At 38.0% G+C, this 144,179-nt stretch overlaps 2 protein-coding genes across 4 annotated transcripts in view; one reads left to right on the forward strand and one right to left on the reverse strand.

Annotated features, from left to right (window-relative positions):
- LOC131028937 (probable inactive dual specificity protein phosphatase-like At4g18593) overlaps positions 1-2,745 on the forward strand; it is a 13,431-nt gene extending 10,686 nt beyond the window's left edge. For both annotated transcript variants that reach the window (XM_057959313.2, XM_057959312.2), the window contains exons 2-3: positions 1,907-2,261; positions 2,381-2,745. In XM_057959313.2, the coding sequence (XP_057815296.1) occupies positions 2,030-2,261; positions 2,381-2,535 (387 nt within the window). In that variant the 5' untranslated portion in view covers positions 1,907-2,029 and the 3' untranslated portion in view covers positions 2,536-2,745. The remainder of the gene's footprint in view (positions 1-1,906; positions 2,262-2,380) is intronic.
- Positions 2,746-45,742: 42,997 nt separating this feature from the next.
- On the reverse strand, positions 45,743-106,566 carry LOC131028935 (rhomboid-like protein 20). Of its 2 annotated transcripts, none has more exons than XM_057959310.1 (8): positions 106,280-106,566; positions 106,002-106,102; positions 64,082-64,222; positions 50,414-50,480; positions 48,409-48,560; positions 48,194-48,295; positions 47,055-47,186; positions 45,743-46,556 (listed from the first exon to the last, which is right to left on the reverse strand). In XM_057959310.1, exons 1-8 carry the CDS (start codon positions 106,302-106,304, stop codon positions 46,398-46,400), a joined length of 879 nt encoding a protein of 292 aa, XP_057815293.1. In that variant the 5' UTR covers positions 106,305-106,566; the 3' UTR covers positions 45,743-46,397. The 2 variants fall into 2 exon arrangements, with proteins under 2 accessions (XP_057815293.1, XP_057815294.1); XM_057959311.2 differs by having other exon boundaries at positions 45,743-46,553; positions 106,280-106,563.
- Between the last annotated feature and the right edge of the window lie 37,613 nt (positions 106,567-144,179).

The following is a 144,179-nucleotide window of genomic DNA, read 5'->3' on the forward strand; positions in this document are numbered from 1 at the left end:
ATGCCAAGGATAGATGACCATGGGAATCCATGATTTGAAAAATTGAAAGCAATGGCCTATTGAAGGATACAATTAGATTTCACAATAGTATGTGATAAGATTTGAGACCCTAACAAGAATGATATGGAAATGAGGTACAAATTGTTGTAGATCAGAAAATCAGTCCTATGTTAGATCTGAAATAGATGTAAAATGTAAACCCTAAAGCAAATGCAAGGGTGGATAGGGTAGATGAAAGACAAGATAGGTAAATATGCGCCAAACCATAAAAGAAGATGGATTGATGAAGCACGAGGATGTAAAAGGAAGATCAAATCTGAATGTAAGATGTATAATCAGAAAGACACAGATCTTAAAACCTTACTGTAGTGTGAAACCTTAGAAAGAAAACTAGGCTGTGGAGGATTGATCAAGTTCACCAAAAATGTAAATGAATATAAACTTAAGTGTGATCTAGGCTAATCCAATAAAAAGCTTACACATCAGGACAAATTAACCTGGATTAATAACTGACAGTTGTGGGCTATGTATTTAAATTAAATGCTAAGCTATGAAAAGTAAATGTAATGAGTACGAGTACGTAGCTTAACAACCAAAGAATGCTTGCCTTTATTGAAGATTTTGAAACTCGACAGCTCCTACCCAGAAAATGTGATCTCTCTATTCTGTAAGTGCCTTAAAACCTGCACTGAATTTGTGCATTCTGGGATCAAGTCTCCAGCTGTGGATTTGTACTCTGCATCTGGATTTGACCTTGCACAATATAGATTATGTGGGAATGTGTGTGTATGGGAATAGATAAAGGCTTATGGGAATGAACCTAACTTCACACAAGATTGCATCATTTATTGATATTTATGTACCTGTATTAAGAATTTAAGATGCTCCTAAAGTGGGCACAAAACTAAATGGAAAATGGTATGGGTATGCAAATTTATATAATATATAATGAATATTAACAAGTCTAATAATTACATTAAATAAAATTAATTATAAATGATAAAAGAAATTATAAACAGTATATAATATTTTTTTAATGTAAAATAAAAATGGGGCAACACCCTATCCATTTGAAACAGGTTGTGGGCCCCAAAAAGGGACAACGAGCATGCCTCCCGAGGGTAAGCCTTGTGTTCCTTCTGATGTGTTGTCTGTAGTCATCTTATTATGCATATTGTTCATTGTGTTTTGAGTTTCTTCATTTCCACAATTCTGTCAACAATTCAGCTCTATGTAATGAAAAATTCATTATCAAAATACTTAGAAACAGAAGATTAATCAATCAACTTCAGTTATTATAGTATACATTTTGGCAAATTATTCATAGTTATAATAAAACTAATTATGGGTTGGAATGTCATGCTGATCTTGGTTTGTGTCATCATTTGATAGACATGATTTTTAATTTCATTGGTCTATTCATATTTCGTACTGGGTCCTATGCCTGCCATAACAAATACTAACTGATACACCTGTGTTAGCTCAATGTTTCATTATTTTTTTGAAACACTGGTAAAGAATCTAGACAGCTGGTTAAGCTATCGGGTTAAATAAGGCCAACAGGCTGAATTTGTAAAGGTTGGATGTATTGTGTTGTATAAAAATGCTTCAAGGATACAAGTACATTTGTTTTCGATATTTTTCAAAATCAGCTTGCTGTGCTATGTATTCTATGAGATATTGACAAGAGTGTGACCACCTTTAGATTATGTAATCATTCTTTGTTGCCATGATCATTTTATGGGTCTTGATTCCTTGCTTTGATCCATTTTTAATGCCAAGACTAGTGGTTGTTCCAAACACAGTGTAACTGTAGTCTTCTTAATCAATGTCCTTAGACCATTCTGTTACTTTGTGTCATGCCACATTCTCAAACACATTTGTCATTTGTACCTCTTGATTACAGGAAACACCTATGCACCAAGAGACATAAAGAAAATAAACTCCGTGTGCATTGTATTGGAGAAGTAATTTATAGGTAAGGTAAAGTTGACAGCTAGAAGTTTCTGCATATAGTTCGCTTGTTGCCATGGAAGTAGATGAGCCCCAACTGGAGGTAGAACAGAAGGCAAGTATATTACATCGTTGCAAGAAGTGTAGAAGAATTGTAGCATCTCAGAAAAATGAAGTTTCTCATATCCCAGGGGAAGGAGAAAAGTGCTTCAAGGGGAAAAACAGGAGCGCTAGAGATTTGACCAATGTAGAGAGTAAACCAGGGTGCTCATCAGTGTTTGTTGAACCAATGCAATGGATGGAAGCAGGTATTTATTCTTGAGCTGCTAGACCTTGATGAATACATTCTGTAAGTTTCTGGCATGTAGCCATTTTTTATCTTTGATGGTTATGTTTGAGTTGTAAAATGTTGATTATGTTTGAACAGTCCAAGAAGGAGCTATTGAAGGCAAACTTACGTGTAAGGGTTGTAATGCCCGTTTAGGCTATTTCAATTGGGCAGGCATGCAGTGTAGCTGTGGAACTTGGGTAAACCCTGCTTTTCAGTTACATAAGAGCCGATTGGATGCTTGTACAGTCTAGTTATTTTGTGTGCATACTTTGATATATGCATTTGTTATATAGCTTAAAATCCTGAAATTTAGCCGTGTATCAGATTAAACTGAAAAAAAAGCTATACTGCATGACTAAGGCTGTTGTAAAGTTGCTTGGACGTATATCTCTGTGGTTATAAGATCACAAGTGCTTAAAATCATGAAACATGTAGGAAAAAGCTCATTTTTCTGCTGTGCACTATCTGCTTGAAATGTTCTGTTATTTTAGATGAACAAGTTTGTGTTATTACTGTATGCATGTCATGCAATAGTAAGGTATGTGACCAGTCTAATCTTTTGAAGTCATATTCCTCACTGATTTAACTCAGATCTCCAATTCCTAGTGGGATAAACAGATTGCGGACTGTTTTGCATGGCAGCATACCAATTCTTTAAATTATGTCCTATCATTTACGGTGAAGTTCAAACACAGCTAAGGACATGAGAAAAGTCCCCTTGTCTGTATTTGGCATGTTTGCTAAGTCCTAGAAAACAACAATATTACTTGATTTGGATATTGTCTTTGCAAATATATAATTTATCATGTTCGTATATTGTGAAATTCTTTGTTCATCAAAATGTTTTTTCCTTTCCTTTTCATGCAATTATGTAAATTACTCCAGTGAGCAAATTATGGAAGGGATTCAATCTGTATTTTAACTTAGAAATATAATGTTCTCATTTTCACGGAATCTATGAATACTTCGGTAGTTGTCAAGTCTTTCCTAACAAGTTTGCCTTACTGCTTTGTAGTTTGATAGCATCTGTTGTAGTCCTGAAGGATTTATTTCTTGGCTTGATCCATCTCCTCATATGTTGGCTCATGATCTAAGGATGATCTATCACTAGAAGGTTTTTTTGGGCAAATTGCCATAGCCCAAGGATCATGTCAAGTAAGATTTCAATATCTAGAGATGAGGAGCAAATTCCATAGCGGAGGGAGATGTACAGAACCGATACTGGATGCACATCTAACAGGGATCAGTTCCCATATTGTCAAAGAGATCACCTACTACCAGATGTGCATCCATCACAAAGCTGTATAATTATGGCTAACCGACAAAATAATGAAGGATTTCACTGAGAATCCATGACTTACACATCCTCCATTTGGTCACATAATTTAGTATCTATGCGAAGCCACTGTAATGAATGATAAATAATCTTCGTCTATTCACAAGTACATGTACAGCTTATGATTCATGAAAACAGTGATACAAGCCAAGCCCCAGCATGACGCCAGTCCTCCATGAATGTAGGAAACTAACAGGAATCATTAGACTAAGAGAAGGTGAAAGTTGTCATAATGACATGCTTGATGCAGTGGGACTAATTAATGAGCTTGTTAACTTACAAAGGGTTTTTATCATTTGATGGAGCCAATATTCATTCTGAAAGTGGCTTAATAGTTTCTGTAAATACATGGATTATCAAAAACAAAAAATGCCTACTCATTGAGTGATGATACACTGTTTTTAGTTTGAGTTCTACTTCAACAAATCATGCATTGTTGCTATATTTGATGTAGACACTTAAATTTGATTAAAGAATTTAATCAAATTGAATTCCCTTAGTCGTTTGTATTAATTAAATAATCCATATTATTTAATTAAATATGGCATCCCTTTTGGTTAAATTAATCAAATTAATAAGGCCATGTCCAATTAATTGATTAAGATTTTTAATTAATTAATTCTTTCTTTACCCTTCCTCTACTAAATAAAATAATTTAATTATTTTAATTATTTTATTTAGTTCATGTCACATTTTTCCTCCTTTTATTTGAATTTAATTAATTCAAATAATTTAATTGAGTCACGTGTCTTCTAACTTAAACCCCCCATCTAACCCTTCTCCTAGCCTAACCCTTGGGTTCTAACCAACCCTATCCACTTGACCAACCTTATCCCTTCTATCTTCCACCTCGCATGTGTGTGCACATTCCTTATATTTTTAATATATTTGGAAAAGAATCTTGTTTATTTGGGTGTTTATCTCCCAAATAGACTAGGACACGTCATTCTTCCCCTTGACATTTGTCCTTCTTAAGGACACCTGTCATCTTGGTCGAGCCACTTGTATTCTTTGAGGACAAGTGTGGAATCTCATTCCACATGGCACCTTGAGGATTGCCACTTGTCATCTAAGTGTCTCATTTCTCAAGCCCTTCCTCTCCATTCCAAATCCTATTTAATCCCCATTTCTATGCATTACATCCACTTTTTCGCATTCATATCGTTATCGTGCCAATTTGCATACTCAGATCACACCATCATTGCATCCATTTTAGCTTAATATCTTGCATTTTCACATGATTATGGAGCACATTTAGCACCCATGGAAGCACGAAATTGAGCACACATCAAACCAAAGGACAATCAAATCAAAGGAACAAAATGGAGTTTGCGTTTTATTTGTTTTAATCAAATTATGCTCCATTTATTCTTTTTTAACGTCCTAATCTTGAGTGTTTTAATAATTTGTGTTTGCTTAGGTTGATAATTGTTATTTCAATCTCTTTAGATTCACATTCACATTTTTACTCACCTTTCTGGCACACCCAGTGAGACCCACTTCATGGGTTAGTTCTCACTTTTTTTTTTGTCATTTTAGTGTGTTATTTTGTAGATTTTGAGCACTTGAAGTCAAGATTGCATTCCTGCAGTTGTACGAAAGTATTTTGTACAACGTTTCACATTTGTACTCAAGATTTCACATACGTATCAATAGTGTTTCACATTCGTTCAGATAATGCTTCACATTCATACAAATGTTGCTTCACATTCGTACAGATATTGCTTCGTATTCGTTTGTTAGGTATGTCGCATTCGTATAGGTAAAAGATTGGGTAACATCCTTATCATTTTTGTTAGCTTTGATGTCGCCTGTTAATTTAAGATTCTAAGTTGCTTTCAAGTTTAAGAAATTTTGTTGAATGCAGTAATTAAAATAATAATGTCTCTAGTCACATGGCTCGTAGGATAAAGATTAGAATTGCAAGATCGCGACGACAAGCAGAGTACATGCAGTTACAGAGACTATATCAGAGGACCTTACAAGTAGACCAATTGATTAATGAACCAAAGGAACAAATCAAACTTTCAATACCAAAAACGCATTTTAGCCTATGTACAAAAATATCAAATGATCCAGGGGACGCAATTGAGGTTTTAACTGTGACTTGTAGAAATTAATCATTTTGTTTTGCAAGTTCTAAACTTCAATTCTCGTACAGGCAACTGTTTTGCATCTGTGCAGTTGGTATCTTGCATTAGTGCAAGGAGTATTTTGCATTCGTGTAGTTGATGTTTTGCATTCGTTTAGTTAGTATTTCACATTCAGTTGTTTTTTTAACTCTTTTATTTTTGTCATGTTGTTGCTTTTGGGTTTTCTCTAGGTTACTAATGTTTTGTCTGTAGCATGTGGCAAGGTAGAATGTAGCAAAGATGGTTCAATCGGTCAAAGACAAACAATAAACCTCAAACTACTAATTATTTGCTTAAAGAGGTAGATTAGGAGAGTGTTTGCATTTTTCTAGATTAAATAACTTTTCAATTGGTGCTTAAAATTAATTAGTGTTTTCTTTTATGTTTGGCACACTTGTGCACATGAGTGGACCTACAGCTAACACAGACTATCATCTCCCCTATCTCTAATGGTCCTAGGTGCAAGAGAAAAGTGTTAACAACACTCGATTTTACTTTTTGAGTATTAGAGGATCTGCCTCCTGAGAAGCCATTAAAGCGGGTGAGAGGGAACAACCCAAGTGGTACTTTATTTCGCTTCGCTATATGAATATTCGTGATTTTGGCAAAAGAAAAGTGCTAACACACACTATCATGAGTGGACCGATTGCTAACACACACTATCATCTCCCCTAGCTCTCGTGGTCCTAGGTGCAAGAGAAAAGTGTTAATAACGCTCGATTTTATTTTTTTGTATTAGAGGGTCAGCCTCCTGATAAGCCATTAAGGTTGGGTGAGAGGGAACGAACCAAGTGGTACTTTCTTTCGCTTCGCTATATAAATATTCATGATTTTAGCAAAAGAAAAGTGCTAACACACACTATCATGAGTGGACCGTGAGTGGACCTACTGCTAACACACACTAACATCTTCCCTGGCTCTCGTGGTCTTAGGTGCAAGAGAAAAGTGTTAACAACGCTCAATTTTACTTTTTTAGTATTAGAGGGGCTGCCTCCTGATAAGCCATTAAGGTCGGGTGAGAGGGAACGACCCAAGTGGTACTTTCTTTCGCTTCGCTATATAAATATTTGTGATTTTGGCAAAAGCCATAATCAACTGTGCAATTGTGTTATACTAACGGTTTCCCTCAGTATCTATATGCAAATACCTTCATGATCTTGACGAAAGTCAAAATCTCTTGGTGCTTGTGTGGTAGATGCGTAAAAACCTATATTCTACAAGTTGGTATATCTCTTAAATGATCTAGTCGCCGCATGTATAGCCTAGATTTACCTCGAAAGTTCCTCCACTACGAACCATTGTTTTAGCAACCCAAAACCTATTTGTTTGCTAGTGCAGAAGGTCGAACCTCTAAAGTCATTCCAATTCGTACCTTACATTGTCGAGACGGATGTCTCTCGGTTCATAAGATCTTCGGATCTTCGAGGTATGAGATTTCAGTGTACCTGAGAAGTGTGTGTCGTGGTGGGGGAGCTAATGCCACTGAAATCTCTTTATGTTCGTCTTGTTTAGGTATTTGGAGAAATCTAAGTGGGGATTCAACAGGTAGTATCACTTGTCCAGCCTAAGAAGTACATGATTGTAACGACATTTATTGTCCTTGCGTGTTTGCTATGTTTGGTGTCACAAAGTCTTTTGCCAAAAAGTCAAGTCTCAAAATTGTCCAAAATCAACAAATTCATAGTCATCTTTTGGCATTTCAGTCTGTCAAAAATCGCAGAATTGTCGTTTGAAATTCGGGATCGCATCCTAGAACGATAGGATTGCCACATGTTCTAAAGTTAGTCTACCTCTGTTTTGGAACATTAGGTTTGTACCATGAAATGGCAGAAGCGTCGTTAGTTTGTCACGCTTAGTTTTGTCAAAGCAACGAAAACACGGTGTCATTACTAGGTCGGTTCATTACCTTTGTCAAAATAGTGGGATTGCGTACATTTCGATGATACCAGGTTTGCACCCTGAAATGGCAAGATCGTTGTCATTTTCAAAACCACGTGATTGCAGAAACTGGATTGCTTGTAGAAGTGGTGGGAACACTATTGTCCCCATTATGTTGTCCAATTTTCACAAAGCCCAAGTGAATTTGTCATTCTAGTGGGTTTGTGTGTCCCAAGCTTGGTTATGAGCCATTTTAGAGTCGTCATTATCGTCTACCCAATTCATGGTTCGCCTCATCATTTTGGTCATCCCAGTTGCTAGGTTGAATCTTGGTCACCATTTCAAACTTGCATCGTTATCATCATCATTTCGCATCTTCACGTCCTTGTCATCATCATATCTTGCTTAAGTCAGGGATTACTCTTCAATCAAAGTCAAATCTATTTTAATTGCATCACCAATCAAATTATACAATTTCAATTGAATCAGTCCTCTTTTGGTCAATCAGTTGTTCCTTTGATTCAGTCTGTCATCCATTCTATCAGGTCGATCAAATCAAGCAATCAATCCTTTTGGTCTCATTTCCCAAGTAGCAATTTAGTCTGAACCTTTTTTTGTGATTGTTATCATCAACTCTTAGACTGTATCGTGTCTAAAGTTTTATCTCTTATTTCATTGTGGTCTTATCACCTCAAGCCAGAGGTTTAATTCACTCTGATTTATCTTGTTGCTTGAGCACATCCTCTTGAGTAACTTCAGTGTCGCATTGCTTCATTCAAATGTCATCCAATTGTGATTTGAGTGTCTTTTTCCTAATTGATTCGTCTTTAGGCCAATCATTGATTTCATCTCAGGTCCTTCTCATCAGCATCCAATCCTTGACTTTAGCTTTGCATTCTCATTGCTTCATCATTTCATCCTGCAGTTCATGCCCATCACCACTCGATCTCAATCCGACAAGCTATGGAACAACAACCTTCTCAGTTTGGAGTAGGATTTCTTGGCCCACCAAGGAATCTTGATTCTAGCATCACCCCTATCATGTCAGGAAATGTTCCTACCAGTTATGATCTTCTTAATTCGATTGTCACTAATGATACCATGGTTAATCAGCCAGATGAAACAAATAACCAAGACAATCGGGTCGATAGATTCCTCGCAAATCCGAATAACACCCAAATGGTTGATGAGATCATCGAAAGTCGCAAGAATCTCATCTTCGCTAATATGGCTAGTCAAGGTATGACTGTTGCATCACTTGATAAACCTGTGATTGCTAGTGCACAAGAACCCCCTCAACAACAAATCCCTCCATCACAACCCTCGTCATCATTCTCGATTCAACAACAAACCCAAATACCAATAGCACCACCACAGCAGAGTGCCCAACTTGCATCAATCGGATTACCACCTATGGATACCATTGGGTGGCATTATCAACCATTTTATGCCAATTCATCAAGTTTCGCACCACCTCCACTCTCAGGAAGAAGCATCTATAATGTACCAATTAATGCGTCATCTACAGCTTATCACATCGCTTCCATTGATGGCTCAAATACCCATGACTTCCAGTGTGGTACATGTTACGCCTTTCTCTAATCTGGTCACTCGACCTATCAACATGCTTTCCATACAAGCGTCAACTTGGACTACGTGAATGTCGGACTATCCACCACCACCTGTCGCACAGGCTATGAGTGGAGGCATGAGTTACACAATGACATCATCATCTGCACCCCCACCTGTGCAGTCCATGTCGCAAGTTGTCAGTTCCTCGCAATATCAACCACAAGTGACTTCGCAACCTGTCATCTCGCAACCGCGATTTAGTTACTTGAAAGCACCACCTTCATCTTATGTCGTGACAAATATTCATCAGTTGTCAGGGGGCGCTAATCTGAATCCCCTGTCGTATAATGCTCAAGCCAATGTGCATCCTTGTTGTCCTCATTTTTGTTTCCAAAAATGAAGGACCATTACATGAAATTTTTGTGAAAAAAATACAAATTTTTACTCTATGGCATGCTTCTCGAGGCATAATTTCAACTAATCCTTGGACTAGCTTAATCCTTAGTCCACCCTTGAACTACGTTTCAAATTTCGTCAAATTTTGAGTTCGTTTGCTATGTCTTTCCTTCAATTTCGAGTTTTAAAATCCCGACTGCAGGTGGAGAATTTTCTTCAAACTGCAAGTTTTAATGATATTCATTGTTTTGGTCTTTGTAGGGGAATTTTTGACTTATTACATGTGCACTTTTATTTAAAAGATGTTACTTGTAATTTGTTTTAAATATCCCCTTTGTTGTTTTTATCTTTTTTATTGTTTTTGGTTTTGTTTAGTTAAAATAGGGATTTTTTGGTTAAATTACAAATAAACTTGTAGTTCTCTCCAAAAACCCCTACTTTAATGGTTTTTACATGTAATAGGGATTTTAAACCCCTATTACATATGTGCAAGTAAGTTATAACTTGTTGTAGGGGTTTTATTTCCCTTTTACAAGTGCATAAAACTTGCATTTCTCTCCAAAAATCCCGATTTTGCCTTGTTAGTGAAAAAGTGACAATTTAAAAATTGCACTTTGGTCTAAAAAACCCGATTTTGCTTATAAAGTGCATTTTTGACATTTTAAACTTGCTATTTGGTCAAAAAATCCCGATTTTGCCTAACATGTTGAAAAAGTGAAATTTTTAACTTGTCATATCCTCCAAAAAACCTAATTTTCATCGTTTCATGCATTTTAAACTTGCTATTTGCTCCAAAAAACCCGAATTGCAAGAAAAAACGTTTTTTTTTTAGGATTTTAAGCAAATTTTTTGGGAGATAGAAGGCATTTTGGATTCCTTCCTATTTTCATGCATTTTCAAACACCTTTCACGCCACATGGAGGTTAAATTTTTATTTTTTTTGGTTTATAACAGCAAACACGTTTTTACCAAAAACCACGTTTTTTTGCCATTTGGAATGCCTCGAATCAGCAATGTTATGAATCATTTTGGCTTGGTATGCTAAGGCGTTGAGGTTAGAAAGAGTCTTGGCCATTTTCCATGCCATTTCTCATGCATTTGCTGCCACGTTTTTCAGTTTTGGGCATTTTTTTCAAAAATGTGGCTAGGGTTTTGAAATACAGTTAATTTCTTTTTAAAAGATATTCTTCTTTATTTCAAAGATTGATCATCTTTTGGAGAGGCATTTTCAGATTGGAGCAAGGTAAGATTTATTTTCTTCTTGTTTCTTTTTTCTTGTTTTCTTGTTTTCTTGTTTTCTTGTTTTTCCTTTCTAGTTGTAAATTTGTAAATGGTTGGTTCTTCCCCAAAAATTAGATTTTGTGAGAGAGATTTTCCCCTTTGTAAAGCAATTTTAGAATTGCATTGTTCTTCCCCATTTTCCCTCTTTACTTGTATTCGGGATTTTAAATCTCGATTACAAGTTGGATGAAAATCATTGTTCTTCCCTTACGGATAAAAGATTTAATCATCTTTTGTTTAAATATGAAGTTGCAAAGATGAAAAATACTCATTCTTTCAAAATCGGGTTTTTAGAACCGGATTACATGTTGAAAGTTCTTCCCATTTTCTTGAAGATGATCTTCCCAAAATCTTTTCATATTTATTTCCATCATCTGTACATACCATTTCATCCATTCATTTCACACCTTCATTCATTTTCCCCATTTAAAATCTACCCACGGTCAGCCATCCAAAACCCGAAATTGGTCCAAAATGCACTCAAAAAACACTTGAAAATGAGTTCTAAAGGTCCAATTACAAGTGCAAACTTGTAGTTACCCATTACACATATGAAGTTGCATGTTTGTTCCCCTCAATTGTAAGTTAATGCTCCTATTTTCCCCACACATGTAATGCAGCTTCCAAACCCCGAAATTTACTTGTGAGCCCATTTTTTGCATCAATTTATCCCTTCCCTTGTCAGTCCAGTTTGCACACACGATCTACCAAATCAATGGATTAAGGCATGGGCCTTATTTTGCAAGCAAATTTCAAGAATGAAGGATGATACAACAACAATTCATAGTTGAGAGCATAGAATGCTTTCAAGACAAAGATGGTCATGACATGAAGGCAGCCCTTTCCCTCTTGAAAAGCTAGTACTACCCCAAGCAAGAAGATAAGGATGCAAGTTCTCGTTCCGGTACAAGATGTCTTTACCAATCCAGAATACTTCAAGTTCTAGCATCCTGAAGAGACATGAAGACCATCACAGACAAAGGATGATGCAGTTAGAGTCGTGTCTTTAGACACATGGAATAGTTTTAATTATGCATTTGTAATTTTGTTTTGACAAGTTACATGTAAAAGTATTTTTTGTAAAAAGCAAGTTACTCATTACTTGCACTTTTGTAATTACATGTAAGGCAACTAGAAGTTGTGTTCAATTAGGACTATAGTTGGAATAAGTCTTAGTTAGTTATTGAATAAGTCTTGGTGGTTGAGAAAATCTCTCAAGTTAGTTAGGATCTTCCCACCTTTTTCTCAAGACTCCTCTTCTATAAATACTTGAGGGGTCTATTGTAATTTTTATCTTTTGGAAAGCAAACAAAAACTCTGCCAAATTTATAGCAAGAAGTTTTTGAGCTTATATATGTGAATTGAAAGTTTTGAAGAATAATAAAGAAGGATTACTCAAGTTTTGAGTCTTTGAGCTACATGTTTGAGTTTGAATCTTTTGATTTCTTCCATGCAAAGTGTTTCTAAAAGAGCTTAGTCTAATCTGATTTGAAGTCTTTGAGCTGCAAGTAGAGAAGATTAATTAAAATAGGAAAATCTCTTGAAGGAGCAGCAAATCTTTGAGCTTGCATCTATTCTTGAGGAAAAATTAGTGTTTGATAAGAAATAGCAACAAGTCTTTGAGCTTGCATTAGTTCAAGTCTTTGTGTTGAAAGAATAGATTATTCCAGTCTTTGAGTTGTTGTCTTTTATTCGTTGTAAAATTTAGTATAGCAAAGGGTAGATAGGACTTCCAATAGTCAAGTCTTTGAGCTTGATATTGTTGTCCCATCACGAAGGAAGTGACTGAAGTCTTTGCGCTTTCAGGAAACTTCATTTCCTTTCTCTCATTTTACTTGAAAGTGGTTACTGTTGTTCATATTCAATTGCTATCCTTTTCTGTGAAGAGAAAAGGATATTGTCTTTCTTGAAGAAAGAAGGAAGACTGATGTCCCATCCTATTTTATTTTCACAGTTGTAGTTAGATAGGGGGAGCCTTCCCTTAATTAGGAGAGTTTTTACCCGTGTGTTGTGGTTGAAACCACAATTTTGTATATCTCCCCAAGTGTACAAAATTTTCAACCAACAGTTTTTTGGCGACTTTGCTGAGGACACGAACGCATTCGGAAGCCTCGCGCTTTTGTTTGAAGATTAGTGTCTTGCTGGTAAAAAAAAAAAGGAAATAACTTTTCTTGGGTTTCCTGCTGATTGAACGAGATTTGAAGTACTTTGTTATTTCTGTCTTAAAGATCTCTGATATAAATTTGTTTGGCCCATCCGAGACACCAACATTTTCTTGGGTCTCTGCTGGGGACACGGATGCATTCGGAAGCCTCACGCTTTCGTTTGAAGATTAGTGTTTTGTTGTTTTCAGAATAATTTTTCTTAGGTTTCTGCTAGGATAGGATACACATTCAAAATCCTCACGCTTTTGTTTGAAGTATACCGGTATGCTATTCATTGTAATTCCTATTCTTGCAGTTTCTCAAGCTTTCACCAAGGATATGTTAAATGGTTGCTCAAGGTCCTTGGGGGAATGCTTTTGGTCCGTTGAATTTGACTCCGCCTTTGCATGCTCTTCCTGATGGTTCGAGGAAGAACTTTCCCAAGTTCTTTGGAGATGGACAGCAACACCCTGATGAGCACATTGTTGCTTTCTACATTGCATGTGGTGTTCATGGTGTTGAACACGAAGATGTATCTGTAAGACTATTTGTGGATACTCTCCAAGGTATTGCTGTTGACTGGTTTTATAACCTTTCAGCCGGTTCGATTGTATCTTGGGCAACACTTAAAGTCAAGTTTGAAGAGAGGTTCAAGCCTGTAGAAGATGTGCATGCATTGTTAGCCCAGTTGGCTCAAATGAAAAAAGAGCCACATGAACCCATGCGGGATTTTGTGGCTAAATTCAATAAGTTGTGTAACAAAATTCCAGTTGTTGCTCAGCCTACCGCTACAAATTTGAAGTTCTTCTTCATCAATGCTCAAGTGTCAGAAGTATGTTTCTTGTTGAGAAGGGAAGTTCTGAGAGACCTTGCTGCAGCGCAAGCTTTGGCAACTGATATTGAAAATGATTTTATCCTTGTTGGTAAGATAAAGATAGAATCAAATGGGTCCAAAGAAATCTCTTCGTTGGGATGATGGGCTACCAAGAGAACAGATCCCATGTTGTAGAAGTTGGCTAATGAGTTGGTTGCCTTCAAAAGGCAAATAGATCAAGGTGTATTATCTTCCCCTTATGAAGACATTCCAAGGAGGCAACACCCAAATATTGCTCCTAGTTATGTAGCTGAAAATCAAGATAAGCTTCCTTCATCACCAGAAGGGCTTTCTCTTGAGGCACCACCAACAAATGCAGTAGTGGAGGATTCTGAATTTGAACAAAATGATCTTGTTGGTCTCTTCCAAGAAGATGAGGAAGCAGACATAGCTGGCGACTCTCAAATCTGGTTTATGCAGTTCCAGAAAGCTGATGAACAAAAAGAATGGACCATGTTGGATACCATGGACAATGCACAACAAGAGGTTGAAGGCCATTCTTCCAAGGTGTCGGTAAAGGAGGACAATCATGTCATGGTATGTGAAAAGATGATTTATGAACATAAAGACAATTCTATTTTGAAGTTTGGAAAGTTTGATGAGAGTTGTCATAAAGCAAATTTCAGCTCTCCTATTCAAAAGAGTAAAGAAGATATTGAAGAGGATGAAGAGGATACATTTTGGGATGACATGGAACTATTTTGTTCAAGCTTTGATGTTAAACCGATATCTCAAAGTTAAAAGATCATGAGAAGCTTGAGAAAGATGAAAATCAAGACTCTATTTTCCAAGATGGAGGTTTTGATATTGGTTCAAGTCCCCAAGAAAGTTCTATAGAAGAATTCTCTTTTTGTACAAGCGGGCATGAAGGTCCTAATCAAGTTGAAATGAACGCATTCGTGTTCCAAGGTCATGAACTTGGACATATCATGTATAAGAGATCTACCCCAAAACTTTATAAGGATCATTTCATGAGTACTATAGAAGATTTTTGTTTAAATCTTGTTGATGATTCTCTCAAATCTGAAGTTTGTAAACAACATACCGAGGAATGCAATACAGTCATGTTTTCATTTGAATCACATGAAGATCTCTCTGTCCAGCATAAGGTTATGGTTGAAGAAGCGGCTGATAAAGATGTAATCAGCAAGAAGAATTATGTTTTTGTCCAATCAGACATCTTGCTTGGTTGGAAGCCAATGGGAGGACAAAGGTTTCACTTGTTCCTGAGCCGGTAGATACACTTGTTGAAGAGGCCAAACATGCATTTTCAGCTAAGCAAGAGCAGTCTGATTTTAAAAATCTACTTTGGAGCAGCAGTACATATGATTCATTTCAAGAGGAAGGTGAATTTGTTCATCTTTTCCAAGGAGTGTTGCATCAAGTTCTGGTACAATTGTTTGTGGCTGCTCATGATCATGCAAGGTACCATAAGTTGTTGAAGAAAGGTAACTATTTTGTTGAGCCAGTGAATGGGTTCATTTGAAAAGTTTTCTTTGTGGCTAGTTTAGGATAGGTAGGTTTCCATATTCAATAAGTGCAGTTGCACAAGTTACCATCTTAGTTAGTTGCTTTGCATCAATCATATCATTCGTCTTGTCATTTGCGTCTTTGTTGCTTGACTCTATAACCCAATGGATACTAAGGCACTTAAAGTTCTGGATTCTACTCCCTTCAATCGGCCCAACAATCAAAGGAAGTTCCCCAGTCAGAGCCAGTTGTTGTCCTCATTTTTGTTTCCAAAAATGAAGACATGAAATTTTTGTGAAAAAAATGAAAAAATTTACTCTATGGAACACTTCCCGAGGCATAATTTCGACTAATCCTTGGACTGGCTTAATCCTTAGTCCACCCTCGAACTACGTTTCGAATTTCGTCAAATTCTGGGTTCGTTTGCTGTCTTTCCTTCAATTTCGGGTTTTAAAATCCTGACTGCAGGTGGAGAATTTTTTTCAAACTGCAAGTTTTAATGATGTTCATTGTTTTGGTCTTTGTAGGAGAATTTTTGACTTATTACATGTGCACTTTTATTTAAAAGATGTTACTTGTAATTTGTTTTAAATTTCCCCTTTGTTGTTTTTTATCTTTTTTATTGTTTTTGGTCTTGTTTAGTTAAAATAGGGATTTTTTGGCTAAATTACAAGTAAACTTGTAGTTCTCTCCAAAAACCCCTATTTTAATGGTTTTTACATGTAATAGGGATTTTAAACCCCTATTACATATGTGCAAGTAAGTTATAACTTGTTGTAGGGGTTTTATTTCTCTTTTACAAGTGCATAAAACTTGCATCTCTCTCCAAAAATCCCGATTTTGCCTTGTTAGTGAAAAAGTGACAATTTAAAACTTGCACTTTGGTCTAAAAAACCTGATTTTGCTTATAAAGTGCATTTTTGACATTTTAAACTTGCACTTTGGTCTAAAAAACCCGATTTTGCTTATAAAGTGCATTTTTGACATTTTAAACTTGCTATTTGGTCAAAAAATCCCGATTTTGCCTAACATGTTGAAAAAGTGAAATTTTTAACTTGTCATATCCTCCAAAAAACCCGATTTTCATTGTTTCATGCATTTTAAACTTGCTATTTGCTCCAAAAAACCCGAATTGCAAGAAAAAAACATTTTTTTTTTAGGATTTTAAGCAAATTTTTGGGGAGATAGAAGGCATTTTGGATTCCTTCCTATTTCCATGCATTTTCAAACACCTTTCATGCCACATGGAGGTTAAGTTTGCTTTTTTTTGGTTTATAACAGCAAACACGTTTTTACCAAAAACCACGTTTTTTTGCCATTTAGAATGCCACAAATCAACAATGTTATGAATCGTTTTGGCTTGGTATGCTAAGGCGTTGAGGTTAGAAAGAGTCTTGGCCATTTTCCATGCCATTTCTCATGCATTTGCTGCCACATTTTTCAGTTTTGGGCATTTTTTCAAAAATGTGGCTAGGGTTTTGGAATACGGTTAATTTCTTTTTAAAAGATATTCTTCTTTATTTCAAAGATTGATCATCTTTTGGAGAGGCATTTTCAGATTGGAGCAAGGTAAGATTTATTTTCTTCTTGTTTCTTTTTTCTTATTTTCTTGTTTTTCCTTTCTAGTTGTAAATTTGTAAATGGTTGGTTCTTCCCCAATAATCAGATTTTGTGAGAGAGATTTTCCCCTTTGTAAAGCAATTTTAGAATTGCATTGTTCTTCCCCATTTTCCCTCTTTACTTGTATTCAGGATTTTAAATCCTGATTACAAGTTGGATGAAAATCATTGTTCTTCCCTTACGGATAAAAGATTTAACCATCTTTTATTTAAATATGAAGTTGCAAAGATGAAAAATACCCATTCTTTCAAAATCGGGTTTTTAGAACCGAATTACATGTTGAAAGTTCTTCCCATTTTCTTGAAGATGATCTTCCCAAAATCTTTTCATATTCATTTCCATCATCCGTACATACCATTTCATCCATTCATTTCACATCTTCATTCATTTTCCCCATTTAAAGTCTACCCGCAGTCAGCCATCCAAAACCCGAAATTGGTCCAAAATGCACTCAAAAAACACTTGAAAATGAGTTCTAAAGGTCCAATTACAAGTGCAAACTTGTAGTTACCCATTACACATATGAAGTTGCATGTTTGTTCCCCGCAATTGTAAGTTAATGCTATTGTTTTCCCCACACATGTAATGCAGCTTCCAAAACCCGAAATTCACTTATGAGCCCATTTTTTGCATCAATTTATCCCTTCCCTTGTCAGTCCGGTTTGCACACACGATCTACCAAATCAATGGATTAAGGCATGGGCCTTATTTTGCAAGCAAATTTCAAGAATGAAGGATGATACAACAACAATTCATGGTTGAGAGCATAGAATGATTTCAAGACAAAGATGGTTATGACATGAAGGCAGCCCTTTCCCTGCTGAAAAGCTAGTACTACCCCAAGCAAGAAGATAAGGATGCAAGTTCTCGTTCCAGTACAAAATGTCTTTACCAATCCAGAATACTTCAAGTTCTAGCATCCTGAAGAGACATGAAGACCATCATAGACAAAGGATGATGCAGTTAGAGTCGTGTCTTTAGACACATAGAATAGTTTTAATTATGCATTTGTAATTTTGTTTTGACAAGTTACATATAAAAGTATTTTTTGTAAAAAGCAAGTTACTCATTACTTGCACTTTTGTAATTACATGTAAGGCAACTACAAGTTGTGTTCAGTTAGGACTGTAGTTGGAATAAGTCTTAGTTAGTTATTGAATAAGTCTTGGTGGTTGAGAGAATCTCTCAAGTTAGTTAGGATCCTCCCACCTTTTCCTCAAGGCTCCTCTTCTATAAATACTTGAGGGGTCTCTTGTAATTTTTATCTTTTGGAAAGCAAGCAAAAACTCTACTAGATTTATAGCTAGAAGTCTTTGAGCTTATATATGTGAATTGAAAGTTTTGAAGAATAATAAAGAAGGATTACTCAAGTTTTGAGTCTTTGAGCTACATGTTTGAGTTTGAATCTTTTGATTTCTTCCATGCAAAGTGTTTCTAAAGGAGCTTAGTCTAATCTAATTTGAAGTCTTTGAGCTGCAAGTAGAGAAGATTAATTAAAATAGGAAAATCTCTTGAAGGAGCAGCAAGTCTTTGAGCTTGCATCTATTCTTGAGGAAAAATTATTATTTGATAAGAAGTAGCAAGAAGTCTTTGAGCTTGCATTAGTTCTTGTCTTTGTGTTGAAAGAATAGATTATTCCAATCTTTGAGCTTTTGTCTTTTATTCGTTGTAAAATTTAGTATAGCAAAGGGTAGATAGGACTTCCAATAGTCAAGTCTTTGAGCTTGATATTGTTGTCCCGTCACGAAGGAAGTGACGGAAGTCTTTGCGCTTTCAGGAAACTTCATTTCCTTTCTCTCATTTTACTTGAAAGTGGTTATTGTTGTTCATATTCAATCGCTATCCTTTTATGTGAAGAGAAAATGATATTGTCTTTCTTGAAGAAAGAAGGAAGACTGATGTCCCATCCTATTTTATTTTCACAGTTGTAGTTAGATAGGGGGAGTCTTCCCTTAATTAGGAGATTTTTTACTCGTGTGCTGTGGTTGAATCCACAATTTTGTATATTTCCCCTAGTGTACAAAATTTTCAACCAACAATCCTAACTACACTGGGGGTAGTTATCTTCAGGGTGGCACTCCTCAAGTCCAACAATTTCCAAATGTGCAATATTAGCAACAATATATCGCTCCACAACATAATATTATGGCATACTTGTAGCCACCCTAGTATCAACATCCACTGCTTGTCCAACAACATGTTCCTGTTTATCAAAAGGTGACAAGCTATCAAAATCCATCACAACAATCAAACTATCTCCATTCACATCAAGTGGCATATCAAGTACCACATTATCAATCTACTACACTCCCCCCTAATCCGTTCCCTGTCAATACTGAATGGGAAGAAATGAAGGTAGCTCTTAAAACCTTACAAGACAACAACTTCGAGCGAGTTTTCAAATTCGATGAGCTTTGTCCTTACCGATTCAACAAGCCAATAATGGCAATGCTCTTCCCCAAACACTTCAAAATGCGAAGATTCGATAAATACAAGGGGAAAGGTGATCCACGCCATCATGTCAAAGAGTTCTTTATGGCTTGTCAAGAGGTGTCATGGTGAGACAACTATCTTCTACGGTTGTTCCCCAAAAGTCTCAACGAACCCTCTCTAGAATGGTTTTCCAAGTTACCATTCAGCACTATCACTACATTCGCAGACTTGTTAGAGCATTTCGTAGCTCATTATCACTACAATATTTAAAATGACATCTTTATGCTTGACCTTTGTCAGACCAAGCAAAAAGGAGGTGAAAGCCTTTTAGACTATATTCAAAGGTGGAGAGACCTCGCCAGTCGCCTCCTGTGTATAGTACCAGACACTCAATTGGTCTTGATGTTCATCAACAATCTCCACCCGAAGCTTGCATATTAAATTGTGCAACCACCTTCAAAGTTTAAGGGACCATCGGTAGAAAAGGCTTTGATTGACGAAGAAATCATCAAACTCTACAAAGAGTATTCTGATAAGCCTAGTAATGATAAACAAAGGTATTGGAACAAAAACAAAAACAATGTAGGTGATGGGGTCACTGATCTCAAGACAATGCAAATGATTGTGGCTGCAAAGCCACCACCCTCGCAGACATATGCCAATCCCCCACAACAATCGTATGCCAATCCTTCCCCAATGATCCATGTCAATCCACCACTTCAAGCTTATCAACACCCACAAACGCAAACACAAAATGTGCAAGCTAATAGGACGAATGCGATCACCGTGTCTCAAGCTCATCCCAGTCAGACAAGTCACAATGGCCTGCGATGTTAGTTTACGCCCATGGCGGAACCATTAGATGTAATTTTCAAGTGTATGGAGCAACATAACATGATTGTGTATCCGCAAATGCAACCATTTGACAAGTCCAAACCTAAGCTTGACTGGTATAAGGATAATGAATATTGTGTCTATCATTGTATTAAGGATCATGATACGAACAAGTGTATGAAACTCAAACACCTAGTCCAGGATCTCATTGACTAGGGTAAAATTGTCGTTGACCCTATCACAAGAAAATCACCAAATGCTAACCTCGACATGTATAAGAACGCTCTCCCTAAACATCAAGGAAAATCTAGTACATCTAATGTCAGTCAAGCTCGTACTACCAACAATATCAATTACAATAATGTGTCATTTGATTATGGTAGTATGATAGGTTGCATTACTCAGGTGGAGGATCATGTCAACATGATTTGTGTCAAGGGAGTTGATACCCAATGTGCAGTGACCACCAAGAGAGCTCACATGACAGTTCTTGGGGCCCCAATGCCTACTACTCCCTCAACATCTATGTCTATGCAGTACAATTCTTGAGCATTTAGGGAAAACTCCTGCATGGATCTCCATCTTGGATTTGCTAAAAGCCTTACCTACCCATCAAGAGATCCTTACCCAAACTTTGCAAGAGGCCCGTGTTCCCAACGATATAGACCCTATGCAATTCCAAGCCATGGTAGCGCGCATATATCCCCCATATATCACCTTAGCTTCACGCAATCTGACACCATGGTCCTAGATCCTGATCATATTCGCTCGTTAAACATTGAGGCCATTGTTAAACACTATAAGGTGAAGCAAGTACTGATTGATAATGGTTATGCCCTAAATCTTTGTACATTGAAATTTGTTACTCAAGTGAGGTATACTATCGCAAACATGCATAATCAATGCATCAACACCAAGGCATATGATAATGCTTAGATAAGTTCAGTGGGGATGATCAATCTCTCAATTTAGGTAGGCCCAGTAACACATAGCACATTGTGCCATGTCGTTGATCTTGACTTGTCATTTAACATACTCCTTGGTCACCCATGGATTCATGCCATGCATGTCGTCCCTTCCACTTACCATTAGTGCCTCAAATTTCCATATCAAGGCTGTGAAATCATGATTTTTGGTGATGCCCAACCATTCGAGTATTGTAGTGCTCTCGAGGCTTCCTCATCATACTCACATCATTGCCCAGGTATCAACATCATAGCTTCTCAAGTCGCCTCATCATCCTCATATGTTGACCATGATACCATATTCACCACTGCAAAAGAGAAAACTTACATCCCATTCACCTTCTCCCAACTCAAGATCAACAACGCTGGTTGTGGTGAATACACCCTATAAGGAACTTTCACAATAGGCACCTTACCTCTAGATCCACATGCCCATGGGAAACCTACTAAGGAGCAAAAGAAGAAAGAACCTGTGGTCCAAAAATGTGGCTCCACCACATTCCAATCCCATGTTGAACTCATCCATGAGGTTATAGAAGGAGATATTAATCAATATCTCTTTAGAGATGTCTCCGTGGATAATGATACCTGACTCAATCGGTTCAAAGAGAAATATCCCACAACTCACAAATTGGCTATTCAAAAATGGGATTATCAAGGCGGATGGTTAGGACATGAAGAAAGTGGAATTCAGAGACCTAGTGATCCAGCTCCCAATGTTCACCATCAAGGGCTTGGTTTTGGATGTCCTCCCATAAATCCTCAACTTTAGCTGGCACTTACGGAAACAATGAAAATGTTTTGGTCGATATCGAAGACATTCCTAAGGAGGTTATCAAACAAGTGTACAATGATATAGATAGCTCATCAACCTTTGGCACATCCACCCTATTTGACACATTTGTTCTAATTAGCCTTTCGCTTCACCACCCTGAACTCATTGATTGGGGCCAAAATTGTTGCACACCTTGACACATTCCAAAATGATACAACACTCCTTCAATTATTGGGGGCAATTGAGTGTGCACTATATTATCATCCTAAGTAGAACATGGTGAATAAGTTGGATCCTCAAGTTTACTTTGGGGAAGAGGGGATCCTTAACCACAAAAGTGAAAAATAATCAAAAGATCAAATGTCTCATGGTGAAAACCTTTCTAAGCCACCTATAAACCACAAAATAGTAAAAATAAAGGGTGTATCTTTTGGTGAAAACCTCTCCGAGGCGTCAAAGGATGAGGACTCCCCTCTTCCCCTCATTGATACACATATTCATGAGAGATCACAATTTCTCATATATCAGACCAAAGAAATAAATTTGGGTTATTGCAGACAACCCACATATCACTCATGTAGTTGCTTCTCTATTTGACGAGGAATTTTAGGTTTTCTCTGAGATCCTCCATAAGTGGCCCATCATCTTCGCATGGTCTTATTTAGACATGCTTGGCCTTGATCCTAAATTGGTAGTCCATTACCTAGCAGTGGATCCAAATGCCAAACTTGTTAAATAGAAACTACGCAAGATGCATCCCAAAGTCACACTATTGGTCAAAGCAGAGTTGGAAAATCTATTAGAGGTCAAGTTCATCTAACCAATTGACTACTCAGAATGGATCTCCAATACGGTATCTATTTCTAAACCTTGTTGTGCTATCAAAGTATGTACATATTTCATAGATCTTAATAAAGCATGTCCTAAAGACAACTTTCCACTTCCCAACATCAACGTCTTTGTTAATCTGATAGCGAGACATGAAATGCTTTCTCTCATGGATGGATTTTCTGGGTATAACCAAATAAAGATGGCAGAAGAAGATCAACATAAGATAGCATTTACCACTCCATGGGGAACCTTTTGTTACCAAGTCATTCCTTTAGGTCTCAAGAATGCAAGCACTAACTATCAACGCACCATGACAATGACCTTTCATGACCTTATGCACAAGATACTGGAAGATTATGTAGATGACATATTGGGTAAATAAAAAACAAGAGCAAAGCATCCAACTATCCTCAAATAGATATTTGAATGCCTGGCTAAATATAAGTTGCGCCTAAACCCTAAAAAGTGTGTGTTTGGATTTTCATTAGGTAAGCTCCTAGGATTCAGTGTTTCTAGGCACGACATTGAGGTTGATCCCAAGAAAGTCAAAGCAATCTTAGAGATGCCTCCTTCCAAAACATTGAAGAATACGTGAAGCCTGCAAGGAAAGTTACAATCCATCAAACATTTTATCGCCCAACATGCAAATAATTGTTAGCCATTTACTCATCTTTTCATAAAATGTGTAGAATTTAAATGGGATGCCCAATGCCAGAAAGAATTCGATAAGATAAAGGAATATTTAGCTCATCCTCCAGTTCTAATGCCACCTATCCCAGGTCGACCTGTACTTCTATATTTCTCAGTTACTCCAACTACCATGGGGGGCACTTCTCGCCCAACATGATGATCAGGGGAAAGAACAAGAAATTTACTACATCAGTCGAACCTTAGTGGGCTATAAGCTTAATTGCTCCCCTATGAAAAAAACATGTTTAGTCGTTGTCTTTTGCTCACAAAAGCTTTGATACTACATATTAAGTCACATTGTCAAGCTCATTTGCAAGATTGACCCCCTGAAGTACCTATCGTCCAAGACAACCCTCACTGGTCATATGGCTAAGTGGGTCATGTTGCTCAATGAATTGGACATTCAGTATGTGGACAAGAAAGCTATCAAAGGACGGGTTATTTCAGATCAATTGGGAGAAACACCCCTATTGATACTTATCCATTGTTCACGGAGTTCCTAGATGAATATGTCTGCACAATCACAATGCAACCCCCCTAGAAGCTTTATTTTAATTGTTCTCATGCACAAAAAGGATTAGGGGTTGGTTTCTTATTTGTTACTCCTCAAGGAGATCTCATTCCCAAGTCATTCAAGTTATCCTTCCCATGTACCAATAATATGGTTGAATATGAGGTGTTCATCATTGGTCTCAAGACAGTTATTCAATGGAACATCACAGATATCCTCATTTATGGAAATTCATAATTTGTCAAGAAGTGTGTGCCTTGTCAACGACACGAAGACCTGATCCATGTTCCAGCATAGGATTTGTAGTCGATTATAACAGCATGGCCTTTTTCTACATGGGGTTTGGACCTCATCAGTAAGATCCATCCTCCTTCCTCAAATGGACACAAGTTTATTATTGTGGCTACTAAATACTTCACCAAGTGGGTCGAAGGTATTCCTCTCACCCTCACCACTGGTGTACAAGTGTCCAAATTTATCCTATATCACATCATTTATCGCTATGGAATTCCCTCCACCATTACTGACAATGGACCCCATTTAAAAGCCAACATATGCATGATTTGTGTTCCACATTCCACATCCAGCATCGTTCGTCCACTCCATATTACCCTCAAGGAAACGGTTAGGTTGACGCAACCAATAAAACTTTACTTTGCATCCTCAAGAAGGTTGTCAATGAAATTGGTCGTGACTGGCACTTCCATCTAAATCCTACCCTTTGGGTTTATTGCAGCAGGATTTGAACTCCCATAGGAACCACTTCGTACTCCCTCGTTTATGTTGTGGAAGCAATCTTACCAATTGAGGTTGTACTACCATAATTACGCATATCATTGAAACAATTTGTTTTTAATGAAGACTATAGAGTGGCAAGATTAGCTTAGCTTGATCTTCTTGATGAATAGCGTCAAAAAGCGTATGATCATCTACAGATCTATCAGACATGGCTCAAGAGGCAATATCAGAAGAGGATCCACCCTCGTGAGTTCGAAGTAGGTGATCTAGTCCTCCGAGAAAATCCACGGAATCAACAAAATCGAGAGAAGAAAGGAAAGTTTGAAGCTAATTGATTAGGTCCATATGTAGTAACAAAAAAGTATGGTTCAAGGGCCTATTAGTTATCAACTCCAGAAGGGAAGCCCCTCAATGATCCCCTTAACATCCTGCACCTGAAGAGATTCTATGCATAGTCTGTGGCAATGTACCTCATGTTCAAAAATTAAAAAAACACAAATCTAGTGACGCCTTGGGCATGTACATATGGTGAAAACCTAGAAATAGGTGCTATGTTTAAAAAGTTGGCTCCATTATCCATTAGTTTTTTGCATCCACGTTTTGCGGCTTGGTATCTATCACTACCCACCCTCATCTACATCTTCTTCATGTTCATATTTTTCAGCATGGTATCCCATGTTACTTGTATTCCCTTGTCCATAGCTTGCATCCATAGTCATTTGTCAATAGCTTTTGCGCTAGATTCTATGTGCACAGTGTCATGCTTGTCTTGTATATTTTCTTGGTCTTCTCCTTGGTTGTCGGATCAGTTGTATATAGGGGCACCTTGTGTATAGGTTTCATTGTACATATGTGTGTGGCGGTCATGTCTTCGAGATCATATCCAATCAGCTCAGTCTTCAACAATTATCATTCAGCATCTTTGTCATCATGATCTTCTTAGACCCCTTTTGTCGGTCAGTCTCATCGATCCTTCATCCAATCATCAGTCTGCATAGGATGTATCCTTCCTCTAGTCAAATAGCATCAATCCTCATTCGTCAATCATCCTTTGGCAAAAGATATATGTGACACTTGTGTTGGCTTTAATTTTTTTTAATCTTTGTTTATCTTTCCAGAGCTCCTTTTTATTTGTTTCCTCTTGGTCACCACAATCCTTTATATCATGGTGCACTAGGAATGACAAATCCATGGGTGTGGTCTTCTTGGTTTTGGTTTTGCTTGGCATGTTTTTTTGATATGTCCCATGTTGTTCCCTCATGAGGTCTTAGCTATCTCATGTTACACTGGGGCATATCTTTTGCTTGTGGTTTTTCTAGCATCGTTTCCTGCAAAGTTCTTTGTAACTCTATGTGGTGTTAGACTAACCTTTTGTGTCTGTTTGTTGTGTCAATCCATGCATTGGCTATGAAATCACCTTGGTTCCTTGTACCCTAGTGTATCATATACAATGTTAAATCAAAATAAGTGCTTGTTGCATGTTAACCCATTTTCAAGGGTGCTCGCACTCCATGATCATTTCATGCATATCATTCATTGCATTTGCATTCACTCCTCTTTCCCATCTAATTCTTGTCACCCCTAGGCTTTGTTTTGTGGTGTCCTTCATCTTGTCCGCTGGGACAATGTTTCTTTCAAGACACTACCCAAACCTTCATTTCTCATGCACGCTCTCGAGGGGGCATCATTCCCTCATCCTCCATCCATCATCAGTTCAGTTTGGGGCATCTTTTCGCTTCCTTTTGTCTTTTCGTCAAGTCATTAATGTCTCATTTTCTTTGCACCGACATAATTCTAGCACCATCGCAAAGAGTGGCAAAACGTAGACACCTAAATTTGATTAATTAATTTAATCAAATTGAATTCCCTTAGTTGCTTGTATTAATTAAATAATCCCTATTATTTAATTAAATATGGCATCCCTTTTAGCTAAATTAATCTAATTAATAAGGCCATGTCCAATTAATTGATTAAGCTTTTTAATTAATTAATTCCTTCTTTACCCCTCCTCTACTAAATAAAATAATTTAATTATTTTATTTAGTTCATGTCACATTTTTCTTCCTTTTATTTGAATTTAATTAATTCAAATAATTTAATTGAGTCACATGTCTTCTAACCTTAACCCGCCATCTAACCCTTCTCCTAGCCTAACCTTTGGGTTCTAACCAACCCTATCCACTTAACCAACCTTATCCCTTCTAACTTCCCCCCACATATGTGTGCACATTCCTTATATTTTTAATATATTTGGAAAAGAATCTTGTTTATTTGGGTGTTTATCTTCCAAATAGACATGTGTCCTCAAGGACACGTCATTCTTCCCCTTGACATTTATCCTTCTCAGGGACACTTGTCATCCATGATTGAGCCACTTGTCTTCTTTAAGGACAAGTGTGGAATCTCATTCCACATGGCACCTTGAGGATTGCCACTTGTCATCTAAGTGTCTCATTTCTCAAGCCCTTCCTCTCCATTTGAAATCCTATTTAATCCCTCCCATTTCTATGCATTTCATCCACTTTTTCACATTCATATTGTTATCATGCTAGTTTGCATACTCACATCCCACCATCATTGCATCCATTTTAGCTTAATATCTTGCATTTTCACATGACCATGGAGCACATCTAGTAGTCGTGGAAGCATGAAATCTAACACACACCAAAACAAAGGACAATCAATTCAAAGGAACAAAATGGAGCTTGCATTTTATTTGTTTTCATCAATTATGCTCGATTTATTCCTTTTTAGCGTCCTAATCTTGAGTGTTTGAATAATTTGTGTTTGCTTAGATTGATAATTGTTGTTTCAATATCTTTAGATTTGCATTCACATTTTTACTCACACACTTGGTATCTATTTCTATTTTATCTTAAATAAACTACCAAAATCAATATATATGCTAAATCTATAGTATCATTAGTGAATCTAATGGATTGTGAGCAAAGTTTTGCCTTACTCTTTGCAAACAAATTTATAGGTGTATAAAATGACGTGAGGAGGTCCATAGGATTATGGAGAAAGAATCACGTCAAATTGATATCTATGTCAACAACTTTGTGTTGAAAATATAAATTGACACATTGTTAACACAAATTGAATGACTAGAAATATTATAAGTTGAATCAAAGTTTCCAAAAGGAAGTAATTGTGTTAGTGGGGATTCAATATTGATTTTCTATATGTTCTACATTAAGTAACAACATTCACTTGTACATGTTACAAGTCAATATAAACAAAAGAAAGTTATTAACAATAAGATGTGAAGTTGCACCCCTCTAATTTAACAAGCTAGGGTTGGTGGTGAACTTAATCAAAATTTAACTACATATTGAATAAGTTGGGAATAATACTATGAAGCTAATATAGTTAAGGATGAGACGAGTGTTTTCTAATATAAGTTTATGAAATTAATTTGTTTCAACAATTGAAAGATTATACTAATCATTTTCATTAAGGAAAGGTACAATGGAAGGAATTTTTTATACAACTTAAACAATAAGTTATGAAGTTGCACCCATGTAATTTTTTACTAGTGTAGGGTTGGTGGCAAACTCAATCAAAATCTAATTACATATTGACTAAATTGGGAAGATTACAAGGAAGCTAATATAATTATAAAGGATAAGGATTGGACTATTTTCCAAGGCATTGTAAAATTATGAATTTAAATGGTTTGATCAATTGAAAGACAACGCTAATCCTTTGCATCAAGTGAAACTACAATAAAAGCAAAATAATTTATAAAACAACAATAAGTTGTGAAGTTTGTTAGGATTTTGGTGTCATTTATTTTGCAAATGCGTCTCCAACACTCTCGGAAACTGTTCTTTGACACAAGGTATAACTGGAAATTAAATTTGTAATTTATATTCTTACAAAATCTTAATATTAAATGTTTTTGCATTTATCATGAAGGTGGAGTTGTGGTTGTAAACCTATTTTTATCAAATCTCTTAATTTAGACATGAGAATTGAGTAGTGGAGCATCTTGAGTGTTATTTGTGGGTCCCATATGATTAGGGTGATAATTTTTTGTGTCCCATCTTGGGATATGGGCTAGTATGGAGGAGTTACAAATCAAAGATCTCATTTATCATTAGTACATAGGTTATTTTTGCTATTCATGTCTCATCTAAATCACATTTACTATTACCGATCGAAAAAAGAAAAGAAAAAACGGATCGAAAAAAAATCACATTTACTATTCTCAAAAGAGCCTCTTCATTTTGGACATATTTTTTTTCCATTTGAAGATTAATACATACTTGCCTCTTTCTTGTGTGGAGTTTTTTTTCCAAAAGGGTTTCTCCATGTAAATCATGTGTCACTTATGGTTTGCTAATTTATCTCTTACCGTTTTTATACTTAAAGTAGCAAAACAAGGGTGCTGACACTATACAAAGAGAGGCCAAAAAGGCCGCAAACAACTGGTCAAGAAAAAACCTCCGACAACAAAGGCCAAAACAGACCACTTACAACACACCAGCAGGATAACTAGTAACCCACATTAAAGGTGGGTAGAAAATCATCCACAATGGGGGAAGGGTTTGGGGAGAGGGGGAAGAACGATCTTTTCCTCTGTCAACGAACAATAGTCCATGCAATGCTATCATTTGGAGCACTGACACAAAGGGGACCAAGCGGGGGGGGGGTCCTTAAAGTGAGATTATTAGCACCAAGATCAAAAAGCTAACTAGGCAATAAAACCTCCATTGAAGGCTAGAAAAGAGCAGGAGAAATAGACAGAGAAGGGTCCACAGGCCCAGAGGGGGCCACACCATAAACAAGAGGTGGAGGAGGAACCACGGGGCCTAAAGAGGCCACACTAGTAGCAGGAGACAAACCATCATCCTGGGAGGAATCATTAACATCATGTGAAGAGTCATCGGAGGAAGAATCAAAATCCAAGATAGTCGAGTGATCACCATTAGTGTCCTTCCACCAAGGGGTAGCAACCTTACATCATGAGAGAGATCAATTTGTGGCCAAGTGACCAATAGAGAAGCAACAGTGGCATCGGAAGGGGAGGCCCTCATAATCCAGTGAATGAGTCCATGGCCTATTCCCAACCATGAGAACCACATCCCCAGGAAGAGGCATGGAGATTTCAATATCAATTAGAATGCATAAAACAGTAGAAACACCCATTAAAAAAGTGGTATCGTCTACCTTCAAGAAGCAGTCGATAGAGTTGCCAATGGCTTCAAAACAAGAATTATCCCAAAAATAAAGGGGAAGATTGGGAAGGAGAACTCACACTGGACGCACACCAAGTGGTTCAGTAAGAAGGTTAAAGGAGGTTGTTCATGGTTTGGAGAAGAGAGAGGATGCCCCAGGCCCATAGCTTGCTCAAGACCAAATCACGGTCATCAGTAGAAACAAAAGAAGCAATAAAAAAAACCTTAGCAAAAGGGAAAAGCTCAAAGTAACTCGAAATTAATGACTTTCAAGAATCCAACTCCCATTGATGAAGATCCGGGAGAGAAGACCAAAGACTAGCGAATCTACACACGAACCCGCAGCGTTGGTAGAAGTCCACATTTTCCACCACATCTTGGCCATAGACCACAACAAGGGAGGTCTTAGCACAAGCAAGAGGATGTGATTTCCCCTTGGGAGGAAGGGCAACAACAGTAGATCTAGCAACACGAGCAAAGCTTCATCCATCAGCAGTAGAAAAATCCCTTGGAGGAGGGACCCCAATACCCACAAAACCAGTGACAACAAGGTGAACCTCATCACCCACCAGATCTGTAAGAATCCCTACAACAAGAGGCAAGGGAGACACACTTGTGGTTGGAGAAGACTTAGAACTCTCACGAGCAACCAAAGGAGACCCCTCTATATCACAACCAGGCACAACAAACTGGGCAAGAGAAAAAGCAGTCAAAAGGTTCAAAATATCCAATTGGAGGAGCGAGAGTCGTTGGAGCCATGATTTATCTCTTGTTGTTGATTATACAATCACATAATATTTATTATATGGTAATCCTTGCTAATTTAACAAAGTTTAGATTTTTGTACATGTTTGAAATATTGTATTGCATGTTTCACCTTGTAGATCAACAAAGTTGTATCCCCATGTTTCACCTTGTAGATCAACAAAGTTGTATCCCCTGTAATTTTGAACCAAGTTAGGGTTGGTGATAAACTTAAATTAAAATCTAAATGCATATTTGATTAAATTGAAAATATTAATAGGAAACTAATATAATTTTAAAAAGGAGTGTTTTCTAAGACAACAAAAGAATAAAAAACTAAATCATTCATTAATTGAAAGATGATACTAATCCATTGCATCAAGTAAACTACTATAGAAGCAAAAAAAATTAGAACTTGTCACTATGTTATGAAGTTGTACCTCTCTAATTTCGAACCAATCCAGGGTTGGTGGTGAAATCAGTCAAAATCTAAATACATGTTCATTAAATTTGAAATATTACAAAGATTCTAATATAATTATAAAGGATAAGAAAAGTAATATTTTTTAAGACAATGTATGATTATAAAGTTAAATGATTTTATCAATTGAAAAATGATACTAATTCCTTGCATCAAGTAAAAATATCATTTACCAAGGAATTCAAAAATCGCAATACATATTCTCAAATCTTTAACAAATGAATAAGTATAAAGCAAGGGAAAGATGAATTCACCAAAGGTAATTGATTCAATAAATTGAGTCTCTTGACATCTATACCATTGGGGTATTGACATCCTAGCTCATAGAGTGTCAACAAGAAGCTTAATGGAGGAGTTTATTATCAAACTAAGGTACCAAGCATATTTTGTAAAAAGTGGCATGCTTATTTGATGCTTATAAAATTTTAGAGATGGTTTGAGACATCTTGGAACCTTTGTTGATAGATAAACGATCTTCTTAGTTTGATTCTACTCAACTAGTCCTCATAAATGAAATCATGTTGCTAGGTTGAACTCAATGTGAAGATGAAATCAAAACTCGTAGAATAGAGCATACATGAATTCTTCTTAAGAAATTATGCAAATTCAAAATTAAACACTTTATCTCAAGTCCATATTCAAAAGTTATGACTTCCAAAGGAACTAAGTTAATGTGCATTAGTGAAGTGGACAACTTGCATTCACCTTGATGAACTTGTCATGGGAAATAGTGAAATCTTCATGGGAGTAACCAAATTTCCATTCAATCCCTTTTGTTCAGGCCTTGGTTTACCTCCTTCGGTGCCCTTCTTGGAACCTCTCAGCCACAAACTATCTTTGGTTAGGCTTCTAAATATTCCTCTCCAATTTTGGGAAGATTCTTGTTATTGTTAGGAAAATGGTGTCTCAACCTTACAATTATAAAAGGTTATTGTTGATAAATGAGCACAAGGTGGGGTACCCCCATTGCAGGGTCTAGGGCGGATGGCCTCCCTAATGTGGGTTTTTGGAGCTGCACACCCCAATGAAGATTCAAGGGCAATGCCCCTAAAAGTCACAATTTATGTATAATTTATCATTGTATATCCTAACCATTTATCATTAGATTAGAGATCTAATTGTGGATATTATGTGTTCTTTGATTGTCCTAGAAGGCAACCATATTTTATGAGGGTATTGTATTACAACTATTAATTGTGATGTATTATGAGAGTAATAGTTTTTGAGTTGCCTTTAGATCTCCTTTGGTGATAATCCTGTGAGAAGGTTGCTCTACAAGTATATTGTAATATGTTGTTGATTTCTGAATAATATATTGGATGTATTTTGGAGTGTGGGGTTTCTCTCCTGAAAGGGTTTTCCCTACATAAATCATCATGTTGTGGTATGTATGCTATTTATGTTTAATTGTGTTGAATTTGTGTAATTATTCTAAAAATTTGGAAAGTTTTTGCATTACCCTCCTCTCAAGGTTAGTTTAGGAAGTTGTTTCGCTACCTTAACTTCCTTTTAGTTATGAAGCCATTTGTAATGTTGTTAGTCGCTTCTTGAGATTTGACTCGCTACTTCCTTTATGGATCACTCTATGTTTTCTCATATACTAGTGGATATTGATATCTCCAAGGCTATCCATGGGGTATGTTTTGATGGTTGGAGAGAGCTCAACTCAACTAATTGTCTATAAGGGTCTCTCATTCAAATGTAGACAATTTTTCATTATAGGCCACCTAGCTTCGAATTCTCCATTCTCTAGATGCAAGTGTGTAGATTCATGGTGGAGGAATTCCCACAATAATCACTTGACTATTCATGCTTCCAATACTCTAGTTGTTGGTTCCTCTTTGAATGATGAATGTTCTCAAGACGTTGCTTCATCTCTCCCTATGATAAGTCACATCCTCAAGGGTTTTTCTCTTGTTGGTGCAACTCAAACAAATCTTACTCCATTGAATCCTTGAACTCCTATTAGTGAGTACCACCCAACTCATGTTCTTATTTATCAGTTGGCTTCTCATTATAAATAATCATTTTCTTGTGTTGCACCCTTGGTTTTGCCCTTAGATGGGACTGCCTCCTCTCCTGGTTCTAAGGACTTACAAGATAACATTTCTTGGACAATTATGCAAAGGAAAAAGGAAGTTCTTCCCAAATCATTGTCTCAATTACACACAAGAGTTAATGATGTGAGCTTGAATTGGGAAGGATATGTTTTATATGACTTATTGGTCGCAATTGTGCTTGATCTTGTCTAGTAGTTTGGTTGCAATTGGTCCCATTTAAGGTTTGAATTAGTTGGATTTGACTTCATCTATATATTGCAAAGGGTTCTTGATCCTTTCAAAACCAATTTATCTTAATCATAAATTTAAAAAATTATTCCCCTATAAATTTGTTAAAAAATGGCAAAATATTAGAACATGTTGTTATTAAGGGTCATACTCTTATATTATTTAAATAGTTCTAATAATTAATAACTGAAATATAAAATATCATTTAATAATTAATAATTAATATTATGATTGATATCAAATTATTAACTATTTATGAATGGTTGCTTTGAATAGTTGTGACTAATACTCCTTAAAGTATTTTATCACCCTTTCTCCTATATTTATAAGGAGGTTCTCTCTCATTTGAGAGAGTGCAAATTTGGAGACTTATATCATTGTGCACATGAGGTATATTTGGCCATGTGGAAATATGTATAGGAGTGTCCCCAAGTTCAATCTATTTTTTAATAGACAATTTTTGTAAATATTTTAATAAAATGATGCAAAAGTATGTATAGGAGTGCCCAAGTTCAATCTATTTTTTAATAGACAATTTTTGCAATTTTTTTAATAAAATGATGCTTTATGGGATTTTTTACCTAAGAGTTTTTTCCCATGTATATGTTGTGCAATGTGTAAAATCCATACTTGTATGATTCACATTTTATTTATTTTATATTTTGTTTATAATGATTAGTATCCTAAGATCCCAATTTCTAACACAAATATTTTCATTGGTAAAGCAATAAATTCATAATCATGTGAGTAGAGTTGGTATTTGAAATATCAAATAACTTGTCTTGTAAATTGACATTTGGTGTTCGATTAGTTTCCCATCTTTGGGAAGCTTGGGGATCTTTTCTGAATCTTTTTTACATCTTAAAAAGGGTTACACGTGCATGGTAATGTTAGAGCCATTGTTTTACGAGATAGAAAAATGTTACAAATCTACTTGAGCAAGGGAGTATTGATGAGGTGCTTGAGAGCTCTTGTGAATATTATAGGAGGTTGTTTGGACCATGTTGAGCATCGAAAATCCTTTGTACTTCCTTATTGCTTATGGAACATGGAGTATTGTTCCTTAGATTGAGGTTTCGTTTTACCTGAAGTGAGTTTTATTCATGGTAATTTGAGTTGTTCCAAATGTGTGTATTGTCATGTTTACTTTTTGCATCTATTGATGTTGATATCTCTATTTAAATGTTTTGACAGTGCTAAATTTCTACTATATATTTAGTTGGCTTTTAAGTGTAAGCCAATGTTGTAGAGGTAAAGTGTGGCATAGCTATCCTATTTATGGATTAATATTAACATAAGATTGATAGTTTAAATCTTAGAATCTCCATTGATGATGATTTCCAACAAAGATATTTTGTTAATAGATTATAAAATGTGTTTAGTAAAAGTTTAAGAGCATCAACCTCATATCAACAAAATACTATAGAATGATATTATTTAAACAATATAACTCCTTATAAAAGAGGTATCGAGGCAAAGATAAAATAAGTGATCTAAAATTTAATCGATAATTCAAGGGATAATATATTAGCTAGAACATTTGATGTATTATAAACAAGAAATTGAATAAAAATGAAACATGACAAAATTGTCAGCTATGAACTAAAAAAATTATTTCTATGAACTAAAAAAATTATTTCAAGTAAAAATTAAAAAAAAATTGATTGTTATGTTTTCAATGAAAAAAAAAATCTTCAAATAATAAAATTAGGTTTTTAACAATCAAAAATTGTCATACGTGGTAGTTACTTTTGTCCATAGATATTGAATGTGTGTTAGAATTGTTACGATCATTCATTTTTGGCAATCCACTTTTTAAGGTTATAAGTCATCATGTGTGTTGGAATTCTTACATAACAAATTAGTTTAGAGGCCTTGAAAGAATGCCAAAATAACCTATCCAAACAAAATTTTGGGTCAAAGACTGCAAAGAGCTCTAAATTGTAATTTATGAAAACATAAGGGAAAAAAATTAAAATTTATAAATAAATTGTCACTTGGATGACCCAAGATGCTCTTTAGATCATTTCTTTGGTCTTTAGAACTAATGGGCCATGTTTTCCCGAGCGTATACAGCAAATGCAACAACTTCCATTGAATTTAGTTATTGAAGAACCACTATCCCTCGTATCTAAAATTATCCTACCTTCACCAACCAATAATAAATTTATTTATTCATTTCTTTTAGAATTGAAGAGTGCTATAAAGTATGAAAAGCCACACTTCACAAATTTGGTCTTCACAATATTCTCAAATATTTCTATTAATTGTTTATTTCATTATGTCTCTCATCACCCTCAAATCTAGATATTCCTCAATAACATGGCACATTGCAAGATCTTGATTATTCAAGATATAGAAACATGGAGAACTTGAAAAAATCCATTCAAAAACACTACTCTAAGAGTTAAGAATCCAATGGATTGCCACCTATCACAACAATCACTTAAATTCTCAAGTTCATTTTTTCAAAGGGGTGTCTAAAGTGGAAAAATAAGTTGTGGCAACTTAAAAAAAGATGAGAGTCTAATAGTTTTTGAGTTGCCTTCATATGAGCATAATTGCTTGTATTAGAGTTGTATCGATGCTCTTATGAACATGATGTTTGTAATCAATGTTCAATTAAAAATTATTATCTTAGAAGATAAAGCATGAAGAAGGTCGAAATACACAATGAATAGGTACCTAACAATCTTAATGCCCAAGATCCTTTCAAACACGCAATCACGAAGCACGTCCCACTAAGTAAAAATGATTATAGAGAAACAAAAGACAAATCCAACCAAGTAACAACCACACAAGTCTAGCCCTAGTACCTAAGATGCCAAACACTTACCCTAAATTAATTAACATAGAGTAAGCCATTCACCAGTAAATCCAATCAAGAAGAAGGAGGAGGAGGAGGCCTATGGAACAGCCTGTCCAACTTCTGCAAATCAATTCTTTTCCTATACAAGTTGATGATGAAACTATTAGTCAAATTAAACTACCAAAGCAAAATTTAGCATAAGAAAAATTAGAAAGCAAGAATTAACTGTGAAAAAAACTCGATTAAAACTTAGTTTCTTTTTGGAAGTTTCTTGGTCTTACGTTTTATCAATACATTATGGACTTGGTGGAGGTATGAATCCTCTATTTTGTTTTATGTTCTAATTCTCTGTTTAGACTTGTTTTCTGACTTGTTGATACTGCTCGTATGATATTATTTGTATTTGAATATTTTAATGAATATAAAATGCCTTTATTGACCCAAAAAAAAGCCACGAGATGCAATTTAATGTCAAATTATTGATGTTGCCAATTTGATGTCTTTGCCACAATAGTATACCAAAGAGGCAAGTTAATAGTTAGATAGGTTAGGAGGAGGAAATAGAGCACACACAAGACCTCTTACTCTTCATTACACTGGTCTTTCAGAGTTTTCCATATCCATTTGGAGCTTTGCTTCTTGCAACTGTAACATTCAAACTATTAAAAATTTATGTTCCTTCTATTTTGATCTCACAAACCTACACATTTAAATGCCTTAAAAGACTTTCCGGTAGGGTTTTAAGGGATGGTAGAAAAATAGATGTTGGTAGTAGAAACGTATAGGTGAAAAGTTAATTGAAGCCCTAATTATGAGTTGTATACATAATGGTACAACCAAATAAATGCTAATATATGTAGGTAAGGCTACTAGAAAGATTTGGTCTGGTTGTTACTTGTGCTTACGTGAGTTTTGGGGACGCGTCTATTCTGGCTCCAAAAAGTGGTACAATGCGACAAACACGTGATGTTAGTCGTAAATGTCAACCGTAGATTTTTTATCTGACGACGGAGAATGCATAACACGTCTTATTAGTCTGATAGATTCGTCTTTTTTGGAGTCAGAATAGACACAGCCGAGTTGGAAGTGATTTAACATGCTCCAAAATTATGTTTGTTCTCTAATAGACTTCCTTGTGAAGCTTGTACTCTTCACTATGCTCAAACATCAAACCATCAGACACCCTCCTAATTTTATTGATCCTCTTGGACATTAATTTACTTCTTAAGCCCTTGAACTCACAATTGTGCATAACTATGCTCCTCAAATAACACCATAGTATGAGATATTGAAGAAAAGATAAATAAATAAGTTTGAGCTTTTTCTTAGGCGTATGCTAGGGAAGAGATACAAATGGGTTCGACTTCACCAAGTAAATGTAGAGCAAGAATTGATAAAGATAAATAGGTAGGGGTAGAAAGGAAATATATGAGTTAACAGATAGGTGGAGGTTCATGCTCAATGAATAGTTTTATTAGATACAAACAGTGTAAATGGCATAAAATTGATAGAGTACCTATAAGTGGGCAATTTTTTTAGAGAAGCTTTAAAATTTATGCTGATATGTGTGTCCACATTGAATATAAATTTAAACGAAAAGATTTCATACAATGAATTATAACATTTAATCTTATATTCAGCCAAACCTCCGATTGAACAAGAAAATTTAAAATGCAAATGAATAAACTCAAACAAAGTTACCCATATTTGATTCCTTGATGCACCGAAAGGCAGATTTGTTCACACCCTGAAATGTGGTTATTTGCACCAACAACATAACGACAAGATTGAATGTCCAAATGCCTCAAGATTAAAAAGATTTGTAAGTTTTCGAAAATGGTGATCAACGATGGAGATCAAAAGAGGAATGGATGGCCAAGATCAAGTTGTTTGGGTGGTTAAATGATTGATGGTGAGGAATAATGGTAGGTTTATTAATTTACAAAATTAATTTTAGGAGAAGATTAGGTAGTTATTGATGGAGGATTTAATTATATCTTGTGGAAAGGGAACGTGAAATGTGTGATGAATCCTTGCTGGTTCAATTCTTCAATCTACTGTAATTTAATATTTTTTTGTGTTTTGGATTATTAGAGATGGTCTTTCAGAAATAGACAAAAGTTGCAAAAGGGGTTTATTTAATTTTCAATACATATTGAAAGAATATATGAAATTAATCAGCTGAAACAAGAAATTGGAGAATTAAGAAGTATAACGTAGGTCCTTAGCCAATTTATTGAAATTAAAAGATTCAAACCAACAACTTACAAAGTTCTAATTTTTATTCTGAAAACAATTCAGATCTGCTCTTATTTAATAATAAGACGCTCAAACAGTAAGAAGATGACACCAATAAATGAGCAAGTTATGTGTTTGGGAAAGAGACTTCCAAACCACAGATAATTATCAGCAAATAGAAAACCTACAACAAATATGCCTTTCAAGAAGTCAGATCTACCCCCAATTTGATTCAATTTGACTTCTGAATGAAGCCAACCAAGCTGCAACAATTCGGTTGATCTTTCAAAATCTCAAAGCTACTGAATTCTGAAGAATGCGTGCTCTCCAAAACAAGTCCAAACCCTAGCCACCATAGCCAAGTGCTCAGAAGACATGTCAAATGCTCAATATCAATAAATGAGGTCTAATTTCATCTTGATCGCCTAAATACCCAAATGGTGCAATTTTAGCTTTTAGAGTTTTAAAAAATAATAACTTGCTTTAGGGTTCCTAACTTAACCCTAAAAGGGACACCCAACTTAGGAGATAATAAATTTTCACTTAAACAAATTTAAGTGATGCACTTTATGATTTTATTTTAATATTTCATTAAAACATTAGTTACCTACGAGAACCACTAAAAAATTCATCTCCCCCTCATTATAGCTTAGAAACTGAATCCGTCAAAAGTTGAAGTCATAGTTCGTCATGCCAATGAAAATAGTACCATGTCTATTTTTAGCAGTTTTTTCCTAAAAAAATAGAAAATCCTCATATGATGTCAAAAACTGATGAAACGAAGACCAGAACTGAACTCAACATTGAACTAGAGCAAATAGACTGACCACTCCTCAAGATACGGCATCACTGACCCCCTTATCCATACCTTGTTAGCCTACAAGGGTCCAAAAATAGGCTAACTCCTCAAACCATTGTCTGTGTCTAGGATGGGGACATTACAGTCTGCCCTCCCAGAATTTGCTTGTCCTCAAGCAAACTCAAAGTTGGATGTTGTAAAATAGTATCACTCTCCCATGTAGCATCCTCTGCTGGCAAATCTTTCCACTTAACCAAATATTCCCTGATGACACACCTTCGTAGATGACGCTCTCTGAATTCCAGAATGGCCTCAAATACTAGCACTAACTTCCCCTCATTATCCAAGGATGGTAAATCTGCAGAAGGAACGATGTGTTGTCCCAAAGCCTTCTTGAGGAGCAATACATGAAACACATTATGTACCCTACTGTCTACCGGTAACTCCAACTCATAAGCCACCTCACCAACATGCCTGACAATCATGAATGGTCCATAGTAGCATGGCTTGAGTTTCTCTACACCCTTCTTCCTCGGGGTGGACTGCCTATAGGGGTGAAGCATCAGATATACCATATCTCCAATCTCAAATGCTTGCTCAACCCTCTTCTGATCAGCATGTTGCTTCTGCTGATTCTGAGCCTTCTAGATGTTCTCACGAAGAGCTCTCATAATGTCATGCCTCTCCTGTAATAAATCCCCAGCACTAGGCACTCTGCAATCGCTCAACAATAAATCCAGAAAACTTGGTGCATCATAACCATACAAGGCTCTGAAAGGTGTCATCTTAATAGTCATGTGGTGAGTGGAATTATAACAATACTCACACAAGTGTAACCACTTCACCCAAACCTTCTACTGCACTGAAATGTAGTTCCTCAGGTATCCTTCCACCCATTTGTTGACAATCTTTGTCTGACCATCAGTCTGGGGGTGGTAACTGGTATTCGGAGTGAGCTTTGTCCTGCAAAGTCTGAATAACTCCTGCTAGAAGTGACCCATGAACCTATTGTCCCTATCACTGACAATACTCTAAGGTAAACCATGTAATCTAAATACCTCACGAAAGAAAAGATTGGCCACCTGTGCAGCTGAATAAGTAGTCGTGATCGGGAAAAAAAAATGTGCATACTTAGTCAACCGATCAACTACCACATAAATGTTGTCTCTACTCTGGGCTTTAGGGAAGCTCATGATGAAGTCCATAGACAAGCATTCTCACTTCCTGTCAGGAATAGGAAGCGGTTGAAATAACCCTGCAGGAAAGTTGTGCTCCTGCTTGTTCTGCTGGCAAACAGAACACTCTCAGATGTACTGAAGAACATCAGACTTGAGACCCTTCCAAGAGAATCTCTCCCATACCTGCCTATAGGTCTTAAAGTAATCGGGATGTCCAACCATAGGTGAATCATTGAAAGTCCTCAATACAATGCGCTTCACCTCAGAACCTAGGACTAGAAATATCCTCTTTGTAAATGATGATGTCATTCACAAGAGAGTACATGTTGTCTTGTATTGTCCCCTCAATAATACTAGAGGCCCATAGATTCTTGGCATACTACTAAAATTAAGTGTTTCCAATCCTCTGAAACAGCTGCCATGGAGCTCAAATGGGGATGGCGAGATAAGGCATTAGCAACAACATTTTGAGTCCCTTTGACATAGGAGATGTCAAAATCATAAGATTGTAACTTGTTGACCCACTTCTGTTGACGCTCATTTAGATCCCGTTGTCCAAGGAAATGCTTCAAGCTATTATGATCAGTTTTGACACAAAACTTGCTGCCAACTAAGTATTGCCTGAACTTAGCCATTGCATGCATTATGGCCAACATTTCCTTATCATAATACTATAGCTCCTCTTAGGACCCCTAAGCTTCCTACTCTCGAAAGCTATAGGATGACGATCCTACATAATCACTGCACCAATACCCTCTCCACGTGCATCACAATGAAGCTCAAAAGGTTTGGTGAAATCTAGCAAAGCTAGAACTAGACATGTAGTCATCAATTGCTTGAACTTCTCAAAACACTCATGTGCTAGAGGTGTCCAAACAAATGCACCCTTCTTTGTCAAATCAGTAAGGGGTGTGGCATGTCGTGAGAAACCACTAACAAACTGACAATAGAAGGTACATAAACCAACAAATCCCATGAGCTGAGTCAAGGTCTCAAGCGTAGGCCAATCAACAATGGCACGAACCTTATCAGGATCCATGCGAACTGCCTCTCTACTAATTATGTGACCCAAATACACAAGTTTTGTCGTTCCCAACGCACACTTAGACTCCTTGGCATAGAAGGACTCCCTGTCAAGTATGCCTAAAACAGTATCCAAGTGAACCAGGTGCTCCTCCCAAGTTCTACTGTAAACCAAAATGTCATCAAAGGAAACTAGAACAAATCTCCTCACCTAAGACTGGAAGACCCTGCTCATAGTGGACTTAAAGGTGGCTGGTGTGTTGGTTAACCCAAAAGGCATAACCAAAAACTCACAGTGTCTACAATGACATATGAATGTAGTCTTCTCAATATCCTACTCCTTGACACTAATCTGATGAAAACCAATCCTCAAGTCAATCTTAGAGAAATAACAAGCTCCGTGAAACTCATCTAACAACTCATCGATGCGAAGAATGGGATACATGTTCTTTATAGTCCTTCTATTCAACATATGGTAATCAATGCATATTTTAAGTGTGTCATCTTTCTTCTTCACCAAAACAACTGATGAAGCGAATGGAGACTTACTCAGCCTTATGTGTCCCATTGCTAGAAGTTCTTTGACGGTTTTCTCAATTTCATCTTTCAACTGCTTGGGGTGCTAGTATGGTGTTATCATGATGGGCTTGGTCACTAAACACCTTTGTATGCTTGACTCTAAGCTCCTGAATATCTGAATGGTAAGGTGTTTTATGCCGCTCCTCATGAGTAGGCATTAGTTTACACTCTGCTGCCCAATCCACCATGTCATGTTTGATAAGTCTCTTCATTCTTTTAAGAGTAATTAATTTTAAGTTGTTGGCCTTGATAGCTTTAAGAACATGATTAATCCCATCAACCTTGAATTTCATCTCCATATCTCTAAGGTTGAGTGTAAATTAACCTATTGCATGAAGCCATGTCATGTCAAGGATCACATCCATGTTTCCCATGTTAACCACATAAAAATCAGCTTTGAATTCATAATTATTGAGTTTCATGGGTAAGTCTAAAATCATTCTATCACAAGTCAACACATTACCATCAGCAACTTTCACCCTTATGCCTTCAAACTCTTGAGTTTGAATCTCATGCTTCTCCACCAACTGTGTATCTATGAAGTTATGAGTTGCACCTGTATCAAGTAGAGAAATGACTCTTTGACCAGCCAAGAGTCCACGCAACCTAAAAGAACCTTCTCCCTGCATGCTAGACATATGAGCTTCCCGTAGATCAAATTTTCCTTCATTTTCAACTACCTTGTCCGAATTTTCCATCTCTGAACCATCTTGATCAGCTTGCTAGTCTATGTTATCAATCATGTTTTCTCCTTCATAAAACCACTCCATATGCCTATTTTGACCCTTAGGCTTGAGGGGACAATCATAGTTTTGAACATAAAGGCCCTTACAATGAAAACACAGCTTCCTTCTATGCAAGTCATTAGGTATTTCCCTATCCAAAGGTGCTACAAACTTCTTCCTTTGATCCACGTTTTCTGATTTCTTTGGATCAAACTTGTAGTCATTAAATGATGACGAAGGTTTGGAGTTGTTTAAAGTGAACTTAATACGAGCGGTAAGTTCAATGTTGCGTGCCTTCCTCATGGCTTCTTGCAAGGTGGGGGGATCAAAAGCCTTAACCAACCCTTCATAGGCTCGTAAAGACCTTCAACAAAAAGAATAACCAGTTTTCTCTCTGAGATGTTAGTTACCATAATTGAAAGCTTTTGAAATTCACTAATGTAAAATTCCAAGCTGCCCATTTGTTTCAGCTGAGCTAAATCCCTGAAATACAACTTTGGATCTCTTTTATCAAAACGCTCAACCAATCTGTCAATGAATTCTTGGTATATAGTAATAAGGTCATGATGCAAAGTCACCATCTCATGGTGCCATCAATCATGGGCTACCCCATCCAAATGCAAAGCTACAAACTTAATAGCATCTTCTTCTAACATAGGGCGTAGGGTCACGAAGGTATCCAACTTGCTAATCCAAGCTCTGGGTGTAACTCTACAACTACCATCAAAACTAGAAAGTATGAGCTTGTTGATTGCATATTTGAGATCATTAGTTTTGTTCCAAGGTTTCTGCTTATTCCAATTCCTGTTATGATCTCTCTTCTGACTAATAAACATGTCAAAGTTAAGGTGATCCTTAACTCTCTGTGGTAACCTATCCCACTCATCATGCATTGACATGATATTGTCACCAAAAACCACGTCATCTCTAGCTTCGGAATCAACCTCCTCTTTAGGTTCAACTCTAACAAAAGTGGGGTGTGTGGGTCTGTCATATGTGCATGTGTTAGTCACACGAGCTCTGGAGCGACCAGCAATACTGCCAGTCTCTTCTTGAATCTGATCATTACCTTTAGGTATGGAAAGTTGTTGTATGGCGATAGTCAATTGTGCAACATTGTTGCTGCCTATTGTTGTCCAGTTGCTATACCTCTCATGACCTCCCTTGCCTCGTTATCATCATTCTATGTAGTGTTTCTGGTAGCTTCTTCATTCCTGACACCCATATTTTCAATTCGGCTCTAGCCAAATTGATATTGGTTTCCTTGTAAACTGAATCTCCTATGGGTATAAAACCTGTGATGCCCAAACTACTGGTGATGCATATGAAATCCCCTAACCCTCCAGGATGGCAGGATCATAGCTCGGATACCGCTGTGATGAACCCTTGCTAGTTCATTCTTCAATCTGTTGTAATTTAATATTTTTTTGTGTTTTTTATTATTAGAGATGGTCTTTCAGAAATAGACAAAAGTTGCAAAAGGGGTTTCTTTAATTTTCAATACATATTGAAAAAATATATGAAATTAATCAGCTGAAACAAGAAATTGGAGAATTTAAAAGCATGCCCTTAGGTCCTTGCCAATTTATTAAAATTAAAAGATTCAAACCAACTACTTACAAAGTTCTGAATTTTATTCTGAAAACAATTTAGATCTGCTCTTATTTAATAATAAAACGGCCAAACAGTAAGAAAATGGCACCAATAAATGAGCAAGTTGTGTGTTTGGGAAAGACACTACCAAACCACAAAAAATTATCAGCAATAACAGCAAATAGAAAACCTACAACAAATCTACCTTGTAAGAAACCAAATTTGCCCCAATTTGATTCAATTTGACTTCTGAATGAAGCCAACCAAGCTGCAACAATTCGATTGATCTTTCACAATCTCAAAGCTACTGATTTTTTAAGAATGCACGCTCTCCAAAACAGGTCCAAACCCTAGCCACCATAGCCAAGGCTCAAAAGAAATGTCAATGCTCAATATCAATTAATGAAGTCTAATTTCATCTTGGCCGCCTAAATAACCAAATGGTGCGATTTTAGCTTTTAAGGTTTTAAAAAATAATAACTTGCTTTTAGGGTTCCCAACTTAACCCTAAAAGGGACGCCCAACTTAGGAGAAAATAAATTTAAGTGATGCACTTTATGATTTTATTTCAATATTTCATTAAAACATTGCCTACGAGAACCACTAAAAAATTTGTATCTCCTTCATTATCGCTCAGAAACTGAATCCGTCAGAAGCTGAGGCCGCAGTTCACCATGCCAATGAAAATAGTACCATGTCTATTTTTAGCAGTTTTTCCCTAAAAAATAGGAAATCCTCATATGATGTCAGAAACTGATGAAACGAAGACCAAAACTGAACTCAACACTGAACTAGAACAAATAGACTGACCACTCCTCAAGATACTACATCATTGACCCCCTTATCCATACCATGTTAGCCTACAAGGATCCAAAAATAGGCTAACTCCTCAAACCACTGTTTGTGACTAGGATGGGGACATTACAAAATGGGTATTAGTACCTAGGTAAAGGTAAGTTGGGGCTTAACAAAAATTTGAAGTGTCTACAATAGGATACTTGTATTGCATTGAATCGATAAACAAAGTGTCTAAAAGAACCTTTGAGTTTCACTTAGGAAGGATGGATTTGCATCGATCAATACATAGTTTTTATAGACAAGTGCATAGTAGGAGGGGAGAAACTTCACTTTTACACTTTCACATATAAAAATACCCATTTAAAACCTCGTTTAATGTAATATACCTATAAAAATATCATATTGGCAGTGGAAAACTTCCAATAACAAAGTTAAATTTCTTTCATGTGAAAATCAGATCAAATACAAAGCTTTTGTTTCTCCAACTTAGCATATCAGTAAATCTCAGAGGATAAAAGAACATTATGAATTAGCCAATAGTAGACCACCAAAAGGAAAATCTAGAGCAAGGTGTATTTCAAAACATCTCTAGTAAAAGACGACAAAAATAGTTGTTTCAGTATTTGTCCCATCAATGAACTAACATAACCTAGTTTATGGATGCATGTAATAATGATACAAAAATCCTGGCCTAAATTCAGCCATAATCAATGGACAGTTCAGTTGCCTCTTTTTCTAATTTACATGTGCAGAAAATTGAAGTTTACCTCTGATTCAAAGATATCCAACTTATGCAAAGTCCCTCAAAGTGGTTCACTTTGACCAATTAAATAGAGTGTTAACCGAGGCTAGGCAAAATATTTAAAGACCCACAGGAGATAATTGGTGTTACATGTATGCCAGGATGCAGCAACCAGTGAATATATTCCTGTAACAGGAGTGAAAACTTAAATTTAATGGCAAGTTTACATCTCCATATCGACCTTTGTCAGTCTCTCCATGTCAGAATTTGAAGCAAACCAGGAAATAGGAAATCTCCCTCCTTTAGCAACCGGACCAATTTGAACAAAGATTTAGAAGAATCTCAATCTTGAATTGAGTGGTCTAATATGCACAAAAAAGTGTACATCTAAACTGTCATTCAAAGGCCAGACGAACCAATATAGAAGGCAAATCAGAAATAATATAACAATCATTAAAGCTGATTGCTGAGAAGTAGGTCTGCAGCAGCACCAATGTCATTCCTTGCTTGTCTAAGTGCTTGTGTAGCTGAGCTTCTATCAAACCCCATAGAAACTAGAGTTGAAATGGCTTCCTCTGAAGGAACCAGAGCAGGTGCTACCAAACGGTCCTGCTTGTATTTCCCAAACACACACAATAGTAGTTAGTTTTTTGTAATTTTTGAATATTCATAGCAGATTTCATCCTGTTTTCTTTAATGATGTGATTGACATTCCTTTTCAAAATGGGACCACTGTGAGCCAGAGATACGAAATAGAAAGCTGCATCTGCCACACTACTTCCTTACAATATAAGAAGATGACACCTTAAGAGCCTCAGTTTCCAAATTATAACTCTTTTCCTAACACGTTTCTTACTGGACACTTTAAACCAAAAAAGAGAAGTATTGGAATATGCAATCCCTGTTCATTATCATGCAAATTGCCTATTCTGAGTTTGATTAAGACTATCATAACATTTTGACTTTGATTAGTTTGTTTCAGATTATTCTAACAGCCTGAGAAGTAAATAATAAAATACAGAAAGGACTTCTAGACCAAATGCATGTCAGCACATAATCTAAAACAGACAGACATGTCCATAACTTTGAAGAATTTGCAACATAACTAACCTGAAACTGTTGGCCCAATGGTGCATTAATAGTTTCCCTCCGACGAGTTCTTCTTGTGGAAGTTGTAGATGAACCACTTGAAACTAATGGTGAAAAGAGCCACGACACAGCAGAGCTTACCAGTTTAGGTAACTGGAAATGATAAGAGCACAGTTATTCCCAAGATTTCCCATGGATCATTAATCCAAGAAATGCAAATAAATGAGAACCTTTAAGCTACATCTAAATTTGCACTAGCATTTTTCATATCAGAGAATTTGATACTAGACATGAGGTTTTCAGAGTCCATGAAAATGAGTGAGGTGCTTCTACAAAAAATTATGTGAATTTTGTTTGCATCAACATTTCAGATCACACTACATGATCCAAGACAGCATGAAGAAATAGATGGATAGATGGTAGACATAGTTATTCAGAGAGAGATATTTCTCAATGCTATCTTTCCATGGAAGATTGATTCGTGGCTTTCTTTGATTTTTTCGTGATCATGGACTCAGGGTTGTGGTCCAGGACTTTGTAACTTCAGCTATTATTCAAATTTCAGATGGACCAAAGAAAGATAGAATTACTTTTTATTAGTAGTAGGAGTACTATCTTTCTTTGGTCATTCCTTTAGCTTTCACTATCTTCAAAGACATGATATGTCCACAGTCCATTAAACTTAAATGAAGAACTTCTGACAGAAAACTGTGTACGAGCTTTTGAATCAACATTTTGGATCACTCTATGATCCATCTTCAGGATCAGTATTTGAGTATCTTCTTTCAACCTTCTCACTTTAACCCAGATCTCCTTTCCTCAATCCCCCTGTTTTTCATTATCTCTATTTTATTTTCCCAGTGCCTGTCTGTTATGCTCTACCACTTGGCATCACAAAGTTTTAGTGATCTATGTTTGTAATACACACTTTTTTTCTTCATCCTAATGATGGATCACAAAGTGTGATCCAAAACATTGATGCAAAAAAACTCATACAGCATTCTGCAGAAGTATCTCACTCAAAATTGATAGATACCATTTAAGCATACTTCATATTTGATCTATCTAAATCCACCAGTATTTCATAAATAAGGTACTGTACCATCTGTCTTGAACAATTTTGTAGCTTATCTTTGCAAATTAAAAGACTACATGCAAACCTTGATTCTTTGAATGTGAAAGATGTTCGCTCGATATAATAATCCAGCAAGAACTCCACAAATCCCTGGTATAAAGGATCTTTTCCATGATGATAGGAGAAGCTGCACAGTAAAAGCTCAAATAGTTTCATTTTCAATACAGATTTAAAAGCTACCATTTGTTCCATGTATTGGTATGGAAAACTTCTCCATGATTAAAATAGTAAAATTCTTACTTGAAGTCCAGCAAGATAGACAAATGACTTGTCAGAGAACCGGAAACTGAAAATTTGAAACCTTGTTGAAACTGGTATATCCAGAAAGAAGGGGACAAAGAGTGAAAATATTATGCCATATGGTCCAGGAACTAGTCCACTTGATATAGTGTCTGCAAACAAATAGGAAAAATGAAAAATTAGCAAGCACACAACCATGCTCAATTGATTTTGCTACAAAAAATTAGACGCAAACAACCACACAAAATTGATTTTGCTAGACAGGTGAGCACATTCAACAGCCATGTGTTCAATGTCAACATTCATGTGGAAATGAATAAGAAGAGGAGAGCAACCAAATTAATGAGTAAATTACAAGCATAAAATCATTCATTGGTAAAATTTCAGTAGTAAGATCCATGCAACAGTGCAACAAAACCCACAACTACCCAGGTCTCCAGTTCTCTCTATAGTCTTAGTTTTCTCTCTTCTAAAACCTGTTCAAGTTAATTTATAAAACTTGCAATAAAAAGGACAGATAAGAAGAAAAAGTTAACTACGAAGAGATGAAAAAAAAATCCTGATGTTATCCCTCACTACAACATGCCATCAAACTCCAATCCGTGAATTTATAAAATATGTCATTTGACCTCAGTTCCATCTCAATTCATTTCTCTTCTACCAAATTGAACAAAATTCTGGGATTTTTAAAATTAGTAACTTAGAGCCCAGAGGGCATAGACCAGACAATTCAGCCACAAAAAGACACAGATAGGAGTCACAGGTTTGAACCCCTGACTTCAACCACTGCACGAGTAAGGGCAGCTCATGTGGTCAGAGACTATAAGGGCTGAGTAATTTGGACCTTGCAAACGGAGACTCCCAACTAGTGTTGATTCCTTTGTACCCAAAAAAATTAGAAGCTTGAAATGATAAAAAACACCACCAAATTGGCATGAAGACTTATCACAGGCATTATTATTACATGTTTTTGAGTCTTGCTACATCGTGAAAAATTATTTTACCCTTCCTTTAGCAAGGTTCCCTATTGTTTCAGCCTCTAATTTGGCATTAATACACTTTGTGAGCCAATTGTCAAAATATAGCCCATTTGATCTTTCTGGTCATGCATGACAACGTAAAATTAAATGAAAAGCAGCCACCTAGCTGCATGACAACTTAAGGCATATAAATTATAAAGTGATACACCTCTGAGAGGGTATATAGCCTACTGAAGTGTCACTCAGCTAGTTACCAATAAAATAAAATGAAAGCAAAGCTTATGAAGGATGGTATCCACACCCTGAATGTGAAACTGCATAAGATTGGTTGACTTCAGTAAGCAGAATGGTATTTTATCACCATAGAATTCTCCTCCCCATTCAACACTCATTCCATCATTGGTTTGGACTATTTCTAAGCCAGTACCAATCGGTAATTTTGCTGTTATATCATGATGGTAACCTAGTTGAGGGGGGCATAGAAGGACAATTCTAGTCTCAGAAATGAAGATAAAATTTCTGTTGGAGACCAAGTATTTTTTGACATATAAACGTATTGTCTTTCATTTCTGTGCATGTTGAAACTTATACTGTTTTGCAATGTTTGTTGAAGGGAGACTTGAATGGGAGAAATAAAAATATGTAAATCTGACAGACATATTCAATAGTCATCCATGATTCCATGGTATTCTGGACTATTGCCACTCACTACACTTAGCATGAACTTCACTTTCAGGCACCCAATAGTGTTCAAAACTCTGTTGCCGTTAAAAAATTAATGAAGTGATATCCAGAATGCTGGATCATCAGCTCTACAGCAATGAGAAGCTACCAAATATATCTTGGAGATATTCTAGGGCCCAAAAAATATTAACTTGGAGTTGTTCAGTCAAAGGATGGAAAATTAGATTCATATGACTCGTTCCAACATCAAAAACTCAGGCAACAATTGAGATAGTCCAACATTGTGTGACAATAGGTATACCGACTTCAAGAGAAAAATTGCCGAAGTGTTATGTCCTTACCTTTCAACCCTGTCAAAATTGCTAACTCGAAGAGTATTGAAAAGATTGTTGAAAATAAGATAAAAACCTGCAACCACAAATAACCCAGATTAGAATCAAAATAGGAAGCAACAAGGAAAGAAAAACAAAACACCAGAAAAAAGGAAGTAACTGAAGTTTCTTCAAACGCTTATGGATTTTGAGGGCAAGGTTTTGAAAACATTCAGAGTGCTTTATTCAATTTTCGTTTTTGTGTTCATAAAAGACTAGAGTGAATATCAAAACAGAAACACCATGTCTGGAGCAGGCAGTATGGTTTGAAGTCATTAGATTCTTAGACAATAGAATTGGGTGTATGACCTCAGAAAAGCATAAATGGTGAACAGGATTTTGATGCTCCAGTGCTCAAGGAATGAATTAGAAATCAAAAGAAATAAAGCAATGCATATAAAAGGGAGCTTGAGCAAATATATGGACAAGTAAAGATTTTCTAGCTAGAAAATAAACCAAAAGTAGATTATATGGGATTCAAAATGGTTGTGTTTTAAAGAGATTAAGGTACCCACACGAAGGGTCCAAATATTATCTTTAAGGTACCCACACAAAGGGTCCAAATATTATCTTAAAGTTCAAGGGTGAAAAAAAAAGATCAAATATTTATGCATCTTCACAATTCTGGAACTAGAATGGAACATGTATATCAACTATAATTGCATAATTGGAAATACTAAATAGAATAGGGAAGTTCCTGTATACGACCCAAAAGCAGCCACCAAGGGTGGCATATCTGAAATCCCTTGGCAATTTCTTCCCAAAACAACTAGTGTGTCTAATATTATTCAAATTCTTAAACAAGATCCATCACATGCCTTAACAAAGATCTACTATAGAAACCCTTACGGGTTATACAACCTCCAACTTGCAAATGTTTGTGTTTTTGAATGATTTGGTTTTTGATTTGCAATTTAGTGTACTCAGAATTATTCATCAGCAATGCACAAGTTCAGAAATGTCTTCAATCTCTGTTGATATGGCGGTTACAGCAGCTAGGACCGTTAATATAGTCTCCTAGCCCCTCATGGTTATTACAATTCTTCCATAGCAATACTACAAGATTTTATTAGCATAAAATCTACTAATTTCTGAATAAGGTTAGGACTGATTGCAATGACAGTCAGTCTCAGATTTTGATATCAGACCTTAACATTACTGTAGCTTGCATTGATGACCCAACAAGGCATTTACGCACACAGCAATACATGAAAGGAACATTTCTATGCATCATAGACTATGACAGCCATCTACTGGATACCCCTTTGTTGCTAAGACTTACAGAGGCAACCTGAATATTACCCAGAAATATGAATTGGGACTGTAACAGCAATAAGAGATGCGTTTTTTCTGAACATACAATGACTGGGATCCCTACGTAGCAGCCTCAAATAACAACAGCAAGTCTTAGACTCATTACTAAACAGTTTTTTGCAAATAAAACATGTACTTCACAGGCAACAAATGTATATTTAAGGGCAGACCTGGAATATCAATCGACCCCAATCTGAAGGTGATGAAGGCAGCTACAGGGTTTGCAGAATGTAGAAGAAGCAGCCAAAGACTCCTTATTCAATCTTCATCATAAATCTGAACAAACATCTCCAATTTGGTCTCCACAAATACCACAAAATTGGCAAGGTACTGTAGCGAGACACTGTTCACGCGGGTACTGTATCAGCTTCCAAAATAAATAATGACAATGCATTGGCAAAGTTTCCTCCAATCTGATCTTTCAACTTGGAGATGAAATTCATTAATCAGCTCAACATTCCATGGATTCTTCTTCAATTTGTGCATAAATAGTGACCCTGAATAAAGTCACTCCCAATGGCAAATATCAGTGATTATTTCAGCACCTCAGATGTCCTAACTTCGAAGAATTTACGCTCTCCAAAGTGCAAAGGTTGAAACCCTGGTTTCTTCCTCTCTCAAACTTCTCCCATTTCAAAAAACACAATCATCAATAATGAGCTCTTCCTTCAATTAAACCTTTTATATCCTCTCATAGAGCTCGATTTCTCTCTTATTAGGCATTTATGTTTATTAAATGACATTTAATATTAAATGTGCACAAAGTCATTTAATAATCACTTTGATATAAGAGCCTAACAAAATAATATAAATGGCCCCCTCATTAATGAAGTCATGACCCATAATAATAAAGTCACTTATAACTTTATTATTAACTTTTAATTATTAAATTATAACATAAAGTCATTTAATCATTAATAACTTCATTAATATTTAATACCTCGCCAAGGCGTTAGAAATGGAGGTCACCACTGCAATTCACCAAATGACTAACTACCCGGCTATAAATAGTAAGAGGGTCCATCCCGCAGATATCTGACTTACTAAAAATAGTAAGTGTAGCACAGGAGTCCAAATGAAGCCGAACGAAAGCCAAACCTACAAAACTCTGACCACTGGAGAAGCTGCATCCCTCAAAGGACCCTCTATTCAATCTTATTAGCCTACGAGGGTCAGTAATAGGCTAATCCCATTGAATATCTGATGTCAACAAAAAGGGGACATCACATCTACTGTGATTTTCAGTAGCATAATCAGCATACAAGTGATCTAATGTCCCATTCTTATTTTTGCTTTAAATAAATATTGCCTTAAATAAACATCTCACACTCACAATAGGGCTTGTATAGTTTCAAAATTATTTTATCCTTTTACTATAATTTGATATATATTTCATATTTAAAATTATAATATTATATTGTAAACATAACACTTATTTTTTGAATATCTTCTGTAAACCTTCCTACAATTTGCAGCTACTTCTTTCTACAAATGTCTTGAAATATTTCTGCTAAAGGAAGGGGTTTTTGTCTACTAATTTGATGAAGAAATTAAGGGTTTTCATCCTTGAATGTCTGATTTGAGGGGTTTCATCCTCAAGATTGCAGAATCGTTAATTCACATTCCATGAAGAAAACATAAATAATTATATCTGCTGAATTGCCTTTCCTTCTCCTTTATTTATCTTCTTATATACCCTTTTTCTTCAACAGTAATTACCCTTCAGACGAATCTTGACCTTTAGTTAAATATTATTTATCTTTGTTTGCAGCTGTACAAGTGATCACTTCATTATAATTTCTAATTGTAGATTGACTATCTTCTTTAACTGCCCCCTAGTTTCAATTTGGATTAATAATTGATTTTACTAATATTTTAAGACCTGCTCGTAACAATGGGCACGTTATTTAATTGGGAATGTTTAACTTTAGGAAGGGGCATGACAACTAATAGCATGTGTATTATTTCCATCAAGGCTTGCGACATCAAGTAAGACTTGAGAGTATATACATTCCCAATTCAAACCAGAGGTGTGTATTCATTCAACTTTATCACACTTCGGAAATGGTCAACACTACTGAATTCTGAAGAATGCACGCTCTCCAAAACAGGTCCAAACCCTAGCTGCCATAGCCAAGTGCTCAGAAGAAATGTCAAATGCTCAATATCAATGAATGAGGTCTAATTTCATCTTGGCTGCCTAAATACCCAAAAGGTATGATTTTTGGCAATTAGGTTTTTTAAAATCGTAACTTGCTTTTAGGGTTCCCAACTTAACCCTAAAAGGGATGCCCAACTTAGGAGATATTAAATTTTCGCTTAAATAAATTTAAGTGATGCACTTTATGATTTTATTTTAATATTTCATTAAAACATTAATTGCCTGCGAGAACCCACTTAAAAATTCTTATCTCCCTTATTATTGCTCAGAAACTGAATCCGTCAAAAGCTAGGGCCATAGTTCGCCATACCAGTGAAAATAGAACCATGTCTATTTTTAGCATTTTTTCCCTAAAAAATAGGAAAAACTCGTAAGATCTCAGAAACTGATGAAACGAAGACTAGAACTGAACTCAACATGTCTATTTTTAGCATTTTTTCCCTAAAAAATAGGAAAAACTCGTAAGATCTCAGAAACTGATGAAACGAAGACTAGAACTAAACTCAACACTGAACTAGAACTCAAGATACTGCATCATTGACCCCCTTATCCATACCTTGTTAGCCTACAAGGGTCCAAAAATAGGCTAACTCCTCAAACCACTGTCCCTGACTAGGATGGGGACATTACAGTCTGCCCTCCTAGAATTTGCTTGTCCTCAAGCAAACTCAAAGTTGGATGCTGTAAAATAGTATCACTCTCCCAAGTAGCATCCTATATCGGCAGATCCTTCCATTTAATCAAAAATTCCTTGATGACACTTCTCCGCAAATGACGCTCTCTGAACTCTAGAATGGCCTCAGGTACTAGCACTAACTTCCCCTCATCATCCAAGGGTGGTAAAACTATAGAAGGAACATATGTTGTCCCAATGACTTCTTAAGGCATGACACATGGAACACATTATGAACCTTACTATCTGCCGGTAAATCTAACTCATAAGCCACCTGGCCAACTCGTCAGGTAATCCTGAAAGGACCATAATAACGTGGCTTGAGTTTCTCTGAGCCCTTCTTCCTAAGAGAGGAGTGTCTATAGGGTTGTAGCATCAGATACACCATATCCCCGATCTCAAAAGATCGCTCAACCCTCCTCTGATCAGCATATTGCTTTTGCTTATTCTGAGCCTTCTGAATATTATCACAAAGTGCTCTCATAATATCCTGGTTCTCCTGTAACAGATTCTCAGCACTCGGTACTCTACGCAATCACTCATCAATAAATCCAAAAAACTAGGAGCATCATATCCATACAATGCTTGAAAGGTGTCATCTGAATAGTCATGAGGTGAGTGGAATTATAACAATACTCGCACAAATGTAACCACTTCACCCAAGCCTTTTGCTGCCCTGAAATGTAGTTTCGCAGGTATCCTTCCACCCATTTGTTGACAATCTTTGTCTGTCCATCAGTCTGGGGGTAGTAACTGGTACTCAGACTGAGCTCTGTCTCGAAAAGTTTGAATAACTCCTGCCAAAATTAACCCATGAACCTGTTGTCCCTATCACTGACAATAATCCAAGGTAAACCATGCAATCTGAATACCTCACGAAAGAAAAGATCAGCCACCTGTGCAGCTGAATAAGTAGTCGTGATTGGGAAGAAATGTGCATACTTAGTCAACCGATCAACTACCACATAATGTTGTCTCTCCCTTGAGCTTTCGACAAGCCCGTAATAAAGTCCATAGACATGCATTCCCACTTCCTGTTAGGAATAGGAAGTGGCTCAAGTAACCCTGCAGGAAAGTTGTGCTCCTGGTTGTTCTGCTGGAAAACAGAACACTCTCTGACGTACTAAAGAACATCAAACTTGAGACCCTTCCAAGAGAATCTCTCTCGTACCTGCCTATAGGACTTAAAGTAACCGGGATATCCAGCCATAAGTGAATCATGGAAAGTCCTCAATACTATGCACTTCACCTCAGAACCTAGGACTAGAAATATCCTCTCTTTGTAAATGATGAGGTCATTCACAAGAGAGTACTTGTTGTCTTGTACTGTCCCATCAATAATACTACAGACCCATGGATTCTTGGCATATTTTGCTATAATCAAGTGTTTCCAATCTTCGAAAACGGCTGCCATGGAGCTCAAATGGGGACGGCAAGATAAAGCATCAGCAACAATGTTCTAAGTCCCTTTGACATAGGAGATGTCAAAATCATAAGACTGTAACTTGTTGACCCACTTTTGTTGATGCTCATTTAGATCCTGTTGTCCAAGGAAATGCTTCAAGCTATTATGATTAGTTTTGACACAAAACTTGCTGCCAACTAAATATTGCCTGAACTTAGCCATTGCATGCATGATAGCCAACATTTCCTTATCATAAATACTATAGCTCCTCTCAGGACCCCTAAGCTTCCGGCTCTCGAAAGCTATGGGATGACGATCCTGCATAATTACTACACCAATACCCTCTCCACATGCATCACAATGAAGTTCAAAAGGTTTGGTAAAATCTGGTAAAGCAAAAACTGAACATGTAGTCATATATTGCTTAAATTTCTCAAAACACTCCTATACTAGAGGTGTCCAAACAAATGCACCCTTCTTTGTCAAATCAGTAAGTGGTGTGGCATGCTGTGAGAAACCACTAACAAACCAACGGTAGAAGGCACATAAAAAAAGCAATCCCCTAAACTGAGTCAAGGTCTTAGGCGTAGGCCAATCAACAATGGCACAAACCTTATCCGGATCCATGCGAACTCCCTCTCTGCTTCTTATGTGACCCAAATACAAAAGCTCTACCATTCTCAATGCACTCTTGGACTCCTTGGCGAAAAACGAATCCTTGTCAAGTATTCCTAAAACAGTATCAAAGTGAACCAGGGGCTCCTCCCAAGTCCTACTATAAACCAAAATGTCATCAAAGAAAACGAGAACAAATCTCCTCAACTGAGACTTGAAGACCCTGTTCATAGTGGACTGAAAAGTAGCTGGTGCGTTGGTTAACCCAAAAGGCATAATCAAAAACTCATAGTGTCCACAATGACATCTAAATGCAGTCTTCTCAATATCCTGCTCCCTGACACTGATCTGATGATAACCTGTCCTCAAGTCGATCTTAGAGAAATAACAAGCTCCGTGAAGTTCATCTAACAACTCATCGATGCGAGGAATGGGATACCTGTTCTTTATCGTCCTTCTATTCAACATACGGTAATCAATGCACATTCTAAGTGTGCCATCTTTCTTCTTCACCAAAACAACTGATGAAGCGAAATGAGACTTACTCAACCGTATGTGTCCCGTCGCTAGAAGTTCTTTGATGGTCTTCTCAATTTCATCTTTCAACCGCTTGGGGTGTCGGTAGGGTGTAATCATGATGGACTTGGTGCCCTCTTCAAGCTCAATAATGTGCTCTATGCCTCTATTAGGAGGCCTACTAGGTGGTGTGTCACTAAACACCTTTGATGCTTGACTCTAAGCTCCTGAATATCTGAATGGTAAGTGTTTTATGCTACTCCTCATAAGTAGGTATTAGTTTACACTCTGCTGCCCAATCCACCATGTCATGTTTGATAAGTCTCTCCATTCTTTTAAGAGTGATTAATTTTAAGTTGCTGGCCTTGATAGCTTTAAGAACATGATTAGTCCCATCAACCTTGAATTTCATCACCATATCTCTAAGGTTGAATGTAAATTCACCTATTGCATGAAGCCATGTCATGTCCAGGACCACATCCATGTTTCCCATGTTAACCACATAAAAATCAGCTTTGAATTCATAATTATTGAGTTTCATGGGTAAGTCTGAAATCATTCTATCACAAGTCAGCACATTACCATCAGCAACTTTCACCCTTATGCCTTCAAACTCTTGAGTTTGAATCCCACACTTCTCCACCAACCGTGCATCTATGAAATTATGAGTTGCACCTGTATTGAGTAGAGAAATGACTCTTTGACCAGCCAAGAGTCCACGCAACCTAAAAGAACCTTCTCCTTGCATGCTAGACATATGAGCTTCCCGTAGATCAAATTCTCCTTCATTTTCAACTCCCCTTCTCTGAATTTTCAATTTCTAAGTCATCTTGATCAGCTTGCTGGTCTGTGTTATCAGTCATGTTTTCTCCCTCATAAAACCACTCCATATTCCTATTTTGACCCTTAGGCTTGAGGGTACAATCATGGTTTTGATCATAAGGGCCCTTACAATGAAAACACAGCTTCCTTCTACGCAAGTCATTAAGTGTTTCCCTATCCAAAGGTGCTGCAAACTTCTTCCCTCGGTCCACATTTTCTGATTTCTTTTGATCAAACTTGCTACAAGTTCCATGCTACGTGCCTTCCTCATGGCTTCTTGCAAAGTAGGGGGATCAAAAGCCTTAATCCAACCTTTCATGGGCTCATAAAGACCTTCAACAAAAATAATGACCAGCCTTCTCTCTAACATGTTAGTGACCATAACCGAAAGCTTCTAAAATTCACTAATGTAAGATTTCAAGCTGCCCATTTATTTCAACTGAGCTAAATCCCTAAAATACAACTCTGGATCCCTTTTATCAAAATGCTCAACCAATCTATCAGTGAATTCTTGGTACGTAGTGATAAGGTCATGATGCAAAGTAATCATCCCATGGTGCCACCAATCATGGGCTACCCCATCCAAATGCAAATCTGCAAATTTAATAGCATCTTCTTCTGACATAGGACGTAGGGTCAAGAAGGTATCCAACTTGCTAATCCAAGCTCTGGCTATAACTCTACTGCTGCCATCAAAAGTAGAATGTGTGAGCTTGTTGATTGCATATTTGAGATCATTAGTTTTGTTCCAAGGTTTCATGTCATTCCAATTCCACTTCTTGTTGTGTTCCCTCCTCTGACTCATAAACCTGTCAAAGTTAAGATGTTCTTTAACTCTTGGTGGCGATGCATCCCATTCATCATGAAGTGTGGTCACATTAACTGTAAAGGCTACCTCATCTTCCTCCTCAACCACATCCTCTTCTTCAAGTTCATTTCTAACAAAGGTTGGGCGTGTAGGCCTATCATAGGAGTGTGTGGGTGTCACTCTTGCCCTTAGGTGACCAGCAACACTTCCATTTTCCTCCTAATTCTGAATATGCCCCCTTGGCACAGTGATCTGCTGTATGGTTGTAGTCAACTGCTGCAACATACTTGCCACCTGTTACTAAACCCCTCATAATAACTTCGGTATCTCGGTCCTCGTTGTTAACAGCCTCTCAATGTTGCTCACCATCATTCCTGTCCCCCATGATTTCCAAGGGAATTTCTTCAGTATGATCAAGATCACCCTGTAAACCAGGTCTCCTACGTGTATAATACCTATGAGGCCCAGTCTGTTGTTGATGCATAAAAATCTCTAACCCTCCAGGAAGGCAGGATCAGAAATCTGATACCACTGTGATGAACCCTTGCTGGTTCAATTCTTCAAACTGCTGTAATTTAATATTTTTTTCTGTGTTTTTTATAATTAGAGATGGTCTTTCAGAAATAGACAAAAGTTGCAGAAGGGGTTTCCTTAATTTTCAATACATATTGAAAGAATACATGAAATTAATCAGCTGAAACAAGGCATTGGAGAATTTAGAAGCATATCCGTAGGTCCTTAGCCAATTTATTGAAATTATAAGATTCAAACTAACAACTTACAAAGTTCTGATTTTTATTCTGAAAACATATCAGATCTGCTCTTATTTAATAATAAGACGCCCAAACAGTAAGAAGATGGCGCCAATAAATGAGCAAGCTGTGTGTTTGGGAAAGAGACTTCCAAACCACAGAAAATTATCAGCAATAACAGCAAATAGAAAACCTACAACAAATCTGCCTTGTAAGAAGCCAAATTTGCCCCACTTTGATTCAATTTGACTTCTGAATGAAGCCAACCAAGCTGCAACGATTCGATTGATCTTTCACAATCTCAATGATACTGAATTCTGAAGAATGCACGCTCTCCAAAACAGGTCCAAACCCTAGCCGCCATAGCCAAGTGTGCTTAGAAGAAATGTCAAATGCTAATATCAATGAATGAGGTCTATTTTCATCTTGGCTGCCTAAATATCCAAAAGGTATGATTTTTGGCAATTAGGTTTTTAAAAAATCATAACTTGCTTTTAGGGTTCCCAACTTAACCCTAAAAGGGACACCCAACTTAGGAGATATTAAATTTTCACTTAAATAAATTTAAGTGATGCACTTTATGATTTTATTTTAATATTTCATTAAAACATTAATTGCCTGCGAGAACCACTTAAAAATTCATATCTCGCTTATTATTGCTCAGAAACTAAATTCGTCAAAAGCTAGGGCCATAGTTCACCATACCAGTGAAAATAGAACCATGTCTATTTTTAGCATTTTTTCCCTAAAAAATAGGAAATCCTCATAAGATGTCAGAAACTGATGAAACGAAGACTAGAACTGAACTCAACACTGAACTAGAACAAATAGACTGACTACCCCTCAAGATATTGCATCATTGACCCCCTTATCCATACCTTGTTAGCCTACAAGGGTCCAAAAATAGGCTAACTCCTCAAACCACTGTCCCTGACTAGGATGGGGACATTACAGACTTCAAATGGCATCTACACAATTCCCATTCGTCTATAATCCTCTCCCGAATTATACTATCCTTGTTTCTTCAAGGATGCTGTCACAACAACTCCTTCTCCTGGTTAACACTTGGTTGATGCAAACATGTGGTTAGACCATATTCAACATTTGGGTTAGATAAGCATAAAATCTCATCATAAATAATCAGATATACATTCCATAATCATTTCCATATTATTACATCACAAACTTTAGGAACATAATTGATTATAAAATGACATCACATCTTGTCATAAGAAATATTCATTGTAAATTCACTAACCATTTCAAAGATAGTTTAAAGTAAACATTCCAAAATTGCAAAGAGGTTATAGGTAAAACTTGGGGATGTGACATTCCCGCTACTATCTGATCATGTTTCTTTGATTCCTTTGAAGGGTTTTGAGATGAAAGAATTTGGTAAAAAAATTAGCATCACCCATATGAAGACAGGTCATATGGATTTGAACCTCGAATGTTGTTCCTCCTGCTTGACTTTTTCATGCAACTAAGAGGATAGAATCTCTTTACAATTTAAGAGCTTCTGTGAAGCTTCATTTCAGAAAGATCTTCAATTTTCCAAAGCCTGAGCAAAAACGTGATGCTTTGACGCATCAGAAGTAAAATAGAATTTTATCCATTTTCTCAAATTGGATTTTATTAGTTTAATCTAGCGACTTTGAACTTCTAGGTGTCTTGTGCATTGTTGGAAAGGCACCAAGAGTTCCAGTTGCACTTGACTTCTGATGAGAAAACCAAATAAATGAATCCAATCACATTGTATTTAAGGGTATAGGATCCTAATTTTTGTTACTACTTACTGCAACTATCCAGAAGAATTGGTTTATGGAAAGAAATTATGCTCTGAATAATTCTACTAGTAAAGATGTGGAAGAGGATAAGAATATACTCATGAGTCAAAAGCATGTCCAGTCTCTCAGAAATGAAGTTGTCTCCAGCTCTCCTAATTGACCAAGTGCATACAAGCTTGATATCATGAAGCCCAGCCAAGGAAATCATCTCTTCAGTGTGCTCTTTGCAAGGATTTCGGATTCTTGGACCATCCAGGTTTTCAAATGGAAAAAAGAACAAAATTGAAATAATCTACCAGAATCAGGTTGCAAGTTTATGTTCTTCAATGTAAGAGAAAATAGAGAGCCAACATTACTTTTGGTGGTGAGAGAATTGGGGGCACAAGCATTCAAGCATCTCAATGAGAATCTATCTGCCTCAAAAGTTGAAGAAAGCTAAATGTAGATGTTCCAGTAAGGATAGGTTCAAGACTAGTCCCAGGAATAATGGCAATCTCTACCATTTTGGTTCTGGTAATACTATCTGCTTCTTCCAAAGGCTCTTCAGGCAGGTCTTCTAGCAATCTGAATACCCAGTAGAACTTCTTGAGAGGTTAACTAAGTGTCATATTCTTGAAACTCCTCTTCAGGGTTTGATTCAGATTGAACGTCATTATCTGGGTCAGAGAATCGGGCAGCAAATTTGTTTAAGTTCAAAGGGGAAGATTAGTGAGTCTAGGTTTCCTGCTCATAGATCTCCTATTTCTTTTCTTGCCCTGAACCTTTTGGGATCCATCATTACCCTGCAGATCTTTACTGGCTAGCGCTTCTTGACTGAGAGGGCAGTCCCTTGAAAAATGACCATATTCATGCAAAGATAAGCATTTGAAAGGTATGTGTTCGCAATCTAACATCTAAGTATGCAGCCAGTCCAAAATCTTGAGTCCAATGACTTCAAGCATGCCTTTTTCAGATTTCTACCCATACACATGAGAGCAGAAGCAGCGTTAGAGAATTTGGGAGGGATCCAATCAAGGAATTTGCCAATTTTATTGCCAATGATTTCTAATTAAAGTTTAATCCAAAGATACAATGGGAGAAATGGAAGCCTTTACCCAAATCAGCACTTCCCTGGGCACATCCACCTCTGGATCAAAGTGAGTGGACTAAAAATTCAGAATGAAAGCCAAAGAACCCATTAACCAGGGACCTCCTTGAAAAATTGCTTCCCACTCTTCTTTGGTTTCAAATATGACTCAGAAATAGCTACAAGCACACAGCAGCAATTTGAAAACTGAGCAGCAATGGGAGAAAGGGGAAGCCTTATACAAAATGGTACTTCCTTGGGCACATCCAACTATGGATCGAAGTAAACAGACCAGAAATTCAGAAAGAGAGCACTAGAACTCACAAACTAGGAATCTCCTTGAAACAAAGCATCAAATAACTGTGAAATAGCCATGCCCCGGCAGCACTAATTTAAAAGGTGATATTTTGGACCCTCAAACAAAAGATATAACATTTTTCAAGTGCCTGAGGTCTCAGACAAAGTTCTATGAAGCATCCAACATGGGCATGTTCTAGGAATGTACCAATGGAATATGCAACAATTTTCTGTTGGGACTTCCACCATTGGTGTGGAGTCAAGCTTGGGAACAAACACATTTGAGGCTGCTGGGGCAGATTTGTTTGACCCTAAAGCATCAGGGCAGCCTGATTTTTCAGAACCAGTTTAAGCCTAAGATTGACAGTATTCATGCTAGAAGGTAGCATTTGTGAGAGATGAAAAATGGATGGAGTGCAGAGCGGGGTTGCAGAAACCCTGCTCACCATGAAGCCAGCCAAATTGCAAATAAGCAGTGAGCGGTTGGGTGGTTAGGGCATGCAAAGCCTGTTGCAGCAAAAGTCTATTAATTAAACATACTTTCTTTAGAACATTAACTTGAAAAGACTTGGATCAATTTCACTCCCAACAATGTCTTTAAGACTTAAGTAAAGTTCAACCCCTGATATTTTAAATCTTAGTCCATGAATTGGCAGGTACAAAGTGTGTGTTTCCTTGTTGAGTTTAACTATTTCCTCAATCTTATCCTCGTTAGAAAGTATGACAGGAATTCAAAAAATAGAATGGCACTAGTTGCAAGATACATATAGCAGATGTGATTTTTTGTTTTTTTAAATCTAAAGAAAAAAGTAGTTTTATTACATGGTTCAAGACTTATCCCTCTAGGATCTGCAGTCAATTCCTAGAGCACATTCTGTGTAAAAAGAGAAATATGAAATAACAAGCATGAATCATATATATGTGTCCTGCTTCCTACAAGTTATGCTATCAATTCTTTCCATTTTTTTCCTGTAAAATCCCTATAGTGTAGGTTAGGAATCAATAGAAATTATAAAACAATATCTATGAAATACTAGATAAATAATTCAACAAGCGTAAACGGGACTCTAAACGTGGAAGCCAAAATGCTCTGCATACATAAAACATTGACCTATTAATAAATCAGAAATATAACATGTAGCTTCCTCTGAGCTATCGTAAGTCCTTAAATGATAAAACTATAGTCAGCAAATTGACCAGACACCAAACTAAATAAAATTTTATTCAATAGTGTTCTTATGTCAATATAGTTTCAGAACTAGTTTTAGGCCTTATCAATATGTTAAAAACTCATATATTTTTTATTTTTTGCATTTAATCTCAGAGTCTTATTCTCAGCGCATGCTTTCTCCTCCCACTGCTCATATATTATAAACAAGCATTATTTTGGATTTCATTTGTAAAGTTAGTAGCAACACTCACAGAATATTTGTTAGATCCAATTTGTCTTTCAAAAACCCTGAAGTAGTATAATAGGTAAAGTCCAAATATCAACTCTGAGGTTGATGAAAATATGAACGCAGATGTTAAGAGCCTCCAAAGGTGAAACTTCTTTAAAATTGCCTGTCAAAAGTATAAAAAACATGAGGATCAGATTCTAATGCATAAACACATATTTGTTAGAACTCAAACAGCCTGTGATAGAAAATTCAAAAACAAATATTCTCTCATTCTAGTATAAATCCATGTGCAAATGATTTGGCATTTTAAGTAATTTGTTGAACATTTATATGCTCATGGAGCTATTTTAAATAAAACTAATACAACCTAAGACAACTATTTCTACACAACCTAAACTTTAAAGTTATTTGCATTATCCGAACAAGGTTGTCAGCCAGAAAGGAGGAAGTTTTTTTAATAATTCAGTTTCAGTAATTTGAAAACGATCGTATGCTCTCACACAGAGACACATGAAGTTTTAAATGTAGGACTTGGAAAATACTGAATTACACAAAAGTTAACTTTAAAGCAAGTGCATATCATTACATGATATTTGCAACATTTGAAATAGTAACACCTACGTACATGTTAATGTTAAATAAAATACTGCATTACAGAAAAGTAAAAATTGAAGCAATTGTACATCATTACATTATATTTGCAATGTTTGGAACAGAAACACCTCTGATACATGTAAGGCCCATTTTTTCTGTGACCTGTCACATCCATTTTACCTTTCTAACATTGATACTTATTTAGACATTGTGATGATACACATGATTATAACAGTTGATTTCAATTCCATTACATTGCTTAGTGAAGCTTAATTATGCTATGATTTTATGTTACTCTAATTAGTCCTCGATTCTAAGGCAGTTGAAATATTTAAATGGTTTTAATTTGATAAAGTTGCTAGCGCTAATCTATGTGGTGCTCACAGCATTTGAATGTTAATAATATATTGAACAACCACTTTTGAATAAATTACAAATGGGAAGTGAAATATCATGATTGGATAATATATTGAACAACCACTGTTGAATAAATTACAAATGGGAAGTGAAATATCATGATTGGATGTTAGAATGAGATTTAAGTTGGCATTCCAAATGTTAAAATTGGGTTGTGTTGTGAGGAATTCACACATCGCCCCATTGCAAATGGGGACCCCCAGTTTTTTCTTCTTTCTAGGATAGTGTTGGAATCCTTAGCTATTAGCCTTTGCATTGAAGAGGTATAGATGGTCAAGAAGCCAGGAGTCAGGTGGATAGCCTTATGTGAGGTGTGAAATGAAGAGTTATGAGATGAGTAAGTGGTTGTCAGCTCGATTGGTCATGGTCTGCAGTAGCAAAATGTTAGAAAGAGAGGTCAAATTGAGCATACAGAGGAAGAGGTTTGATGGAGGTATCCTTATAAAGTCTAAACCTAATCAGCAATGCACATGTTTCTTTCATCATCCGAGTGACTTATATACATCCCGGTGAAAGGTGACTTTCAGAAGCAAAAAATTTGACTAAGTATACAAGAACTTCAAGTGCATCAACTTTGGAGCAAACTTCAAGTGCATCACCTTTGGAGCGAACTTCAAGTGCATCACCTTTGGAGCGAACTTCATGTGCATCACTCCTAGAGCGAACTTCATGTGTATCACTTTTGAAGCGAATTTGCCTTTGAAGCCTTGATTGAAATTGAGTTGCATGAAGGAAAATAGTGAGCAAGACTTAAATTTGAAGGTCACTTCGAGTGCTCCACTTTTGGAGCGAATTTCACTTCAAGTGCTCCTCCTTTGGAGCGAATTTACCCCTAAAGCCTTGAATAAGTATGATTTAATGCATCTGAATTCTCACTAAGTGAGCAAGACTTCGCTTTGGAAAAGAACTTCAAGTGCATCAACTTTGGACCGAACTTCAAGTGCATCAACTTTGGACCGAACTTCAAGTGCATCACCTTTGGATCGAACTTCATGTGCATCACCTTTGGAGCGAACTTCAAATGCATCATTGCTGGAGGGAACTCAAGTGCATCATCTTTGGAGCAAACTTCAAGTGCATCATCTTTGGAGCAAAAACTACTTTGGGTGCTTCACATTTGGAGCAAATTCCACTTCAAGTGCTCCTAATTGAGAGCGAATTTGCCTCATTTGCCCAAGATAAGATGCGAAAATGCTTATAGATCATTGCCTTGAGCCGATTTGATGTCTTCATATGTTTAGAAAGAACAATTTTGAGTTTAAGATAATGAAGGGCCAAATTTGAAATCCACTTCAAGTGCTCCTCTTTAGGAGAGAAATTCACTTCAAGTACCCCCCTTTGAAAGCGAACTTCGGGTGCTTCTAATTGAGAGCGAAATTTACTTCATGTGCCCAAGGTTAGGAGTGAAATTGCTTGTAGAGCCCTCTTCCAAGTTAATTTGATGCCTCCACTTGCATGAAAGACAAAGTATTCAAACCTGAAGTGATGAAAGGCAGAACTGGAATAGATTTGAGAGAACTTCTATTGCTCCTTATTGGGAGCGAAATCCTCTTATCAAACCTGCAAACCACATAAAATCAGAAATAATATCAAATTAGGAAGTTACATAAAAGGTATATGTAATGTCCCCATTTTGCGAGCATCAGAGTTTGTAAGAATTAGCCTATCATTTGACCCTCGTAGGCTAACAATTATTGATAGAGGGCCTCGTGTGGCAGTTACTTGGTGATTAGAGACATTACTCTTCAGCTAGATTCAGGTTTTGGCCTTTGCACAGGTTTTTTGACTCAGATTGGCACACTTACTATTTATAGTAAGTTACTATTTTGGGAGAGTCAAGGTTCCTATTAATAGAAAGACACCTGAGCAGAGCTTATTGGCAGTGTCAACCTTGATTGGGCCTTTGCAGCTATTTCTAGACTCAGTTCCACATACTTACTATTTATAGTAAGTCACTATTCAGGGTTTCTATTTTTAGACAGGCATCCAATCACATGGAGAACAGGGAGAGTCGACTCCTAGCTCAGACGGTTTAGCAATCAGACAAGTACATCAAGAGATATTAAAGTTTAAGTGACTTAAGTGATTTATTTAATATTTTAATATTATTATAAAGTTCTAAAGTAACTTTATAATAATAAAGTCGCTTTAATATAATAAAGTGCGTTAAGTGAATAATTTAATGTGGGAATAAATCTTTTATCCCACATTGGCCAGGAAGGTGTTTGAGCTCTCTTAAGGAAAGAATAAAAGGAAAGGCAAGAGTTCATTCTCGGCATCCAGTTGATGAATAGTATTTTGATTGATTTTTATTGTGGAGCCTAGGGCTTTCGCAATTTTCTTCTTTGATCATAGGAAACGAAAACTTCCTATTGATAGCAATTTTGAAGGTGTGAAATACCATCTGAATTATTGCAGTTGTGGGAAAGAATACTTCAGTTCTTTCATTTGTGCAAATTGGTGAAGTTTTCTACAAGGGTTTGAAGTTTATTGTTGAAGAACATTTATAGTTGGTTGTGAATCATCCTTCTTTGGCACATGGAGTTATATCCTTCTTGTTGGGAGAGATTATCAACAAGTTATTCAAGGTTTTAAGAGCAGATTGCAAGTTATTTCATCCACTGCTACAGTGCCGTGAACAGTGCGCATGAACAGTAACTCGTGAATAGTGAAACGCTATAGTGATACGTGAATAGTAAAATCGCTACAGTATATTGCATCTTAGTTGAGTCTACTCAAGGGTTCTTCAAGGGTTTTAATTGTGCTCATTTCCAGATTAGTTGCTGCTGTCATGACATTGGAATTTGGGCAGAATTTATAATTGTTGGAGGCCGTACTATAGCAGCAGCAGCCACACATGTTGCTTCACAATTTACATGGTATTTGAGTTGCTACATTACCCACAACGTAGGCGCTTCATTGGATCAGGTTCTCTTGCATTTAATTTCAGTATTTAATAGACATTCGAAGTTGGTTGTATGCTGCCATTGTACTCAGACCTAGGTATTTTGTTTCATATCATATTCAGCTGTCAGCCAAGAGTCTTGGCCCTTTCATATCTGTGGTAATTGGGACATCAATAAAAAGGAGTTGCATATGATATATTTGTAGTATTTATTTCAGTTTGCAAGATAACTGTTTGTCTTAATGTCCCTAGCTGAAAGTCAACATTTCATAATAGGAATTGCATGGCAAATGTTTGATAAAATGCTTATGGCTGTAGCTCTCATTTCCATACTCTAGTTTGCAGCATATGTTATTTGCACTTTCATTATTCCTTGGTGAAACATCATTGAAAACTCAAGCAAAACCCAAACACTGAAAACATTGAAAAAATCAAACAAAGGCAGAAAATTGTGGTTGGTTAGAGTCCACCAGGTGTGGGTTCTTACAGTGGTATCAGAGCGGTTTCCTGCCAACCTGTTGGGTGATGGTTGCATTCAATTGGTGGGAAAATCGTCTGTGTAAAAATCAGTTTTGATTTGGTTTTCAGTTGGGTAGTGAAAATGGGCTACATGACAACATTGTTCAGCGATAAACAGGCACTGAAAGAACTTGAACAATCAGAATACAAGCTCAGCCGAGAGTTGTTGCGTTTAGAGCAAACGCTTTCAAAGTCTGGGTTGCCTAAAAGATTCAATTCACTTCCTACCAGCAAAGGTCGAACACCACAAAACAAAGAAGAAGAAGTGATTAGCATGTTTAAGGAGTATAGCACTCTTCCTCAAAAAATTAAGAAGGAACTTCCTTTCATGAGTTACATGGATTTGCACCCGAGTCTTTGCCATAAGACAGAGTTTGCAAGGAAGAAATATCACACTATAGCTCATGAATTGTTTACACATGAAATGGATAGAGAATCTACACATAAGGATGATACAACTCTTCATCAAAATGATTTGGTATCTTCAAATTCCTATTAAGTATGCAGAAATTTATATGATGAATTTGATAGACATGCTGATTTGATTCAAGAAGACACTAGCACAGCTTTGGGTAATGATTTATCTACATCATCCTTGCAAGAGGTGACTCAAGAAGTTTCTAATATAGAGGCTACTTCTGATTTTCATGACAGCGATGATGAAACTTTGCATGAGCATGAGACAGCAGTGTTTTCACATGTGCAAAATGATCCTATTGAATTGTCACATGAAAGTACTCAGAAATTGGGTACTAATGATGCATTGTATGTGGAGGATTCATGTCATGGTGAGTCTGATTTTCCAGATCAGACCTTTGAAAACAAGCTAGAAGATTCATATGTTGATACGGAATCCCAAGATCGTGCTTTGGATGGGCATGCAGTTACTTTGAGAGTGGAGGTGTGTGAAGATACTATCGTACCAGCAACTTCTACCTTATCAGTTGAGCCATCCTTTGAGGTACAAAGCAGCAGTACCTTAGATGTTGAGGTGTGCATGGATGAAAGCACACATGATGCTGCTTATCATGTAGTGAGTGATGACGAATCAGCCTCATATCATAGTGCATATTGTGAACCGGAAAACTTGTATGGGGGTCATAAGCTATAGAATCCTCATCATTTGGTTGGGCAACTAAAAGTGAATGAAAATATGATTGCCACAACCATTGAGCATTTTGATGTTGCTCGTCAGATGTTGGCTACCTATGGTTGGAGTACTCCTTTGACAGATGAGCATGGTGATAGTGGTTTTTCCCTTGCAGAGATACATGCACTTCGAGAAGCAATTGGAATGATGAAACTGTAGCGTCGTAAATTGTACGCACTTGCTAGGGTGGTACAATTTCACACCTAGTTTAGCACCCACCTTGGCGCATTTTGTATTTTGCATTGCATTTCCCCTTTAGCACTTAATTAATCAAATTAATTAGGTCTAAGGTTCTATTTCATCATCTTTCACATCATAAAGTTGGGCCCTTTCATTAAAGTGTGCCCTTTTCATTTTATTCCTCCAATACATCATTTAATCAAAAACCCTAATTAAATCCTATTTTGAACTTGGAGGCTTGATTTCGAGGGTCAAAACATCTCGAAATCACTTGTAACTTCGGGATTCTCTCTAAAATCATCATATCCGACGGCCCTGAAAATTTGGTGAAAAGTTGTCGGGACCATGGCGCACGGAGTGCAACATGGTCCCGGACATTTTTCCCGAAATTTTAGGAGCGCGATCCAATCATAAAATAAAGCTTAACCCCAAGAAATTGGCGGGATATTCAATCTCTAGGTCGGCCAAAAGATGAAATTATGACCTAGGGTTTCCTACATAAGAGCTCTCTTTCTTCATTTGAAGGGATCCGATTTTTGTTTGGAGGAACCTCATATGCAGCAAAAGAGCAGATCTTTGAAGACTTCAACAACATTCAACATCCTTCTATCAAGCATTTATCAATTTCATTCATCCATTTAGGGCTTGGAAGACATTGAAGAACAATAGGAGATTACCGACTAAAGATTGGCTTGTACTCCTCCCTTGAGGGTTGGGTATGATTTCATGTTGTTTTCATGTCTTTGCATAAGCTTCAAATATCCTTTATTCATGCTTTAGATCACTTTGCATCTTGATTTAGAGCATTTACATTATCATTTACAAGCAATTAGGGTTTACTTTCTAGGTTGCTCTAGTTTGCTTTCTTGCATTTAAGGACCTTGCACACACACTAGGTCTGCACACACAATACATTTTACAATACAACTTGGCTATTCGTGGAGGTGGAAATCACCGAAGCGGGGGTTTGACTAAGGCAAAACCCTATATAGCCGCCCACCACACCTTTTCAGATATAAGTGCAAGTTTCGGAATTCGGACGACGCCGCAAGTTACAGATCCGGAAGAAGCAGACGGAGACCGAACTTCACACCAAATCTCAGAGCAAAAGACCAGGACAGGGGCGTGGGGCGCCCTGGTCCTGCTAGGACAGGAGCGTTGGGCGCCCTGGTCCTTCTGACAGCAGTTTTCAGCATTTTTGACAGCTTTGCAAAACAGCAGTTTCCGAAGCAGTTTCAGGGGCAGAATCAGGACAGTGGCGCCCGCGCCCCCGTCCCGAACATTTTCAGTCAGATTTTAACTCCGGGTATGCATTTGCATTCTTGTCTTGTCCTTGTGTTTACAGCTTTCCATCATTTAAGTTCAATTCTGTAATCTTGTTATTAGTTCATACTTACACTTTGAGGTTAGGGATTGAACTTGCATCATTTCATCTTTCAATTACAACAAAGGAATAGAAATCCTAATAGGTAGCCCGTGGCTCTCTCTTCCACAAGAAGAAGTAGCCAATTGTGTGATACCTCTAGGCTCTTTTGTATTCCACAAGTGTGTGGTTGAAAGTGAGATTAGGGCATGTTTGCTTAGTGTCACTTTTTCTCCCACAGAAACAAAATTACCTAAAACTACTTGCGGATAGGGATTTTCTTCTCGAGTGGGATTGCATTTGTTATGATGCATTGAAGGGAAAGGAGGAGCAGGTCGATGAGCTCACTCATGAGCTTGAGGTGACTATGGACTCATTGCAGAGTGCCGAGTTGGCTCTTCAAGAGTCACAGTTACAGATTGAGAAGCTTACCGAGGAGTTGAGTTTGGCACAGTCTTCACCAACTGCAGATATAGTACAGTTATATACAGAGGCAGTTGATGAGGATTTTATATCCACTGGTTGTAGTGAGGATGTGGTTACATCTATCACAAATATAGGTACGAAAGTTTCAACTGGGATGAGTACCTTGGTTGAGAGCAGTAGAGAACCACTAGTTGCATCAAGTTATCCTGAGGTCAGTACTGTGACAGTTGATGCAAGACAGTTTACTGGTAGCTCTTGTGTCACTATGGTGGATTCTCTTGAGAGTTGTGTGGTAGTAGTACACAACGCTACTCCGTCCTCACAGGGCATTTGCAGAGTGTCATCTGGTTGGGAGTATGGCTCCCATGTTGATTTGTTTCCATCTCCTGGAAGCAAATCTGTCACTTCATCCCATGCAGCTGATTTTGGATGCCAGCTTGTTGTTTTTTAGAATCAAAGGGATCAGCTGCTTGATTCAAGTGTTGTTAGTGATGAGCCATTGACAGAGGTTGGAGCATTTTACCGCGACTACACAATGAGGAGTGCTCATCATTTTTCTTTTGATCCACACACAGAGGACTTGATGATGCATCTGTGTGGATTGGCTCCGAGATGCCATCCTTTGTGGGATGGGTATTCATCATCTTCAGAAGATGGGATTAGCAGTTGCGAGCGCCCGACTCAGCAGTTTATGGGGGATTACTTGCAGGGACAGCTGTCAGTTATACATCATGCTGATATGTATCCAACAGGGTTTGCTACTTCTATGCCGCAAAGTTTTCTTATGGGTACATGGTTACAGGATGACTATGGTGTCAGTGGGCATGATGGTTTGGTTAGTTATCACATCCATGGGAGTTTACCGAGAGCTGTAGAGAGATATTGTGTTATAGACGCTTCCAGATATTTTTATCTCTATATGGCGAATGGATGTGGGGTTCAGTTGTTTTGGGATCCAGGAGGCGACAGGTTTGGCACAGTGTATTGGATGGGTCCATTGGTTTGCTTCACCACTTCTGGCATGGTGAAGTTGAGATCAGAGTAGCGCAGAGGAAGTCAGAGGGTATTAGGCTTGGCAGACTTCCATTCCGCGTTTGGGATCCAAGGATATTGTGCGCAACTATGTTTATGTTGGTGCTACAGGAGTCGATTAAGGATGTGTGGGACATTTCACAATTCTTCTTTTGGGCCTCCCGAGGATTGGAGTTTCTTTGCAGTGGAGATTGCTTGGGGACAAGCAATTTCAGGGAGGGCGGACTGTAATGTCCCCATTTTGCGAGCATCAGAGCTTGTAAGAATTAGCCTATCATTTGACCCTCGTAGGCTAACAATTATTGATAGAGGGCCTCGTGTGGCAGTTACTTGGTGATTAGAGACATTACTCTTCAACTAGATTCAGGTTTTGGCCTTTGCACAGGTTTTTTGACTCAGATTGGCACACTTACTATTTATAGTAAGTTACTATTTTGGGAGAGTCAGGGTTCCTATTAATAGAAAGACACCTGAGCAGAGCTTATTGGCAGTGTCAACCTTGATTGGGCCTTTGCAGCTATTTCTAGACTCAGTTCCACATACTTACTATTTATAGTAAGTCACTATTCAGGGTTTCTATTTTTAGACAGGCATCCAATCACATGGAGAACAGGGAGAGTCGACTCCTGGCTCAGACGGTTTAGCAATCAGACAAGTACATCAAGAGATATTAAAGTTTAAGTGACTTCATTGATTTATTTAATATTTTAATATTATTATAAAGTTCTAAAGTAACTTTATAATAATAAAGTCGCTTTAATATAATAAAGTGCGTTAAGTGAATAATTTAATGTGGGAATAAATCTTTTATCCCACATTGGCCAGGAAGGTGTTTGAGCTCTCTTAAGGAAAGAATAAAAGGAAAGGCAAGAGTTCATTCTTGGCATCCAGTTGATGAATAGTATTTTGATTGATTTTTATTGTGGAGCCTAGGGCTTTCGCAATTTTCTTCTTTGATCATAGGAAACGAAAACTTCCTATTGATAGCAATTTTGAAGGTGTGAAATACCATCTGAATTATTGCAGTTGTGGGAAAGAATACTTCAGTTCTTTCATTTGTGCAAATTGGTGAAGTTTTCTACAAGGGTTTGAAGTTTATTGTTGAAGAACATTTATAGTTGGTTGTGAATCATCCTTCTTTGGCACATGGAGTTATATCCTTCTTGTTGGGAGAGATTATCAACAAGTTATTCAAGGTTTTAAGAGCAGATTGCAAGTTATTTCATCCACTGCTACAGTGTCGTGAACAGTGCGCATGAACAGTAACTCGTGAATAGTGAAACGCTACAGTGATACGTGAATAGTAAAATCGCTACAGTATATTGCATCTTAGTTGAGTCTACTCAAGGGTTCTTCAAGGGTTTTAATTGCTGCTCATTTCCAGATTAGTTGCTGCTGTCATGACATTGGAATTTGGGCAGAATTTATAATTGTTGGAGGCCGTACTATAGCAGCAGCAGCCACACATGTTGCTTCACAATTTACATGGTATTTGAGTTGCTACATTACCCACAACGTAGGCGCTTCATTGGATCAGGTTCTCCTGCATTTAATTTCAGTATTTAATAGACATTCGAAGTTGGTTGTATGCTGCCATTGTACTCAGACCTAGGTATTTTGTTTCATATCATATTCAGCTGTCAGCCAAGAGTCTTGGCCCTTTCATATCTGTGGTAATTGGGACATCAATAAAAAGGAGTTGCATATGATATATTTGTAGTATTTATTTCAGTTTGCAAGATAACTGTTTGTCTTAATGTCCCTAGCTGAAAGTCAACATTTCATAATAGGAATTGCATGGCAAATGTTTGATAAAATGCTTATGGCTGTAGCTCTCATTTCCATACTCTAGTTTGCAGCATATGTTATTTGCACTTTCATTATTCCTTGGTGAAACATCATTGAAAACTCAAGCAAAACCCAAACACTGAAAACATTGAAAAAATCAAACAAAGGCAGAAAATTGTGGTTGGTTAGAGTCCACCAGGTGTGGGTTCTTACAGTATATATCATGTGTGTTTGATACCCATTTGTTTGTTTTGCAGGAGATGAAGAAAGAAATCAAGGGGATCACGTTGGTGGAGGATCAAAACAAGTGTCCTAAGGAGGAAATTTCAAGGTCAACAAGATGTCCTCAAGAAGAAAACTTCATTGGCAAATACAAAAAACATCAAAGATGGTGATTGCAAAGCAAACGGAGGAAGATTGTAAGATCTACACCACCATGCAAAGGAGAAAACTTCATTTACAAGTACAAAATGCCCAAAAGGAATCTCAACTCTCACTACACCATGGAGACGTGAAGAGATCAAAGGAGTACAAAGGAGAAATCATACAATCACCCCAAGGCAAGCAGGCAAGGATGGAGGAATAACTCAGCTACATCAATGCTTCTCATCACCACTACTCTGAGCGAACTTGAAATGTTGAGAATCAAGAGATATCTCTCAACATCGATGATGAATCAAGTCTACAAGAGCAAGTAGAGGTGGCATCCTAGTCACCACTCACCAAATCAAGGAGTTCCACATCAGCATGTCCGGATTCAAGGAACCAAGCTTTGTAATGTCCCCTTTTGGGATTGCCCTAAATGTTGCCCTTGTAAATATCAAAGTATGCTAATTTTCACCCTCATTGATTCTGATATTAGATATTGATCCATTGACTTTCTTGTCTTCTTTGATCTTATGGACGGTTCCTCCAATTCCCCCTTCTCAATTGAATTAATCTCTTCTTTATATCTTCATTTGTGGGAAGTCACACCTCTTCATAAGACATGAGTCATCACTCTTCATTGCTGCCCTTTGAGAGTAATAAATTATTCTCCAAATTGATATCCCTTGCATGTCCTCCTCAAATGAGACTTTCTCCTTTTATATCCTTTAATTTGAGGGAGAGGTCACACCTCTTCATCATGTATGCCCTTTGGTAAAAGACACACCCTTTCACAATTAGCACCCTTTGAAAGAGTGCAACTCTTTATTATTTCTGCCCTTTGAAAGGGACATAATCTTTCACAATCAGATCTGCACTTCTGATTCCCATATTATCCCCCTCTCAAATGAGGTTCTCTTCTCCCTTTTATATCTCATTGTTGAGGGAGTAACAACTTTTCCCTCCATGTCTTTTGACCATTCATTAACTTAATTAAATTTAATTAATTATCTTTAATTATAAAAAAAATTATATTTTAATTTAATTTTTTTTTTATTCTTTTGTATTTTAATTTTATTATTATTATTATTAAATTATATTTCAAAGTAGGGATATTACAAGCTCGTCCATGATGGCACAAACTTCAAGGCACCTACCCCTATAATTTATTGGAGTATTCCAGAGATGACATGTGTCAAAATATTGTAATTATTTCATTGACTGGAATAGAGTTTGTTGTAACAAACCCTAATTAGGGGTTTTTTGTAAAATCTTAGCCATTGATTGAGTTTGATCCTGGCCATTCGTTATAAAGAGCTCTCTATATAAAGCTCAAGCTCTTCATTTGTAAAGGTTAATAGTTAGTAAATAGAATAGTGAATAGAATAGAAGAAGAGTTAGTAGCTCAAGAATAGTTTAGTAGAAGTTAGAAGTTAGAATAGATTAGGAGAAGAAGGAATTGTTGTTATGATTTGTAAATGAGATACTCTTTTCATTGAAGTTATGGTGAAATTTGTTATTTCAACAAGCCTCATGGTTCTACTTCTCATTTGCTTTCATGTTGATTAGATTGAATGGAGGAATTTGTTGAATGCATTTATATGGAATCCGTTTAGTCTATACCAATAGCCTCTTACTGATTGTAAGTGTGCCTTGTGTAATCAACTGGAATGATATGAGTTTAACTTCAAATCGCTATACATCCATTGTTTATGCATTAACTTGAATGGTGATCAATGTTTGATGGTAATGATTTGAACATCTTTGAATTATCCCTTAGACGATTGCACTGAGCTTGTGTCAAATTGTTCAGTTTGATGGTGAGACCTCGCCCAGTAGGATTCCATTGAATCATTCACCCATTTTCTTGCATTCTTAGGGTTAGAATAAGCTTCCTAAACCCTTTCCTTTTGTCCCTTTTTTTCAACTCAAGCTAGTTTAGGATAAAAAGCATCACAAGATTGCAACATCAGATGATCAAGTTCCAGCAATTCAAGCATTCAACAATTCAACATAAATCCCCTTTGTGATTCCAGCATAATCACATCAAACCATTGAACTTATCCACACGTCGTGACCCGACATATAAGAACTTTGGAGTTATCTCAAGTGATCCTTAAGCTAATCTTCAGCATTTGAGTAACTTTGTTCAAGAGAGGATAAGATACTTTTCGGTATTTTATTCTGTGTTCAGGTGTGCATGAAAAACACATCAATAGAATTGGCACTAGAAGGAGGGCATGATCATTGTCAAGCCGCGATCAGTGGAACTTATCAAGTCATATTTAGAGGAGTTATCCCGAGCTTTTTACCCTCCTCTGCGCTCAACAAAATTGGCGCTAGGAGGGTATGATCATTGTCAAGCCGCGATCAGTGGAACTTATCAAGTCATATTTAGAGGAGTTATCCAGAGCTTTTTACCCTCCTCCGCGCTCAACAGAATTGGCGGTAGAAGGAGGGCTGATCGTAATGAATGTCTGAACAGCTGAACTTCAATTCATATTTACAAGGAGTAATCTTAAGGACTCGCATCCTCCTCTTCGCACTCAACAGAATTGAAGCAGAAGAAAGGCATGATTGTGGATACATGAGTGAAGCAGTTGATGTTGGAGTTTATCAAGTCATACTTTGAAGTAGTCGCCAATAGATTTGTATAAGAAAAGAATGTTGGACTTACAAAAGAAAGGAAGCAGTTCACGCAGCTGGAACCAATTGAGCTTCCAAGCTAAATTTGAGATTTGCAAGATCTCTTTATTCCAAAAAAATCCAAAACAAGTAAAAAAAAATCATAATCCAAAAAAAATCAAAAAATCAAAAAAGAAAGATTTCTCAATGGAGCAACAACAGTTTCATGATGAGCAACAAGTTGACATTCCTCAACTTTGGTGGAGATTGGATATACAACTATGCCCACGCCGATTGTTCGAGTTTGCAAGGCCAGGGCAGTGTAGAATCCATGAGACAGATGAACATGATGAGATGCATTGCTTGACATACCTATCAAGGATGGAATGAGCACTACAAGGAAAGATCTTCTTTTGGGATGTTCCCAAGCTAGAAGCAGAAGAAGGCAATTTCAATATACCCGAGAGAAAGGATCCTCTTTCAAGTTTCCTAAGGATGATTGAAAATCAGCTTATCTTGAATGGTGAAATGCGTTTAGAAAACATACTGCTACCATTGTGGTGTAGGATTCATAATGCACCCCACTTCAAATTCACTTGCTCATTGTGCGAATGGCCATCAATCAAGTCAGGTATCAGTTTGGAATCCTAGCCTTATCCGAGGAAGAGTGTATTGCGAATAGATCTTGGTGTGCACACCCTACAGCTGAATTTAGAAGAACATATGAACAAGGCGTTGCTACATCACCAAACAATGAAGAAAGTCAGTTGCAAACCGAAAACACAAATAAACTTGATGATCAATGTATTGCAATAGATAGCTCACTATACCTTGCATCTAACGGAGAATACCATGGAATGAAAGTTGAAGAAATAAATGAGAATGCTCAAGTAGTAACAAGTGGTGATCAAAATGTTGAGCAAGCGATCAAGGAAGAAGATGATTCATTTCTTGATGAATTTTCGTGCCTACTACAAAAGGAGATCCTTGAGAATGAGATACAAGAAGTTTCAAATAGCAGCCTTGAAGGAGGAGACAATCACACAAAGATGTTGAATGAAGAAATACAATTCATCATAAGCGAGGCCAAATATGAAGAACAATTTGAAGGGGCGCTCAAAGACGTCATCACCATCATACTACTTGAGGGGGCATGGCAAGACCTCATGAAGGAAGTACAAATGGAATCACTGCCAAAAAGAATTCCAAACAAACAAGCTGCTACAAGAGGCACGATTCATCATCAACTTTGACCTCCCGAAACATTTTGGGATGAATTGCAAAAGGATAGTACGAATGAGACAAGTAGTCAAGGCATCACAATTGAAGATAACTTTGTGTCCAAGGAAGATGAAGATATAGTGGAAGACATTCATGAAATATCCCAACTAGGGTATCGAATTGAAAAACACTTCAGAATTGAAACAATGCATGCACAAACCCTCGAACAATTCAATGATCGGGTTCATCATTAATTAAATCTGAACAATGTAATGAAATCCATACTTTACTTGATACCAATGACATCATACAGATCTTAGTTGCCGGAAACGCGATGGTCTCCCGTCGTTTCGCGTTTCAACGGCGTTTCTGCAGCGAAATTCGTTTGTAATATGTTTTCCATTGTTTTGATTTCTCAGTCAAATAATTGTTTTCCATTATAAGTGGGGTAAAGTAATTGTTTTTAACAGTAAAGTAAATGTTTTAAATGGTACAGTAATTGTTTTTAACAGGTTTGATAGTAAAGTAAATGTTTTAAACAGATTTGACAGTAAAGTAATTGTTTATTATTGATTTAACATTGACACACTGATTTTTTTTGGCATGTGAAATTGCATGTTTCATGGCTTAACTTTGGATTAACTAGTAGATGCAGATTATAGTTTTCTATGTCATGTTTTAAACTTGCATGCATATATATCTATTGTTTTGTATTTTAGAAACTTTAACTTCATATTTTTTATTTATGTGAAATAAAGTTTTTTAATGAAAATATATATAAAACTCCATGCTTTTTCATTTATGTAAAATAATTTTTTATAATTTTATATATATATATATATACGTTTCTTATATGCAACCTTTAAATATTTCGTTTCTCGTCACGTTGCCGTTGCGGTTGCGTTTCTCGTTTCTCGTTTCTGGTAACTAAGATACAGATCATATAAATAGCATATCAAAGACTTTTATGAGGTATCCAGATAAATACCAATATCAACTTATTATTTAGAAGTTGTAATCGCTCAAAGCATGAAATTTCCTATCAATGGTGACTGGTCGGCAATGCACAGCAACACCCCTATGGCAGCACAAGGTATTATGGAGTCCATTGTTACAACTATATCTTCTAGCCGAAATGTCTGAGATCATAGAACAATGATAGTAACCACCATGGATGGGCATCCAAGGTTCAGCCCAATCAGGGTTTTCATCCTTAACAGAGGTTCTAGCAGCGGCAGCAATAAACAAGAAAATATCATCAAAAAACATCCTTCCTCTTTCTCCAAATCCATCTTATAACACCCAGCCCTAAAACAAGCGCATTACCCTAAACCCTGAAGTTTAGGCGATAACCCAAGGAGTTAATACTTGGAGCGCATATATAAAAGATAGCATAGGATGTTTATTAAAATCATCTTAAGGCAGATTTCTGATGGCCCCAACTCATGACTGAAATATAGGAACTCACTTAAGTGAAACTGGACCCACCATTTCTTATTGAAAAAAACTCCTCCTTATTCAAAAATCGACTAAGTGTGGGAGGCAACAACACTTAACAAATTTATTCACTGAGTTTAGGCAGCGCTAGAGAGGGGACATGACAGTCTTCCCTTCCTCAGATTGCTGGTCCACAAGCAATCTCAAGTTTGGGTGTTGCAAAATATCTTCCCCTTCCCAAGAGGCATCCTCCAGTGGTAGATTCTTCCATTTGATTAGATATTCCTTGACAACCTTATTCCTTAATCTCTTCTCTCTCCAATTAGCAATTCCTTCAAGTACAAGAATCAATTTTCCGTCCTCATCCAAAGGCGGCAACTCAGGAGAGGGCAATTTGTTGTCCCAATGCCTTCTTTAAGCAAGACACATGAAAAATATTGTGAATTTTACTTCCTACAGGGAGTTCAAGCTCATAAGCAACTTCTCCCATTCACCTTAGCACCTTGTAGGGTCCATAGAATTTGGGTTTCATCTTCTCTGCCCCACTGCTTTTCAAAGAAGATTGCATGTAAGGTTGCGAACGTAGGAAAACCAAGTCCCCTACCTGAAATGACCTTTCTATTCTATGCCTGACTGCATAGACTTTCTGTTGGTTTTGTGCCTGTACGATGTTATCTCGTAATACCTTGAGAATATCCTGATAATCCTGTATAGTTTCCTTTGCACGGGGAACTCTACTATCATCAAAAGCTATGTCTATAAATGGCAAAGCATCATACCCGTACAAAGCTTTAAAAGGTGGCATCCTGATAGTCATATGATAGATACTATTGTAGCAATACTCACCTAAGTACAGACATTTGACCCAAGTTCGCTGCTGCCCTGAAACATAGTTTTTGAGGTAGCCCTCAACCCATTTGTTCACTATTTCTGTCTGCCCATCCGTCTGAGAATTGTAACTGGTACTGGGAGCCAGTTTTGTTCCTGCCAAAACATGTTGATAAACCTGTTGTCTCCGTCACTGACAATGGTCTTGGGAAGACCATGCAATCTAAACACCTCTCTGAAAAATAGATCAGCAACCTGAGACGCTGAAAAATCAGTAGCAATAGCATAGAAAGGGGAATATTTTGTTAACCTGTCCACTACTACGAATATGCAATCTTTTCCCTATACCCGGGGAAGTCATGTGATGAAGTCCATTGAAATACCCTCCCACTTCTGTTCCGAAATAGGTAGAGGTTGCAGAAGTCCTGCCGTAAAAGTGTGATCTGCCTTATTTTGCTAACATGACAGGCATTCTCGAACATGTTGCAGCACATCATCTTTAAGTCCCTTCCACGAAAAATCGCTCTCTTACCTACCTGTAAGTTTTAAAGAAACCAGGATGTCAAGCTAAAGGCGTATCATGTAATGCCCTCAAGATATTATGCTTAAGTCTAGATCCGAGCACCAGGTAGATCCTATTTTTATGATATATGACTTCATCTACTACAGTATATCTCTCATCTTGCACCTTTCCATCCACTAAGTCACAAGAGAAGGAATATTTTGTGTATTCGGACAGCAACTATGACTTCCAATCAGCTGAAATCTCTGAAAGTGCACAAAGGGTAGGCCTCCTAGAAAGTGCATCAGCCACCACATTTTTCTTCCCTTTGATGTATTCCACATCAAAATCATACGCCTGGATGTTGCTCACCCATTTTTGTTGCCATTCATTAAGATCCTTTTGTTCCAAAAAATATTTCAGACTGTTATGATCAATCCTAACAGTAAATTTAGCACCCACCAAGTATTGTCTGAACTTGGCTAAAGCATGCATGATAGCCAACATCTCTTTGTCATAAGGTGGAATATAGTTTTTCTAGATCTCTAAGCTTCCTGCTCTCAAACACAATAGGATGTCTATCTTGCATTAACACCGCTCCAATTCCCTGACCTGAAGCATCACACTCCACCACGAAGGGCTTTGTAAAGTCAGAAAGTGCTAACACTGGACATGTGCTCACGATATCCTTGAATTTTTCAAAGGTAACTTGTACTTCTGCAGACCACTGAAAAGCCCCTTTCTTCGTGAGATCAGTCAATGGTGAAGCAAACTGGGAAAAAACCTCGCACAAACCTTCTGTAATAACAGCATAATCCCAAAAAACCCCTTAGATCAGAAATATTTTTAGGAATTGGCCACTCCTGGATTGCCTGAATCTTCTCCTAATGTACCTTTACCCCATCGATACCTATCACATGACCCAAGTAGAGAATTTCTGACATCCCAAACTCACACTTAGAAACTTTGGCAAACAAAGATTGTTGTTCCATGATGCTCAGGACAGCGTCTAAGTGTTGTAAATGTTCTTCCCACCTTTTACTGTATATTAGTATGTCATCAAAAAATACTAATACAAACTTCCTCAATTGCTCGCGGAAAACATGGTTCATGCAAGATTGAAAAGTTGCAGGAGCATTGGTCAAACCAAAGGGCATGACAAGGAACTCGAAGTGCCCATAATGACAATGGAATGTTATTTTCTGTATATCTTCTTCTCTTACACTTATCTGATGGTAGCCAGACCGTAGATCAATTTTGGAGAAGAAGACTGAACCATGTAATTCATCCAACAACTCATCTATTCTAGGAATAAGATACATGTTCTTAATGGTTCTTTTATTTAGTGCTCTATAGTCTATACACATTCGCAATGTGCCATCTTTCTTCTTGACCAGCACCACTAAAGAAGCAAACGGACTAGAACTTGGCCTAATATGACCCATTTTCAGCAGCTCCTTAATTATTTTTTCTATTTCTTCCTTGAAGTGAAAAGGATGCCTGTAAGGAGTGGTATTACTGGTTTTGACCCTTCTTCCAACTCAATAACATGCTCAAATCCTCTATCAGGAGGACGTCTTGGTGGAATATCTCCAAACATTGCACCGTGTTTGTCTAACATAGACTGTATATCCACATGATAGGCTGGTTCCTTTTCTGTAACAGCATTATTAGAGACAAAACAGTGGGCTGCCCACTCAATGTCATTATGACGGGAAAAAGACTCCATCCTTTTGGCAGAGACCACTCTAGGTCCTCCATCCGCCATAGCTTTCAGCACTATTTTCTTGCCCTCTACCATGAATTCCAGCTGCATTTGTTTGAAGTCCTACACATACCTCTCTAAAGATTCCAACCACTGAAGACCAAAGATAGCATCCACATTAGTGAGACTAAGAACATAAAAATCTCCTGTCAAAGTATAATCTCCCATTTGAATCTTAAGCTAAGGTATAACCCGAGTACAACTCAAGGGAAAACCATCCGCCACAATCACATTAAATCCAGGGAACTCCTCTACTTGAAGTCCACGCCTACTGACCAGACTCTCATCAATGAAATTGTGAGTAGCAACATTGTCTACCAAACAAACTGTTCGCTGCCCCTTAATGACTCCTTTCAGCCAAAAAGGTCTACCTCTCGAAATTCCAGAGAGAGTGACTACCTAAGGATTTTCTCTAACAGCAGTATCTTCCAATTCAATCTATGGATTCTGAAACCCCTGTGTGTTATCTTCCTCACCAATTTCCTCTGACTCATCCTCATCTTCTGAGTGAACTTCAATTAAATAAAGTTTGCCTTTACCAAGGCAACGGTGTCCTGGTTCCCAAGGCTCTTTACAGGAAAAACATAACTTCTTTCTCCTAAGCTCATTTCTAGACTCCTGATCAGCCTTTGAAGGAATACTTCTTGGTTGGTTAAAACTTGTAATTCCTTTGCTGATTTGGACCCTTTTTCTCAATTTTCCATGGGCTGTGTTCTTTTTTGTGAGGCTGATAAGGTGCTGAAACTTCTAAATCCATAGCTAGTCCGATGGCATCATCAAGGGAGTTCGGCCTGTGAGCTTTCACTAAGCTTTCAATCTATCATTAAGTCCTTCAACAAAGAGCATGGTGATCCTTCTCTAAGGCATATCAGGCACCATAACTACAATCTTCTGGAATTCATTGATATATGATTCCAGTTGTTCAGTTTGCTTCAATTGAGCCAACTCTCTGTAATAAACTTCTATATCTTTCCTGTCAAAGCGGGTGATAAGCCTATTAACAAATTCTTCATATGATTGAATCATGGCATGATCCTGGGAAACAAGACCGTGATGCCACCAGTCATATGCTACCCCTTCCAAATGCATGGTAGCAAACTGTATTGCCTTTTCCTATTCCATGGGCTTGAGTGCCAGGAAGGTATCCAGCTTATGAACCCATGATCTCGCTGATAGTTCTCCAGTTCCATTAAAAGTTGGAATATTTATCTTATTCAAGGCATCTTTATATTCCAATGCTTGGAAAGCTTGCCTCACAGGACCTCTAGGCCTCGTGTCTTGTCTTTCCTGACAATTCCTGGCCTTGTCCCTACGCTGGTTCATGTACTGATTTAAGTTCATTAGCTGCCTTACATCAGCTGGTAGTTGCATATATTCATCTCGTGCCACCATGACATCAACTGTGACTTGAGTTTCTTCTTCCTCTACTTTAGGAGAGGGTTCTTTGTCATTTTGACGTGGTAAAAATTGAGGACGTAAAGGTCGATCAGACCTTGTATCAGCTGTCCTTACCACATTGGAGGCGGTTCTATCTTGATTTCCCTGTCCAGCCTCAACTCTACTGTGATGACTACTTGACCTTCTTGATCGAGCATGATCAATTCTCAGTTGCCCTATGGCTGTGATCATCCTGTCCTAGAACTGTTGCATCAATTGTTGCTGCTGACGGGCGAACACTGTCAAAAAGTTATCCAGTTGATTATTCAAATCTCTAGGCGGACTTGCATCTCTTCTTTCACCCATCTTAGATTCAGCTGGGATAATTTCGGCTTCTTCACGTTGTCTAGACCTACTCCTTGTATTGTATCTGTGAAATTCTAACCCTCTAGAGTGCATAGAACCTTGTTACAAGAACATGCAACGAAAAAGCACGAAAAAGAAAATTAAACCCCACAGGGTGGCAGGGTTTGTGGCTCTGATACCACTGAAATATCCCAACTAGGGTATCAAATTGAAAAACACTTCAGAATTGAAACATTGCATGCACAACCCCTCGAACAATTCAATGATCGGGTTCATCATTAATTAAATCTGAACAATGTAATGAAATTCATAGTTTACTTGATACCAATGACATCATACAGATTATATAAATAGCATATCAAAGACTTTTATGAGGTATCCGGATAAATACCAATATCAACTTATTATTCAGAAGCTGTAATCGCTCAAAGCATAAAATTTCCTATCAATGGTGACTGGTCGGCTTATCAGCAATGCACAGCAACACCCCTATGGCAGCACGAGGTATTATGGAGTCCATTGTCACAACTGTATCTTCTGGCCGGAATGTCTGAGATCATAGAACAGTGATAGTAACCACCATGGATGGGCGTCCAAGGTTCAGCCCAGTCAGGGTTTTCGTCCTTAACAAAGGCTCTAGCAGCGGCAGCAATAAACAAGAAAATATCATCAAAAAGCATCCTTCCTCTTTCTCCAAATCCATCTTATAACACCCAGCCCTAAAACAAGCGCACAACCCTAAGTCCTGAAGTTTAGGCGATAACCCAAGGAACTAACACTTGGAGCGCATATATAAAAGATGGCATAGGATGTTTATTAAAATCATCTTAAGGCAGATTGCTGATGGCCCCAACTCATGAATGAAATATAGGAACTCACTTAAGTGAAACCGGACCCACCATTTCTTATTGAAAACAACTCCTCCTTATTCAAAAATCGATTAAGTGTGGGAAGCAACAACACTTAACGAATTTATTCACTGAGTTTAGGCAGCGCTAGAGAGGGGACATGACAATTCAAGCCACCAAGATGCTAGTAGGTGAAGATCAATGTGTGAAGACATCAAGGCATGAAACTCTACAAAACATGGATACTAGTGAGGATCATCAAGAGATAGAGAAAGAAAATGATGCAAAAGGTGTAGATGGCTCGAGCGATAATCAGATGTTCGATGCTTCACCATCCCAAGAACAAGGAATTGAGTGTTATACTATTCAAGATGATGACATCCTTGGTGAGCATCCATCCTTACCACAAGAAGGAGAATCAAATGAAGAATGTCAAGTCGTCCTAAAGGAAGAACTTTAAGGTGTCCCTGAAGGTGAACAAATGGAACTAGAAAATGAAAGACACTTTGAGTTGGCGTCAGCATTTAAACAACCACTAGAGGAAATCTTTGAAGGTCAATCTATCAAGGAGTCTCTCATTTTCAAAGATATGCTTACAAAGTTTCATGAGGATGTGTGGTTTATGCATAGAGATGAGCAAGATGTCATGATGAAAATGAAGAAAGTTGAGCCATTCAAAGGGGCACTAAGCTTATTCCAAGAGGAGCTTGCAAGTGAGGATCAACATGTTGTCAACGCTCGTGGAATGGTACATCATCAATGGTGACCTCCTGAAGCAGCTAGTGATTTCGCTTCCGACAATGCACTGAATAGCGAGCAAACACTTCCATTTGAGCACGAACGCCACCAAGTTGTCTCTTTCCCTGCTCTCAATTTTGAATGCTATGAATTCGATTATGGGGTGTTAGGAAAAACAACTTGCATTTGGATAGATCACGGTCCCAATGAATTGCCTCAAATGCTTATCTTGCGTGAGAAATTGCCTGAATATGAGAGATGCATGTTGAGAGCTTGCTTTTCCCTATTTAAGGATGAATTTGCCCAATTGCGAACCATCACCTTTGCTACACTCCTGTTGAACATATTGAGAAATCATGTAAAGACATGTATATATTTCGCTTCTTTGAGTCATGTCAAGTCTAGGAGTCTTGTATATAGCTTTAGAGTAGGTTTTCCTTTCGTGTGTTTTAGATAGATTGCCTTTATTGAGCCTCATTCTCAATTTGCCTTGAATCATTTGACTCGTGATTCTTGGGTGGCTCAAGTAGTTAGTTGCTTGCTTTCTTTAGTTCAATTTGCTTTTGGTTTGCCTTAGTGTGGTTTGCTTTTGTGCGCTTTAGCCTAGTTTGAGTTTGCTTTAGGGTCAGTTGGTTTGTTTAGTTTAGGTGTCCTAAGTGGAAACCGTCAATTGCGAGAAAGGCGTTTGTGTTGTTTGCTCATGCATCCGCACATCTTGGATCTTATGTTCAAGTCCATTTCCTTGATATCTACTTATGAAGTGCTTTGGATCCAAGGTTATTCCTCTCTAGCCTTATCATTTGGTTAGGACTTGTACTTGATTTGGAAGGGAATCACTTGCTGTGTCTTGATACCGACATCTTTTGATTACAATATTTTACACACTAATAAACTCCGAGTCATTGTGGCTTTTCAAAGTGAAGTCGTGATTAGTGAAAAATCCAAAGTCTAGCTTCAACACCACTGTAATCCTCAAACCCAAGTGAGCATTATTGCTTACAAGCCAAAGGAATTGACGGAATATGAAAAGAAAAGGAAGCAATATCAAAAGAGAGGATAAGATACTTTTGGGTATTTTATTCTATGTTCGCATGTGCATAAAAAACACATCAACGGTTTGACACGAATATTATAAGTTCATGGGCTTTAGAAATTTAATTAAATTTTATGATGTTTGAATGATGTAATTTAACTTTTATGGATTATGGTTCAATTTGTATCTATGTTTTTTTGAATAAAGGGGTAAAAACTTTATTGAAAATCAGACACAAAAATTACAAGGAGGACCAGAGCCCCAAGGCCCCAAAAAAGAGCCACAAGCCCAGCCCAAGATCAGCCAGCATCATAAATATCCATGTCCTCAACAAAAATCTTCTGCAAGACCTGACAGTAATCCAAGGAGAGATGCTCCCAACCTTCAATTTTCCAATCACTGTCATCTTCCGAGGCCCACTTAGCCAAACAATCAGCTACTCTATTCCATTCACGAGGAATGTGGATGAAAGACACCTGCTCCATTAAAGAACTAATTTGAAGAATCTGATGATCAATCCCTGCCAGCTGCCAATGAATCCCACTCACCTTCTGCTCTGTCAACAAGTTAACAATAATTTGTGAATCCGATTCGCAAATAACCTTCCTTCGACCCAACTCCCAAGCACGCTCCAGGGCATAGAGAATAGCAAGTCCCTCCATAAAATTATTAGATTGCCTCCCTTTATGCACCGAAAAGAAGAAAACCACCTCCCCCATACCATTCCTACCAACACCACCAACCCCAGCAGGGCCTGGGTTACCCCTGGAGGAGCCATCGGCGTTAATCTTGATAAACTCATCCTGAGGGGGCCTCCACTTTCCCACCCTTTGGACCTTCTTCATAGCACGTCTACCTCTCCTCACACAAGAGGAGGTGGGAGACAACTCCTGCCAGCCAAACCTACTCACAATATCCGCCTCATCTCTATCCAAAGGAAAATTCACCTCACATTTAGCTTCCACCGTCTCCCAAATCATAACCATGATTCTATTCCACACTTGCTGAACTAACAGTCTGACCTTACGAAAGATCCTCCTATTCCTCTCGAGCCAGATCTGCCAGAGTATGAAAATGGGCCCAATATACCAGACAATCTGTATGAAGGAGGACAAGATAGGAGGTCTGCCCAAACTGCTCCAAAACTCCACCAGAGAATCTGCGTGAACACAAGGGTGCTTCCACACCCCCCACCAGTAATGCCAAATAAGCATAGAGAAGGGGCATCTGAAGAACAGATGTGAGGAATCTTCCTCCCCATTACCACACAAAGCACAAATAGAAGGCCCCAAGAATCCCCGCTTACGAATATTGTCCCAAGTTAGGCATCTATTCAAGGCCAGAGTCCAAGCGAAGCAGTTGCACTTCAGCCAAGAAAAATTATTCCACACATGTTTCCACCAGTGCACCTCTCTTCCTTCCAATCTTCAGTTCAACAGTTCCCAGTATCCACTAGCCACAGTAAAGACGCCCTTAGGATTTGGAAACCAGGCAAGTCCATCCCTACCCTTGAGAGCACTACAGTGTCTACTCGCCAAAATGCCATGTAACTCAGCACACTCTTCCTCCATCCCAGCAACCGGCCACTCATTAGGAGCCTTCCACAGCTCCAACTCCAGCCGCCCACACCTATAAACAGCCTTGAAGTCACTCACCCTTGACCACCATGCCTCCAAAAACCTCTGGCTAAGGTTCCCAAGGTTAGGAAACTAATCAAGGATGGGGGGGTAACCATCCCAAAAGTCGTTCCAGAAAAGGATCTCTTCCCCCCGCCTACAGATCCAAAAGAGTCCTTCCTTAATGAGAGAAGCCCCCTTCTTGAGAGTATACCAAATCGTTGAGCCTTTTCCCTCAAGCGGATATCTTGGAACCTCCTCCAATGGGATCCTCCACATATATTTGTAGGCCAAAATCTTAGCCCAGCCTTGATCCTGCTCAACACACCACCTCCAACACACCACCTCCAGTACAATTTAGCCGCCAGAGCCTCCCCCGAATAAAATAGCCTACCTTAAAACAAGCCCCCCCGACTGCTTCGGGCTACACACCAAGTCCCAATTGACAAGACTCCATTTGGAAGAGGATAGATTGCCTGCCCATAAGAATTACCTTGCCAGAGAGTCCAAACCCTTTAAGAACCACTTAGGACCCACTTGAAGCATACATCGATAAATCGGAAGAACCTGAACCACCGACTGAATCAATTGAACCCTCCCAGCAAATGATAACCATCTATGAGTCCAATGTTCAACCTTCGAGCGAAATTTATCCAAGATACCCTACCATGACTCCCAAGGAGGGTTACCAGGAGAAATAGGAATACCCAAATAAGTCAAGGGCAAAGAGCCAACTTGGAATCTCAAGATAAGAGCAATCCTCCTTTGAATAGTTCCAAGAGTGTTGAAGAAAAGGATAGAAGATTTATCCTCATTGATCAACTAGCCTGAGGCCGCCAGATAAACATCCAAAACCTTACGTAGATTAGTAGCTTCTCTAATCCGAGCAAGTCCCATCAGGGCCGTGTCATCAACAAACTGCAAATGAGACTGCGGCTGCAGGTCATTACCCCAACTCCACCTCTGAATACTACCCAGACCCACATTATGCTTAATCAGCCTCCCCAGGCCCTTAGCCAAGAGAATGAATAAGTAAGGGGAAAGGGGGTCCCCCTAGCGAAGACCCCTAGAAGCACCAAACAGCTCAGTATGATCACCATTGATTAGCACTGAAAAAGAGGTGAACATAACACAACTCATAACCCATTGGATCCATTCCTCAGCAAAGCCAAAAGCCCTGAGGATCTTCTAGAGGAAGGACCAACGAACTCTATCGTAAGCCTTAGCCATTTCCAGCTTGATAAACATAGCTTTTTCCTTGGAGGTTGCCATAGAATGAATGGTCTCCGTAGCAATGACCACACCATCCAGAATTTGGCGCCCTTCCACAAACCCGCTCTGCTCCTCAGAGATAACATCCCCCAGACACTTCTTCAACCTATTCGCTATAAGCTTAGAGATGATCTTATAAATCACATTGCAGAGAGAGATAGGGCGGAACTGGCCTAACCGGTCGGCCCCATCACACTTGGGGATTAGCGCAATGAAAGTCGCATTCAAAGCCCGAGGCATCTGTTTATTCCTTTGGGACTCCTGGACTACTTTCAGTAAGTCCAGTTTGATGATATCCCAGAACTCTTGAAAGAATTCAACCGGGAACCCATCCGGTCCAGGAGCTTTTCCTTTCCTCGTGTGAAAAACAATCCTCTCGAGTTCTTCCAGAAATATAGGACCCATAAGCTGCTCATTCATCTCCCCAATAACAAGAGAAGGAATGCAAGCGAGAACTTGATTCTCCTCCACCAATTCCCCCTGAGAATCCTCACTGAAGAGGGATCGGAAATACTATAAAGACTCCCTAGAGATCTCCTACAAGGATAATAACAACTCACCTCTATCATTGACCAGAGCAGGAATGGAATTTCCATGTCTTCTTGCTTTCACAGAGTTGAAGAAGAAAGCAATGTTTTTATCGCCCACTTGAAGCCAATCAATACTGGCTCTCTATTTCCAGTATATTTCTTCCCTGAGCTCCCATTCCTCTAAAGCCTTGACAGCCCTGTCCTCCTCCCTAAGCAAGGCTTCAGACAAGCCATGCTCTCTGATTTCACTAGTGATGCCATTCAACACTGTTTGGGCAGCTTTCTTAGAGTGAAAAATGTTCCCGAAACCCTACCAGTTCCACTATTTAAGCTGAAACTTAACAAACTGAAACTGCTTGGCAAAAGTGTACATAACAGTTGTAGTCACATAAATCTGTCCACTTAATTAAATGAATATTTAATATTTATTTGATTATTTAACCATCAATTAATAATTAATTAAATTAATATTTAATTAATTCATCTTAACCCTCTTCTCCTATTAATTAAATAAATTATTCAATTTATTTGATTTAATTCACTTAACCAAATTCAGACCATTAATTAAATAAATAAATCATATTTGTTTAATTAAATCTTCTCTCACATTTAAATAAATTAATATTTATTTAAATCCCCCAAAATCCCACCTCTCACATTTAAATAAATTAACATTTATTTAAATCACCTTTATCCTCTACCCACTTGTATTTTCCTACAAAAGCAAGTTGCACAATTAATTTAAATAAATAATTTATTTAAATCACCTTTATCCTCCACCCACTTGTATTTTCCTACAAAAGCAAGTTGCACAACTATTTTAAATAAATTATTTATTTAAAATCCTATTTATCCTCACCCACTTCAAGCCTTTAATGGTTTCCCTTAAAGTATTCAAACTTGATGGCTTTAAAGTTTTCAAACTTGATGGCTTCCTTCTATAGTCTTCAAAAGACTTTAATGGTTTTCCTTAAAGTCTTCAAGCCTTTAATGGTTTCCCTCAAAGTCTTCAAGCATTTTAATGCTTTATCTTCATTTTTCTCATTTAAATAAATTAATATTTATTTGAATATTTATCCAAATGCAAATTACACCATTTAATTGAAATAAATGATTTTATTTTAATTGAAAATACCAAAATTTCTCCCACTTGCATTTTCCTACAAAATCCACTTGCATGCCTAAACCCCTTCTAGAATTTTCTAATCACTTCTAAATAACCTAACCCCTTCTCTAAACTTTGTCACATTCCTAAGCAAAAGGGAAGTCACTTCTCAAACCCTCAAAGTCTTTGATAACCATTAAAGGCTTTCAACCTTCAACCACTAAATGGCTCAAAGTCTTTGATAACCATTGAAGGCTTTCAACCTTCAACCACTTAATCCCCAAAGTCTCCAATAACCATTAATGGTTACCTCAAACCCTCCCACATGGTTAAAACATTTGTTTTGACTCAACCTCTACCCAACCCAAAGGTCTCATCAGGCCATTAATGCTTTGACCATGATTATCTCTTAAACATTTGCACAAAGGTTTATCCTTGGATTAACTCTTAATCCAGTGGGTAATCTTAATTTGGACTTGACCCTTAGCCTCTAGATAACCATGAGGTCTTCTCAGGCCTTTAATGCCTCCAACCTCTTCTCTCAACCCAATCCTATGTTGACACTTGTCACCATTTTATTGGTGCCAATTGTGCACATGGATCCCCAACTTTCAAACTTGGCCCTTGATTAAACCATTCAATCTTAACCCTTCATTTCCCCATTTCTTCTATAAAGAGAACCCTTCTCCTCAAGCAAGAAAAGGAAGCATTAGAGTATTGTTGTTATACTGGCATTAGCATAGAGCTTTCTCATAGCATCACTATCTACACTTGCATAGCATTTGCTTATCATATTCAACTATCTTGAATCTCCATGTGGCATCCATGGCTAGTGCTAAAATCTGAGAGCTACGCTCATTTGGGACTTGGAGAGGAGAGGAACAAGGGAGGAGCAACTATAGCATCTTGATTAGCTATTTTATTCTATGTTTATATGCTTTCTATTTCATGCTTAATATCTCTCTTGATATGCCTGTTTAGGATAATCTTTTGTTGCTAACACTAATGTTTGTTTCTTGTGCTCTTGTGTGTGTTGCCATCAAACAGATTTTCTAATCCTTTTTGCAGAGCATCAGCAGTGCCAAAGGCCGGCCTCCCCTTCCTCCACCACTGCTCAACAAGAGCCTGCAAAGCAGAGTCCCAAAGCCACATAAGTTGGAATTTAAAGGAAGGAGAGCAAGCGACCCGGGCAGAAACCAGCTTGATAGGCCAGTGGTCTAACCCTCTCCAGTCAAGAATCTCAGAACTTGTGGACCACCCCCCACCAACCCAAAAACTAGAAACTAGAAATCAATCCAGCCTCTCTGCAATCCAACACTCCCCCACCCTTTTATTGTTCCAAGTGAACAAACCATTACCAGGCTTAATGTCAACAAGATGCAGGGAAGATATACTATCCCGAAAAAGGAAAGAAGAAGGTTCCAACCGCATGACACCCCCCTTCTCACTCAATTCAAGGATGGCATTGAAATCTCCCACCATAATCCAAGGATGAAAAGGGACCAACCTTCGCATACAAGAGATATGAGACCATAAGTTCTACTTACCCTAAAGATCGGTGGGGGCATAGATATTAGTAAACAAGATAAAATCTGCAGTCTCAAGACTAGAGGCAACCCTGGATAGCGAGGATCTGGAAGCCACCCACCAAACAGGGTGAATCCTTAAAGGGTTCCAAAGACAGGCCACCCCTCTAGAGGAACCAGCTGCCCCAATACACTGACACTCGCCTCGCCCCCAGAGCTTCAACACCAGACCCATCATACTCTCCATCGAGAGTTTAGTTTCTTGCAAACAGAAAATCAGGTGAATGATTCCTAATCAATTCCCGAATAGCTTTTTGTCTAGGGCCGCTATTCAAGCCCCTCACATTCCATGAAAGCACAATCATTTTGGAGGATTGGAAAAGTGAGAATCTAGAGTCTTTACTAACCCTAACTCAACCAAATTCTCTCCCATCAATTTGATTTTATCCAAATCCTTCTTTCTGCCAACCTTTGAGTTCTTCTCTGAAGCACTTTTCTTAATATCTTTCTAATGTAGACCCAGGTGAACGAAGGACTTATTACTTTTAACCCCAGCCGGTTCCAATTTCAGAGCTATTGGAGATCCCTCCCCCCCAACCAAATTCACCTCTGAACTAGGAGTGAGTCCCAACTGGACCCCTACTGTCTGATCCATCTCCATTTGCTAGCTTCCAACCGCTTGCAGGGCCTAGGTAAAGTCCTCAATAACTCTTTCCGGACCCCCCCTGAAGCACCTTGATCCAAAGGGGTTAGCCCCGGATTCACTTCCTATCGGCTAAGGTCATCCAAGGCCTCAAATCTGTTAAAGGTATCCTCCTCTTGTCTCTCCTGTAAGGACCTCTTTTGTCCTTGATTCCTGTTCTTTGTCTTAACTGAGACAAAACCATCAGCACCCACTACCTCTACCGACATAGCAGCTTTTCCTTTATCAACCCTATCTTGGCTTTGGGCCAACTGTTGAGGTTGGCACACCACCGGTTTATATCTAAGGCACTTACACTATAAATGACCATACTCATGACACAGACGACAGCGGAATGGTAAAGTCTCATAATCTAACTGTTGAACCCATGAGTAAGAGCCCGCACACATATCTATAGCATCTAGCAGAGGTTTACTAAGATCAATTTCAACACAGATACATGCAAAGGTCATTACCTTTCTCCCTAGGGTTTCCGTTGAAGATCCCACTGGCTTCCCAAGCAGCGCGACAAGCATCCGTAGCACATCCTCCCCGACAGCATTCCACTGGAAAACGTGGTAAACGAACACACACTGGAACCCTATTTGGGAGCTCCTCCGAAGGGTTAAACCCCGCATGCCAAGGTTTGATGAACAACCCCACCTGGCTGTAAAATTACAGGCCTCCTTCAAAGACCCTAATGCGATCCTCCATGTAGTTGAAAGTAACCATGAAGTAGTTATTTGCCAACAGCATAATCTCCATTTCCCCTTCCGGTGCCCAAGTCCTCTGCGCCCAGTTTTCCAAGAACTGCAAAGAAACCCTCATTCCCAAAAACTTGCAATATAGCGAGTGTTTTGAAAAGTATTCAACATCTTCAACTATCATCTCAGGAGGAATAACCAGCTTCGGCCTCTCACTGCATCTCTCCAGGCAACCATTAATCTTCATAATACGAGAGCTACCAGCACTCCCAGACCTCGATTCTGATGAGAAAAGGTTATTGTTAAAAGTCTTCATACTCTAGGGTGGGGGTTTTGAGCCCACCGCAGCACGAAAATCCATGGCGGGAGGTACCTTCGAGGCCTCACCACCATTACTCGACATCGGAGCTCAAAAAATTATAATAGAATATTAAGGACCCACACCCCAAAGGGCCACTCGAGAAGGCACAGCACCCAAGACCCCACCCCTCCCAAGCACCACCGAGAGGAGGATTCAGCCGTATCCCCATGACCCACTGGAAACCTTTGGCCCACTACAAACCAGAACCCCAACCGCGCGCAGCCAAATCCCCACTCGTTGACCACCGCTCCACCCTCCCCACCCTCGGTCATTCCCTGCCCTGCACTGTCTTCCACTGCTCTCCCCCGACGCACCTGCATTTCCCCTCCCTAATGCACCTGCAACTCTTCCGCCCACAAGCTAGGGCATCAAAACCCTAGCTTGGCCGCCCGTGAGCCCCTGCACGCACAACGCCATAATCCTTCCTAAACTTAGGTATTTTCAAATCCCAATTTGTATCTATGTTGATGGTATGTGATTTATCTATTTGGTAGGTTTGCACGTGTTGATGGTTTGTGACTAACGCATGTTAATTAATTGTAAGTATGGACATGAGAATAATGTAATCTAATATTGTTGTTCCTTACCTATGGTACAATCAAGTGTCCAGGACATCTCAAGGTAGGCCAATGGGCGATACCAAAGGATCAACCACCATCTCGCTTTGCAATATGGAGCTATTGAAATTTGGACCATTCCATTCCTTGTTAACCATGGAAATGTGTTATAGTTATGTCCCCTTCTATTTATTTGGATTTATTTAAATGTTGTGTATGGTAAATATTTTTAGTGATTTAAATTTATTTGATTTGGTGAAACTCAAATTTGGGCTTTTGGGCATTATGTAAAAAGATTATTATTAGCTTATGATGTCACTTCTATGCCCCTAGACCAAGTATCTTTGGGTACGACAATTGCAAATGGGTGTTGGAGTGTTTTTAAAAGGCTTTGTCTACCATGGAAGCCCTTGGGAAGAGTTGCATTTATGTGGGCATAGGGGCTTAAGTGCAACTATCTGTTGTGACCATTTCACACATCGCCCCATCGCAAATGGGGACCCCCTCTTTTCGCTTGTTTTCGCTCGTTTTTGCTTTCGTTTTTAGGATTTTGTTAGTTAGTTAGTCGTCTGGATTTAGGGTCAAGCCTTAGGGTTTTAAATTTTGTCTTTTCAGGCCAGAATCCAGTCGTTTTTGAGAGTTTTTGAGCTTCCTTTCTAGGATGCAAATTTTGAATGCAATGAATTCGCCAAAATGGTCTAATTTTCAATTGGAATGTTGATGCAGAGCTTAAATTTGTCTAAGTATTGAAAGTGAAATGTGAATTTTTTGTCCGATTGAATATTTTGACCAAATTTTGACCTTTTTTGATTTTGATCCTGGGCATTGGAATTGATTTGTTTTCGCCTCGTGAAGTGTTAAAATGTGAAAAATCATGTTATTTTGGCCTGTAGGAGCTAAATCGCTCCTGTCCCTCAGTGAAGGACGGGAGCTCATTTTCAAATATCTCACTACTCCTGCAGAGTCCGGACAAATTTCGAGTTGGAAGTGATGGAGAACGGCGATATCTTTCCATTGAATATAAATTGAAGATTTTCATGAGCACAAAAATGCCTCCAGGAGAAAAATCGCTCCTGTCCCTCAGTGAAGGACCGGAGCTACAAATCAAATTTCGCCTTGTCCTTGCGAGATTTCGATGACTTAACAATTTGAAAGGGTCCAAAGGAAGATGCTTTGCCAAATGAATATAATTTGAGATGCAAAAATGAAGGAGAATGACCTAGAATGCTAAAATCGCTCCTGTCCCTCTCCAAGGGACCAGGGCGAGGTACCTTGTAGCTCTCGTCCCTCTCCCAGGGACCAGAGCGATTTCCTTCATTAGGCAAGATCCGAGCTAAAATCAAGGCAAGTTTACGTACAAAGGCAAAGGAAAACATGAGATGAACGCATTGAATACAAATTGAAGATTTTTTAGACGTCCACAAGAGTGCTAAGACCCAGTTCGCTCCTGTCCCTCAGGAAGGGACCAGAGCGATTTTTGTTGTAATTGATTTTTTGGCCAAGTTGCAGATAATGTCAGGGCATGGACGAATGGAGTGGAGCATGACGAGTCCGTTGAATATAAACTTGGAACCTGGCAAAGTGAAATAAGAGCCACAAAAGGAAGTTCGCTCCTGTCCCTCTCCAAGGGACCAGGGCGATACAGTGGTGATGTTGCTTCTTATGCGAGTTCAAGGTCGTTCCTCCCTAAGTTCAAGATCGATCCAAGTCAAGACAAGGTGGCAAAGGACATTTCAGAGCGTCTTCATCATGCACAAGCACTCAAAGGTCGTTATAATGAAGAGATTTGCACCCTAGGACCTAGTTCGCTCCTGTCCCTCAGGAAGGGACCAGGGCGATGTTAGATATATTGGTCATTGTGTGCAAGATTTACGTAAGGACAAGATTTCGCAAGGTCTTAGAGGGTCCACGGAAAGATAGAAAGGTGATGCATGAAGATTTCAAACGTTAAATAATCGCCAAAATGGACTTAGGGACCATATCGCTCCTGTCCCTCTCCAAGGGACCAGGGCGATTTGCTTTGGATCCTTCGTTTTGCTTCAAGTACGTGCTAAGTCAAGACTCCATAAGGATAAACAAGGTTCAAGCCATCATTTGAAGATAACATGCAAGAGTTTTGAACGTCCAAACATTGCTAATCAAGGTAAAAGCTCATATCGCTCCTGTCCTTTGGACAAGGACCAGGGCGATCCTATCAAAAGCGCTCATATTCCTCCAAAATCGAAACAAGGCGAGGTTAAGCGAGGCAAGGGACGACATTTGGAGGACATCACAATGAAGATCGAAGATCAAAAATGCAAATTAAACGTGAAAAAATGAAGATCGCTCCTGTCCTTTGGACAAGGACCAGGGCGATGAACATCCAAAAGGGACCCATGAACGCACACAAGGCAATCAAATTCGAAGGACCATCAAAATGATCACTGTTGAACGTGGAGATGAAGGAGTTGGACGTAAAAAAAATGCAAAAATCAAGACAAAATCATGGATCGCTCCTGTCCCTCTCCAAGGGACCAGAGCGATGAGGTACGTCCCTTTGTTTTCATAGTTCTGGCGCCAAATAAACAAATTCAAATTTCCTTAAATGCTAAGTTCGATAAAAAATTGAAAATCCTATTTAAACTAGCATTTAATATGGTGTTGATCTTTTATTAATTATTTTTGCCTTTATTAAAATCGAAATTTGCAAACAAAAAACGTAAGGCATTAATAATTAATTAATTAATTAATATAAAAATCGATTTCAAGCGCTCATTTAAGGAGGTCGGCCTTCTTATTTTATTGAAAATCATTGAAAATCATTTAAAAAATGGTTTTATTTACCAAGTCGGCCAAAGGTGGTGAATGGGTGAAAGCGCTATATATGGAGGGTGAGAGATATCATTTTCACATAATCATTTTTATCCTTCATGCGAATTGAGGAAAGCAAAGAAGGTGCGAAGGGTGCTTGAAGTGTGGAGTGCGAATTACGTTGAAGACCAAAGGTGGCGCTTAATTATCTAGGGTGGTGCGAACTTGAAGATCCATTTGAGCGATTTGTCAAGGGCGAATTTGCCAAGGATTGAAGACCACGTCAAAGGTGCAATTGAAGATCACGTTGAAATCCAAATGTGGCGAAGTTGATTTTTGAGGAGATAACATTGAAGGCTATTTTTACCTCAATTTTGCCTAGGCGATCTTTTCCTTTTTTTGCATTCTAGAGTTAGCTCTCTATTGAGGTATGGCGATTTGATTATTATTGCTTTATTCTTTCGTCGTCATATTTTAATTTTTGAAGTTTTGAATTTTGATTTTCTTAGCTCAATCGTTGTTTTTTAGGAAATGATAACTCTAGAGACTTATCATGACGTTTCCTAAAAAACTTCTCTCTCTTATTTATGTTATTCATTGCAAAATCAAGTTCTTATAATGAAATGTTGTGTAGGTATGGCGACCCCAAAGGCGGGAGCATCCACCAGCCGCTCAGCTCTCAGGAAAGAAGATCAGAAGACCGAAGAGGTGGAGACCAAGATCGTGTCGAAGTGGAGCAACATTGGAGATACCAACTTGGGGAACTTTAGCACGAAGAAGTTCCGAGAGGTCCCTTACATCGGCAAGCCATCACCTGTCGCCCGGAGAATAATAGAGAGTGGCATCATCAAGGCGGTCGGTTTTCCTCCAGCTATTCAGTGCCACGAGTTGATGATCGAGTGTGCCCGTCACTACAATCCACAGTCCAGGACAATTGTGTCCAATGAGGGAAACACTTTGGCGTACCTTTCAGAGGAAGCTATAAGTGAAGCTTTCCATCTTCCAGAGCACAGGGACATGATATACAAGAGCATTGAAGGAGCCAGATCAGTGTACGATGATGATCCAGATGCTTGCCTAAGCATAATCAATAAGAACTAGCTACTTAAGAGTCGTCCCCGTCTAAGCAAGGTACCGAACACACCGCACCGGATTGATTTCCAGGAGGAGTACAGAGATTTGATTACTATGCTCAACCGAGTTACAGGAGCACCTCATGCCTTCTATTTTGAGAAGTGGATGTTTTACTTCATCCAGGTGATTGTTCAAGGAAAGGGTACGATACATTGGGCTAGGATAATTAGCCATTGCTTAGACGTACAGTTGAGGAGACTCAGGGCTACTAAGTCCTTCCACATGAGTTCATACGTCATCTATGCCTTAATCAGGAGCGTTGAGTACGCAGGACTACCTCACAGAGGAGTGATTGGAAGAGGACCCGGCGAAGTCAGAGCTTGTGAATCCTATACCTACTTGCATCATCCGCCAGGGAAGAACTACAAGTTAGTCAATGATACTTTCACGATGAACATCACAAGGACGTTGCAAGGTGGAATTCACAACAGATTGTCTCAGGATGCCCAGGAGTTCATCAAGAGGTACGGTGCATGGTTCATTCAGTTTCCCAAGTTCACTTACATTAGAGTGCATGGATGTCCTTTACCTCCATACATGTTGCCGAGGTACCCGACAAACAGAATTGTGTTACTTGAAGTAACAAGGCAGTTGGCAGCATATGTGAAGGCATTCAGACACAGACATCAGAATGGAGTTCAGGTACCTATTATTTTGGGTAATTCAGTTGAGGTATGTCCTAATGTCTTAGCCATGGATGATGCAGAGATGGAGTTAGCCTTGTATTCTTTCTCGTCTTTTGCTTGGAGAGAGAGCTTTGATCCATATGGACATTTAGAGGAGACGGTCGGTAGAAGATTTAGACATGAGCATCAAATTGAAGATTTTATGATGAACCTCCTAGATGATCTTGAAGTGAAACGTAAGATACATTCTAGATTGCCTTTGGATTTCATCAGGAAATGCAGGATTTACAGAGTGGCCGACCAAGCTCAGGACAATGGCAGGCACATTCAGTCCTCCTATGATCGAGAAAGTAAAACAATAAGTTTGAATTGGAATGAACCCGAGCTCGTGGACTTTGATGCTTTGATGGCACCAGTCTTGTCTTGTACTCGCAGATGGGTAGACGTTCAACATCAGAAGTTGAGAGAACAAGGCATAGCTATGTCTTTTACTTTGGAAGAGAAACCAGCCGAAGGTGGAGCTAGTGTGAGTGAAGGCAATCCTAATCCTAGGAATTCAAGTGAAGGTAACCTTCGATGTGCCAGTGAGGGCAATCTCCATCCGAGAGGTTCGAAGAGAAAGGAAAGATCAGAAAAGAAAGAGCCTTCCAAGAAAAAGCAAGGGGCCAACAAAGATCAAACACCAGGTACTTCTTCCAAACAAGAGGATAGAACAATTCGAGTGGAAAAGTCCATGGAGTCTATGGTACAGAATGATAGGCAGGAGGAAGGACAGACACAGCATGTTTCATCCGATGGATCTCTCCAAGACTATGATTTAGAAGAAGATAATGAAATAACATCCCCTCCCAGACAAGAAGAAATAGTACATAAAGAAATTCAAGTTCAAGAGACAAGATCGAATATCCCAGATTGGTTGAAGGAAAGATTGACCAAGGTGATCGTCGTAGAGGACGAGGACAGTGCAATTGATTTAGAGAGCCTTGTTGGACGTTCACATGTAATAACAGAAAAGAAGAAGGCTACAAAGATGTCCAAGATGATTCGAGATGAGACTGGATCCAGAAAACTGCAGATAGCTACACCGGCAGTAGATAAATATGAGGGTGAGATCCTAGCAGAGGACTATCATATACAGACTATTGAGTTAGGACCATCCACTGCAGAGCAGACAATGGATGATGCTACCGACACATTTGAAGCATTGAAGGACAAGCTTAGAGAAGAAGTGGAAAAGAACAGAAAGCTTGAGAGAGAGGTCGGTGCATGGAGGACGTATTTCAGTCACATCAACGAACCTTTGGGACGTCAGGATCCAGTTAGATCACCAGTGCAGGCATTGCCCCTTCAATCAATCAATGAAGCAGAAAGATTCAGGAACCTGGTCCAGCGTACATGTAGTTGGATGGATAGATCTCATACAGTGGCCATAGAGTTTGTTACAAGGATGACGAAGATTATTCATCAGGCTATCCAAGTTCTTGAGATTATCCACAAATTGATGGTAACAGTAGTTGCATTTGCCCATACCAAGGACGTTGTCATCCCTGTCTTGAAAGTAATAAGACACACATCCAGAAGAATTTTAGCGCAAGAGAGGATCTTGGAAGGTGATTCTCACAGTTTATTTCAGTGGTCAACCTTACTCCATATAAAGAGTGTTCTCTTCGAGGACATCAGTGTTAGATGTGGTCAAGTTGAGGAGGTGATCAATCCGATCCAGGACAGAGTATTTGAGGTACTTCGTACCATTCTTGGCAGAAGGATCGAGGTCGAGACAGATGTGGATATGCAAGAATTTGAGGATAGAATCAAGATCATCTTTCGCAAGGACGCAGATGTTACAGATGAGCAGTATGATCAGATGTATGCCACCATGCTCCTGATTGATAGAACGAAGGAACTTGAATCTACTTGGGACGCAGCTCTTCTAGATGCATTCGATCAGGTCATCCACTTAGAAGAGAGTATCAAGAATCTTCCCGAGATTCCAATCACAGAAATCGAAGGAATCGTGACAAAATTCATTGCATATGCTAAGAAAGAGAATTGGAAAGGGAATAAGATTCTAGATGAAAGGTTGTTACAGATGACATGACATCTCATTTCTCATTGGTTGATACCTCCTAGATTTTTGTGCCGAATTTAATATTTGGCTATGTATTTAATATTGTGCAGTAAAAAGGAGGTCATTTGTAACAAACCCTAATTAGGGTTTAGGTGTCATGATCTTGTCCATTGATTTGTTTTCAATCTGGACCTTTCATTGTAACTAGGGATGCTATTTATACCCCCATTTTTCATTTCATTTAGTAATAGTCAGATTATAGTCAATAGAGTAAGAGTCAATAGTTGATGTAAGAGAGATTAGAGTTAGAAGCAATTTTATTTTTGTAGCAAGATTGAGTCTTGAAGAGAGAAATTCAAGCAATTGTTGTACATGATGACTTGGAAATCAATAAAATATTGAAGTTATGGTGTTTTGTTGCAAATTTCTTGAGTTATCTTCATGGTTGTTTGGCATACTTGAATCATGCTCAATCGAAGTAGATTGTTAATTTGAAAGACTAAGTGTGAGATTTGATATTTGGTAGGATTCGCAATCCAAACCACTAGCTTCTTGCTGATTGTAGGAACGCCTTGCGTGGTCGACTGGAGAACACTTTGAGTCCTTAATCTTCAATTATCATTGTGTCTTGGATATGTACCTTCATAGTAGTGTCCTTGGTCTTTGATGCATTGAACATCATTATATTACCTTAGAAGATCGCACTAATTTCAATTGAGTTGTTATCTTATGGCAAAATTGAAGTTGGTTGAATCTTGCCAAGTCTCATCCATGCTAAGTCATTCATAGGGTTAGGCTAGATTAGACCTCCTTAAACCCTATCCTTTTGCTATTTTTTTAAAAGTTCCTTTTAGTTTAGTAAAATCTTCGCGCTTTGAATACGTAAGACCCCTTGGAGGAAACAGCAAATCACATCATACCACTAAAAAAGCTTGTCCACACGTGGAGACCCCACTAAAAGAACCTTGGAGTCCATTTAACTGATCCTTTTTGCAGATCTTCAGCAGTTAGAGACTATTTTCTCAAGAGAGGATAAGATACCTATTGGTATTTTATTCTGTGTATGATTGTGTATAAAATACACGTCAACACTATCCCAAGTCAATCCATTGCCTTCCAAATGGGTTGAAAGGAGTGTACTTCAATCCTCCACACTCCTCTAAGGTATGCCCATGCACTTCACATGGGTTGGGCATGATCATTTACTATCTTAGTAAGAGGGTTGGGTGCAATATGAAGGGTGGTGACTCAAGCCTTATGAAAGGTGGTGACCCTTTCACCAATGAAGTATAAAAGAGATCATTCCAATCATTCAAGGGTCACTTATCAATCATCATTCCAATCATTCAAGGGTCACTCAGCAAATCATTCTATCAAATCAGCATTCATTCAATCATCATTCACCAATATATCTAACCAGCCTTCATTACATTATCATTCACCAATACCTCAAATCATACAATCAAAATAATCCATTCAATCATTCAATCAATCAATCAGGTTAATCGAAGAATAGAGATTTCTGATCAAGGAAAAACACAAGAAGCAAATCGGTACTCATAAAAAAGAGATCAGTTTACAAAACAGCAGCTATCAAGCATATAGATTGATCAGTTCAGAAACCAATATATATTGCAGACCATAGTGATCTTATTTATTTGTGGTATGTAAGATAATGATAAATAGAGAATCAATTTATATTTCGTGATTGCATATATGATCTATATATATCCTTTATTATAGTAATTTATCATTTATTTATTGAAATCTCCTATGAACCATCATGTAAGGATTAGAGAGGACCTTGATAAGGTCAGCAGGTGTGTCTTGCCCTTCTAAGTAGCCACCTCATGCTGGATGGGCAAGAGTTCCTGCCACTTGGGGCCAAGAGGTCGAGTATGGATACTCCATGCTCTTGGGCTTAGTCATGGTGAAGTTAGGGAGTCTTATTGAGCAGCAATGATTAGGGGAGCAGGTGCGTTTTCCCCTTCTAAGTAGCCCACATCATGCTGGATGGACAAGAGTTCCTGCCACTTAGGGACAAAAGGTCGAGTATGGATAATCCACGCTCTTGGGCTTAGATGTGGTGAAGTTAAGGCACCCTAACATGCATCCTCTCCAACCCCTATTATGGTGGATTATGGGAACGAAACTATTGATTCTTGTCTTCTTAAATGATTCATTATAATTGATTGAAATAATTAATAATATATATGCATTTATATGTTACCCTAACCATTATTGAAATATTGGCAGAATTATAAGTTATCTAACATGATTGCAGGACCTATTTCAGGGTTTTATCTTGCTAAAGACATATTTATTGGTAAAGTTGAAAATTCTAACTATATTACACCCCTTTTTTTAATTGAACCTATGATTCTAGGGTAATCCCAAAAGGGGACATTACAAGGTGCTGTAGAGCAAACATGGGAGCAATTTGCAGTATAGCAATCCCGTGTGAAATAAAAATTTCAGGAATGTGTCACTAAACTATCACCTGTAGGGTATCATGAGTTTTCTCAGCCAGTGCTAAGATGGAACCTTGCAATCAACTAAGAAACTATGAATCAAAGCTTCCACAGAAAAATCAACCACTACAATTTTTCAGGTGAAGATTTACTTTTTCCCTGTTTCTAATTGGAGGGTTGCATGGCACCACCATGGGCGTTAAAATAGTAGGAGTATTTCTCTGCTTGGGGTCACTTCTTAATACCAGTCATGAGTTGGAGCAACATAACTCATGTATTTGAAGTAGTTTGTAAATTTTTAATTTGAGATGGTAATAATTGGGGCTAAATTGTTGAGCCTGTTAAGTAAACAAGCCCATAAACCATATGAATAAACCTACTTTCACTCCCAATACAATCCTGACTACCTGCATGGCAAACAAGCCATCTATTGTAGAATCACAACCATAGCAACCAAGTGAACTTAATTGTTGAAGTGAAATAACCTGTGTATCTGGAGTCGTCTGTTTTTTATTTTATTTTAATTTGAGCTGATGAAGATTCAAACTAAAATATTTGGGAATTTGTTACATAAACAAGTTCATTAAATGCCCCACGCAATTGTACTTCCATTTCTAATATAATCCTTATGGCCTGCAAGGCAATCAAGTCTACTACGTTGTTGAATGACAATCATGGCAACCAAGTCAAATTTATTGCTGAAAGCGACGGGATTACACAACAACTAATATTTATATGCGTAACAATTATATAAGGATAAACCAGCTGAGAATCTCAACACTCTTTCTTATCAACCAAACAATTCTAAGCCAAAAAACCGGTGTATAATCCATCACTCATTTTACAATAAAAAGAAGAAAAAACTCATATTTACATGACCTTTGGATCCCTAAATCCCTAGACCAAAAACACATCTAACAAAAGAATGACTTTTCACTTCTTTCTCTGATCCAACAAATCGAATTGTCTAAATGGGCATTTAAAGAAATGAAAAAGAAAAAAGAAACAAAACAAAGGTACCTGATACGAAAGATTAAAGGAATACGGTCGTCCTTGAGTGGCAGCAATAATGGAGACCGCGCCGCATAGGAGAACCAAAATTTTTGTCACGGGAGCATGTTCTACATGGGTCAGAGATAAATAAATAAACCCCAACAGAAATTCAAATTATAAAATGCAAACATATCGCAATAAACTAAGATGATATAAATCCTCTTTGAAAACAAAAATGACAACTAAATTTATATCAACAACACAGTTTAACTCCTCCAAAAATTTAAAAAACAAAATAGCCATACGAAATCCAGAGGGTCCTGCGTTCATTTTGTCCCGGATTTCTGTCAAAATTGGGCAGATTTCCAGGTAAATATGGCCGGATTTCAGTTAAAATTGACCGTCGACACCAAAAATTAAAGAGCACGAGAAGAAACGGATCTGCGAATTCCTTGAGAAATGGAGGGCACTTCCTCGTTTTTCCCCGTCAACAGCACGGATTTTTATTTATTTGTAGCTTTCTTTGTCGACGGAAAATTTGTCGTTCCGTGGTTTTTAACAGGCTTTCTCCTTCCTTTTTGTAGGAGGCTTTAGAATTTATTTTTTTAAGCGGTGTATTGGTCAAAACTTTAGAAAGCCATATATTCCTTCTCATTTGCTTAGGTAATAAAAAAAACATTTATGACGACCACTTAAATCAAATCAGGGATATATTCTTGAAATGTTCAAATTAGTATATATATATCTTCTGTATAATTTTTAATATTTAATTTTTAATATATATTTTTATTATTTTAATAGCGACTTAATCTTTAGAAATAAATATTAAATACTAGTAAATATAATTAATATTGATATAATGAAACAATATATAATATTATATCAAATAATACAACATATAATATAGACTAGTTAGAGTTAATATTAATATAATAAATATTCATTTATTAAAAATGTGCATAACCTTTGGTATGTGAAAATCTCATCTTCACAGAGTCTACACGATGAAGGTGCTTTTGTTCTTTCCAAAAGTTAGGGTTTATGCGCAAGTCTCAAGGTTTCCAAATGCTTTGCAATGGAACAAGCCTACCTTTTTGGTTTCTACTGATTGCAAAGGTCGTCTCAAGCGGGAGAATGTTGTTGGCAAAGATTTGGCAAACAAGGGCTTTTTGGAGGTCATTTTTTCAGATCTAAAAATGGTGGAGGACCCTCATATCATAGGTGGGAGCAACCACTTTCTCTCTTGTATGGATTAAGTGAGGGGTGTTCCAACTAGGTGGAGAGGGATTGTAAGGGTTGGAGTAGGATGAGTAGCTCTAAGGAATTGAATATGGGTTGTATGGGACAAGGGTCTAGTGTGGTTAAAGGACAGAATAAAGAGGATTCTAGTTTGGAGGGGAGGGATCTAGGTATTCAAACTGGGCAACCCTCTGCTACTCCTACTATAGTAAATTTAATAAAGGAGGTGGAGAATGGAATAGTTGTAAATGAATGGTGTTTTGCTAAACATGGCCTAATTGGATGGTTCAAAGGCTTTTGGCCAAGCCTCTACGAACTTCATAGATGGATTTCTAAGTTATGGGATCCTATTCTAGAAGGGGATGTTCACATCTTCACAAGTGCCTGAGGCTTCTTTGTGTCTTTGATAATGTGTAGGACAGGAACCAGATCCTCTATGATTTTTAGTGGTGCTAGGAGGACAAGTACCTACTTATGCTTAAACTGTGGTTCTTGGCTTTCAACCTAGCTATTAGATCTTTTTGATAGGTTTCCTTTTGTAGGTAAGACCTCCTTACTTACCTAAACAATATTGGTTTGGCTCTTGTTTGGATGTTGCAAGTAACTCTTTGGGTAGATTTTTATTGGTGGACAAGGGTTCCTTAAATCATATTACCTAAGCTCGGATTCTAGTGAAGATGGATGTGAGTAAATCTTTCTCAGGGGAGATTTCCATGAAAACTTCAAAAGGATGTTGGCTACAATCTTTGGATTACGAAGGGGTTCCTTTCAGATGTCGTAAATGCTTTCAAACAAGACATATTTCTACCCAATGTGATAAGCGTAAATGGGACAAACCGGCTACTTGGTGGAAAGAGATGTCCCACACACATTATTCAGTGGAGAAAGAGGATGTTAGTCGAAACAATAACTCTAAGGCTTCACCTGACTAGGACCATTGTAATAGAGCAATGCTTAAAGCTCAACAATCATCTAAGGCCTTGGTTAGGGTTTTGAGTTTGAAAGAGGACAATGTTCATGTTGTTCGTGAGCTGGAGTTGGTGAAAGATTCTTCAGAGTGTCCGGTGAACAATGCATTGCAGCCTTCTTGATAAAATATAGAGGAGGTCTAGAATGCAAAGAATGTAGTGACGTAGGTGTTATAGGATGTAGCTAAGCAAGAGGAGGGATGGAATGTAGTGAAGGAGAATAAAGAAAAAAAGACTTAAAAGAAGGTTCTTGCAATATGATCCTTTGCTCTCAGACTAAAGATAAGGCAAAAATGTTGATGTAATGATTTGACCTATTAATAGGTCTCTCCATTATGGTACTATGTGTTTTGGGGAAGGTGGTTCCCTAGTTGTGGCCCTACTAGATTTGAGTCTATAGACACATAAATTTGTCTGCTAAATTAAATAAATATTTAATATTTGTTTAATGCACTTAATATTCTTCTATTAATTAAATTTACATTTACTTCATTCATTTCAACCCATCCTACTATTTCAATTGAATAAGTTTCATAAATTTAAATAAATTTTAAAACACTAATTATTGTCCAACTATCAATTTATTTAATCACCCCCCTTTCCTCTCCTCCCATTTAAATAAATTAAACGTTGATTTTAAATCCCCAATCAAAATCCCTATTTAAATAAATAAATTTTATTTTAATTAAAATCCAAAAATCCGTCCCACTTGCATTCTCCTACTAAACCCACCTACACACTAACCCTTCTTCTAAATTCTTCTAATCCTTTCTAATTTAGCCTAAATCCCCTTCTAAACATTTGCACATTCCTAACTAAGGGATTAGTGAGGAGTCACTTCTCGAAAACATTAAAAGTTTTCTCCCTTCCACAAGTTAACCCCCAAAGTCTACTTAAGCCTTAAAGGCTTTAATCTAACTAACCCACCTTTGACCCTTGGTTAGAGACTTTTCCTCCAACTCAACCATCCATCTAACCCTCAAGTCTCTTCAAGCATTCAATGCTTTGCCCATGGTTACCCTTTAACCCTTGCACATTCATTTATCCCTTGGATAAAATGTTTATCCACTAACCTAACCCTAACCAAACCCCCTAGGGTAACTGTCATGTCTCTTCCCTCTCCTCTCAAGCCCTCTCATGATGCCACTTGTCACCACTGCATTGGTAGAAAATGCAAACATGGATTGAGGATCATGCCCTCCTCATGCAATCATAGCCCTTGCTAAGCCAGATCAATCTTATCCATCCCATTGCCCATTTTGCCTTTAAAAAGGACCCTCATCCTCAAGCAAAGGAGGAAGCATTTTTAAGCATTGTTACTATATTGGCATAGAAACTCATACTTAGCTTTCTCATAGCAAATTCTATTTGTGCATCTGCATAGCAATAGAAGTTCATTTTCAACCACTCAATCCTTCATTTGGCATCCATGGCTACATGCTAAAACTGAGAGCTACACTCAAACAAGCATTTGGATCTTGGAGAGGAGAATAACAAGGGAGAGCCATCAAGAGCACAATGGGAGCATCTTAGGGAGTCTCTTCTCTCTTCTTTTCATTTGTTTTGCTTCCATTTGTATGCTTTTTATTCTCTTTTAATGTGCATTTGAAGGTTAAAAGTTCATTTTAGTTTTGGTTGAGACTAACTTATTGGCATTTGAGCTTTGTTTTTGTATGTCCCCTTTCACGTACATCATTTTGGCACCCACCATGGGGCTCATGTCCCATATTCAACACTAACAAGTTAAAAAATTTACTAAAATTTTTTAAACTTGCAGATTTTCCACACACAGGTGTCATTTTAGCACCTTTGTCACACAGTTTAGCGCTTTTTTTTTTAGTTTTGGCACCTCTGTGAATTTCTATTCTGGCGCATTTGTAAGTTTTAGCACTTATGTCACTTCTTTTAACGCAATTGTCGTGTTGTGGCACTTCTGTCAATTCTTTTAGCGCAATTGTGGTGTTTTAGCACTTTTGTTTTATTTTAGCACATTTATTTCACCAGAGTAGCGCATTTGTCACACGCATACAGCTAAATTTTGTAACACAAAGCAATATTTTAGGCTTGTGAGCCCATAATATTGGACTAACATTTTGAGGGTTTTGTAGGTTCTAACTTTTCTTACAAATTTCCAAGACGTTAGATTAATTTTTATTTTACTTTTTTTTAATTTCTTGTCACAAAGGTTTAAAAATAACTCACACTTCATTTCTTGCAAGGTTTAAAAATAATTTCACACTTCTTTTTGTGCTAGATAAAAAGAACTTCATTTCCTTCTTTGGTGCTATAAAAAAAACTTCACTTTTTTTCTTTCTTGCAAAGGATAAAAAAAAACCTTTATTTTTGCAAGTAACTTGTACTTCATTTGGTGCAAACCAAAAAGAACAAGTAAATTTTATTTTCTTGTTACAAAAGGTAAAAAGGACCAAACACACTTCATTTTGCAAGGTAAAAAGAACAAGCCACCTTTTCAAATTTCAAGTTCTTGTTTTTCTTGCAAGGTTTTTCAAAAGTTTTCAAGGTTCAATTATTGCAATTGTTGGACAAAAATAACACTTATTATTGCTATCTTGGTTAAAAATAACACCATGACTGTTGGAGCAACATCTCCAAATAGCAGTTAGATCATATTGCACTGATGGGATAAAAAGAACAAACATATTTGCTTTGTCTTGTGATAAGCCTATGCTCTCCTTTTAATTGGGTGACCAAAACGGTAGACTCGCTTTCATTTATTGGAATAAGGCTAAATCCATTAGCAGGCATGCCCTCTCAAGAAGCCCATAAGGTCGATGAGAGAGGAACGACCTAAGTGGGGAACGACTAACGCTGAGTATTCCAACCTACTATAATCAAATGTGGATTGTGATAAAAATCACATCCAACAGTACTGTTCAATGATAACCTTCTCCCAATATCCTTGAGATACATAAAGTCTTTGTTCTAAAGGTTGGGAAGCCTCTTGAGGGAGTTTATCATTGACGCACTAAAAGGAGCCCTTGTTATGAACCTTAAGTGTAGAAATCAGTCGAGTCAGTAACCAAACATTGTAATATCATAGTGCAAGGGAGGGGAAGAATCCGCCCCCAAGACACTCACCACATATCTCCCAAGAAAATGATCCAATTGAGAAGTGATTCTCTTTGGTTCAACTTTTGGCAAAAGGCAAAAAAAAATGGACGCACCCTCGGGTGTGACAAGGTTGTTTGAGATGACGAAGTATCAAGATGTGGGATATGATATTATTAATGACCTTTTTGACAATAGAAGAGTTTGACTGATTTGTATTCCATTGCTCAAAACCTATGAAATCATTGGGGTTTTGAAAAGATCCTATAACATACACATTTCATCAAATTCATTTCAAAGTTACTCTACCAAGTAAAAGTATGTGCTTGACGTGTTTTCTTGTCAAAAGAATCAAACATTTGAAACAAATTACACCCTAACAATGATCTAAACAAACAATTCAAACATTATTGAAAAAGCCATTAATGATTAGGGTTTGGAAATCTCTCAAATACGTCAAGAAGTCAATTTATCGATGGACCAAAAAGAAACAAAGTGAAAAGAAGACCCAAAAGAGAAGAAGCTTCTTGTACAAGAACTGTAAGCTTTTGTTGAAACATCGCACCTTCCTCCATCGCTAACACAATTTTGATCATGGTTTCACCTATGATTTTGAACTGGAACCCCTCACATTGCAAGCTTTCTTTCAAAGGAGGGCTTTATCATATTTTCACAGACACGGTCAACGCATTCCTCTATTGTACATTCCATTGTGGACTTGGTCAACACCTCCTTTGAGATTCGCGACATGTGTTTCCTCCTGCCTCCCGTGGATCCTTGTCCCTGGCCACTCTCCCATTCATTGACAACTCAAGCTTTTGGCGTAACAACAACAGTGATTCCAACAATTGGTATCGAAGCATTGGGTTACGGGTTTGAATCCTAGGAGGCCTCCTTCATTCCATCGATGTGAAACCCTTGGTCGATGTTGAGGGGGAGATTGTTGACTTGGTTAGCACCTCCTTTGGGATTCACGACATATGCTTCCTTCCACCTACCATGGATCATTGTCCCTAGCTCTCCCATTCATTAACAACTCGATCTTTTGGCATAACAACGGTGGTGATTCCAACATCCACAACCTGCAATCACCTACTAGAGTTTCTAAGGTTTACACTCATTTCAAAGTTCACAATCAAAAGATCAAAATCCCATCCAACTCTCAAAATAAAGAGGTCTTGTCCTTAGTTCTTTCAAATATTTCTTATCACACCAACAAAAATATTCTCTAGTGTGTCTCTACATCTAGGATTAATCATCCTAAGGGGCATTACTAAGCATCATAGATAGGTTAAAAATAGCTTTTGAGTGCATCCTCTCATAACTAGGTAGCTCGTGATTACAAAACAAACCTTGGTACACCTCATCTTGAGCATGATTATTAAACACCAAGAAAGCAATCCCAAAGAGGACTTTTTTAATATCCAACCTTTAATGTAAGAGATCACTCATCCACAAACATTTCAACTCAATCAAAACCATCATCAAATCTTGGAACTCTAAGAGGGGATTGATGGGGAGGTATACTCAAAGAGAGTTAATTCCTTGTTAAAGGGCAGTCAGGTGTTATCCTAGTGGGATTCATTAATTTTGCATCTAGTCTACTAATCAATTTAGACACCTCAACTCTCTAAGAGTGCTCCCAATCAAGATGTGCTCGATGGTTGCTCAAGCATGGTTGAGATTCACAAGGGTAAATCCAACCTTTCACTCTCAAACTCCTAACAAATGTTTATAGAGGTTGTAGTAGGTGTTTGTGATGTTCTTCGAGGATAATCAATTGGTTTTGAGTGGGGATTTGATTCATTTCCCCATCGCTCCTTCCTTTTCCTATTTTCTAGGCCTAGTAGCCCTAAAGCCCCAATTAGCCCTACCTAACCGGTTTTTGTGGATTTTCTCATAATCTCTCCAAAGACCCACATAAACTCTTTGCTGATTAGGATACCCTTTTGGAATTACTTTCCAATTTATGAAGTGAGGAATCTCAGTCTGACCGTACAAGTACGGAACTCGAGAAATGCTTGCTTTAGGTGGTTTTAGGCTTATTTTGGTCTTTTTCCAAGGGTTAGGTGTCTTCCTTGATTTGGAACACCTCCAAATTCACACATATGCTCTTCCATACATCACTTGTTCATCCCAGACACTCTACAACTCCAACCCTACTCATTCCTACAAACACTTGCATAATTTCATTCATTTCTTAACTAGGCTATGACTGAGCTCGCCTAGGAAATGGTGCTCATTGGCCTTTCAATGACCTCCAAAGGAAAATAAAAGCTATATGCACTATAAAAAGGTTCCATGGCTCAATTCCCAAGGGCTATTGAGAATAACTCAAAGGACTTCAAGCTGGAACCATGTTTGGGCCTCTCAAACCCTTACTCAGACCGAGAGCTTGCAAAATTGAGAACTCAATTCAAACTTGCAAATAAACTAACCAAATTGCTTCATGAGCACTGTGAGAACATGTACAAAACAATAATCAAATTACAACAATGCAATCAATCCATTAAGTACAGATTGTTGCTCTAAATCTTGAAAAATGCAATGTAAAACTTCAAAAAATGGTTTCAAATTGTATTCCAATCAACTACACGCGTTCAACAACCTCATTAAATTCATTCTTAGGGATTTTATATGCCATTTTTATCCTAACTAACTCTCCATCAGTTTCCTAACGAACCCTTTGCTCAAAAATGCAAAAAGTTGCTCAACGTTGCAAAAAGTTGTCAAGCAACTTTGACAACTTTTGCCAAAAAGTGCATTTTTGCCTTACATGATTTGTTTTCTCCTCCAAACCATCTAGGATGACTAAAAACCATTACATTAACATGTCCCAATGAAAAACAAAGCTATTAAAGGCATTTTTCATCAAAATGCAAGATTATGCCATTTTAGGCTTACAAGCCAAAATTGAGCAAATGCATTGTCCTAAGGACATTCAACCTACCAAAACATTACACAAACATATGAAGACCTAAGAGAAGACTCTTATTCACCACTCAAAACCAACCTATGAACAAACACACCAAAATGAAGAAATTGGATTCAAAACTAGGTGCTCCTGCACTAGGGATCAACCACCCACTTTTTCATTCATTTCATTTTCAAAAATACAAACTTCAACGTGGATGAGACTAGATCTCAAAGTTAGAGATGCACGTGAAATTAAATACATCGAGAATCATAAGAGGAATAAGACCTCAACCCCTTTCATCATAGAGAATTTTTAGGGGGAGAAGACTCAGATACTCCCACACAAGAGGAAATTGAATGAGCAACACATGACCCCATATTTAACAAACTCTTCGATGAGATTCTCAAGCGGAACGTTGATGACCATTTCCTAAGACTTTCTCAAGTGGGTGCAAAACTCCCTGTAGACTTTGACGTATCACGACTTATGGAAACAACTGAACAACCCCAACATAGTCATCTACAAGAGAGAAACGAGAGAAGGTTGAGGAATACCCACCATTACGATGACAATTGGTATCAACAAGGGAACATCCCACCTCTTCTCACATAAATGAATATTTTGAGACAAGTACAAGACCTCGCCCAACAATTAAACTCAAGGAGGCCACAAAAGAGATATGCTCTCGAGGATATCTATCCATATCCATTTTATAGGAGCATTGCCATGTCTCCTTTCCCACGCAATTTTGAGACTACAAAATTTGATAAATACAAAGGAATGGGAGATCCAAGAGACCATGTAAGATAATTCTACTCTACATGCTTAGAGGTTGTGTATGGTGAGACCTACTTGATACGCCTCTTTCCTCAAAGTCTGAGAGGCTCGACTATGCAATAGTTTTCACGATTGACAAGTCGAATCCAAACATTTGAGGACACTGCGAAAATTTGTTACTCATCATGCACACAACATAGAACATGATGTATCCATGGTTGATTTATGTAAAACTAAACTAAAGAATGGAGAGTTATTCTCAACATTATTGCAAAGATGGAGACACCTTTCTAGCGGATGTTTCTTCCACATTTACGAGGAATAATTAGTTGAAATCTTAATTTCAAACTTAAATGAAGAGATGGAATTCTACTTGGAAGTCAAATTTTCAGACTCTTTTGTGGAGGTTATAGCCCGAGGACTTGAAATCGAGAAAGCCCTTATCAAGAAGGGACTTGTCAAAATCTACAAGGATAACAAGGATGATCCTTGATCAGCCTACAACAACGACAAACCCAAGTTTTGGTCCAAGAGAAAAACATCGTCAATGATGGTATTGTAGATGCAAGGACCGTCAAGTATCGCCCAACATGTAGTCAAAATAGTTGGGCAAGTTGATAATTATAACAACAACATCCCCAACCACAACAACAACAATATCAACCAAGGTAATCCCCCAAACAATCAAGGAAATCAATCTCCCAACACACAACAAGAGGCACCTAAGAGCAAGTACTCTACCTACAAACCAAATTGAACATATACACCCTTTGGACAATCTTTTGAAATAGTATTATGACAACTCATTTATTCCAATCTTATCACATTGCCTAAAACATCAAGCTATGAACCACAAGTTAAACCTCTATGATGTATAGATAATGAATATTGTAAATTCCATAAGGGGCAAGGACACAAAATGAACAATTATCATCGAATAAAAGACATAATTCAAGACCTCGTTAATCGGGGTGAGATAGAAGTGGATGGCTGCACTGCAAAAACTTCCAATACAGAGCAAACCATGTTCAAGAATCCAGTCTCATCATATGAGAAAGGAGGTCCCTCTCATCAAGGTAAGAACCAAGATAGCACAAAAAACTATACACGTGCATCGTATGACTATACTGTCAATAATCTTTATGATGCTAATGAACCAAGATTACTTGACGTACCAAGATTACCTTACCAGGGGCACCATCAAGAGAAACATACGTGCCCAAACAATATAACCTTGTGGACCAATTGGATAAGATGCCAACACTCATTTCCATACTAAATCTTTTGCGCCTATCACCCTCACAAAAAACTATCTTGGACCAAGCTCTCCAAGAAGCATCAGTTCCATCCAACCTAAACACAAATCAATTTCAAGCCATGGTTGGAATTCTCAAATCATCACCATGTCTCACTTTTGCTGAGAGTGACGATGCATACGTTTAACAACCACATAATGCCCCTGTCCACATTGAGGGATTCGTACATAAACACACAATCAAGTGAGTCTTGATTGACAATGGAGTTGGCCTTAACATTTGCACCTTACAATTAATAACAACATTGGGATATGCAGAAGGAGCAGTTGATGCCACAAAGAAGATCACCATCAATGCCTATAACGATGCAGAATGCTCCTCTAAAGGTTGAGTTACTCTATTGGTAAGGGTAGGACTTATGGTGAAGGATGTGATTTGTCAAGTCCTAGATCTCCCTCTTCCATACAATCTCCTACTGGGTAGACTATGGATTCATGCCACGGAAGTGGTACCATTGGTGCATCAAATTTCCACACAACGAAGTCGAGATTACTATCCTTGGTTATGCCAATCCATTTGCCTTCTACAATAACATTAGTCACAATCTGGATATCACGATGCCTAGCAATAGAGAAGATACAGTCTCATCATCATACGTCCACCCAACTTCTCTCACCAGTACACTGATCCTTACACCCAAATAGGACGAGCTAAAGATGAAGGCCGAGGAGAATATAACATTAGCTGACTTTTCTATGTTGGCCAACCACCTCTCTCACCTAGGACTCATAGCAAACCACAAATTTTACTCCAGCCACCTGTTGTAACAAATACTTGTACACTGACTTAGTTCACCCCTGAAAGGACCCAAGAGGAGGAGAATGTGGAAGGGGATTTGGCTAAATAGATCTACAAGGACCCTATAAACAAAGGGAAACAAAAAGTAAAGATTCCCACCGAGAAGTATGGCAAAGACTTCACCATAATGCAAAAGATGGGATATGATGGCCATAGTGCTTTGGGATCCTACAAACAAGGACTACACGAGCCATTATAACCCTTGTTAAAACCAAGAGATAAAATAGGACTCGGATTTAATCCTAGTACAGAGGGCTCTTCTATACTCAAGCTTACAAGCAAACAAAATCAACCAACTTATAAGCCCATCACTTTGAGGTTAAAGATCTTGTCCATTTCAAACACTCAAGCATCATCAACAACCCCGTCAGATACAACACCTATAGCAATTATCGACAAACCTTTCCCACCTAAAGGCATCCCTATAATATATAGTGACATAATTCTACAAAGTGATTATGAGAAAAAATCACATGAATATGAATGGGGTTCTTTAGCTTCACATGAATCTGAAGAGGATTCTTTTGATACTTTTGAAGATAAAAGAGTTGACAGAGATGCATGGATCAAACCTTTTAGAATCTGGATATTGAGGATATTTCTAGGAGAGATACGTCACCTCCAAAGCTCGAGTACGAAGAGGAGAGTATTGACGATGACCTCAATACCTTCATCCTAACCATAATTGATGCATCCTATGAACTCAACCTAATCAATGAAGCAATGCCAATCATCCACCCCGAACTCATTAACTTGGACCAACAAGATCCCTCGGGCGTTGAGACCTTCCAAAATGATGTGGTGATAATATAATTTATCTATTTATGGGATAACATACCAAGTGGGGATCATAAGGTTGGGTTTTCTATTGAACTCAACAGTGTGACCTATTTTGGAGAGAATGCCAAACCTTTCAGTTGCAAAAATGTAATAATAAAGAATGGATCTTCTAGTGAAAACTGCACTGTGGCACTTCTAGATCCCAAAAAATTAAAAACCAAAGGTGAAAACCTCTCTGAGGCGCCTGAGGATGAAAGGTTTGACATTCTTCTCTTCAGCATAAATCAAGAGAGATCATTCATTCTCATAAAAAATACCAAGGAAATCAATCTGGGATCAGAGGAGAACCCTCATAAAATCCATTTAGAAACATCCTTAACTCACATAGAGGATCCTATCTTTGTGGAACTCTTCAGGAAGTGACAAAAAAACTTTACTTGGTCATATGCAGACATGCCCAGACTGGATCCAAATCTAGTAATTCATCACTTGACGATAGTAGCAGGAGCAAAATCGACGAAACAAAATCTTAGGAAAATGCATCCTCAAATCACACTTTTAGTGAAAGATGAACTCAAAAAGTTGTTATACATTGGTTTCATAAGACCAATTGACCATGCAGAATGGATATCCAACATCGTACCAGTAACAAAACCAACTGGGAGCATCCATATCTATACAGATTTTAGATATCTAAACAAAGCATGTCCTAAGGATGACTTCCCTCTACCCAACATTGATATGATCGTGGATCTAAAATCAGGACATGCGATGCTATCTCCCATGGATGGGTTTTCAAGATACAATCAAATTAGGATCACCCCATAATATCAACACAAAACCGCTTTCACATGCCCACGGGGAAGATATTGTTGGAATGTGATGCCATTTGGTCTCAAAAATGTAGGAGCCACATATAAAAGGGCAATTACTACCATCTTCTATGACATGATGCATACACTAATGGAAGACTATGTGGATGATTTACTAGCTAAATCATTAACAAGAGAGGATCACCTTGCAGTGTTGGTCTATGACATGATGCATACACTAATGGAAGACTATGTGGATGATTTACTAGTTAAATCATTAACAAGAGAGGATCACCTTGCAGTGTCGGATAAAATCTTCACCAGACTGGAATAGTATTGTATATGGTGAAAATGGATAACAATAATAACAATATTGAAAGGCTAAATGAATTCAACCACAAAACCCTAGCCTAACAATCAACAAAGATCCACCATAACATATGAAGATTACCTAAGACAATGCAAATCACATGAAATCACAAAAATTATACCATCACATGTCCAATAGGGTTTTGATCTCCATTCTTCCTATCTCCATTGATCTTGCTTGATATATTTGCTCTCAGATTTTATATGCACAAGAGCTCAACAAAGAACGGAATGTGGTTGCAAGTAGGATCGTAGTGTAGTCAATTGATCAAGTCATTAGCTCATTAGGGTTTGATAATGAAGGAAGCATCTCCTTATATAGAAGACACAATAAGAAATGGAGGGATAAGATTGAGAGGTGTAAAAGGAGGTCGGCTATGATTAGAGGGTAGGTAAAAGAAATAATAAAATAATGAAAGGGGTAGGTAGTGTATGAATTAAGAGATGAATGACATGTGTCATGGGTAGAAAAGGTTAATGAATTAATTAAATAAATAAAGATTTATTTAATTAATAGAAGAAGTGGGATAATTAAATAAATAAGAATATTTATTTAATTTAGGAAAAGGATAATTTAAATAAATAAATGTATTTATTTAAATGAGAAATAAGGCTAGAAGAGGATAAATGAATTAATTAAATAAATAAGAATTTATTTAATTAATAGAAGAATTAAGCTTAGATAATTAAATAAATAAAATATTTATTTAATTAGACTGGACAATTTTGGGTGTCTACATTTTGCCCCTCTTTGAGACAATGCGGCTTGTCGCGTTGTTTCAAAGAAGATAAGATGAACTGATACAGAGTTGCCCCAGAATGGGAATGATATGCCCCCTCGAGAGATTGGATGAAAATGTCTGAAAAGATTGCAGACAATCTCTCGATAAGAAAGATAAGATAGAATGGATTGACTGGATAAAGTGACAAAGTCACGGGATAACGAAGACTGACTCGGGAAATGAATGCGAGGGTAGGGTAGTCTATAAGATAGACCACAGGGGAAAATACATCCTCATTGTCATCTACACATTCACAAGAGCATATTGCAGAGCGAAAATAGAGCAAGAGCAGTCAGCAGCAATGGCTTTCACTCACAGATTCAACCGCGTTCGCCGATTTCAGAGGCCAGCAGAGGTAGGAGAGCCGGTAAGTACCACCAAACCTCCTCGTACTTTGATGCATTTAATTTTGTCATTAATGCATGTTGAATAGGGTAATAAATGCGCTTAGACTAGGGTCCAAAAAGTGTCAAAAAATGCTTAGGCGCATCTGTGTTGGTGCCAGGCGCGTTTGTGTTCGCTAGGCGCGTTTGTGTTCGCTAGGCGCGTCTGTGTTTGTGCCAGGCGCGTCTATGTCTGGACCCGCATCTGCGTCAATTGCGGCTGCGTCTGTGTTGTTCAGGCGCGTTTGTGCCAAGAAGGCACGTTTATGTCAACTAGGTGCGTCTATGCAGAGCATAGGCACGTCTGTGTCAGGCAGGCACGTCTGTGTTGTTAAGGCGCATCTATGCAGTCTTTGAGCGCATTTATGTCATGTAAGCGCGTTTGCATTTAAAAAGTATGAATTTGCATCTTCTAGGTCAAATCGGCAGTTTTGCGATTAACATACGCTGTCGATTGGATAAGCTGCTGAGAGGATACACTCAAGCAGGTCCTCTAGGAAGACTAGGATAGATCAAGGCACTTTGTGATGAACAGTGAGTACCAAGATAGAGTACTTTGTGATGAACAGGGAGTACTGAAATATGAGCAGCACTTTGTGATGAACAGGGAGTGCAAATGTGAGTAACACTTTGTGATGAACAGTGAGTGTCACACACGTAGTACTTTGTGATGAACAGGGAGTACCACTAGGATAAAATAGCAACACTTTGTGATGAACAGTGAGTGTCACTAGAATAGATAGCAATATGCATTTAGATAGCGAGTAGCATTTTGTGATAAACAGTGAATGCCACTATAACTGACATGATTGAGTTGTTTGACTGCAGGAGTATTTGTCGATGCTAGAGTCACGGGAGAGATTCCCGTCTACTCAGAGGTTGCGACCTGAGTTGTCGCTCGAGGACAAAGCTGCCATCGAGGAGATGGGTTTGAGACATGTACTGTATGTGCCTGAGTTTTGGGCGAACATGGGACTGCTGACTGCATTAGCTGAGAGATGGCACTCTGAGACGTGCACGTTTCATCTGCCGATGGGTGAGATGACAGTCACCCTGGAGGATGTGTACATGATTATGAGGATACCGATCGATGGGGAGCTGATCCCATACGATCGAGATGGCGACAAAGAGGCCCTAAGACGTGTATTCCAGGACCCTGGACTGGAGATGAGGGCAGGACACGTGGCATGGGACACCATGACAGCCACTGGGTTAGCATTGCCGGCAGTGATTGGAGGAGCTATCAGTGGTTTCCTGTGTCCGGACAGGGCGACACGGGGTTTGGCTGTGGGCTAGGGAGGAGCACTGGAGATGCTGGTGACACAGCATACTAGATATGCCTGGGGACCATGTGTGTTGGCCCACCTGTATTATGAGCTTCATCAGTTTGTTTATCATGGATTAGTGGGACTGGGTTGTGGAGTGACACTGCTGCAGGTATGGGCTTATGAGCATCTGTCGGTTACCCGACCGATACACTTTAGGGGTAGGGGTCATGGACGCAGCTTTGTACATTTATATGATATGATCACATCGCAGCCACGAATTGGCAGGCTAGAGTATTGGCGGCGGGTGATTGATGACACTGATGAGGTCATATGGCGACCATATCTGGGTTGCGAGCAGTGGGAGGATGACGCAGTTGAGCTTCCCTACACCTTCCAGAGCAGGTATTTGATTGGGCGAACGACCTATGTGCTGGAGAGGCAGCTGGTAGACAGGATTGGCCGACAGTTTGGCTGGATTCAAAGGATGCCCCGGGGCTCAGGCATGTATGCCCGCACAGTTAGAGATCAGGCACAGTTTGGGCCGTTGTTGTCGTATGATCAGGCAGTGACACAGTTGGTGGAGATGATACCTCTACCCTGGGACATGTGGCCAGAGATCGAGGACGCCACCAGAGATCGAGGACGCCGGCATGGATGCCGAGTATACAGCTTATTGGGCAGAGCATCCGTTCCCACGGTTGACAGATCCTGGAGAGGCACTGGAGGGATATGGTGGGGGAGATGATGATGATGGTGGAGGTGATGGGGGCAAAGGCCGACGGAGGAGGAGGGGAGTAGTTGGAGAGAGGAGGGTGGCAGCTCGGAGGGAGGGTGGTGAGGAGAGGCAGGCTCAGGTGGTGAGGGGTCGCGGTGGATTGCCGCTACAAGTACCAGCAGCACAGGGTCCTGGATAGGTATAGGCACAGGGGCAGAGACAGAGACAGGTACAGGTACAGCCACAGGGGGAGCCACAGGCAGAGGCAGAGGGGGATGACCCGGTGGAGGCTGAGCTGCTAGATCTGAGGGAGATCTGTCAGGGCCAGGCAGATGAGATCCAGGAGCTGGAGAGGGAGAGGGATCGGCTCAGGACAAGGCTTAGGGATACTGAGTGAGAGCGGGATTAGGCTATCCAGGGCTACATAGAGGCTGAGACAGCACTGAGGGCAGGGAGACAGGCAGCTGAGGATACAGGGGCAGGATACGCTTATGTCCTGCGGGCAAGAGAGGAGATAGCCTACTGGAGAGACCTCTACTACGATGCAGTGCCAGCAGATCAGTGGGCGAGGAGCTTCCATAGACCGTCGCGTACAGCGACAGCTACGGGAGGGAGTCGGAGGAGACAGGCATTGAGTGGTGGGGTTATGGGTCCTCCACCACCACTAGATAGAGGAGACGAGAGGGATGATCCTGGGGCGGGTCCTTCAGGGGCTCAAATTCCACTGAGGCCAGCGATTCCGAGGGAGAGAGTTCATCATAGCCTTAGAGGGTTCCCTATGTATCAGTTTTGTACCATTTTTGTATTGTAGACACCTGCAGGTGCTTTTGTAGCCATATGATTTTGACATCATTGTATCATGACACTTGATTATATATATATGAGATGATTCATCTTTGCGGCAGCTATATGCATGTGTACCTATGTGATGAGATGTTCTTATGTGATGCTTATGATATGGATGCAAATATGTATGGAATGCAATATTTTTGTTCTTTTGTGTTTTAAAATGTTATGCATGATGCAAATGTGAATGTAACTAATGCAGATGAATATGATAATGCAAATGTAAATTGTGCTAACAGGTGTTGTGTGCAGGATGTGATGCAGTTGTGATATCTATATGTATGTATGAAATACTTATATGTGGTAATGTAGGTGCAACTACATGAAATGCAAATGTTTTTGGTGTGTCATTATACTCAGTCATGTGATAGCAGGCTACGCGGACTCGAGAAGGACGATGGAAGTCAATCAAGAAAGGGGGGGTGAAAGACAGAAGATATGAAAGTGAAAGAGTTTCTTGTGTGTTATCATCATTGAGCTTTATTATGGCAAGTAGGTTATGACAATCGAGGCATATGTTCGACTCAGAAAGTCATTGTACTTGTTTGCATGGAGATAAGATAGTCGCAAACAAGGAATGCCCCAGTTCACACTAGACTCACAGTGTCCTCATATCCTTGGACAAGTCATAGCATTACTAAGAGACAATCCACAAACAGCAAATACAAATAGGTGACGATACCCCATCCTCGCCTTTCCAGTCAAGACATCCTGGAAAAGCTAAAAGACATGTCACCAAAAAAGATGAAATCAAAAGAAAACCAAGACTCGACACCAACATCCACTGTAGTCCTCAAGTTTAGTGTCTCTTGTCACTTGTATAAGTCTTATTTGATTGTGGTCACAATGTTTACTTTCACAGAAAGGATAGATAGCACTGAACCATAATGTTGTCTGAGTCTGTTGAAAGATTTGATTTGTTGAAGCCCATTTTTGCTGCTGTGTCTCATCTGAAACTAACTGACTCCACGAAACCGAAACTTTATTGCGGATCTGTGATGCAAATGTTGCTTTATTGCGGATTGTGCACGGACAAACTGAAGAAAGCCGGAAGAAACTGTACTCCTCGAAACATGTGATGTTCTCAGTTCCACACCCATTACTATACGTAGGATTTTGCCTTAGCCACAGATAGGATCTGATTTATTATGGATGGAAAGGGATGAAAAGGAATGTTTATTACGAATGGCTAACCAATCTTGGGTAGATCAATTGCCAAGCCATGATGGGAATGGGTAAGTTTGTTATGAACGAATAGGTTGTGAGTGTGTGCAAAGTGAAATGACGAAAGAGAATCCTGAAGGAGGGAGGAGCAATGTCTCTACGCATGGCGCTGGTGACCCAGTTTTCACCATGGTACTTGCCCAGGGCGCCACCGAAGTGGTTTTCACCGTTGGACGAAATTATTTCTCTTTACTTTTGTCGATTTTTCAATGTTTTTTGTGTCACAAGGCGCCTGTTTGCCAGGTTTTCACCAAGTAACGATTTTATTTTTATTTTATTTTTTTGTATTTTTGAATTTTTTGATTTTTTTTGTATTTTTGATCTTTTTGTATTTTTGAATTATGATACTCTGAAGAGCTATGTGTAGAACCTGCGAAGGTGCATGTTGTTGATAGGATCCTCCAAAGGTTCACCTTCTGTAGTTGAGAGCTGATATGCACCAGATCCATATGTTGCTGTAATAATGTAAGGACCAAGCCAGTTTGGTTCGAACTTGCCCTTCTTCTCTCTGTCTTGTTGGTTTTTAGGATTTTCTCTGAGAACTAAGTCACCTACCTCAAATGTGCGAGGCTTGACCTTGTGATTATAGCTGCGACTCATTCGTTGTTGGTAAGCTTTGAGATGACTATAAGTCATTTGTCTTCGTTCATCCAATAGTTCCAGCTCTTGTAAGCGAGAGACCCTGTAGTCTTCATCACTGATGATGTTTTGCAAAGAGACTCGTAAAGAGGGTAGCTCGACCTCAATAGGAAAGATGGCTTCAGAACCATAGACTAATGAATAGGGCGTAGCTCCTGTAGGTGTACGAACACTTGTGCGGTAGGCCCAAAGTGCAAGATTAAGTTGAATATGCCAATTACGACCAGCATCGTCGACTGTCTTCTTTAAGATTTTAAGGATTGTTTTGTTAGACGCCTCAGCTTGGCCATTACCTTGGGGGTAATATGGTGTGGAGAAACGATGGGAGATATGGAAGCGGTCACAGAGTTCGCAAACATCCTGATTTTTGAAGGGACGCCCGTTATTAGTGATAATGAAACAGGAATACCGTATCGGCAAATGATATAGTTGAGGATGAATGTCAAAAATGTTGTCGGAAATGCCAGATCTGCAACTTCAAACACGAAATCTACAACAAAAGGTTAAATGCAAAAGGGACAAGAGTCCCATCGGGCGTGCCAAAATGTATATGGTGAAAATGGATAACAATATTGAAAGGCTAAATGAATTCAACCACAAAACCCTAGCCTAACAATCAACAAAGATCCACCATAACATATGAAGATTACCTAAGACAATGCAAATCACATGAAATCACAAAGATTATACCATCACATGTCCAATAGGGTTTTGATCTCCATTCTTCCTATCTCCATTGATCTTGCTTGATATATTTGCTCTCAGATTTTATATGCACAAGAGCTCAACAAAGAACGGAATGTGGTCTTCCATATTCTTTTGGGGAACCCATGACTTGTCTTAAGTACATGGTCTGATTGAAAGTATATCCCCCCACGCCTTTGTCCTGAAACTTTCCTTTAAGCTCACCTTGTTTTGATGTCGAAGGTTTTAACGACTCAGGATCAATGTATGCTGATGAAGGAGCGGCCTCCCGATTACTAGGAATGATGGTCTCGATCTTTGATTTCAGGTTATTACAATATATGAATGGATTAGGATCACCGTTAACTGTTACTTCGACTCCATTATGAGGAAACTTAATGCATTGGTGATATGTGGATGGGACTGCCCTCATTTCATGGATCCAAGGGCATCCTAACAATATGTTATAAGTGAGATTTAAATCCAGGACTTGACAGACCACATCCTTTGTAACTGGCCCAACTCTGAGAGGTAAGATGACTGTACCCTTGGATGAACGCTCTTCATCACCATATGCCTTAATGGTGATCTTGTTTGTAGAATTCATAGCTTTATTAGAATATCCCAATTGTGTGATAGTGCTTAATGTGCAAATGTTTAGACCTGCTCCTCCATCTATCAGGACTCATTTTATTCGATGTTTGTGTATGAAGGCCTCAATGTGTAATGGCGCATTATGCGGCTGACTTACAAAGGTGTCATCAGCTTCCGTGAAAGTAAGTGAGTGTGGAATGGAAAGGTATCCCACCATGGCTTGAAACTGGTCCACATTTAGATTAGTAGGAACAGCCGTATCTCTCAAGATTTTGTCAAGAATGGCTTTATGTGTGGGAGATATGCGTAATAGCTCAAGGATTGAAATGAGCGCGGGCGTCTTCCCTAGTTGTTCTACAAGGTCATACTTAGGTTTGGTTGATGAGGCAGCGGTGTTTTTAGTTGGAGCACCTTGCAAAGTGATTTTACCTCGACGGGTTGCAACATGACATTCAGAGGTAGGTTCGGAAGAAGATCCAACACCTTTTAGGACAATCTTGGGTCTCTGAGTAGAATTCTCAGACGCTTTGTCCTTGATGATAATGGTAGAGACACAATTGTCCATTGAAATGTGATTAATAGTTGAATCATAATTGTAAGATGCTCGGGTATAGTTGGTTTGATCCTATGTGACTTTAGCTTTTCCCTTGTCATGTTTTGGGAATGGTTCCTTAAACATCTCATGTTCTTGATTGGAGGAATGTCCCTCGATCTCAATGTCACCTCTATCAATGAGATCGTATATGATGTTCTTCAATCGATGACAATTTCCTGTCTTATGACCCTTGCTCTTATGAAATTCACAATACTCATCATCATTCCACCAATTTGGTTTGACCTTTGGTTCATATGGCGGGAAATCTGGAATTGTGATCACCTTGTTTGCCACTAACTTCTTGAAAACTGACTCAAGTGGTTCTCCCAATGGAGTGTACTTCCTTCGTGATCAGGAAGTTGTTTGAGTATTCACTTGATTGTTTGTAGAACTTGATCCCGAAAAGATGACTTTGGGTCGCACTGTGTTGGCATCGACAACACCATCATTGACCGTATTCTTGTTTTTATTCCAAAATCTCGGCTTGCCTTTTCCTTTAAAGTCATCTTTGTTTTCCTTGAATATCTTAATGACTCCTTGTTCAATTAGGACCTTTTCTGTCGCTAAGCCTTTTTCAATGACGTCCTTGAAGGTGGACAAACAAGCTTTCCTTAAGTCATAACCAATCTCTTTGTTAACATTTTGGGTGAACATTTCTACCATTTGTTTTTGTGGAATTTCACAAGAGCATCTGCTGGCTAGATTTCTCCATCTTTGTAAAAATGATGCAAAAGACTCTCCCTCTTTTTGCTTAGTATTGCACGAAGTAGTGACTGATATGTCTGTCTCTATGTTGTAGGAGAAATGTTGAATAAATGCCTCTGCTAAGTCACCCCATGACTTAATTCTAGGTGGAAGTTGGGAGAACCATTCCATAGCTTGATCACCTAAGCTTTGTGGGAATAATCTCATCAAATATGTCTCTTCTGCTGCTACCTCAATGCAAGCTGTGAAAAATTGTCTTATGTGTGCCTTAGGATCCCCTTTTCCTCTATACTTATCAAATTTAGGCGTCACAAAGTGTGTAGGAAAAGGAGGCATTGGAATGCTCTTGTCAAATGGATAAGGACATATGTCTCTCATTGTGTATGTTGGTTTCGGTGTATTTATGTCCTCCATTTTCTTTTGTAAGTCCCTGATTTGTTGCTCCAAATTGCTCTTAGGTGGAGATCGACTTCTTGGACCATACCCCATGCTTGAGGCACCAATTGGAGGAGGAACATGTTGCATATATGGATGATATTGATCATACACATGTTCATATGGAGGAGGTCTGTAATGATGCTGTGTATATGGACCACTTGGTATAGATTCATGTTGAGGAACCCCATATCTATTTTGCGCATGTATACCACATTCTACAGGCATGTCATGTTCCATTGTGTTGCCCCCAAATTTGACGCGAGGTTTCCTTGTGTCCAAATTTTGAGCATGTCTTGGAATATCCCATTGCTTTGGTGGTTGGTCCTTAGCATTGATATGTGATTGAGCATATTTTTCTCCATAAGATTTCCATAATGGTCTACGAAGGTGAGTATCATATGTTTGACCATGTGTATGTGGGACCACTGGTTTTTGAAGCAAAGCTGATGGTGATTCAGGTACCATGTGTGGTCCTCTATTTCCTCCACTATTAGGTCTCCTTTGATCCATGTTGGAGTGAGGTTGTTGCAAAGGTCTATGTTCCATTATTTGAGACATGTCAAAATCATGAGGTATCTTGGCTCCACTTTGTGCCATCATTTGTAAGAAGTATTGTCTATCCCTCTTCATTATTTCCTCAACCAATCGATTGAAATGGGGATTCATAATGGATTCTTCGACATCTGCTGAATGTACTGAAAAGTTGTCCACATTGTCATTGTGTGTAGCATTGTTGTTTATAGTGTCCATGTTCTCAACATTTGGAATGTTTCTATAAGCATCCATGTCAGGTAATGTAGTATGATCAGAATTGAAAAAGATATCATTGTCATACTCATAAGAACTCATGTTTGCGGACTCTTGAGCCTCTTTAGTTTCTCTCCTAGATTTTTGAAGACGAGTTTCAACCATGAAATAGGTATTGACCAAGATGTGTGAGACTAGATGAAAAATGGAAAGAGTATGGAAGACCAAGAGTTGGATGGAATGTAAATGAATCTGAAGTGTACTTGCAATGCCCAAAGTGTAAGACCAAGTATGTATGTAGTAGAGTAGGTGTGACTTCCAAAGAGAGGATAGTTTCTCTTGATGAGGTAAGTTGACCTTGACTCTAAGTAAAACCAAATGAGACCCAAAGGTAAGAAACCTTGATGAGGGACCACTTAGCAAAGTGTTGTTGTATGTAGTGTGTTGACAAAGTATGATGAGGACAAGCAAGTGACCTTTTGACTCAAGTTTAGACAAATGTGAATGTAATGTAAGGTGTAAAGAAATGATGGATTCTGTGAGACCCAAAGATAAGTTGAATGCTAGATAAAAACCTGGAGAAACAACCTAGGAAGCTCAAGAATTCCGAACTGACTGTGTTTGTTTGCTGGACTGTAACAGTTTTTCAATTCTGGACACAGACGCGCCTGTATACTTCACAAACGCGGTTTCCTGACATAGGCGCTGCTCTGCTTAACACAGACGCGCTTCTGAGATTTTTTTTGTTTATGTTTGCTGGACTGTAATAGTTTTTCAATTCTGGACACAGACATGCCTGTATACTTCACATACGCGGTTTCCCGACATAGACGCGGCTCTGTTTAACGCATACACGCTTCTGAGATTTTTTTGCTTGCAAAATGCAATGTTGACTGTTGGAACACAGATGCGATTCTGTCCTTCACAAACGCGACTAGACAACACAGACGCTATTATGCCCGACACAGACGCGTTTCTGCAAATTTTGTGCAATTTTTCCAATCTGTGAAGTTGTTTTGTTGTGACCAAATCTGACTGTTCGACTGATTTTCGTGATAAGAGGAGACAGTGTTGATAAGGACTCAATGTTTGCAAGTGTCTAGACTCAAAATGACTCCAAGAAAAGTGTGTTGTTTGATGTAAAAATGTTTTGCATACACTTGAAGACACAAAAGACACAATGTTTTGCTGTTTGGTCTTGAATGTTTTGAATGTTTAACATAAGTCAAGCACAATTCTTATGGCTGGCCAAGACAATAGTTGTTGATCCCACATGGGGTTTTACCCCCGAGGCTATGCTATTCAGAGCGGATACTTAGATGCTTGACCTCACTGGCTCCACCCTCGGCACTCACTTCTCGGGTCAGCCAAGCATCAGTCCCCATGAAAACTCCCCATGGCGAACTTTGCATCTCTACTAAGAACCGTATGTGTGTGGGCCACTACCAGAGGTCCGACCTCCTGCCCCAACAACTAGAAGGATTTGGGCCTCTAAAACAAAATGGTGCTAGTAAGGGCATCCGCTCGTGTGGCCATACATGCGGCACTTTCAGCTCTGTGAATACAGAAGGCTCCCAGCCGGTAGGGGTTACGCCCTACAACTGATCAAATAAATTTGATCAAACGGGTTTATGGGGAGACATAGTGTCAGTATGAACTAATCAGCACACGTTATTCATAGTTTTCACCATGAATACATTTATTTATAGTGGTTCGGAAGAAGATGGCTTTTCTTTTGCTACCACTTGGGTCGTTCTCTTCTCACTAGTAGTCCTAATGACCACACGGGAAGACAGACCCTCTAAAGATTAAACAAAAAGAGGCTATTGCTCAAGACACAAAAGACAATGATTCAATTTTAGTGCACCAATTGAAGTGTTTGCTAGTCTATGAAAACAAGGCACACAACAAAAATAAAAAAAACTCTTGCCAAGGTCCTGCACCAAAGATTTGTTAGTAGTTTTGGGTTATTTCAAATGATCACCCCTTCCTGCAAGCACACAAGTTAGGTAAATTTTAAAACCCAAAAGACTTTGTGAAAATAGGGGCCTTCAACCAAATGATTTTGCTTCCAAGACAAGCTGCACCAATTTTGTTAGCTAGATCTGAAAATGTTAGTCCAAAAATAAACCAGATCTGAAACCTTAAATGCAAAATCCAAAAACTGAATCAATAGAACTTCAAAATTTTGAAACAGGTGATACACAGACGCGATTACCCTCGACACAGATGCAACTCTGCAACACAAATGCGGTTCTGTGGGACACAGACGTGGATAAAAACCATAGACGCGCTTCCCAGACACAGACGCGGATAAAAATTACACAGACGTGTTTTCGTAACACAGACGCACCTATCGGAAACTTGCAAAATAATTTTTTTTCGAAAAACACGGACGCGATTCCAGATGTCGCAGACGCGCCAGAAAATTAAAAACGCGATCTGAAAGTATGCAGACGCGAAAATGTCGAAAATGTTGTCGGAAATGCCAGATCTGCAACTTCAAACACGAAATCTACAACAAAAGGTTAAATGCAAAAGGAACAAGAGTCCCACCGGGCGTGCCAAAATGTATATGGTGAAAATGGATAACAATAATAACAATATTGAAAGGCTAAATGAATTCAACCACAAAACCCTAGCCTAACAATCAACAAAGATCCACCATAACATATGAAGATTACCTAAGACAATGCAAATCACATGAAATCACAAAGATTATACCATCACATGTCCAATAGGGTTTTGATCTCCATTCTTCCTATCTCCATTGATCTTGCTTGATATATTTGCTCTCAGATTTTATATGCACAAGAGCTCAACAAAGAACGGAATGTGGTTGCAAGTAGGATCGTAGTGTAGTCAATTGATCGAGTCATTAGCTCATTAGGGTTTGATAATGAAGGAAGCATCTCCTTATATAGAAGACACAATAAGAAATGGAGGGATAAGATTGAGAGGTGTAAAAGGAGGTCGGCTATGATTAGAGGGTAGGTAAAAGAAATAATAAAATAATGAAAGGGGTAGGTAGTGTATGAATTAAGAGATGAATGACATGTGTCATGGGTAGAAAAGGTTAATGAATTAATTAAATAAATAAAGATTTATTTAATTAATAGAAGAAGTGGGATAATTAAATAAATAAGAATATTTATTTAATTTAGGAAAAGGATAATTTAAATAAATAAATGTATTTATTTAAATGAGAAATAAGGCTAGAAGAGGATAAATGAATTAATTAAATAAATAAGAATTTATTTAATTAATAGAAGAAGTAAACTTAGATAATTAAATAAATAAAATATTTATTTAATTAGACTGGACAATTTTGGGTGTCTACAAGTATAATGTCCACCTTAATCCAAAGAAGTGTGTCTTTGGAGTGACCTCTAGAAAACTCCTAGGATACATTGTCTCAGATAAAGGCATTGAGGTTGAGGCAATAATGGAGATGCCACCTCCTAAGAACATCAACTAGTTGAGAACATTACAAGGGATGCTACAATAAATCCGTCGGTTCATTGCACAATTGGTCGATAACTGTTAATACCACCAACTTCAGATAGGCCCTTGTTATTATACATATCAGTTATAGCTATGACCTTAGGAGTATTACTAGCACAACACAATGCGGAAGGAAAAGAATGTGCAGTATACTACATCTCTAGGACACTAGTAGGGTATGAACTCAATTATACTGTTGAACAAGCTTGTCTCACTGTGATTTTGGCAACAACCAAACCATACTACATGCTGACACATAAGATACAACTCATCTCCAAGATAGACCCACTCAAGTATTTACCCAGTAAACCAACACTAACAGGTCACTTGACAAAGTGGGTTATGATCCTTAGTGAGTTTTACATAGAGTATGTGGATTGTAAGGCAATCAAAGGGCAAGTTATTGCAGATTAGTTGGTTGAAGCACCACTCATAGAAGACCATCCTCTCATCTCAAATTTTCCAGATGAGGAGATCTTCACAGTCGTGCCAGCATAGCAATGGAAGTTATATTTTGATGGTCCTACACTAGGCATGGTTCAGGGGTTGGTATTCATTTTATCAAACCTCAAGGTGATAGCATTCCAAAATCATACAGGCTCACATTCCCATGCACAAACAACATAGCAGAATACGAGGCCTTGATCAGAGGAATAAGAATGGTTGTACAATAAAACTTAAAGTATCTACAATTATATGGTGATTCACAACTGGTCATCTAACAGGTTAATGATGATTACCAAACTAAGGAAGATAAGCTCATACCTTACAAGAAAATGGTTGATAGTTTCAAGGAATTATTCACAACTATCACCTTTGATCAGATTCCTCGAGAGTAGAATAGAGTTGCAGATGGAATGGCTACAACAACCTCTCTTCTAGATCTTCCACAAAACTCAACATGCTACGAGTTATTAGTTGAACAACTCTGGATCCCCACTTAGGATATCTTGGAATCCAAGATGGTATGTCAACTCATTGGTCCCACTTCCCCATGGTATGGTGAGATTTACGCTTAACTACATGATCAAATCCTTCCACCAAACCAATCGAACAATCAATGAAAAACCTTCATATGCCAATCCGCCCAATACATAATCATTGTCGAAACCCTATATCGACGAGGTCTTGATGGTACTCTCCTCTGATGTTTAGAGAAAGATGAGGTGACCATAGCTTTAGAAGAAGTACATGAAGGTATCTATGGGGCCCACTCAAGCGACCCTTCATTGGCTAAGAGACTCATGAGAATAGGATACTATTGGCCCTCAATGGAAAAAGACTCCTATTACTTTGTCTGAAAGTGCAAGAAGTGCCATGTACATGGAGATTTAATACATACACCTATGCAAGAACTACAACCCATCACAACACCATGGCCCTTTTATCAGTGGGGACTTGACCTTGTGGGTAAAATCCATCCATCTTCATCCACTGGTCATAAATCCATCATTACTACCATTGAGTACTTCACAAAGTGGATCGAAGTCATTCCACTCACCCAAATCACTGACAAGTAGATCGCCTCATTCATCCTAAATTACATCATTTGTCGGTATGGTGTACCCATGTCCATCACCATAGATAATGGGCTTCCCTTCAAAAATCAGGATGGCCGAGAAATCTGTGAGAAGTTTCATATCCATCATCGTTTCTCCACCCCATATTACTCAAAAGGAAATGGTTAAGTAGAAGCCTCGAACAAGAACATATTGAGGATCTTAAAGAAAACAGTCAATGATGTCGGTCGTGATTGACACATTCGTTTGAATCTTGCACTACGGGAATATCAAACTAGCTTTCCAACCCCTACAGGTGTAACCCTATACTCACTTGTTTATGGAGCAGAAATTATCTTGTCTATTGAGGTTTAATTACCATCCCAATGAGTCTCCTTGCATAATCTAATTAATGATGAAGAGTATCAAGCCTCCCGTCTTCAGGACTTGGAATTGCTTGATGAGAAGCAACAAGCTACCTACAATTACCTTAAGGCATATCAACAACACATGAGCAGAAGTTATAATCATAGGGTTAGACCTCACACATTTGAGGTAGGAGATCTTGTTCTTAGAGAGAATCCTCATAATCAACCAAACAGAGAACACCTGGGCAAATTTGAATTTAATTGGCTGGGTCCATATGTCATGACTGTCGTCTTCGGGTTTGAGGAATATTAGTTAGCAACTGCAGAAGGGGAACCACTAGTAGATATCCTATAAACAACACGCATCTCAAAAAGTTCCATACATAAGTTGTATAGAGTATCGGGCTCGTAAAAATCTCAAACAGACCCAAAAACATTTAGAAAAGGTCTTGAAAAAAGAAAGAAAATAGTAAATAAAAATCATTCATCCAAACGGTGAAAGCCACTTCGATGGTGCCTTGGATAAGTATGGTGGCGAAAACCTAGCAAATAAGCACCATTCATAAACGTTGTGGCTCCATTGTCTTTCAGACTTGTTGCGATCACATCCATGCATCCTCTCATATACCATATATACCATGGCTTGTTATTGATTTGCAATCGGGGTTATTGCCTCATGTGTCCCACGTCATGCTTTCAGACCAACACCTAACTAGGGGCAAATTTTTAACCTAGTGATGGGAGTGGATTCTCAAAAATGGAGATTCATCGAGTTACTCAATTGGAAAATATCCAAAAATAATCCAAAAAACATTTGTAAAATCTCAAAAAGACCAAAAACATTCGAAAATTGTCTTAAAGAAAAAGAAAAAACATTCAAAAACAAAACAAACCCAAGAACATGAGAAAAAATCAAAATCAATCATAAACATTGAGCTAGATGCAAAACAACATTTGAGCTACTTAAAAGATGACCAACTATCATATCAACAAACAATTAAACATCTGCACAAAATGTATGTGAGGTTGTCTTAACAAGGATGCATCTTTCCTTACAACAAGACATGGTGACATATCTCTTTGACAAGAAGATTATGTTTAGTTGATAGGCACTTGGTCAGATTACAATTTTTTTATATCAGGTTCCTATGCTACTTCAAGATATCCACAAGTGATAAGAGTGGCCAGGATGGTTTATGATATCTTTTTCTTTGTTTTTTGTCTGCGAATTGTTCCAATGAAGTTCTGGGGCAAATACTAATGGCGTCTACATGGGAAGTTCTTTAAGCTATGAGATCCTATGCAAAAATGTGCAGTCATGGATCACTATGGCTCACTAACTACAACGTGTATCCTCGACCATGTGTATATGAACCAGGATGGAGGGGAACCTTCCTTGTTTGTGATGTTTGTTTACAGGTGAAGCACTCAACCTTAGTTTCTAAAACCTCAGCCAAGATCAGTACTACCATGCTCGATGAGGAAATAAAGCATTATGAGTAGCCCATGGATCACCCATTTCATCTCATCTATATATATTGCATTCCATTGCATATCGCTCATACATCTATTCATTCATACATTGTAAATATTTTGTGTGCATGCATACGTAGGAAATAGAGTTGCTATGAGAAAGCTAAGTGTGAAAAAAATCTTTAAAAATCACAACGAAGTACTATGATACACATCACATTACATCTACATCTAGCATCTACATTTTTAGGAACATTAACCATTTCATTAGGTGGATGGATTGATTTATATTTAGATCAATTCATAATGCATAACTATTACTATTTTAGGATCATTTGCATTGGTGTATTTCATTTCATAATTCATTTATCATATAGGATAATTGGCATTATAGATTATTGCATAACTTTTCACATTATCACTAGGACCATTTGTATTAGGGATATTCATTTGCATTTATCTTGTTCCAAGTTCATTATTCATTATCTTATAGTGTCATCTTTTATTACATACGCCATTGCCTTTTAGGTTCATGTTGCATAGAGTTAGTAAGTGAATTCCACACATTTAGGATTGATAAGTTACATTCACAAATATCATCATTTCACTGTCATTACATACATCATTAAATATCATCAATTAGTTTCATTACATATATCAATCATTGCATACATCATCCATATCATAATTTCACTCACTTCATTTATATCATTTATTGCATTCATCATTAAATATCATACACCAACATTTTACATTTCATCAAAATCAAACATTGTGTCTATCACATACCATTCATTATATAAACATCATCATATCAAATTATAGCATTAATCACATCATTATGCATATCAAATCAAGTCATACATCATTACTAATTATAGACATATGCATCCACAACATGTATAGTCATCGTCACAATAAAACATAAACATCACGTCATAAAACAAAATCATTTGCATTCATACATCAACATGAGCATCATAGCATAAATCAAGATCATTTGCATCCATACATCATCATGAATCGTCATATATAAAAAGCATACAATATACATCATCATAAATAAAGTGCATTATCATAACACATATAGGATCCATCGCATATCATGCATATCAAATCAAGAACATACATCCTGCATAAGCAATAAATCATCATAATAAGCATCTCATATCATCCCTGCCAACAAGGAAATCTCATCGTATACCTCTCATCAAAAGAATACATATGTATCAAAGTACAATGATGTAAAAAATATTGGCTACTAAGAGTCATCCAAGTATCAATGTGTAACAATGTATCAAAATAACAAATACAAGAGGCAACGAGAATCAGATGATGCTCTCTCTAGATTTGGATGGGACACCACCGATTGGAGGTGGTGGATGAGGGGGAGGACCCATGATACCCTCGCTACTTTGTGCTCTCTGAGATCACTTGGATCTGGTTGCTCACATTTGTGAATATCTCATGGCATGTTGACTACTAGGCATTGCCTACTCATATAGTCCCCGCCAATAAACAATCTCTGCCCCAGCCCGCCACATCTCCCTCATGGCCTCAACAATAGGACCCTAACCTTGTACTTACTCTAAGATGTGAATCATGTCCCGAGCCTATGTCAGTCGGTCCATCACATCATCCCGCTCTTTCAAAATGGCAGTGATCTCGACCCCTCGAGCAGATATCTCTGCATCCTTGTCATCTAGCTCTGCCTCTAGGATACGGATTTGTGCCTTTGCAGTGGTAAGGTGAGCCTATAACTGAATCAAAACTACATCCCTGAGGTCCCCATCTCCTACCGAGCCTGTTGCCCCAATTGCCTCTCCCTCAATAATACCTGTCGCCTCTATCGGTGTTGGTGTTGCTACCTGTACCGGTGGAGCCTATATTAATCAAACCGGGTGGGAAACCTTAGCTCTTCTACTACCTCCAACCCCACCACCCCCCCCACCTCCTCCTCTTCCCCTATCGTGGCTCACTCATCCTCAAAGGGTGGTATGGGCTCTGCCAGATCCAAAATGCACGAAAAAGGGTACGCTGCAAAAAACTGAGCATACTCCTCTATGACTCCGACATCCGCCCTATACGCCCATGGCCTCGACTGGAGGCTACGAAACTCTGCTAAGGCCTGATCATACAGTAAAACTAGCCCCCACTGATACCTCTCATGAACCACACAAATATATTCCCATAACCCTTTGGGCATACCTTCTACATGCCCACCTGTCTCATAACTCGGTCTGGTAGGTGCCTCTCAATGATATATGATGTCTGCCCAATCAAAAAGCGAGTAGGACACACATAAGGCATATCCTTAGCATCATCCTCCCAAGGCTCGCAGTCTTTGTAAGGTCGCTGGATTACTGGATCTAAATCATCCAAGGCTTGACGCAAATACTCGACCTTACCCAGTTGGGGCTGGGTCATCATACCTCCGTACATATATACATAGTGCCGGTCAATCACCCTGAACCTCATGCATACTAGTTTGCAAATGGGCAAGTGCTCCCATGCCCAGATCTGAAGAAGTGTGATCCAACACCCAAGGAAGTACTCTCATGATAGACCAAACCATGCAGATCATTGTACAGGTAGGCTAGGACATGTGGGGCCCAGGAATATCGAGTCCACTCACTCACCATCTGCTCTATAACCTATCCCCAGTCAACAAATAGTCCATGTGATCATCAGTTAGGACATAAAGACTGCTAACGATACCAGAAAGCACAATACGAAGTGCATTGTATAACTATGAGATATCCTCCCACCGCACTGAACCATCATGTACCTCAAGAGCAGGGTCCACAAAGTTACGTCGTAGTGTAACATCCCCCATCTGTGTATCATATGTCACTAGCTCACCTATGATAGGAATATGGAGAATCCTCCATGCATCCTCTAGCGTGATCGACATCTCTCCCATCAGGAGATGGAAGGAGTGGGTCTCATTGTACCACCTCTCGGCCAGCACAATAAGAAGTCCACGAGTCATACAAATCATAGGTAGATGCATCATGTCATACAAATTGGTAGAAGCAACACAATCAATCTCCAGCTCAGTCAACTGGTCTCATAGACGCTGAGTGGCAGGATGCCTCTCTCAGGCTTGCAATACACCTAGGTTCTCCTACAAACATAATCAAGCGACAATGTCAACCTTTTTGCTAGTACAATCAGCTAATACGTAGACTTCACCAGATACTTTTTGATCAAGTATCTCAAGTCTCAGCAGGTACATCAACTCACGCACACCTAGACTACAACATGCATTTACATCAATTGTCGCGTCTCAATAGGTACTGATGCTCTGCTAAATGGACAACGTTAGCAAATGACAAACAACACAAGATACCAAAAAATCGTTAGTGTTAGTCAATCAAAAACTAATCTAAACAGGCATATCAAAAGAGATACTAAAATCATGCTAATATATCTAACAAATGAAACAAAGATAATAAGGCATCTCCAAATGCCTCTTAGCATGCTCTTAGCTCCTTCTCCCTTGTTCCTCTCCTCTCCAAGTTCCAAAATAGTGTAGCTCTCAGTAGCTTTTTGCACTATGGATGCTTATGGAGGATTGAGATTTGAGTATTTTTGCTCTAAAATGAAAAGCTAACGTACTAGATGCTATTGAAATGATTGATTTTAACCAAACTAACAAGATTTTAGTTTGCTATACTAAATGCTCTCTAAAATGCCTATAGGTTAAATGCATACAAGTTTTCAGGATCTGGATTATGAAGAAATGAGCTCTATTTATAGGGAAAATGGAGCAATGGATGGTTGAGATTGAGCAATCTCAACAAGGGTCAGGATTGAATGATTTCAAATCCATGTGAGGGCTTTCAACCCAATCCCAGGATGACAAGTGTCAATGTGAGATAGGTGGAGAGGGGAGGGAATAAGCATTAAATGCTTGATATGACCTTGGGAGTTAAAGTCGAGGTTAGTTGAATGAATAAACTCTTTATTCAAAGAATAAGCTTTTATCCAATGGATAAACTCTTGTGCAAGTGTAAAAAGGATAAATATGGTCAAAACAATAAATGTTTGGGGAGACAAGTTTGAAATAACCATAAATGGTTATGTAAGAGCCATAAATGGTCATGTAAGAGCCATTAGTGGTCTTGAAAGACTTTGGGGGTTAATTTGTTGAACACACAAAGCATTAAATGTTTTTCAAAGACTTTTGAAGTCTTTGAGAAATGACTTCATTTTGCTTAGGAATGTGACAATAATTAGGGGATGGATTAGGCTAATTAGGAAGGGGTTAGAAGAATCTAGAAGGGGATTTAGGAATGCAATTGGATTTGGTGGGTGAGGAAAAATAGGATTTTATTTAAAATAAAAATTCATTTATTTCAATAAATGCGTGCAAGTTGCATTTGTAGGAAAATGCAAGTGGGGGGATAATGATTTAAATAAATGTTTTTATTTAATTTATTTAAAAGAGGAAAAGGGGATTTTAATTAAATAAATAGATTTTATTTATTTAATTGATTTGAATTTGATTTTATGAATTAATTAAAATAAATTGAATAATTTATTTAATTAATAGAAGAATGTTTGAGAATAAATTAATTAAATATTAATTTAATTAACTGATGGTTAGTGGATTTTTAATCAAATAAATAGCGAATATTTATTTAATTAAGCTGGATAGATTTGTGTGACTACAGGTACAATGAGTCCAACAAAACGCAACAACCTAACAAGCACAAACTAACATCAACTATAAAAATTAAAATCCTACTGGGCCCTCACAAACAAAAGTGTTATTTTAACTGTACAAATGCGCTAAACCTATTGGACAACAACACTAAAACAAACCTACAATTACACTAAAACAACAAAAAAATTAAAAGCGCTAAAACAACAATAATGCTACAACTAATGTGCAATTGCGCTATTGCGGCACAATAGCGCTAAAATGGAGTTTTAACACATTCGTGTTGATTTTACTTCACCTAGCTCAAAATGAGCTCAAAATAAAAAAATCAAAACAGGACATACCGAGGGACCGTAGTCAGTTGGTCGTTGGTACCTCCGAATATGCTTGAAATGATGATTTGCTATCATAATAACCATGTTTTCTGCTGCAAGTTGCTCACAAACGGTCTTTGGTAGAGCTCGAAATCACTATGGAGGAGTGTAAATATGAGGCCAAATTAATCCTTTTAACCCAAATATACCCTACCTAGCCCTAACCCTTCTTCACTCCGCTCACCACCGTGGGCCCCGGGAACTTCTAAGGCTCGCCATTTCTCCGTTTTAACCTCGTTTTCATCTATTATTTCACCATTTAATCCAAATTCTTCCAATCTATTGTTCTCCCAATTCTTTCTTTTTTCGAGAGATCACTTGATTTTTTAAAATTTTCGGCCCATCTCTTGAGGGGGCATGAAACCCACTAAACTAACACCCCTAGGGCATTTCTCTTATGCATATTGGTTTTTATTTAAAACGACACGATAAACTGCACCATCTCAAAGAGGGGCAAATGTAGACACATAAATTTGTCTGCTAAATTAAATAAATATTTAATATTTATTTAATTGACTAATATTATTCTATTATTTAAATTTATATTTGATTCATTTTATTTCAACCCATTCTACTATTTTAATTAAATAAGTTTCATAAATTTATTTAAATTAAAAACACTAACTATTGTCCAACCATTAAATAAATTGATAAATTTATTTAATCACCCCCCTTTCCTCTCATTTAAATAATCCCCAATCAAAATTCCTATTTAAATAAATAAATTTAATTTTAATTAAAATCCTAAAATCCATCCCACTTGCATTATCCTACAAAACCCACTTGCACACTAATCCTTCTTCTAAATTCTTCTAATCCTTTCTAATTTAGCCTAAATCCCCTTCTAAACATTTGCAAATTCCTAACTAAGGAATTAGTGAGGAGTCACTTCTCAAAAGCATTAAAAGCTTTCTCCCTTCCACAAGTTAACCCCCAAAGTCTTCTTGAGCCTTAAAGGCTTTAATCTGACTAACCCACCTTTGACCCTTAGTTAGAGACTTTTCCTCTAACTCAACCATCCATCTAACCCTCAAGTCTCTTCAAGCATTCAATGCTTTGACCATGGTTATCCTTTAACCCTTTCACATTCATTTGTCCCTTGGATGAAAGCTTTATCCGCTAACCTAACTCTAACCAAACCCCCTAGGGTAACCATCATGTCTCTTAAGGCATTTAATGCCTCTCCCCTCTCCTCTCAAGCCCTCTCATGATGCCACTTGTCACCATTGTATTGGTGGAAGTTGCAAACATAGATTGAGGATCATGCCCTCTTCATGCAATCCTAGCCCTTGCTAAGCCAGATCAATCTTAGCCATCCCATTGCCCATTTTGCCTATAAAAGGAACCCTCATCCTTGAGCAAAGGAGGAAGCATTTTTAAGCATTGTTACTATATTGGCATAGGTACTCATACTTAGCTTTCTCATAGCAAATTCTATCTGTGCATTTGCACAGCAATAGAAGTTCATTTTCAACCACTCAATCCTTCATTTGACATCCATTACTACATGTTGAAATTGAGAGCTACACTCAAGCAAGCATATGGATCTTGGAGAGGGGAGGAACAAGGGAGAACCATCAAGAGCACAACAAGAACATCTTAGGGAGTCTCTTCTCTCTTCTTTTCATTTGTTTTGCTTCCATTTGCATGCTTTTTATTATCTTTTAATATGCATTTGAAGGTTAAAAGTTCATTTTGGTTTTGGTTGAGACTAACTCATTGACATTTGAGCTTTATTTTTGTATGTCCCCTTTCATGTGCATCGAAGTCAATTTAAAATTCTGGTACTTTAATAAAATCTTAGCCTATATACTGATTAAAAATCAGTTATTAATAATTAATTATTAGTATAAAAAGTTACAATCAAAGTGTGATTTTCTTTTTCATAAGTCATAACTGAATCAATATTTTTTAGCTTTCCCTTGGAGCTAAGAACCAATTGAGTAAACTCGAACCTAAGGTCTCCCATGTAGGAGGCCCGCAGTGATTGTGGGGTCATTGCCCTAAAGAGTGTTATTAATATAATACCAGTATATCTATATTTAGAATAATGTAATACTTGCATATCCATATTTAGAGAGAGATATCTTTCGCATATATAGATTACATTTAAAATATATATGATACTAATTAATCTAAATAGAAAATAGATATAATAGTCATATTATATTTACTAATAATATAAAATTCGTATTGATTTTTTAAATAAATAATTGAACTAATACTATAAAATAAAAAAATAAATTTTTTTTTACAATTAAAATAAAATTATGATTTATACAAAAAGTTAGATGTTTATCCTAATCTCAACTAAATTTAGCTTTCAAAAACAGTGATTTTATCAATTGATCATCCTAGCAAAATTGACATATCCATCTTGATCTTATACATGTTCTTGCATGGGATTCCATAAATTTAATTTTTTATTCCAATTAAGTTATATGTTTATCTAAAACTTTCTCACGTTCTTACATGAGATAATGTGGATTTTCTTTTCTCTATAATTAAAACTAAAAAAATATATTATATTTTAAATTTAAATTATCGAAATTAATATAAATAGAAAATTGACATGATAGTCATAATATATTTATTAATAATTTAAAATGTATAGTTATATTAATTTTATCAAATATTTTTTTAATTGTGTTCTTTCTGTGATGGGTTGGTTAAGTGGTGGTGGTGGTGGTGTTGTGACCACCAAGGTTCAAACCTCCACTGGGCCATTGTGATGTAGGTTTGTGCCTTTGGTAATCAAATATAAGAAATTAAATAAGATAGTAATAAAAGTAAAATTATGATTTATATAATAATAAGAATATCAAGCTTTTGCGAGTTGTCCTTGTGACGCAACGATAGTGTTCCAAACCTCCAGTGTGGAGGTCTTAGGTTGAAGCTCATTTTTCCCTGCCAAACTTTACGCACGGATCCTGTTGTTTCAGTTGCTGGACATGGCACACTTCACAAAGGGCTAGTGTTTGAGTACGTTGACCATTGCCTGTCGTGGTTGAGTGTTAAGGCTTCTCTGTCAATGGCAAAGAAGATTTTGGCACACGTGGAGGTATAAGGAGTTAGGTCGCAAGCCAAGTTGGTAAAGCAGATTGTGGAGTGAACAAAATGAGTTGGATCAGAGTGATAAGGGTGCTTGAAGTGATAAGGAATGATAGTTGGAGGGATAAGGAGAGGTAAATGAAGAGATGAAAAATGAGAGGTGTTAATACCTCATAATAAAAAATGTATTCGGGGATGGGGTCCCCCTCTATGACCCCATTGATTATAAGCTCCAATCGAAAACCCTTACCGATAAAAAAAAAGAATATTAACCTTTTTTTTTAAACAATACAATATTGTGTAAGATGTGATTTTCAAAAAAAAATTATAATTTTTTCAAATAGTTGTTTTTATCATCCCAATGAAGTCAAGAAGTTATGTTCTTGTATGAAATTATGTGAATTTATTTATTTATTTTATTAGGCTTGTATATTAACAAAAAATATTTAAAAATATATATCAAGTTAAACTATTTATAATTAATATAAATAGAAAGTAAAAATAATAATCATAGTGTATTTAGATGATAGGCTTTATGTGTGGCCTTTTAACTATCAACCTCTTTGTCCGTTTGTTTTTTCCAGCGATTTACGTGGCATAAG

Source organism: Cryptomeria japonica, chromosome 7 (assembly GCF_030272615.1).
Source record: "Cryptomeria japonica chromosome 7, Sugi_1.0, whole genome shotgun sequence".
Lineage (NCBI taxonomy): Eukaryota > Viridiplantae > Streptophyta > Pinopsida > Cupressales > Cupressaceae > Cryptomeria > Cryptomeria japonica.

Excerpts from the sequence above, each read along its gene's own strand:
- LOC131028935 (XM_057959310.1), bottom strand. The coding sequence starts at position 106,304 with ATGAACGCAGGACCCTCTGGATTTC. Across the intron at positions 64,223-106,001 it reads CCTTTAATCTTTCGTATCAG|GCAATTTTAAAGAAGTTTCA; the intron begins GTACCTTTGTTT and ends TACTTTTGACAG. Across the intron at positions 46,557-47,054 it reads CATTGGGCCAACAGTTTCAG|CAGGACCGTTTGGTAGCACC; the intron begins GTTAGTTATGTT and ends GGGAAATACAAG.